This window comes from Engystomops pustulosus, chromosome 3 (genome assembly GCF_040894005.1).
Source record: "Engystomops pustulosus chromosome 3, aEngPut4.maternal, whole genome shotgun sequence".
Taxonomy (NCBI): domain Eukaryota; kingdom Metazoa; phylum Chordata; class Amphibia; order Anura; family Leptodactylidae; genus Engystomops; species Engystomops pustulosus.
Window position 1 is genome coordinate 159663276 of NC_092413.1, and position 130536 is coordinate 159793811.

Sequence of the window (130536 nt, forward strand, 5' to 3'; positions counted from 1 at the left end):
CATCATAATGCACAGAAGTGTATTTATTTTTTAATCATTGAGTATCTTATAGGCAGCTCTCCCCATCCAGGCAGCATCCTTTGTCAAGTGAACTTAATTTTCTTCATAAAAACCAAGGCTTCTACAAACTGTTGATTCTGAAGAACGGAATAGTATGTTTTTATTTACACAGATATGATCACCTTCTTGGTTGCTACTCAGCATGCCAGATTCCATCTTAAGTCTAGACCTAAGCTCTGTCAACAATAAACATTTCCTGGCATCTACAATTGTGAGGATAAAAGTAGTGTTGTCAGGAATCACATTTTACAGATATAAATCTAAACTCGAGACACATTGTTCCTGCAGACAGTACAATTCATGCCAGTTCTGATAGTCTGCTACTGATGGAAATTAACATGGTGATAACTCCAACCCATTCACAGCTTAGACCCATATCTACCAGCCATTAATTAGCCCATGGACTGTACGTAACAGCTAAAAGATCCAGCTCTCACACATTGAACATTTATGCCACTGGTACCATTATACCATCATTTAGGAGAGAAGAATGAGACATTTTGAATAGTGATGAGCGGACCTGTTAAATCCTAAACCACTGCAGGCGTGTGTTGGCACTATTTAACCAAAAAAAACCTCAATAGCACTGAATAAGTAAAGTAACCAATACTTCATATGGTACACATAATTAATCTTTATTAATCACATCAGTCATACACAATGACAGAAAAAGTATTTAAAAAACACCCCATTAAAAGAGATACAAATAACAGACAGTGTAATAATATCTGGACTGGGAGTTATCATATATCAAATCTGTAACAAGGTCCTGGTAACACATCATAAATATCACAGCAGCAATTAAACATTTCATGGGAACACGGAAGGTTAAATACACAAATTCTAGTCTAATACTCTAAATCACCCCAAATTATTTTGAGCCAGCTATGACACTACCATAATACCAACCATAGGCCATACCAAGTCCAGTACCACACTGTCTGAACACCCCGACGTACGTTTTGCACCCTTCTTTGCCGTGTGTTGGCACTAACATGCCAGCAATGCTGGTGAGGTCATCGCTCCTGAAAATGTCATCGGAGAGCAACGATCCTCCCCTAAATGGTGGTACCCATGCCGCCAGCAGGTCAGATCCGGAACACAGCAGCTGCCATTTAAATTATGCTGTTGAGCTTTGCCAGCATCATCTAAAGAGTTATGTCTGAGATGTGAGAGTGTGTGTAGTTATGGGATTGTATTTACATATTTCACACAAATTAGCGAAAGTGAAAAATTGGAACAAGTTTGTTAATGTTTTTGTCTGTTTTAGGGCTCTTTCACATTAAAGTTGTCGTCACATGTTCAGCTTTAGTTGCGCATCCATTGCCTTTTTTCTCCGTGATGCATCAGTTTTGTATGTGCCCGGAAAAAAAATGAAAGTTTAACATTGCTTTGAAAACATTACACCTGCTTTTTCAGCCTCATCCTCAACGGATGTTTCATCTCTTTTTCACAGACTCATAGATCTGTGGATCTATTGCCTTCTGTGATAGGACATGTTTAAAACTTTTTTCTATGAACAACGGATCTGTGAAACAAGCCAATGGGGTATACAGTATTTACAAAGGGCTTTGCACCACACTTTTATTGGACTTTGAGCATTCCGGACAGATTCATGATTTCTGGCGCACTTTCTTAATTAATCGTTTGCACTGATCATTATACACGGAAAGAGCACCTTTAGCGAAGTTTTTCTTAGTAAATGTGCCCCAATGTGAAAATACCCAAATAAATCAATGGCTTTGTGAGGCATCCATGGAGATCACTGAACCACTGACATGAAAAACAATACCAATATGAAAGAGCCCTTAGGCTGTTTATTGTTTAATTGAGCACAATCATGCTAATATTAATAAAAATAATGGAACAATAAAAACAAGGGAAATTGGATTGAAGGAGTAAACATAACAGAAGGATTCAATAAGGATAGGGGCTAATAATGGTGAGAGGAAAACTTAACAGTTTAGTGCTGTTTCATTTTCTTTATATCCTGGAATAATCAGCCCATTAGCTCATCCTCTGTAAAACTCTATAAATCATTAATCATGAAACTGTTACTGTGTTGTTGTATTTTATATAGCATATTGTAAAGGATATCTACCATACTGATAGATGATAGATGATGATAGATGTCCTTTAAGCTTGTTGCACTTACTCTACTCAAAAAATAATATGCATTATGCAAGCCTTCACTGAAAGCGGTGACTAAGGGTATACCCAGCCTCTTTGCTGCCTGAGGCGAATTCAAGAAAGACCCCCCCCCCCCAGAGCAAAACAGATATATGCAAATAATTAATTTAGGTACCCACTGATGAGAACAGAGTTCCAAGTACTGCAAATTAACAGAGTACAACATGCTCCCTGCTGCTGTATTCATATCTATGGTACTGAGGGAGATAGTTCTGCACTGTACTTGGCTATCTCCGTTTGTGCAATAGACAGTGAATGGAGCAGCAGCGCACATGTCCATCCTGCTGCTCCATGGATCTGTAATACAATGGACCCCCTTAAATACCACAACCCTTTTCTGTTTTTAACTCCTCACCTTCCAAAGGCAATAATGTTTTTATTTTGCTATTTCCAGAGCTGTATGATGCTTTTTATAGACTGGGAAGCTGGAAAAACTTTTTTGAATGCAGTAGAATTCGAAAAAAAAAACCATTATGCCTTTTTCTTATGTGTTTGGTTTTAGGCTTTCAATGTGCAGCCCAGATGACACCTCTCCCTTATTCTCACATTAATTTTATAGGTTTGTTATGTTTTAATACCTTTAAAACAAAATTTCAAGTTTTTGAAAAAAAAAGTCTGGTTTCGCTTGTCTGACATCCATATTCTATTCATACTTTTGTGTAAGGCCTGAGTAAAGTGTTATTCTTTGGTGGACAAGTTAACATTTTTATATTGCTACCATTTTGGGGACTGTGCACAACCTTTTGGCAAATCACACTTTTTTTCTGTGACAAATGTCATCATATACAGTTATTAAAATATTTTAATAGATCAGGCATTGGTAAACAGGGCCTGCTAACATGATCATGATTTTCAGGGCACACCTCTGGTTTTGTCATTTGTTGTTATATCATTTGTGTAAAGTAACACATTTCAACATTTACATTTATACATTTAGGAGTAACCCCCTTATGTTTCCCGCTCTCCTCACACAGCCCCCTTGTTTCCCCCTCTCCTCACACAGCCTTCTATCTTTCCCACTCTACTCACACAGCCCCCCATTGTTTCCCCCTCTCCTCACACAGCCCCCTTTTGTTTCCCCCTCTCCTCACACAGCCTTCTATTTTTCCCACTCTACTCACACAGCCCTCTCTTGTTTTTATCCTCTCCTCACACAGCATCCTATGTTTCTCACTCTACATACACAGCCCCCCATTGTCCCCCTCTCCTTACATAGCCCCCATTCTTCCCCCTTCTCCTCACACAGCCCCCCTTGTTCCCCCCTCTCCTCACACAGCCCCCCTTGTTTCCCCCTCTCCTCACACAGCCCCGCTTCTTCCCCCTCTCCTAACACAGCCTCCTGTGTTTCTCGCTCAGGAGAGGGGGGCCACTTGTTCTCCTCTTTATTCAATGAGCCCCCTAATGTCTCCCTTCATCCAGCAAGCCCTCATGTTATTTCAGTGAGCCCCCCTCATGTTCTTCTCCCCACTCATGCCCCCCAATATGCTGCACTTCATTCAGGAAGTCTTCCCTCATGCCCCCCCCTTCCTGACTCCTCTTTATTCATTGAGCGCCCTTATGTACTACTTCCACCCTCATTCAGCAACCCAATGAATTGTGGACAAAAATGCAACAAAATTGTCTCAGGCAAGGGAAAGGGGAAAGGTTCCATGAAAATAATCACCAGCAGTGCTAGTTAAGTGCTATTTTCCTCTAACCCAGTATATTTCTATGTTGTGGCTTTCCCTTGCTGTCACTCTGAATGGGTCTGTGTTGCAGTTATCTTGACTACAGTTTTCCAAGAGCACTGCCATGTAGGTTCCAGGGAGATTAAACCAATAAAATCAATATTTTAAAAAAAAATTATTTTAAGAAAGACTATATAGTTAAAAATAAAGATCCTAATTGCAACACTTGATGTTTTATATGAATGATAAATGAAACAAATTAAAGATATACAAACTATGTGAAGGTAATTTATAAGGGTGTTAGGCAGCACTGTCATTAGTTTAGTTTAGTTTAGAAAAATGTAAAGAAACAACAGAAGCCAGCCATTTATATACAGATATACTGTACTCACATAAAGTCTATATACTAACAAGATATCTCAAATACCTCCATATAGAGTTGTATAACATATGTTATGATGCGCTCTAACAAAACTCATCATATAAAATGTGTCTGTTAGTATAAAGATTATTGCTTGTTTGACTTTAATTAGTACTTCTCCTTCCTTAATTTTATGACATCTTCCTAATTTGAGTTATTTTTACTTCTGGAATGCTCTTTTGTCATTATATATGCTATAAATATTAGAATAAACTCTCAATAAATCTAAAATAATTGACACATAAGTAACATATAATGACTTTAAATGATGTATAAAAAGTACATTTCTTCAATGTTGCCCATTAAATTATGGAAAAATCCCTGTAATTACCCCCTAGGTGGCAATGTTTCATAAATAAGTTCTATTACTGTGCTCCATTGATATAATTGCTCAGTCTACATTATATAGTATAGAAAAATAAAACCAAGGCAAATGGTTGGCATTTTGAACCTTCGGCTTGTCCAAAAAGAGGCATGTCCTCTATAAATAGGGAGTGTGTCCAGACAGAAAATAGCCAGTGCACCAGAAAATTCAATATTGTGGTGCCTCAAAGTAGACCGAATAATATTAGGTACAAAGTAGGGCTCCACACAGGGGCGTAACTACAGTGGTAGCAGCCATAGTGGCTGCTATGGGGCCTGCAGTGTCAGAGGGGCCCAGCATCTAACCTGACATACTAAAGAATGGGGCATGTGCACCATTATATACATATTAACCTGTACAGTGTACATCATATGTATATAATAGTGAAATCAGTATACAGCCAGGAACTCAGATAAGAAATGTCAGAGGAGGGGACGGCAGGATTAGGAATCTCTCATCTCTAGCTTTCTGCTGTCTACTTACCCCATGTGGTCTACAGTTACTTGAGTGGCCACACCCCCCGGGATAAGAAGACTGCCTAGCATAGGAGGAAGGGGGCCCCATAGCAGACCTCTGAACCTCTCCTAGTTATGCTCCTGGCTCCACATGTATATATATAGATGTTCTATAAACATGTTATAAACATTGAGATATAAACATGTTCTGGGAGCATTCTCCTGGATCAAAGACTTGTCATTTGCTTTTTTACAATTGAACTAGTGGATCTATAGTAATAAATTAATTTTGCTGTAGACTGCAATGCCAAAAATTCGAGTCTATGACATCAACAATTTGCATTTTGTATGTTTCGATCTTCTATGAGGCTAACAAAAGTCAAAGAAATAAATCCATAAATAAATAAACATATATTTATAGGGGGACTGAAAAAAAATCTGTCTCACCAGTATTTCGAGGGGCATTTTTCTGTGGCGGTGTGTGCTGTAGATGCAATGCAGCAAAATATCAGATTGATTCAGCACTAAAACGATCCAGTTATTTAAAAAGTTTTGTCTTCAGACTTTATTTGAGAAATTCCAATCAATCCATAAAACAGATACAGCACAGATACAGGGTACAGGTAACATCAAATCACCTAAATGTTTTAAGCGCAACCACACTCTTAATTATGATTGGCCAGAATTCTGTAAAAGTTCTTAAAAGTTTATACATTTCCCAAAACATTACCTGCTCTAAGACTCTCTTTCAAATAAGGTCCCTTATCCTAAAAATTCCTAAATATGTTAATGCCTACTCATTAAAAAAATATACTGAATTAAAAAAATTATTTGCATGTCGCATGTCGATAAGAACAGGCATACTGAGTCCTTCAGTTTAAATGGAGCTGCCATAAATGTGGGCAACATTATCCATTGTCACAGGTGCTCCTGTGACCCATACCCCGGGCTGCAGGTGCACCCGTGTGCATCCCTGTGCCCCCTTTTTCCTGCAGAAGCCTGACTCACCTGTCCACGTTCCACCGGTGATCTCCTGGCTGGCTGCCCTTCCTATTAAATTCCTGGCTCCTTGGCCTCTGTCCGCTGCCGGATCTTTGTGCCTTGTGCCTAAGAGAAAGCTTGTTCCTGATGTCCCTTGCATTTATGGTTATTTCCCATTGTGACCTTGGTTCCATTCCTGACTTCGCTCCTTTGCTGCTAGCCTTGACCTTCTGCTATGTGGGACTCTGATCCCGTGCTGCCTGTCCTGACCTTCTGCCTGACCATGACTCAGTGTCTGCCTTCTGATTCTGTACCTTGCCTTGGCCAGTGCCGCGGACAAAGTCACGCCTATGGATCGACCTGGTGGTACCACGCCACAGCAAGTTCAACCCGCTTTGTGGTGGGCTCTGATGAAAACCGGTGCCACTTAGACTCTGCTCCCAGATGTTGGCTTGCGTCATTTGTCCACGGTGGTCCAGTGGATCCACTACCACTGGTTCCTGACATCCATGTACAGGTCAAATACATGCTCAAATTGTCTACTGCAGTTTGTTCACATTAACCCTAGACTGAACTGTTTAGTTATTGTTATCCTAAGTCTTACATTTTCTTTGCTAGAAATTCATGGCTTCTTCAGTGGCCCTCTCTAAAGTGCCCCTCTCTAAAGTTTCTATGGCTTGATGGTTACTAAAAAAATTTGATAAATAAAAGGCTCAAAATTTGTGTCTGAGTTAGACTAAAGGGTTTTCAGTGATCCGCAGAACCTCCACCTTTTGCAAACTAGAAACTCCTTGACCTATCTTCAATCACACATCAGTAGATATGTCAGATCTCTATAGTGTTACTTAACGCTTAGTTAGAGCCGGGTTCCACATCATTTGAAACATTGTTTTTGTCATATATGAATTGGAATGGAGGGGAGTGATTTAAAACAGAAAGCCACTAAACTATAATTAACTGCCTCTGAAGATCATAACCAAACCTTCTTCATCATTTTCTCTCAAATGACATTCACAATTCATTTTCATGACTTCATCAATGAATATGGCATGTAATTTGACGTCTAATGTTATGGGTAACGATTTCAGTTTCAGAGCTGTTGGATCTAAAATTTTTGAGCATGAACATATTTTACGCTCCACAGAAAACATTTAATCATTTATCTACTCAGCATAAAAACAGGATATTACTCAGGCAATATTACACATGTAGATATTACACATGTTAATATGTTAAAGAGATTTTTTTGCTACTTTTTCAAAAATAATGTATGATAATATTTTGCAAATGACATTTTTATTCTTTTAGGGATGGATGTTGTTGCTTTAATCAGGATTGTTGAAGTAATGCAGGCTGTCTTCAAATTGAATTTCTCTTGACTTAAGTCATGAGTTGCTTGCAACAAAAAAAATTGTGCTCAGAAGAAGTCACATTCACCAAACCCATTGGATGACTATTATTTTCTCTGAAAGTCCCAGAGAACATTATTTTACAGCCCCCTCCCAGGCTGATTATCTAGATTTTACAAAGCCCGGACAAAACCTTTAATGCACTTTTCTTTTTTTACTATAATGATAACGTTTATTATCCATCCATGCTATTTACTGAGAGAGCACTTTTATCATCCACATATTCAAGACGATGATCACCTTTATGATCTACATATTAATGTGTTATGATGAGCACTTCTATTATCCACATATTAATACATTTCACTCACTTGTATTATCCACATATTAATGTGCACTTTTCACTATGATTGGCTGTTCTATTATTCATATATTAATACAAATTTGAACTATGTCCCAGGGCCAACTTCTGTGTTCTCGGTGTGGGTTTCCCCTGGGTCCTCCAGTTTCCTTCCACATTCCAAAACATACTGGTAGGTTGATTAGATTGTGAGCCCCATTGGGGACAGTGATGGATTTTTTCCACCTGTTCCTAATAACAGCAGCCTCCTCTATACACCAAAGTGCCCTGTAAAGGGCAATTGCTGATTTTTTCAGAAGTCTCTCCCTGTCTGACTGATCCTATGATAAGCCGCAGCCTTTTTGTTGCTGTCTATTGTGTGTAAAGGTGTCTGGACATGTGACTCTGGTACTGCAGAGTCATATGTCCAGCCTGCTTCAGCAGTAATTCAAGCAGCTTTGGGATTCAGGTTTAAGTTTTTCTCGATCTTGGACCCAGATCCTTAACAGCAGCACTGGTTTGGTCTCTTTAGGTTCATAGGCGCCGAACCCGACAAATTCGGTACAGACTCATTGTACACATTGAGTTCGCTCCTTACTAACCACAATATGAGAATATGGACAGATAAGGTAACTGATTTCTCTTTTGTAGATCAATATCATCATCCTGGAACACCTGTTTAAAGAGCTTTTTTTTTTTTTTTACAATAGACATTTATCCCTGGAGTATAAGTGTCTGATCACTAGAAGTCCTAGACCGTCTGCAATAAGTTGATCTGGAGACTGCAAGTTCACTTTTTCTGCCCTATTAAGCTTGGATCTAACAGGATCAGCTCCTCCTGTAAGCCATCCTGGAATTCCTAACACACAAGACAAGTTTCATTACTGATCTCAATGCTTAACATATTGTAATTTGAGACTTTAAAGATTTCAGTGCTCTTGTCAGTAAAAAGCAATAATACATGGATCATAGAAATGCTGATCATAGTGAAAAGTGTGCATTAACAAGTTGATAATATAAGTGCTCTTTTCATCGAATAGCGCACATTAATATGTGGATAATAGAAGTGCTCTAACATAGTGAACGGAGCACAATATTTAATTGTCTTAGACAGAAAGCCCATAAGACATTGGGCAGCCACACATGTCGTCTTATGCTTTATTTGATATTTCATTTGAGCAATACAACTACTTCCCGTGCATTTTAGTTACCAAGTCAACCAACTGACTCCTGCCAACACTTCCTATTACTTAGAATCCAAACAGTGCACAATATCAACTGGAAATCATTCAGTTGCATAAGCAACTGTAATGTCTTGCACTTATATCCATTTCTCCATACCTGATGCTGAACTGGTCAGGGAAGCAAGAATGGAAGGAAGCTTTATTTCGAAGTGTGGGTGTTATAATGAAGGAACTTGGTTGTAATACTGTATATACAGACTCTGTAGAGAACATTGCATTATCACTGAGATGAGGATAAAAAATATAATTGCTCAGCGAAGGACTAATGATGGGAGCTTGTTGCCTTGAGATAACACTTTGTTCTCCTATAAATCTAGAGCAGGTGATTCCACACTGTGTTTATTGTCAGTGACAGTAATGTGTGGAAAACAAATCAGTCTAATTGCAATTGTGAGATTTTACACCATTTCCCTGGTCATTGTTTTCATTTCATTTATCAATGCATCGTGTATAATTAAAAAGAAATGTAGAAAAACAATACAGGTAATCTTTTTTTCATTTTCATAAGGTAAATACGGTAACTCTTTATTTGACATGCAAATCTTAAATTGTATTCTACTACAATTAAAATGGTTTAGGAGTCTCTCCAGCATGACTGCACTTGTGTATTCACAGTACAATGACTGATGCTCATCGAGGTAATCACTTTATGTTACAGGGATAAAAACTGAGAATTCTATTGCAGGCTTCTGCCGGATTCTGTACATTCACATATCAGGTTTAGCATACATTCACACTCTGTGCCCTGGTGTATGATGAAGCCCTAGCCCTGGCCACCACAGCACGTACATCAGGATGCTTAGACCTCCTGATGTATCTGCCGGACGGGCTATGCTAGTGGATAAAACTATGCCAGGCCTGGCAGGATACTGTGTATAATATCTACCCTAAATTGCTCCCAACCTAGGTTCCTCAACAAGCTTATTCAACAATATTTCCTCATTGCCATCAGTGGCTTTAACACTGGGGGTTACTTCAATGCCATTTTTTAGCCTCACTAGATCCCTCTTGCATCCCTCTTGCAAAATCCCTCTTGCATCCCAATCAGCATGCTTCAAGCTCATACAGAAGTCCTCTTTATATGATTGGTGGCGGATTTACAACCAGTCCACATACGACCCTCAATAACAGAATTATATGTGGATTATGTAACACAAACAATTATGGAAAATGCACAAATAGATTTGGTTACTCTTACCCTAACGCTTAAAAAAACTTTGTGTTAAGTGCATGTAGTGAGGAATTGACGTAAGGACAAAGGCAGTATTTAAAAATTCCTTTAATAATAATTCCTTTATTTATATAGCGTACACAGATTACGCAGTACAGCACAGAGCTTGCCAAATTAGTCCCTGTCCCCAATGGGACAGGGACTACAAGTATGTTTTGGAGTGTGGGAGGAAGCAAGAGTACCCGGAGGAAACCCATGCAAACATGGAGAGAAAATCCAAACTCTTGTAGATGTTGACCCTGGGGCTTGAACCCAGGTCCCCAGTGCTGCAAGGCTGTAATGCTAACCACTAAGCCACGGGGCCGCCCTTTATTTTGGTACCAATGAGGGTCTTGTGTCCTCCTTAACATAGTATGGAAGGCACACAATGCGACATTCAATATAACAAAAATTGAGAGCTTATTAACACAATAGGAGCTGCAAGACACATATTGGACCCCTTAGGGCTAATGAAAGCTTATATGTCGCCCCATCATCTCTTCAAACTAATGTCTACTAATGTGTGCTTCTCTGATAGGTTTGTAAAATTTTTATTTCAACTCTAAATAGATTTATATAAAAAACCTTCTAAAATAGCAAACAAAAATAGCAGCCAGGCTTTCTGGGGATGGAAGCTGGAGGGGAGTGCCACATACCGGGATCGGTGAGCAGTCTTGGAATGGGAGCAGGTCTGGTAGCTAGGCATCGGAAGTGGGGCACTGCCAGGCATCCTACGTGACTGATTGATGATGCAGGAAGGTGCCAGATTCAAATGCAGGGCCTCACATAGTAGTCTTTGTGTGTTTCTACACTGCTAGCCAGCTTAACAGGATTTGTCTATCGCCTTCTTTGCGTGCAGTAAAGGATTATCGCTGACCTGTTCCTGCTGTGCATACACTATGTAAATGTGTTGTTGCTGCCTATCCATCCCTCCTTTACCACGAGTTTGGACAAAAAAGGAGAGGTATTGGACGACTCCATGTTATGTTAAGTGTGTTGGTCCTTGTGGTGGTAAGTACGGACTCAACCAAGCCTTATAACTGGTCTGATAATTACTTATTTTGTATATTTTCTAGAGGGAGACCCTTTGTAAGAAACATCTAGGAAAGAAAAGAGTTTGTGGTGAGAGCCTACCTTCCACCTATTGTAAACCGACATGTCAATCATGTAACCAGCGGTTGGTGGTTCAGGACCATGTAGCCTTATTAGAATCTATGTGCACCCTCATACAGCAGGAGGTGTGAAGATCAGTTAGGACCTCTAGGAAAGCAAGGACCCTAAAAGGTTGAATGCATCAGAAGCTGAGTCAGAGTTGAGTATTACTTCTCAGCCAGGTTGTCAGCCCTTTCCAACTCAGCTAGAAGGGCATTATGGCTCAAGGGTTGGAGTGGTGATTTAGCCTCTAAGAATCCCCTCTGTAACATCCCGTGTGAAGGTGAAATCTTGTTTGATACAACATTAAACAAAATTCTTGAGAAGGCCGCAGGCTGCAAAAAAGGATTTCCAAGTTTTAGCTCTCAAGAGAGGTTAATTTGTTCCTCCTGTAGGTTCAATCAAACCTATAGAGCATTGGGAAGAAAGAAATCTGATTGGGAAAAGCAGTAAAAGAACCAAGGGTTTCATGTTTGGATGATCCTCTTGTCAGGTAGAGAAACCAGAACAAAAAGGCCCATATGGGACCTTTGTTGTATACCTTGATGACTTCCTGTTGATAGAGGAATCGGAACAAGCAGTGAACCTACAGGTCTCCAAAGTTCAGTAGATGCTTGAGCATCAAGGTCGGCTGATAAACATCCAGAAATAGTTCCTAACGCCAACAAAATAAAAATATTTCTGATGGTGACCCGTCTATGCGGATCTTCAGAGATTGACTTCTTTGCTACAAGAGAAAACAGGCAAGTCAAAAAATTCTGTTTCCTGAACAGGAAGGGCCATCCATGGTCTCTGTTATGCCCTGTCGATAACCTGGAACTTCAGTCTGGCCTTTGTCTTTCCTCCATTGATCCTTATTCCAAGAGTCCTGAAAAAAATCAGGCAAGATCATGCAAGAGTAATTCTTGTAGCTCCCTTCTGGACAAAGCGAGCCTGATCCTCCCAGAGACCCCAGACCTACTATCTCAGGGTCCGATGTTACATCCAGACATCAACCATCTTCATCTAACTGCATGGAATTTGAGAGGCTAGTACTCCTTACTGAGAAGATAGTATCTACTCTACAGAAAAGTAGGAAGCCACTACTACGACTATATATTTCTAAATCTGGAAGGCCTACTTCAGGTTTGGTCAGGATCAGGAGATAGACCTACGGCACCCAGATATAACAGGAATTCTAGACTTCATTCAAGCAGGGTTAGAGAAGGGCAACACTCAAGGTGCATGTTTCAGCCTTAAGTTCTCTGTTTGACAAATCTTTGGCATCACATCCCTGGATGGTAAGATTTATTAAGGCAGCTTCCTGGTTTCTCCATGGAACCTCACTGTAGTCTTATACTCTCTAATGAAACAACCCTTTGAGCCCCTGGAAGATTGATCAGAGAAGTGGCTGATTATCAAAACAGTATTTCTTGTTGCCATTACATCAGCCAGAAAAGTGAGGGAAATATCAGCACTATCATGTACAGCCCCTTACATTCAGATCCTTGATAATAGAATAGTATTGCTCACCGTCCTGCATTCCTAACAAAAATGGCCTCAAAATTTCATAGAACTCGTGAAATGAGGTTACCCTCCTTTTGTACAACTCCAGTCATTATTGAATCAGTGATCTGTATCAGTGAATGTTGGTGATGTTTATGTATAAGTATGGCTAGATACTTGAAGGAGGTGACCACCTTCAGCCCTGATATGTGGGTGGGTCCTTGCCACGACGAGGTGCCCAGTGGCATGTAAACTGATTTAGTCCGGTTCACCTGGAGGCCTGAGAAGGCACTGAATTTGTCTATAATGTTGATGGCTCTTGTAGGGGGATTTCTGGCGATAACTCTTCATTTATCAGCAGCTTGCTTTTAGGGGCTTTATATAAAATAGAGATCTGGCGGTTGAAGCAAGGACAAGATTTATATTTTTGTAAGCATTGTCTAAGAAAAGGCCATTTGACAGTGGACCTTTGCGGGGTCTAAGGAGGTCAAGTGGTTTGTTTTTTCAAATTTTTCATGTAATGTATCTGAAAAAAGTTTTACTTTCTACTAAGTAGGTCTAGCCATTTTTTCCTTGGATGATTTAGTAGCAGCATTAAATATACTTTTTGCCTCCTTCTGTCTAATTATTTACAACTCTCTGTCTGCTACGCTTCTGGTTTCTTTATGAGTACATGAACACAGGATGACTCTGCTGCTGAATTTCTATAATAATTAGCTGGAAAGATATAACCTGGATTTTTGCAAGCATAAATTTATAGGCATAAAACTATCTTTCAATCTACCTTAACCACTTCAGAACCAGTTTTTTGGGGGGTTATGGTTAGTTTTTAACTCCACTCCTCCACAAGCTATATCTCTTTGAGTTATTTATAAAGCTTTTGATAAAGTTAATGCATTTTGATCAATATGGCATACCCACCCCAAAATAGTATCACTAAAAAATGCATCTAATTTTTAGGGCTAAATGATCATATTACTAATAAAATCGGACCATTCTCAAATTCACCTCCATTTTGTTTTAATTACTTTAAAGGGTTAACAATCTTCTTAAAAGCCGCTTCTAATAGTTTGAGGTGTGCAGATTTGAAAATGGAGTGCTATATAGAGGGTTTAGAAAATTATAGATTTCAAAGTAAAAACTAAAATTATCCCCAAAAAATCAAGTCTAAAATCTCTTTGAAAATATGGGAAACCGATGTTTGATTGATCAAAATAAAATATCTAGAAAACATAAATACCGTATATTCCGGCGTATAAGACGACTTTTGAAGACAGAAAAATCTTCTGTCTAGTCTGGGGTCTTCTTATACGCCGGTAATCCCGACCGCCCGCTGTGTATTCACGGCGGCGGTCGGGTCGCGCTGCATGGAGAGGGCTCACGGGCTGAGCCCTCTCCATAGCCGGTAAGTATTTGCTGAATATTGCAGCAAAGGCTTACCGGTAACACCCGCGATCGGTGATAGCACCGATCGCGGGTGTTTTGACAGCGATGGCTGCCGGCAAAGCTGCCGGCAGCCTCAAAAAGATAGCGGCGCATTGGCGCCGCCATCTTACCTGGGATCGCCGCTCCCCGTGACGTCATCTCCATGGTAGCCTCGGGTCTTCTGAAGACCCGAGGCTATTTCGTTTTAACCCCTTCATTACAATGTGCTGATAGCACATTGTAATGAATGAGGAGGAAAATCCCCATATACTGCCATACTGTAGTATGGCAGTATATGATAGGTTCGATCAGACAACTTAGGGTTAAAGTACCCTAGGGAGTCAGAAAAATAGTATAAATAAAAAAAAAAAAAAAGTTTAAAAAAAAAATTATAATAAAAAAACCTAAAATTTCAAATCACCCCCCTTTCCCTAGAACTGGCATAAATATAAATAAACAGTAAAAATCATAAACACATTAGGTATCGACGCATCCGAAAATGCCCGATCTATCAAAATATGGTAATGGTTTTTCAATGCATTTAACCCTGTAACGGAAAATAGCGCCCAAAGTCGAAAATGGCACTTTTTTGCCATTTTGAAAAATATTAAAAAATCTATAAGAAGTGATCAAAAGGTCGTACAGTCCTAAAAATTATATCATTGAAAATATTATCAAATTTTGCAAAAAATGACACCATCCGCAGCTCCATACACCAAAGTATAAAAAAGTTATTAGCGCCAGAATTTGGCAAAATCAAAAAAATTATTTTTATACAGGAGGTTTTCATTTTTGTAAATGTATGAAAACATTATAAAACCTATACAAATTTGGTATCCCCTTAATCGTACCGACCCAAAGAATAAAGTAGACATGTCATTTGGGGCACTCAGTGAAAGACGTAATATCCAAGCCCACAAGAAAATGGCGCAAATGCGTTTTTTAACCATTTTCATTGCATTTGGAATTTTTTTCACGCTTCAGAGTACATGGCATGGAATATTTAATAAAATAAAAATTTAAGGTACAGTATGGTAACATTTACAGTAAAATGGACGATGGTAATGTTGTTGTTGTATGCCTTATGTTTATGAGCGACAGTTTTCCTGCTATTTACCTGCATGTCATAAGAATTTAAATTAAAAAAAGGACCATGTTAAATTCAAATCTGTTTTTTTTTAATTTTTACCGGTGTTTTGTATGCGTTGGAAAAGGGGTAGTCTTATACGGCGAATATATCTTAAACTCTATATTTTAAACAGGAAAGTAGGGGGGTCGTCTTATACACCAGGTCGTCTTATACGCCGGAATATACGGTATATGAAAACATAAAGCAGGCATATATGAATTGTTAGTTTTACCACCCAAATTAGTTAACTATCTGTAAAACAAATGAAGTGCCAAGCTACTACCTCAAATCAAAATGTGGAATTTCTGTAGAAGATATTAATGAAAGCACTTTTGAGTGCTGCACATAAACAATAAAGGAGTTTGCAGACTGTCTCCTTTTCTGGAGACTGATGCCTCAGCTTTACAAAAGGTGTGAAGATACACTGTAAACCAGAAATATAAACACTTGTGTTCTGTTTTGCTAATCTGTTTAGTAAATGTACCCCAATATTATAATAAAACAGATCGTCATGTTGAATACAACGTGGTTTGAAATTCTCCTTTTGAAATACTTGAATAAAATGTTCTCTTTTATAGCATTTCCTGTACAAAGTATTATTGCTTTTGCTCTTAGTGAACTAATGTTGCTTCAAAAGCAATCACCTTTTCCCTATCAATTGCTTTAAAAGGATTTACCATTCACCATAATTTTGAAATGCCATTCTGTATCTTACTACATTATATGCCTATTTACCGGTTTGACCCCCAAATTACTACTAATGGATTCTTAGCTTTTCTGAACAACACAAAGAAGAACCACTTGATAATTCTGAAACATCTACTTTTCCATATTTCTCGTCGCTGTTGAGTAAACTTCAAGGCACTTCCATTTTGTTTTTCCTCTAGCTTTTTGTTCAAGAAGAGGCGCTGAAGATGAAGATGAAGAGGACCTGCCCGGGCTGTCGGAATGGTGAGTAGTCAGTAGTCAGGGGGCTGGCAGGCAATATATACTAAAGGGGGGGGGCTGACTATATACTATAAGGGGCTGGCAGGCTATATATTAAAGGGGGCAGGAAGGCTATACATTACAGTGAGCTGGCAGGCTATACATTACAGGGGGCTGGCATGCTATATACTGGGGGGCAGGGGCTGGCAGGCTATATACTACAGGGGGCTGGCAGGCTATATACTACAGGGGGATGGCAGACTATATACTACATAGACTGGCTGGCTATCTACTAGAGAGTCTGGCTGGCTATATACTAACATCCTTTTGAATGTTAATCTGAGATAAGTTACAACTTTTATGTTATTTTGCTGTGTTCTTCTTTATTTCTTTCAATTGAAAAGACATGGCTCTCCTTTACCTGTACTCCTATAGCTAATGGAGGACATTGAAATTTCCATATGGTTAAAATATGATCATAATAAGGTTTTATTGTGAGAGTTTGAACTTTGACTTTTTAAACATTTTTAAAGTTTTGTCAAGCTTGAACTAAAAAAAATGTTAAGTGTCTGAATACACAGGGGAAATAAATGAAAACGATAACACCAGTTTTCCAGTGTTTGGGAATTTTGCTAAAAAAACTCTTTGTACTAAATTTATATTCATATACATAAAAGGACCTCAACTTCCTTGATTCTTTTTCCTTTGAAGGGGTGCAGGCTTTCATCAGTCATGTATCCCAGTGGGGTTCAAACAATGCTGTACTCTAATTAATAACATCCCTTTTATACCTATTACATTGTGGTATTATCTGCTGTGCTACCAGGTCCACCTATGCATTCTGGTCTGGGGTCTGGTTCCCCCTCAGTTATAGGACCTCATTGTGCACCTACTTCCGCCATCCGTGTGGGAGTGGAGGGTGGACTAATGCCACTTAAACAGGCAATGGGGTCCCCTTGTCCTTTTTGCCCATCTACCTTCCATTGGAGTACCACCACCTAGGTTGATAGACCTGTTTGTGTCTGGGCAGGGTTTGTCACCAGGGCAATGGGATGCATCTCCACTTACAGGGCGGCATTTCAATGGCGGTTAACCCACCTCTCAATGTATTCCCCTATCGGAGAGGGGAAAATGATGAGTGGAACTACCCACCGCAGGAACACCTCCTGGCCTGCAGCTGGACTAGGCATTACTAGTCTGGTCACTTGGTTGGTTCTCCCACCCTTCAGTCTCAGTGTGGGAAAGGGAGTTTTCATGCTTGTGCTGCGGCTAATAATGCAGCATCACAATTATTTTCTATACAACATTTTATATTTTAAGTTATAACTAGAATCGACCACTGGGGACAGTTTTATCTAAAAATGTGTATTGTCAGAATTGTGTATTGTCAGACTGAATCCCCCCGGATTTAGCACCTGGAATCACAATTACCTAACAACCAGGAGCCAAGCACAGTCGGTACTCCCCTAACCTGGACCTTTGATTTATCTGTGTTTTTAATTGTGACACCTTGACACTGGTGTTGTTTGATTTATTTTAATTTTTTGAAATAAAAGCTACTTTTTAATTTAGCACAGACTTTCAAATTCTGTAGCTAAGTTGTTACTATAGAAACCTATAAGGTTGTTTCTCCAGGATAAAAAAAGTAGTGCAATAGATGTTCCTGTTTTTTTCCATATTCGCTTTAGAGAGATCAAAGAAAATAAACATATAACGTATTGTATATACCAGGTAACTTGCAACACTGACTAGTATTTAGGGAACAAAAAGAAAGATGCAGGTTTCTAAAAAATGGCTAGAGATGTCGGGTATATATATAAAGTTGTAATCGACCCCCCTCTTAACAATAACATTATACATTTTAAGTTTGTATATTGCAAGATAAAACAGTTAACCATGAAGGTTACAAGAGTACAGATACAAGCTAAAACAGGATTAATCACAGGGATCCATATCAGGCTACATTTGATGACTTCAATGATTTCCTTCAATAAGTTGGGAGATTCAGTATTATTCAGAATAGGATCTTTGAATGCTGTATTCAAATGGCCTCTAAGAGGTCACTGGGGGCCATGGTGAGATATCCCCTTCTGGTTTAAATAAAGTTCTATAGGCCAGGCTCATTATCATCTAGGTGGCAGCTACTGAAGGTAATTTGTCTCCTGTGGGACTTAATATAAGGCAATAGAGGGCATCCCAGCATAACTCTTATAGGTTATATGGTATTCAAAGATCATTTTCTGCAAATCTCCTAGAATAAAGAACACAATTGTGATCCCATACAACTTTTCTGTTGTAGGTTTAAGTTGTGAGCTTTCGAGAATACTAGTTCTCTTCGTCAGACATGATATACAGAACTAGTATTCTAGAAAGCTCACCATCAAATGTACTCAGTAAGCCTCAAAAAGGTATTGGCTGATTTCTTCACTCTTCCATTGATGAGGACCTCAGGCTGTGTTGCATGGTCTCTCTCTGTAAAGTGTGTAGGCATGTACAATGTTGGCACCCACTGCTCCCGCCCACACAATTAGACCGCAGAGAGAAATGAGAAAAAGTGGGCGTCACAGTAAAGAACCAGATGAGTTGATTTAGCACCCAATCTTGGAATTGGGTGGGCTAGTTATGTAATTATGCTTAGTTAGGAAAAAAAGTTGAAGGTGGCCAAACCCCTTTAAGGAGTTTACACCCATGTTTGGTGCCAAAAACGATTGTAAGTATTACTGGCAGGGGTGAACTTGAACACCAAACCAACATTTCAGGTCTGATCACTTCCCCCTGTGTAAATCATAACTCAATTAAATATGGCTAATTAAAAAAAGGTAATTTAGAGTTATTTCTGTTTGTTTTCAGTTTCCAGAAATGACCAAAAACTTGAGCAAAACTTGCTATTTTCAAGAGATAAACTACATTCCCCACCAGACTACTAGAATTTTTCTCGATTTCCCGAATAGTGTATGGTAAAAGAACACATTTCCCTTTTCACATATCTAAGAGGTAAAAGAGAAATCATTAATCTGTGACAATAGCATTTTGTAGGTGAGAAGTGTTGATGCTTTGTAAGGGCAGATTATCACATTTTATGCACTTCATTAAATAAAAGAAAGCAAAGTGAATGGTGAAATACATTTCTTATATGTGGGAGTATTTTTGTATAATTGTGTACAATTTTATTTTCTTTTTTTCATGCTGTCATCTCTGACAAAAATAGCATTATTGTAGAAGCTTTGAAACCAAAATTAATTAACACTTAGTAGAGAACCTTGGATTCCTGGAGATTATGCAATGAATGCATTTGCAGCTATTGGGGGTCATTTACTAAAGGCCCGATTCGCGTTTTCCCGACGTGTTACGCGAATATTTCCGATTTGCGCCGATCGTACCTGAATTGCCCCGGGATTGTGGCGCACGCGATCGGATTGTGGCGCATCGGCGCCGGCATGCGCGCGACGGAAATCGGGGGGCGTGGCCGAACGAAAACCCGACGTATTCGGAAAAACCGCCGCATTTAAAAACCGAAAAAGTGTCGCTTGGGGACCGCTTACCTTCACTTGGTCCGAGGTGGTGAATTCCGGCGCGATGAGATGACTTTCAGCGCAGCAGCGCCACCTGGTGGACGGCGGAAGAACTACATTCATAAATCCCGGCCGGACCCGAATGCAGAGCAGAGAACGCGCCGCTGGATCGCGACTGGACCGGGTAAGTAAATGTGCCCCATTATTTGTGTTAGGCATGTTTGGACATTATGCAACATCCTGTGATTATTTGAAAGTAGCAAATAAGAAAATTGTGGCCAACATGGAAAATGATGGCATTGACTTTAGAAGTGTCTAACAACTAAAGCATATCTTCATTATCTAACACATACATTTATAGATTCATTACTAATATGGTATGGACATGCCAGGATGGGGATAAGCATTGATAATTTCTTTGGATTAGTAATCAACTGTACACTAGCAGTGTAGCAGACCCCATCCACATGCTACAAAAAGACCTCACAGAATCCAATAATAAATAATATCTGTTTAGAAGCAGCATAGCAATTATTTTTTGTGGATTCTAATTGCATAGTTCAGATTGAGGTCTGCTAACACCCTTACAAAAAATGATTGCTGCAGACAGTTCACATTAAAACAGTTGTCCGATTTCTATAATCATGTAGATGGGCTGGGGAGGTAAGTCTACAAAAAAGAAATCTCCTCCATCACTCCCGATGTGCCGCGCTGATGTCTCGCTGGTCCGTGCCCTTGTTTGTTTACAAGGGTACGGAAGCTCCACTGAGTTCGGCTTCTAGCCGACAGAGGTGGCTGGCCACACCCACCCATCCCCATACAGCGCTGGGAATCAGGACAAGTGGACGTGGCCAACCATCTCGGTCCGCCAGTGGTCAAAATCAGCCGAGCTTCCAGCATGGACGGCAGCATGGGACACCAGGAGTTTTCTTTTTTTAAAACTTACCTCTTGGATTTGTGCCCTTGACCTTAGCCTTTCAACAATGCATAGCCATCGACCCTGTAAGGGGTCTGAGCCCTCTCTATACAAATAACCAACCCTTAACTAGCACTTAACTTTTCAAATTCTGACTTTAGTGGATTAAGCACATAAACATAGGTTTCTATTGCTCTTGGGGACTGTCACACCTGTGTTGCAGCCCTTACCAGTACACCCTACCAAAGGCAGTAAAATGACAATACATTGTAAGTATTTTGTATTAAGTCAATATCCCAGACTTGGATGGCACTCAAAACAAATGCTCATCTCATACTCATGGATTAAATTAATTATCTACACGTGTTTTGACTCTCCTGAGGCAGCAGTTGAAAAAGGTTTAGGAGAGTCAAAAGTCCAGAGAATAAATGGATGCTACTTATTTTTGCATGATGAATTTGGCCATTTTGCTACTTCGGAGTGTTCAGACACCCCAGAGCATTAGTGGAGAATGTTTACTATCTGAGTGCCCAAACTGTAGCACAAAACCCCACTTATTTAAAAATAAAAATTGTTGTAACAGAGCAGCACAATAGCAGCTTCCCAGGAAGCATTACCTTAAAGTAGAGAGAGTGTGGTATGTCCTGGACTACCTTGGAGGCCTAAAGTCCCCAGTACAAGTATGGTAAACGCCCCTATAGTAATTTTCATGCCAGGATTTGGAATTTAATTAGTGAAGTATAATGATTCTCAAAAGCAAAATGATACTTTACCACAAAAAAGGTCTGAAATTTATATGACCATTTATAATTACAATTAAATACAATTAAAAACTGTTGTGACTTTTTTACGCCATTCTCCAAACACTTTACATACATTTTGTTTGACTAAATTGTATAGCTTTATTAGTTCATAGCCACACAACAAACACATTAAAATACATATATACAATTAAAAATATCATAGAAAGATTGTATAGGAACACTAGATATGCTAACAAATAAACCAATCACTAGATATGCTAACAAAAAAACCTGTCACAGGTGACACCGCGATCCGTGTCTCGGATCGCAGGTGCACCCGTGCTCCGCTATATGTGCTGCCCTGCTCCCCCCGCCTGTACTCAGATCTCCAGGCTCCTGACTCCGCTTCGGTCCCGGTGTGTAGGCCGTGCACCTCCTGCCTTCCAGGCAGCACGCTCCCGCTGCTAGGGCGTGCTGCCTGACTCTCCAGTAATTTAAAGGGCCAGTGTCCTCCTTATTGGCGTTGGAATTTCCGGGGTCCTATATAGCCCGGTGACTCCCAGCATCCCCTGCCAGATCTTCAGGTCATTCTGCTGAAGAGAAAGCCTCCTGAGTGTTTCCAGATGCCTCCGAGTTTTCTGAGCGTTTCCAGCTGCCTCCGAGTTTCCTGAGCATTTCCAGCTGCCTCCGTGTTCCTGTGCTCCTGTGGTGTTTCCGTGTTCCTGTGACGGTCCTGTAATCCTGTGGCGGTGCTGTTATAGTGTGGTGGTCCGGTTATCCTGTGGCGGTCCGGTTATCCCGTGGTCATGCCAACCCTAGGTCCTGCCATCCCGAGGTCCTGCCTTGCCGTGGTCCTGCCTTGCCGTGGTCCTGACTTCCCATGGTCCTGCCTTCCCGTGGTCCTGCCAACCCGTATCCCTACCTTGGCTGTCACCACGGGACTAGTCACACTCGTGGAGCAACCTGGTGGCTCCCCGCCACAGCAAGACCATCCCGCTTTGCGGCGGCTCTGGCGAAGACCAGGAGTCCACTTAGACTCTGCTCCCGGGTTGCGGCTAGAATCGTTATCCCCCGCGGGGGTCCAGGGAGTCCACAGACTCTGCCCATAGACTCTCAGACGGTTCATCCCTATGAACCGTGACAAAACCAATACACAAGGTTCAAGAGATAAGTGGAGACCTCACAAACAACACCCAACCCCACACATCAACATATCTGGCTTCCTCGGGGCAATATGCGTGGGGTAGACTGTTGTTTGTGGGATCTCCCCTTATCTCTTGGACCTTGTGTATTGGAATATTTGTTAGTATAGCTAGTGTTTGTGTTCCTATACAATTTTACTATAAAAGAATTTGTTAGAATAGTTTTCTTGTGTGAAAGAAAATGAAACACAAGCACCTCATGGACTGCAAGATACATACCAAATTTTCAGATAACATTATAGAATATTATATTTGGGATCTGATGTGTGGCAGAAAGTATAGACTCTGGAGAACCATAACAACATTCATAATGAGATATTGTCTTTGGTAGGTGCAGCCAAGCAGAACACAAGTTTGAATTCAATTAAAATTTTTTAGCTATATATGAATTTAGCACAAACTCATAAAAGATGCTTAGAAACAGCAAAAATGTGACTTACAGATATTGCTTTTCATAATAATCTTTTGCAAAAAAATATAGAATGGCTTTAAAGCATTAAATAACAGAATTTTATTTTCTAGAAGTGAAAAGGTTTATGAAATTCCAAATATGTGACGATAATAAAAAAAACAATGTGCGATGCTAATAAATGCTTATTTATATTGTCCAAATTAAGTTTTAATAAACATTAGTAGAGATTTAGGATCTTTTTTGGGACTCCTTTGGTGAATTTTGAATATCACGTATATTATAGAGGTTTCAAGCTTGGACTATGGGACAATTAGCCTATACTAAGAAGTTGTAAGTAATTTTTTTGTATGAAGCAGCCAAGGTGATTGTCTATAAAATAATGGTATTCTCACATTCAAATCTGTAGTGGATGGTGATATTACAAGCAGAATATCAGCACTCCATGGCATTCAGTGTTTATTCACAAGTGGAAAGTACAGTGCAACGTTTCGTCTAGCTCAATGTAGCCATCTTCAAGCAATGTCTACATGAGCTGGCTGAAACATTGCATTGTACTTTCCACTTGTGAATAAACACTGAATGCCGAGGAGTGCTGCTGTTTTGCTTGTAATTTCTGGATATTCCCTGGGGATTTGAGTCGAATCCCTTGAGCCTGCGCCCACATTGGATTACAATCCTACTGATTTCACTGTGCCGCCTACACTTGTTTCCTGTTGTGGATGGTGAGATATGCAAAAGTTCAAAACATATATTGTGTGTAGCATAAAAGCCAGGAAATCTCACAGTCTATGAGCTGAATGTATCTATATACACTGGAGACCAAAAATAGAAAACAATGTATAATCATTAGATTTTTTTCTGAAACATTGAAACATTGATCAACATGTGATGGATTATTTTTGTAAGGGCTGATCTAGTGAAAAATGCAAGGATGGATCTTGTGTTGTTGTAAAAGAAGGTTCTAATAATATGTGGATTCACTCTGCTATGTAGTTATATGTGAGATCCAACCCCTGTGTCTATACACTTCTCCAAACCAGACACTTCCTCCACCACCTTTCACTCACTTCTTTACACACTTTGGGTTCAGTCATTCCCAGTTTGATTTAAATTAAATTACATTTTCTTTCATCACTCAAATGCACTTCTTATAGCACTTCTCCTCTGTCCACACAACATGCTTCTCAGCAAAGGTCAGTCTAGCCTTTTGATTCTTTCTGTTAATAAGAGGTTTGGTCACTAGAAAGTGGGTCTGGCAAGCAATTCCAGCTGAAGTGTTGAAACATACAACCATGGAGATTCTCAGCATTATCCTATCCTCTCTTGCATTATTCTTTTAAGGGTGACAAGCCTTCTTAGGGGACTTGTGTGAGTTTGTGATGTTGTAAAGTTGCAATATTCTAGAAATCACAGGCTTGGAATGAACAACTTTTCTTGCTTTGGATGATAGGTTCACCCTTTTGGCCTTCAGCAGGACAACCTGCTGTCAGAGGTTTTCATTCACTTTGGAAATGCACACCATGTTTGCAAGCTCAGTGAGAACTGGAAAGTTAGGCTGCCAGTTAAATAGGGTTTGTCAAATAATTAAGGGAATTACCACAATTAAGGGAATTACCACCAGGTGCCAGATTAACACCAATAACTTGCAGGTATCTCAAAGTAGTGGGCCATTTTGATCCTGTTACATGACAATATCAAAGTTCCTGTTATATCTGCAATGTCTAACCCATGTATGTATCTGATTACATGAAATCACAGCAAGCCACCATGGAAGATGGGGAGAAGTAGAAATCCATGGAGGATAGGGAGAAGTAGAAGTCTAAGGAGGCTGCTTTGCTTATGTGATCAGATGTCATCATATGCATGGTGTACAGTTTTCTAATGTAAGGAGGCTAAAAGACTTGTGATTATGTCACTCTGGTCACATGGCATTTCGAGGAGTAGATGGTAGTAGCTTGCTGAGCAGGGCACTACTTCTCTGATGCCGGGTAATATAAGATAAAGTTGATTCATGTAGATGCAAGGGAAACCATTTTTAGCTAAAAGAAGGGTGTCAGATAGTTAGTAGGGCACTATAGGAACCTGCAACTAGCTGTATATTTGAAAATGTGGTGACCTGTTCTATTTAAAATACTGTTATTTCAGCCTTGTTAGGATATATTCACACAGGCCTACACAATGACCTTGACATTCAGGAAATTGTGTGTTGTTCTCTAAATTTGATATTCAGTGTATATATTCTGGAAGACAAAGACATCCTTTTGAGCTCTGTCCACCAAGTATATGTGACATCCTGCAGGAAACATAGAATGGAAAGATGTAGCAAGCTATGCCTTTCTATCCTGCTTCCTTCTGCTGAGTGATGTATATACTCAGCAGAGGCCAAAATAGTCTATGGGGAATGGAGGTAACAGTTTTACATCCATCCCGAGCCTCCCCTAAGCATATGCTCCGGAAAATCTCCAGTGATGTAACTGTTCATAAAAGGATAATCTATCTATTCAGCTGGATGTTATTTCCAGGCATCAAGCTGTCAAAGCTACCTTTTGCAATAAGTGATCCATTGTGTGTCTGTGTCTGTTTCCTCTAAAAACTATGTAAATTCTGTGACCAGCAATGACCATGGCATATAAGGGTTAAACAACAGCAACTGTTATAGATTGTCCCTACTTGTCTAATACAATCCCATATCCTGTTGTGAAAACTCGGCTACTGTGTTCATGGAATCACCTCAATACGCGTATTTGAAATTTGCAAGAACTCCATTCCACTTACATACATGCACAGAGCCGACATTATGAGCAGGCAAAGTGCACAAATGCCCACTGAGCTGCTTCTGTACAGGTGAGAGCCCATCTGGTCTCCGCTGAATTGTGTATGCTGGAAGAATCAGAAGCAGTTGTCTGGCCTGCAGCAGTGTGATATGTGCAAGTAATGCAGCCAAAGAAACAAGAGCGGAGGAGGAGAAGGCAGAGGTACGTCTCTGCCGCACAGCACGGGGTCGGAGTTTAGGTTAGATCACGGCAGATCACTTGATACGTACTCCTGTACAGAGTGTTTGGGGCTGCATACTAGAGATGGGAAATAACCAAAATGGCCAGTAATCGTGTGAGAGTTGTTCTGAAGACAGCAGGTCACTAAGGTCAGAATAAAGTGCTGCCAGACAGTGTGTGAAGACGCTGCAGAGCAAGGTTGTAACGTCCGTGCCAAAATGTCCCTCTATTCGCAGTTGGCATAACAGGTAAACTGTGTGTGAACTGTGGCTAAGGTTTCTCCTGTGTCTGCAATTATTGAGCCACACCCTGCAGTACAGTCCTGTCCAGCAAGGGTTATTAACTTGATGGACAGTTTTCCCAGTGTGCTGCTGGAGGTGTGTCCAGGAACTGCCTTATATACCTGCCTAGTCCCATTAGACCTTGCTGGTTATTCAGTCTTAGGTTTTCTTTAGTGCTATTGCTTTGCTACTTTGTTTTTTGACTTCTGCTATGCTCACAGACCATTCTATTGCTATACGATTCTGTATCTTTGCTGCCATCTTGGAAGTTTTATCCTACTCCATGACCCAGTTTTATCCTACTCCGCTTATCTGTCTGTATCTGTTGTTTCTCCCTGAATGTTGTATATATCCTGGTGTGACCCTATTTTCCCTGTTTCAGTCTTGTGTTGGTTTTCTTTGTACCTTTGTGAACACTAGTCTATATCCGAATTCCTGTTGCCTGTTTACTCCAGCATCCAGCAGCTGCCAGGCAAGATAAGTCCCCTGTAGCGTCACTCAGGGATTATCAATTACCGTATTTTTCGGCCTATAAGGCGCACCGGACTATAAGGTGCACCTCTAATAAATGCTTGCTAAGACATCTAGGTTCATATATAAGGCGCACTGAAGTATAAGGTGCAGGATCAAATGCAGTACCTAAAAATGACCAGCAGGCAGCAGACCTGTGCACAGATCAAGCCAGCTACACTTCCCGGGAAACTTGTCTTCAGCGTGTCAGAGAGCTCCGATCTCAGAGGTGTGGGCTGCTGGGGGTTAATGCAGGGTGATGCAGCAGGGGTTAAGCGGTCTCCCTCTGCCCCTTCTCCTTCCCTCCTCAGCGAGGGTGTTATTTCTGTGGGGTTCCCTGTGGCTCCTTCTCTTTCCCCTGTTACAGGACTGGCAGGTATGGGGGATTGTTTACTGATGATGATGATGATTGCCTCGTGGTCGGCACTATGGCAGCTCCGGTCTCTCAGTGCTAGGGTAGGGCAGGATGGGCACAATGTTAGTTGTGGTGCCAGGGCACTTCAGGAACTAGGGACCCTGTATACTGTGTGGGAAGGTGCAGAAAAAATTTCTGGGGATGGAGCTATTAAACACTGGTAAATGTACAGTACATCTTGTCTGTAGTACATTTCTGTATAAGCTCATATATAAGGCGCACTGGCCTATAAGGCACACCTTTGACTTCTGAGAAAATTAAAGGATTTTTGGTGCGCCTTATAGGCCGAAAAATACGATAGGTTCCTGATAGCGGGTTCACCCTTGTCAGGATGGCTTAGGTGTTGCAGGCAGGGCCATAGCCTACAGGGACATTGCAAGGTGAGTTCGCAACCACTTACCTAGCGCCAAGTCTGGTTGTGAAGTCTGGTAGAGGTTGCACCTTTGCTGGACAGGTTCATTACAAAGGTACATTCAGACTAGTCTAGAGAATGGGATCTCTCTCATCTTGGTTTACTACAAATTTTCTGCCTTTACCAAAAGCAGGTTGAAATGAGTGACAAAAAAGTATGTCTATCTGATTTATTTTCTTCTCTGTTCTCTTCTAAAACTCTACTCTGCTTTTACTTGACCCATTTTTAACAATTACACTGTGTCGCTAATCATTAACCACACAATGTACATTATATATTCTGCAATATAATACACAAACGTGTATAAATGTGAGTAGAAATTATAAATTTAACATGCAACATATTTTTACTTATCTACAAAATATTTATCTTTCTGTGAAGCTGAACTTTTGTTACAATGATTGAATGTAGCAGACTCGAAGAAAGCCTGACACTATCCTTTTCAATGATACAAAGTGTCGGTAACTTCACAGTTAGTTTAAGATCTTGTTCATATTTTTCACAAAAGCCAGCTGTCAGGAGCTCTTCAAGTTAAAGCTTACAACAAAAAATCTCCTCTTTATCAATATTTTGGACAGTTGCAACAGAAATGATTTACAGTAAAGTTTTTAACATTTCACCTTTGGTAAAGTAACCATCTAGAACACCCCACAAGAAACGTTAGTTTTTTACAACAATGCAGTAATGAAGTATGTTTAATACTAGTCTTTGTTACTAAATTTCCACATATTTTAGTTACTCAATCGAGCTACCTTAGGCAAGACATGAAAAAATATATATCTTGAAATCAATTTGCAATTCAAAATTAGCTCCAAAATTAATAGGCATGTCCATTTAAAGGAAATAATTGATATTTTTGTAATGAAAAGTTCTACAATTATCCAATATACATTATATATCTATTTGTCATGGTTTTATAGATCATTTAACAGCAAGCAAATATGTTTACTTTTGTGGATAAAGACAAGCCCATGGTCATGTGATATCATGCAGATGCACGGCTTATTATAACACATTACTGTGGTTACTAGCTATCAGCTGTGCACCTGTGTAACATCACATGACTATGGACTGGTCCTTATCCACAGTAGAGATCTAGAAAAGAGTGAAGAACTGATGCATAAAGTATATTGTAAAGTTGAAGAACTTTTCATAGCACAAACAATATCAATTATTTGCTGAAAGACTTGAACCCCTTTAAGGTGAATATGTATTCAAAAATACAGGGGATATGAAACATGAACATGTTAGGTATCCCTACATCCCAGATTGTCTTATCTATCAAAATATAACAAAGGTTATTCATGGCATGGAATGGAAATGGTAATGGAAAATAACACCCAAATGTCCAAAATGCCACTTTTTTGCCATATCATAACATAAAAAGTGATCAGAAGGTATTATAATCCAGAAAATAGTAGCAAAGAAAACATTAGCTCATCCCACACAAAATTACTCATGACACAGCTCCATACACCAAAGTGTGAAAAAGTTATCAGAGGCAGAAGGTGGAAAAAAAAAATTGTACAGAAGGTTTTATTTTTTTTAATGCATACTCATGATTGTACCAACCCAACCAACCAATAAATAAAGGAGATGTGTCATTTGGGGGCATAGTAATAGCCATAAAAATCAAGCCCACAATAAAATGGTGACAACATATTTTTTCACCAATTTACTGCATTTGGATTTTTTCCCCCACTTCCCAGTACATAGAATGGAATATTAAATACTGTCAAAATGAGGTGCATATTGCTATGCAGAAAACAAGCCACTTACACAAAAAATGAAAGAGGGCCTGGTTGTTAGGGGTTAATATTAAACTTTCATGAGGTTTCTAGATGTGTCTACACTGTCTGGGGAGGGAAAGATTATATTATAAATACCTTTTAGGACCACTAACTGGACTCATAAATCCAGAACATATGCATAAATTAGAAAAATTCGAACTAAATCTCCCCTCCAAAAATTTTTTCAATTTACTTAACTCTCCTTGCTTTATATCTTTTGGTAACAGATTAGGCAGCATATTTAAAGGGGTTATCCAGGTTTAATTATTTTTTTTTTATGGCCGGGCTGGGGAGGGCTATTTAAACATAATAAACATGTACTTACCTCCTCCGGTGCTGCCGATGTCCCGCGCCGCGGCCCGTCTTCTCCGTGCGCAGGTTTCATTACACCGGCGCACAGGGAGCTTCCGGCCGGCCGGATGCTCCCATGCGCACCATCTCCCACCATCTCCCAGCGCTTACAACGCTGAGAGATAGGGACGGATGGGAGGAGCTGTCCACAACGCGGACCGGAAGCTCCCTGTGCGCGGCTTCCGTGCCCCTGTTTGTTTACAGGGGCACGGAACGAAGTGACCGCGGCGCGGGACATCGGCCGCGCCGGAGGAGGTAAGTCCATGTTTATTATGTTTAACTAGCCCTCCCCAGCCCGGCCATAAAAAAAAAATTAAACCCGGATAACCCCTTTAAAATAGCCGGTTCCTTTATAGTGATTATATAGCTTCACATAAAATTACATTTTCACATTTTTCAATATACACATTCAAAAAGACATTTTAAAGATCTCCTTTGTGATGTTCAACTATTTCTGTATCAATTGATTCTTTGGTCTCTGCACCTTCTATTTCTATTATTAAACCTGAACACAAAGTGAGCAGCAAATTATTCGTATTATTTTGTACTCAGAACCTTAGGACTGAACTAAAAAGATCATTTAATCTCGAGGGAAATATGTTGCACATATCCAACTTGTAACCATGGAACTTCCGTTATTTTACATCTTAATATTTTCTGTCAATTGCTGGATAGTAGTTTGTTACATAAGACAAGAAAATAAGCATCGATTTATGTTGGAGCCTTTGTAACTCCTTTATTATTCCATACTTTACACACTTCATATAGGGCCATTTTGGTATATGATTGCTGGGTTTGAGATAAATGATGTGCCTTTAAATTGTCAAACAAATTGTAACAATAAATGAGATTCATGAAAAGAAATAATATTTCAAATGAAATTAGGGCTTAAAGATCTTTTGTTCCATGCAGAAAAAAGCTGCAGTGAGAATTAAACTGCTATGAGATAAAGGAAAATTTCCTGGGAGATTTTAATTATATTTCTACTGTAACATTAAAAATCAAAGAGGTTTGATTGTTCTTTGAAAATAGTCTAGAACTAAAGGCCATTAGATGACAATGAGAAGATTGTCCTAAAATGATTCCATTCTCCACAGTATTCATTTTCATAATCAAATTTTTATGTAACTGCACCATATACACATTATATTTACTTTACAACTGAAGAATAAACTTTCTCATAAAAAGTTTTTTTCTTTTTCTATTAAACAGGAATAATAAAATATGACTGTGAGGCCAGTGGGTTCAGGAATTGATACATGTATGCATCCAATTGATATAAGTGGATACATGTAAATTCGACAAACTCTACACTCCTGTGGAATATGTGATGCTATAATACAAATAGGGAATAAAAACAAAAATATAACAAGAACCAGAATACTGGATTAGGTTTAGGGTTCCATATTGTATAGATAACATAGGAAAGTTAGAGAGGGTTCAAAAATATGCAACCATATTATACATGAATCCCTGCTCCACTGGTCTGACAACATGACATTTTATTGTAATTGGGTCATTTACTTCTAATACTAGCATTATTTTGGAATGATGTGAATACATCTAAATTTACAAGGTTCAGTTGCATGCTAATATGGTCTTCTGGGAGGTGTATAATCAAAGTGCCTGTTTGTGTAGTGCTGTCTGCCAACTACTTACTCTCTACCTACTTATGCAGATACTGACAGAACCAAGTCCCACGTGATCCATGCCTGGTTCATCTTAATAGATGTGGGGATGTCAGATGTTGGCGGAGGATAGCTGGATCCTCTGGTTTTTGACTACACTAGCAGTAATGAACACACACAGGGCTGGACAGAAACTGCAGATATAGAGGGCAAGCATGCACCACTGGAGCATATAGTGGCTCATGTTAGCAAGGCTGCCCAGAGGCAAGAACAAGCTGTCTCCGGTGGGAGGTATCACCTCCCCCTCTTTCTCCTCTGTATCTCCCCAGCCAGACCTTGCTGTGAGAAAAATGTCTCCCTTTCATCCTCCTCTTCCTCCTACAAAAGTATCTCCTGTCTGGAAAGTGCCATATATGACTACTGGTCTAGCACACCACCATGTGAACCATGTGTGGACTGGAATGCCTGTATTACTCTTCTTCCTCCGGTGACACCATTACATCCTCTCCAGAGGAGATTTGTTTAAGCTGCCAAATTGTTTGGTAGTAGGATAGCGCAAACTTCTTCTTTCTCTTCATTATTTGGGGGATTGAAAGCCGAACAGATGGTGTGGACAGTCTTGGTGATGGTGACGGTGGTGCTTTTGGTGGTGGTAGTGATGATGGTGACAGGTAGCCTGGTCACTTGAGAAATGGTGGTACAGGCTGAGCCAACCAGAGCAGGGGATTGTGTAACTGCAAATAGTAATAAGGTTGCTTTTTTAAAATTTTTCTGTACAATGATAAATTGCTTATTTAAGATATTGCTTTATAATACTGGAACTGAAAACAGTAATACGTAATAAGATTGCCCCTTTAGAATATTGCTGTCCCAATTCTGGAACTGCAAATAGCACTAAAACTGCTCCTTTAAGATACTGCTGCATGATGCTGGAACTGTAATTAGTAATAAGACTGCCCCTTTAAGATATTGCTGTATGATACAGGAACTGAAAATAGTACTAAGATTGGCCCTGCACTATAGCAGCCCTTGAGGAGCAACATATAGTTCTTTAACATGCCCTTAAAATGGCAATTATTTCATATTTGCAATAAGACTGAAACTGCCTCATTAAGATATTGCTGTATAAAGCTGTAACTGCAAATAGTACTAAGACTACCTCTTTAAGATATTGCTGCATGAAGCTGGAACTGTGATTAGTATTAAGACTGGCCCAGCACAGTATAAGCCCATGAGTAGATACATATAATTCTTTAGAGCGCCTTAAAATGGCAATTATTTCATATACTAAATATATATATATAGAAGCAACATGTGGTTCTTCAGAGTTTCAGCGAACGGGCAACAATTTAAGATTTCCACCTGCCCATAATCATAGCAGCCACTTCCCCAAACCTAACCACCTGAAAGTGGCAATTGATCTCAAAAAAGCAGCACCCTCTCTCTAGCTCTGTTTTTTATCTGTAATAGCTGGGCATGTGACCCTGCCTACTATGGAGGGTGACATGTCCTGCATAGTCAATCACATCCATGCTTGAATTGGGCTGCAAGCTATTTGATTGGCTGGTCAGCAGTCAATCAACCAGACTGCTCAGTTTTCCCTTAACATGAAGCCCAAACAACAGGCTGTGTGGCATTGGAGTTGTGAGTTCGCTCATCACTAGTGGCTTGGATCATCAATTGTAAAAGAGTGAAATTAAATATAATGCAGCTAGTTGCATTTTCACACCGATTAACATCCAGTGGATGACTCTTCCTTAATTTTCAAGTTAAAATATGCATCAAATGTGATTAATGCCACAAAAGTAAAAGAAGTAAAGCTTCCTGAAAATGTCTCTCTATTAGTATCATTAGTTTTTATTTTAATGCATCATCAACAAATATACCTATTATACAGAAGATTCACATGTCCAGCCTGGGTATTCACAGCCATGCCCATACTGCACAGAGATATATTTGCTAAGGGATAAAAGCTGGTTTATGGCTGCTCAGCAACCAATCAACTAGCTTTACCGATTGAGCCCGTACATATATTCCAAACCCAAAACTTCCAGCTGGATTTCTTGTTTGGGTCTGAAATCCCCAGTTCTGGTTCACTCAAGCTACTGGCGGTACTGGCATATGTAAATTATAGGAACAGGTCTGAATTAAAATAATCAATATCTTTCTTGTAGATTGTACCAAATATGTAGCTTACAAAGCGGCACATGCCTTTTTCATATTTAGTTATAGCGTCTATTTAATTTTTGGTACTAAAATAGTATGTAAGTCTATGTCTGTCTAATAATACTGTTGCGTGTAGTACATAATGAATATATTCCAGCAAATGAAGTTTCACAACATCTAACTTTATAATGAGAATGAAAGATAAACAAAATCAACTTTAATTCCCACGGGTAACTAATTTCACAGCAGTGGAAGCAGGGTCCATGTGTATGTCTGTCTATAAAGTCTCCAGTTTGACAAGAGCAATACCATGCTTCTGACCCATGTATAGATAACCACCCACACCACCCTGACATGTTTCATCTACTGAGAATCTTCATAGGGAGCAGGTTCCCACCATTCCTGGTGGGCTAGGAAGTAGATTTGGGTCATACAGAATACTCTATATTGTCCTTTTGAACACATACAGGACAGTGGTTGGCAATGGGCAAAGACACACTTGTTATTTTCTAATACCCTCATCTTCCAATTGCAATAACCTTATACATTTTAGTCTTCACAGCCACTTGACGTCTTGATATTGCAATGCTTGTTTTCTTCTGGGGAAAGTTCTAGTTTTGATCAGAACCAGTTTTATTTCAGTTAATTTGATAGAAAATATGTTTTTTAATCAATTAGTTTTTTCAATATTAAAAGGGGTATTCCCATTTGGGCATTCACTTTTAATTTAATTTATTTGAAAAAATTTTATATGAAAAAAATTCTTCAAATGGTTGTTATTAATAAAATGTTCCCGTGTGAAGATAATTTCTCATAAATGTAGCCATGTTGTCCCTCACATTTTGGCAGCAGTGGCCAGACATGCGTTATTGAGTCCTGCCGACTGTTTGGTTTCAGTGTTCATTACCACAGGACGGCTGTGGGACCAGCAGCAACTTCCATATACATCCATAGACTTTTCATATACAAAAACCTTTTGTTTCTTTGTGCAATCCCTCCAGCAGAGGTTGCCGTATCCAAGGACGCAGTCTTGTTGCTAAGGGACCATATGACTACATTTATGATAAATTATATTCACACAGGTAAATTTTTTCGAAGAAATGTATATATATGGCAGATTATTGAAATTAAATGTGAATGCCCAGATCAGAATACCCCTTTTCATAAATTAATACATGCATAAAATAGGGAAAATGTATTTGTAAGGAATCTCCAAAACAAAGCATACTTCAATATATGAAATATAAAATTATAGTTGCTCTATTTAGACAAGAATTTTACTCCCAACACAGTGTAAGTCCGTTTAATTGGGGGCGGATGGATGGTAATCCAATCAATAAGGCAGAATAGCATTATACAAGGTTTATCTGTAGTGCACACTCTTGAGGGTTTATGGATGAAGAATTATCAATTTATTATAAACACCTTCTGTTTCCAGTAGATCTTTTCCCATAATTATCACTGCATGTGCTTAAATCTCAAGAACTGAGAATGTTTTGTCTTTGCTTAATATAGCTAGTGACAAACACAGATCAGCTGGAAAGTTACACTTCTAAGCAGCTGGTGTAACACATGTGGGCTTGGAAGAAATAACTGCAAATGTCAGCGATAGTCTAGAAAACATAGTCTTTTACTGTTTGTGTCTGTAATGAACTGTGCAAAGTAATATTGGAAACAAGATGCAGAGAAGTCGGAAAAATAGCATATTTGGGTTTTCCTTGGGCACCGACATGCTGTGGAATTGATGTTGTTGATTGGATTTGAGCTCCTATGTTGACCATCTGTTCGATGAGAAGGCATTGTGATCAGGATGAATCTTTGGTAAGAATGATTCATTAACACATAAGTCCTCATATAAACAGCAGCAAGGGCACAACTGACTTTTGGCTTGTCACAAAATCACAGCAGCTGTCCTATTATTTATATTGGTATGTACATTTTATTTTTATTTGTTCACTAAAGTCATCAACCCTGACCCTGTTTCATCTGTTAGTGGTAGGCTCTATTATTGTCTTCCGAGGGAAGTAACGAGAAAAGAAAATAATCGCTTTAGGGATAACACTTAAAATATTGTGAGTATGCAAAATACAATTGTTCTAATAAATAAGATATCAATATATCTATACTACTATCGTGAATCTAGTATATAAAGTTTGACAATTTTACAAAAACCTAGCATTTCATGTCTACATACATCTTCTTAGTAAATGCATGTCTTTCAATGGCAACACATAACACAACCTAGTTGGCTCATCCTTTCTGCTGTACATCCACAAATCCTATACTAATGTGGTAAATTGATGTATTCCATCTAAGGAATGCTTCTTCTACAGGCTTAAAATATGTCTTTGTAATAGCAACTTATCTGATGGCTGGCAAAGATTATTTTTATAGTGAGGATAGCATATCCATCTGTTATCATGACAAATTATTATATATCAAGAAATAAGTTAAATGAAGCTATTATTCTCGAACCAAAAACAGCTCTTGATTTCCATTGTCAGTTCCATAGACTGCAGCAAAAGTTTAAATATACAACCAGTGAATAGTTTGTATATTTTGACTCTGGGCCAACCTTTATCATCACAATTAGTAATGAGTGGATCTGATGTGCAAAATTTGAATTCTTGCTTAAATTTTTGGGTTTGACTCAAACACCTAAGCCGTTAATATCCACAATCTGTGCTGGTAGCCATTTTGAGGAGGATCATCACTCCCTAACAATGCCTTTGTGAGAAATGTGGAAAGGAAAACAAAAACAACAACGGAAGAGGACGGTGCCTCGCGTAATAACGTAAAGACAAGTAGGTGCCAAATGTGGTGAGAGAATGGGTGCTCACCGGGTAACCACTTGTGGGTAAGCGGTTTTAATTATCCAATAAGGGGAAGGTTTCTTGTTGTTTGTACGAAAGTTACAATTAAAGGTTACTGCAGCAACTCCTAGGCTCTCTAAAAAACCGGTAGCCAAGGGCACCGTAACGTAAATGATACAAAATGAGAAAAAGAGAGAGAGCCAAGTGGGTGCGCTTGTAACCAAAATTAATGGAAAGAATGAGTAGAATGGAATCTTCAAGTGTAGCAATATTCACAATATTTATTGGTAGCAAAAGATCCAATGGTAACGCGTTTCGGGGAAACCCCTTCATCAGACCAAAACTGATAAAATACATAAAATAAATAAAATATAGTAAATAAAACACTAATGTGTATACATAGTATAAATTCATTAATACATGTCAAGTTGCAAAGAATAAATAAATAAATACATAGTGTCAATAACCTTGAATTACTTAATCACTTCCCATCAAATCTCATTACCTAATAATCAATATTCATGCCATTATTACTTTTTTTATAGCTTTATCCTATTTATTTTTTCTAGGCTACTATAGTATTATTATTATTTATCATTATTATTATTATTATTTTTTTCTAGACTACTCTATTTGTATATTACTTGAATATTTATTCTCAATCCATCTATTTCCGTATCTTATGTACCACAGTTATCCAACTTTAAACTTTTTACTTTATGTACTACTGGCTATTCATCACATGGCTATTTTTGACACTATGTATTTATTTATTTATTCTTTGCAACTTGACAAGTATTAATGAATTTATACTGTGTATACACATTAGTGTTTTATTTACTATATTTTATTTATTTTATGTATTTTATCAGTTTTGGTCTGACGAAGGGGTTTCCCCGAAATGCGTTACCATTGGATCTTTTGCTCCCAATAAATATTGTGAATATTGCTACACTTGAAGATTCCATTCTACTCATTCTTTTCATTAATTTTGGTTACAAGCGCACCCACTTGGCTCTCTCTCTTTTTCTCATTTTGTATCATTGGGAGCAATGTGGGAGCAATGATCCTCCCTAGACTGGCAGCGCTGCTGGAATGTTAGTGCCAGACGATCAGTACTGGCATCATGCATGTCACTGGTGGGGGTGGGGGGGGGTCTGTGTTCAGTATACAAAACTGGACAGGCTTTTATAATTTGAGTTTGGACGAACCTAGGCAAACCTAAATTTCGACAGGTTGGCTCATCACTAATCACAATGAATTCTTTTTTTTTACATTTAGTACTTTATATGTTGGTAAAACCATATGCATTAAATAGTAGATATAAAAATAATAGATTTTGTACTTATCTTTTGTCACAATTACAATGCCCATATGACATATTTAGCAAAAATCTGAAGTTATGATCTTATGTTTAACTTTTAGGAATCATGTGTACTCTAGAGATGAGCGAGTATACTCGTCCGAGCTTGATGCTCGTTCGAGTATTAAGGTACTCGAAACGGCTCGTTGCTCGGACGAGTATTTCCCCTGCTCGAGATCGAGCATTTAATTAAAAAAACACAGTGAAGAACAATGAAGAATAGAATAAAAACAGTGAACACAGGATCATTTAAGTGAAAAAGACAGTGAAGAACACAGTGAAGAATAGATTACAGATGTTCGGCACATCTGCTTACTTGTTGGAAGATATACGCGGAACGGCAGCAGGGAGACATCAAGCAGCAGGGAGACATCGGGCAGCGGGGAGACATCAAGCAGCAGGGAGACATTAAGCAGCAGGGAGACAGACATCGGGCAGCACGGGGGAGACAGACATCGGGCAGCACGGGGGAGACCGACATCGGGGAACAGTCAGGAAAAAGATTGACAATCTCAACGCGTCGAAACGAAGGCAGCAAAATCAATCATCAGCAAAAGAGAGGAACAGGTGCAACGTGGGTGGGAATGTGACAGATTGCTCCGAAAAAACCCAAATATCAGAACTGTAAACATTCCTTTCCTGTATCATGAAGCAGCAGATCTAAGAAAGTTAATGGATAACTCAATGGCCTATTAAATACAGCTGGGACCGGCTTGGACGCAGGCGAGCAGTAACACAATAGTCTGTAGTGTGGGGGAGACAGACATCGGGCAGCACGGGGGAGACAGACATCGGGCAGCACGCGGGAGACAGACATCGGGCAGCACGGGGGAGACAGACATCGGGCAGCACGGGGGAGACAGACATCGGGCAGCACGGGGGAGACAGACATCGGGCAGCACGGGGGAGACAGACATCGGGCAGCACGGGGGAGACAGACATCGGGCAGCACGGGGGAGACAGACATCCGGCAGCACGGGGGAGACAGACATCCGGCAGCACGGGGGAGACAGACATCCGGCAGCACGGGGAGACTTCAGTGGAAGAAGAGGAGCGGATCCCGGGACAGCGTATCACCCCGACAAGTAAGCAGATGTGCAGAACATCTGTAATCTATTCTTCACTGTGTTTTTCACTGCGTTTTTCACTTAAATCATCCTGTGTTCACTGTTTTTATTCTATTCTTCACTGTTCTTCACATCTGTTAACTTGTCGGGAGATAATATACGCACGGAACAGTGAAGAATAGATTGCAGATGTTTGCATACATCTGCTAACTTATCAGAAGACATTCTTTTTCAATTAAATAACACATTTTATTCCCGAACCATGGTCCCTTTGAAAAATGCTCGGGTCTCCCATTGACTTCAATGGGGCTCGTTATTCGAGACGAGCACTCGAGCATCTGGAAAAGTTCGTCTTGAATAACGAGCACCCGAGCATTTTAGTGCTCGCTCATCTCTAGTGTACTCGTGTGCGCCACGAAGGGCTTAGATATAAAAAATAAATGTTCACATTCTGTGATGTCTTTATACTTTGCTCTGATTCACTAAGTGTTCCATATAGAATGCTTTTAAACAGCTGCCAGGGCGCTCACTTAGGAAGAACAGACAGGAATTAATGGAACACTTTAAAGGAAAGAGTAATGGAATATTTACCGAATTAAATCGCTTAAGTTGTAGTACATTTTTATATATATATATATATATTTTTTTTTTAATTGCAAATGTGACTTTTTTACTTGACAAAAAATAAGATTTAAAAAATTAATAATGGTTTTGACTAATAGTATTAGTTTTTTGTTGCAAAAATTAGTTTCAAGGAAGTTAGTTAATGGAAATATATCTTAATTTCTTTCATTTGTATCATTACTGTTTACTGTAAACGATCTTGAGGATGAACTGTTATAATCTTTAACTGGTAACGTGATCTAGACAACTTCTTTGGATGTTTGTAGAGTAAGCTGTTCTGTATTATGCAGTTAAGCAATCATGTAGTGAATATTGCATGCAAGGAATAGAAAACAACAAAAAAGCCCTTCTTTATGGACGTAATGTTAAACTGGTTGAAACTTTAAGGCAGAATAAAGCTATATTACAAATGTGCAAATGTACCTTGATTAGGATTTCAAGACTTTGGCTATTGTTTTTCTATATCATTTTTATATCCTAAATTGTTGCTTTTGTTGGTTGTTTAGAGTAAAAAGCTATCCTGAAAGAAAAACAAAATGGGGCTCATTTACTAAGGATCCAAATTGCGCAATTCTGTCGGGTATCCCGACGATTTCCAATTTGCGCCAAACTCCGCCGGGATTTTGGTGCATGTGATCGGATTTCGGTGCAATTGTGCAGGGTTGCATGCAATGGAAATCGGGGGCGTGGCCGCTGGAAAAAAACGACGGATTTGGAAAAACCGCGGTATTTAAAAATAAAAAGTGTCTCTTGACACGCACTTACCTGCACCAAGAAATAGAAGGTGAACTCCAGCGGACCTCGGCACAGCAGCGACACCTAGTGGATATCAGTGCACGGACCTTATTGAATCCCGGCCAGACCCAAATCAGCGTCGGAGAACCGGCCGCTGTATCGCAACTGGACCGGGTAAGTAAATTTGTCTATTTTTTTCGAATAAACATAAGAGAGCTTCAACGTAAACAGTAGAAAAAGCAGGTATAGACTTACTGTACCTGAGGCCCATATAAGGCCATTGAGCTTTCTTGGTATATAAGGGCGCGGTTCACACACTGCACTTTCATCGTGACACTCAAGATCTGTATCACTTCTATTTAAGAAAACCTGGAACTGGTTTATATTATCATTGTATATACAATAATAATATACATATAGATATATATAGATAAATAAATTATTTATTTATATAACAATTAGCATCACGTCTATAAAAAATAATTATAAAATAATTTATTTGGGGGAGGCTACTTTGTACAAAATCAATATTCAATAAAATAATGAATAAGATTGCATTTTTACCGTAATTAAATAATTGATTAGTTACACTTTGAATTTTAAAAAAATACTTCTGTAAGTAGATAAAGGGGAATTCATGTAATAATATTTGATTAAATAGACACTAAATTATTCAATTGTTGGGGCACTAAATTGCATGATTTATTAGAAGGGACATAAGGTGGTTATAGTTCATTGGAGGGCACTAGATACAATTAAATTTTTAATATATAATTAATTTTACATAATGAATTGTGAGGACAATAATTACAGTGTAAATAATTTATTCTGAGGGTATAGTTTATATCATAATATGATAATTGAAGTGTTATATTTGGATTGTAAAGAATATATTTAATTTTGGAGCAGAGTTGTTTTCCAGGGTACACTATACTGTTATAGTTATCTTTGGGGTGCAGTGTGAAGAAGTTCTACAAGTACCTAAAGATACCTACTGTATTTATTTACATAAAAGATGACTCCTAACTTTTCCAGTTAAAATATAGAGTTTGGGACATGCAGGACTACCCCTCTTCCAACTCACATATAGTAAAAATAAAAATAAATATCAGATCTGACTTCAATATGGTAATTTGAATTAATGAAAACCTTCTGTACAAAAAAATCTTACTTTTGACATCTTCTGGCGCTAAAGTTTTTTTCATACTTTGGTCTATGGAAGTGTGTGACATGACATTTGCTGAGAGATGAGATGACATTTTCATCGGCATTTTGAGGACTGTACGGCCTTTTGATCACTTATTATTAAAGGTTTTATATGTTGCAAAATGGCGAAAGTGGTGTTTCCGACATTTGGGCCCTCCACATTAGCCACCGTGCCCCAACAGCTGTCATAGTAGTCACAGTGTCCCCATTGCATTCACAGTGTCTCACAGTGCCCACCGCAGATGCCAGAGTGCCTTCCATAGTAGTCACAGTGCCCCCGATGCATGTAGCCAGAAACCTCTTCCCCTCCCCCCTGATGCATGATCGTCTCTAAAAAATAAAATCTTTACTCATTATTCCTCCCACAAAGCAGAAGCCATCATCTTCTTTACAGCTGTGAATGATGGCTTTACGCAACAGCTCTGAAACCAGAAGATGTGATGATCACATCTTTTGGTTTAAACGCCACCGTTTACAGCCATCTTTCACAGTAGTAAAGAAGATGATGGCCGCTGTTTCTGGGGAGCGGGGAAAGGTGAGTTTTGTAGTTACTTTTCCCCTATGTTGTACTCCCTCAGGGGCAGAAAGCTGGTCCAAGATTGTGGCACCAAAGCACAGTCTGCTTTTTAATGCGTTAACTGTCGGGATCAATGCTAGCACCAATCACAGGTGTTACGGGTGGGTGTTTGCTGCAGGGGCACCTTATTTAGTCTATCTTTAATAAGGTGCCCCCCTCATCTGAATATAAGAGGATCCATGACTTTTGAAAAGAAGTTCAGAGTTTTAAAAGTCCTCTTATGGTCACTGTGGATTATTATAATAAACATGTTTTGAATTTATTAATAGAATTGAAAATAGATGTAGAGTAGCAAGGGGATTACAACTGTCCTACTCTTATACTAGAGAACTATGTTCAGCACAGTGACTGTGATTTCAAGTAAAGAGTTTATTTTTTTTACAGTGACTTTGAGCCAGATTCCCAATATTCTTAACTTTATCTATAGTAAATGGCAGAGATCTATTTTAAAAAGAAAAACAAAACGCCCCTACAAACATACTGCATTAATCTTCCTTCCCGTTCCTGTTGATCTTACACGTACCACACTGTAATAAACTGCTATCCTTAGTGATCAGAGAAGCAATATAGAAGAGACAAGAAGTTTATACTCATTCATTTTTCTACAAAATCCCAGAAGTTAAAAAGATGGATTACAACTGTCAGCGCTGTTATCCATGTCATCGACTTTATTATGTGTCCAAAAGGTATCAGTCATTCTCTTGGCAGGCTCTGCAAGTGCAACTCTATCTTGTACAGCATTGCGGGATTAGATTACCATTTGGTGTTACAATGAGCAGATCCATCACATCAATTTAATTGAAAACAAAACCCATAACCTGATAGAACTGTATTGACCCTATGCAGCATATAAATAACACAGATGAGACATTTCTGAAGCTGCTTATATTTCAGATCCTTTTTTTTCCTATGGACAGTGAAGTGGTAATAGAAAAACACAGACCCATATATTATTCAATTTAATTAAAAATTGTTTATGCTTCTTTAAATCACTTGACATAAAAGTGCTGTATACTTTTGCTATGCCAGAAGATGGCAATGGTGGTCTGCTGCTGGCTCTACGTGTGTCCCTGTACTATGTACACATGCATATTCAGTGTCTTGTCTAATAATTATTAGGCAAACAAACATCGATAACTAAACCATGGTTGCAGTGATTATTAATAACCGATGCTGGATCAGTGTTGCAACCTCTGCAGGTTCAATGTTTGTAGTTCATTTTATTACTATATGTGTAGAATTTGTCAGAAAACAATACCACAGGAACTCCATGTTTATTATATTTATATATCTAATAACATAATCATTTTGATATTGAAAATTAAATACAGGCAGTCCCCCGGGTTACATAAAAGATAGGTTCTGTAGGTTTGTTCTTGTTGAATTTGTGTGTAAGTCGGAAATGTATATTTTATAATTGAAACTCCAAACTAATTCTGTTTGGTCTCTGTGAAAATTGGATTTTAAAAATGTTGGATTGTTATAAGAACCAGGATTAACAATAAAGCTGAATTGCAGGCATCTTTAATTACTGTTATTGCTGTTTATTGTAGCCTAAGGCTAAAGTACAGTAAATTGCCAACACGCAGAGGTCCGTTTGCAACTAGAGGTCGTCTGTAATGCAGGTGTTCTTAAAGTAAACCTACTATTTCAAAATGGTCATTTTGACCTAAACATACCTTTACCTTGGGGTATGTAAGCTGTTGCTGGAGGTGGTCTTGTTAAGGCAGATAAATCCGCAGTATCAGCAAAAAATCTATTTTTACACTAATCAAATGACCCTATTCGGCGCATCTGTGTCCCTGACACAGGGCGCTCGGTGCTTGGTCACAGTCATAGTAATGCACACGCTTTGCGTGCGTGAAACTGTTCCCTCCACCCTCCCTCCCTTGCTTTCGAGAGCTGGTGACTTCACCGAGCTCTCGAAAAGCACTGGCGCATGCGCACTGTATATAACTTTCGCACGACCGCAATACAAAGCGGACGGCCGTGTGAAATTAAGTTACAGTGTGCATGCGCCAGTGCTTTCCGAGAGCTCGGTGACATACCTGTTACTGTTTCTAAGCTATTGTCTAAAATAAAATTACATTTTCATTAAAAGTGACCAGTTTTTCTTTCTTGTTCCTATTGGAAATATCAATTATTGTGTCTTGCGACAGTACTTATTGACAGAAATAAATAAGAAGAAATCCAGTGCACCTCACACCCTGGTCGCAGTGTGACAATTTGCATAAAGATAGAATTTTCTCACAAATGATGGATTGTTAAACAACAAGTAACATATTTCAATAAAGCATAAACAGTGCACTACAATATAATTTATTATTTTATGTGGAGATATGGGAGCTGGTAGACCCCCTTTAGCAAAAATGAATCCTAAATTGCCACATGTGGGAATGCAATGAATCAATATCTTCTAGGATCAACTTTGAGTAATTATATGTGACCTTCATCGTCATTCAAATTGTTCTGCAGAAATTCTTCAATTCATTAAAGTTTATAAGGCATTTGTCCTGCCATAGAATTTCAATTGGGCTTAAATTTGGATAGTGCCATTTCAACACCTTGATACACATTTATTATTTTTGCTGCAGTATGCTATTGTATGAAGGTGTGTGGGTGGGTCATTGTCCTGGGGCATGACCAAGTTTTGACAAGTTATTAGATATATTATTTTACATTTTATTCTACAACACTTAAGTATACAGAAGAGTTGATGTTCATCTCGATAACTGCAAAGTACCCAAGATGTGCAGTTGCAAATTGATGTACTTGACAGTTGGTATGCCATTTTTTTGATGATTTTCTCTATTTGTTCATCACCGGATATGTTTTTGTGCATTATGGTCCAAACATGTTGTTTTGTCTGTCCTGGAGTTTTGAGGTTTGTTTAGATACAAATCTCCAAACTTTCTGTAAGCCTTGTTGCCATGTTCTCTACAGAAAATGCCAACCATTCCAAACAGTCTTTTCATAAATGATCATGAGCTTGTGAATGTATTAAATGCTAATTAAGGTCTGTAGATTGAATGGTAGCTCTTGTTTTTTTCACAATTTCATAGTTTCACAGTTTATACAGTTGAAAAAAGACACATGTCCATCAAGTTTAAAGGGGTTATCCGGGTTTTAAAAATTTCTTATGGCCGGGCTGGGGAGGGCTATTTAAACACAATAAACATGTACAGGCAGTCCCCGGGTTACATACAAGATAGGGTCTGGAGGTTTGTTCTTAAGTTGAATTTGTATGTAAGTCGAAACTGTATACTTTATAATGGAAGTTCTAGACAATTTTTTTTCTTTTGCCCCAGTGACAATTGGAGTTTCGAAATTTTTGGTGTAATTGGACCAAGAATTATCAACAAAGCTTCATTACAGGCATCTTACAGCTGATCATTGCAGCCTGGGACTATAGTAAAGCATCCAGAGAGCTTCACCAGAGGTCACAGTGGGCAGAGGGGTCCGTCTGTAACTATGGGTTGTCTGTAAGTCGGGTGTCCTTAAGTAGGGGACCGCCTGTACTTACCTCCTCCGGTGCTGCCGATGTCCCACGCCGCGGCCCGTCTTCTCCGTGCGCCGGTTTCAGTACAAAGGCGCACAGGGAGCTCCCATGCGCACCATCTCCCAGCACTTACAACGCTGAGAGATAGGGACTGATGGGAGGAGCCGTCCACATCGCGGACCGGAAGCTCCCTGTGCACGGCTTCCGTGCCCCTGTAAACAAACAGGGGCACGGATCGAAGGGACCGCGGCGCGGGACATCGGCGAGCCGGAGGAGGTAAGTACATGTTTATTATGTTTAACTAGCCCTCCCCAGCCCGGCCATAAAATTTTTTTTAAACCCGGATAACCCCTTTAACCAATGACGGGAAGAGATTGCATTAGGAAGAGATTTATCGGAAAAAATTATATACAACATAACCATGAATGTTATTTGGATGTAAAAAGGCATCTAGACTAGAGATGAGCGAGCACTAAAATGCTCGAGTGCTCGTTATTCGAGACGAACTTTTCCAGATGCTCGAGTGCTCGTCTCTAATAACGAGCCCCATTGAAGTCAATGGGAGACTCGAGCATTTTTCAAAAGGACCATGGTTCGGGAATAAAATGTGTTAATTAATTGAAAAAGAATGTCTTCTGATAAGTTAGCAGATGTATGCAATCCATTCTTCACTGTTCCGCGCGTATATTATCTCCCGACAAGTTAGCAGATGTGAAGAACAGTGAAGAATAGAATAAAAACAGTGAACACAGTGAACACAGGATCATTTAAGTGAAAAACACAGTGAAAAACACCGTGAAGAATAGATTTCAGATGTTCGGCACATCTGCTTACTTGTCGGGAGATACGCTGTCCCGGGATCCGCTGCTCTTCTTCCACTGAAGTCTCCCCGATGTCTCCGTGCTGCTCCCCGATGTCTCCGTGCTGCTGCCCGATGTCTCCGTGCCGCTGCCCGATGTCTCCGTGCCGCTGCCCGATGTCTCCGTGCCCCGATGTCTCTGTGCCGCTCCCCGATGTCTCCGTGCCGCTCCCCGATGTCTCCGTCCCCCGATGTCTCCGTGCCGCTCCGTGCCGCTGCCCGATGTCTCGGTGCCATTCCATGCCGCTGCCCGATGTCTCCGTGCCCCGATGTCTCCGTGCCGCTCCCCGATGTCTCCGTGCCCCGATGTCTCCGTGCCGCTCCCCGATGTCTCCGTGCCCCGATGTCTCCGTGCCGCTCCCCGATGTCTCCGTGCCGCTGCCCGATGTCTCCGTGCCGCTCCCCGATGTCTCCGTGCCCTGATGTCTCCGTGCCGCTCCCCGATGTCTCCGTGCCGCTCCCCGATGTCTCCGTGCCGCTCCGTGTCGCTGCCCGATGTCTCCGTGCTGCCGCTGCCCCATGTCTCGGTGCTGCTCCCCGGTGTTCTGTGCTGCTCCCCGGTGTCTCTGTGCTGCTCCCCGTTGTCTCTGTCCTGCTCACCGTGTTCTTCAATGTGTTCTTCACACATATATATTGTTCTTCACATACTATTTTGTTCGCACCGTTCCGCGCGTATCTTCCGACAAGTAAGCAGATGTGCCGAACATCTGTAATCTATTCTTCACTGTGTTCTTCACTGTGTTTTTAACTTAAATGATCCTGTGTTCACTGTGTTCACTGTTTTTATTCTATTCTTCATTGTTCTTCACTGTGTTTTTTTAATTAAATGCTCGATCTCGAGCAGGGGAAATACTCGTCCGAGCAACGAGCCGTTTCGAGTACCTTAATACTCAAACGAGCATCAAGCTCGGACGAGTATACTCGCTCATCTCTAATCTAGACTCTTTTTGAAGCTCTCCGTTGTCCCTGCTGTGCCAGCACCTGAGGCAGGCTATTCCACAGATTGACAGTTCTCATAGCAATCGCCTCTGGTGATTAAACCTTGATTTCTCCAGACGGAGACAGTGCCCCCTCATATTTAGATTTTATTTAATCTTACAGGCCTGTAATTGCCTTGCAAAGTTCTAGATTTTTTTAAAAATATTGCCACACCATTTTCCTTGTGCCAGTCACTTGGCACCACACCAGACATTATGGAATCCCTGAAGATTTTAGACATTACAGTACATTACAGGATACATGACCTGCACTGGCACCACCCACGTTAGAAGTTCTTTCTTCTATCATATAAACTGAGCTAAAAAACCTATTAAGTATCTCCGCCTTCTCTTGGTCTCCAGTCACTTATGCCCCATTTTCAGAATACAGGTGTCCACCTGCTCTGACCCATTTTTTTCACATTGATATACTTAAAAAATTTCTCAGGATTTGTTTTACTATCCTTGGCCACCTGTCTTTCATTTTGTATTTCAGCTGATTTTATTTCCTGCTTACTGATTTTGGTAAGTGCTTTTGGTCAGGTGTCTTGATTTATATTTTTTGAATGCCCTCTTCACTCTTGTTAACAATTGACAGTAATAGTGTCCACACTAATTCTACATTTTGGCCTAGTTTCTCATATTGTAGACATTAAAATATAATGTAGATATTTCTTATTTGAGGTTGCATTTACTAAATTTTAAAGAGGAAATCTTTCAACAAAACCAAGCATGAAAACCAGGTGTGTAATCTTATTTTATGTGTTATCAATGGCCTCTTTACTTTTAAAAAAATAAGTAAAATAATGCTACTGAAGACTGAAGGAGTTTACCAAATCCCATCTCTGCTGCAGCTTCAAGGCTGTTACCCTTTCACCCCCTGGGCCTTTAGCACCCTTTGTCTGTTGTAATCTCGCAGCAGCAGAGGAATTTTCAGCACACAGTGGGAAGGGGTAGTGTAAAATTGTAAAAGTTGATTTTAGAACAAAGGAGGCAATGGATAACAAATAGAGTGGCCTTGATCTTTGATTAAGTGCCCCTGGTTTATCAAGCTTGATGTTGATGGTAGATTTCCCTTAACACCTCTAATAGCATTCAGATAATAGTGTTTTAGGGTACATAAAGGATACTACTACTTGTTTTGTAAACTCTGTAAACTGCTCTATGCCAGTTGGATATGGTCTCAAGACATTGCTATTTATAGAATAAATGCGTCATAAACAGAATTCAGCGATAAAATTCTGATGTTAACCCTTTAGGGGGTTGGTATTCCTTCCTTATTATGATGCCTTTTGTTTTATTATTAAGTAATTTATTAGTATAACCAGTGGGATTCTCACAAATAAATCCAGTGAACAATGAATTTTGTACAGGATGTTTATGTTATGTTTATAATTACTAGCTTTCCTCACATGGAGGAGCAAAGAGAATGTAATAAGTAGTATAAACCAGCAGTGAATGAGTTACATAATGTGAAAAGTCTATGCTGTATGAGCACTAAAGGTTAACATCTTCTGGCATTTTATAAAGTGTTTTGAGAGTAGAAGGTGGTGGGTGGCTGCCAAGAACTGTATCTCACAGCTTGAGTGTCAGGAAGAGACAGAAAGCTTTGCAAAATCAAAGTCCTGGATGGAAAAGCAGCACAGACAGTAGACACAGTTGCTGCAGAGGCTGCTAAACTAAGGAGGATAGTAAAGAAACTGCTGCCCATAGGAAATCTTACCATAAGTAGATGCAATCCTGTAAGGAATAATGATGTGTGCAAATATATATAGTTATATTTTGGTTTTGGTAAACAACTCCATATTAGGATTATAATATATTGAAAATGAAATATTTAGTTTTTATTTTTAATAGGGATTGAAGGAAACTTCTACAGAATCTATTCAAGAAAGTTAAATAACATTTTCAAGAATTCAGGAGCACTTTTAAACTTGCACTTTGCCAATTTTCCTGTGAGAATAAAAATGAAAGTTTGTGGCTGCTAGTAATCTAAGTCATTGAGGTATTATACAGAAGTCAGAATATTCATTTAGATCTTTCTATACTGAAATCAGCAGTAGCACTTGTATTGACAAGCTTAAAGTAGTCTTGCATCATATCTCCCTCCCTACCTCTTAAACCCCACAGCGTAGGTAGATAATCTGCTTTTATTCTCTTCTATTAGCCAAATGTATTAGAGGGATCTGTCAATAGTTACCATAACAACCACTTTCCTCGCTGGTAAATAAATACATCCAAATCATTCCAAGCTGATGAGAAATAGAAGGGAGGGAGAACAAGCAACAGAACAGAAATATGATTTCATATATATTAAAGATGAAAGAAACGAGGTCTTATTACCTTGCTTGGAATTGTACCAGGTAACTTGTCCGCTAGAATATCGATTCACTAGAAAAAGATGATACGATGCCAACTCCCAGTGTCACATTACAGAGCACAAGCCGCTTTGGATCAGAGCATCTTGCACAGATATCTCCACAATGCATAGAGAAATTAAAAGATGAGTGGTATGATCTTTAAGGTAAAGGAAAAATTCTGTGTGAATGCAACCATATACACATATGAAGATGTGAACTCTTTATGCAATTATTAAATGTATAAACAGTTATTAAACTTCATTGATAGTAATAAATAAACAGCATTTTAGTGCGAGCCTCCATTCATCCGACTCTAGGGTAAACAAGGATAATCCAAAAAAGCAGAAAGCAAAGGCAGCACTCCTGGATAATCAAGGTGTTTTATTCACCCATTGTGGCAGATGCGATGTTTCAGCCCCTCAATGGAACTATTTTCAAGCAAACAAGTCAATGTTACAAACGGAGTATAAATACACTCCCAGGAAGTGACATAGGCAATTAGTAACATTGTTTGTTACAGGTGTACAATAAATATATGATGCAAAAAAGAATTTTTAAATATATGAATATATACATCAGTGAGAAGATTCATTACATAGTGCACAGAGGTGAGCAATAAATACCTTTGTGTACATAATAGACTGAACCTCAACTACCTACGGGTACCCTCAGTCGGCATACTGCGCCATCACGTTGCTATGTGACCATATGATGCTATTAGTTTAAACAAAGAGGATTTTTATTTAATGGACCAAGTTTAGGCTGCAGCAATAGAGCAACTATTCACTGATCACATACCTAGCTCATGTCGAGCAGACGGGGGAGTCTATCACAATGCCAGTGGAGCTACGATCGCCTAGCAGTCATACAACCACCGCATGGCTTCGGAGAACTGGACTCAGCAAAATGACATAGTGCTCAGTGTCTACCCCGGTTTTAAGGTCAGCCGCATTGTCCAAAACCATATGAGTGACAACCCACTATATTAGGTCGGCTCCAATGGGTGTATAAAACACTCAAGGACACTTTCGCCTTTGTACAGTTTTGGACATGAACATATTAGAACATATATAACATAAACAGTTCTGCATGTCATATGATGTCTTAACTTATATGTTTTGTCAGTACTGGGGTGTGTAAAAATATCACCCTTGAAATATTTACAATTTTGGCATTTTAAGTAGGAGTAAGACCCAGGTTTTAGGGCGCTAGCAATATTAATACCCTTGGTGGATCCTTCATCACTTTTTATTTATCCCGTAAATTTTTTGTTCTTTTAAAGGAGAACAAGAGGGATGTTTAAATTTCTCCACATCCTTGTAGTTTTGAATCCTAAAACGAGGGAGACCGACAATACCATACGACTGATTGGAACCTTCGATGCGAACGCTGATGCTATCAAACAGATCCTTCACAAGTACTGGCGGATTCTAAGACAAGACCAGGACCTGACTGAATTTCTATCACCTTACCCTTCAGTCACCTATCGGAGGGGGAAAAACCTTAGAGACAGGCTTGTTCATAGTCATCTCGAACCCTCTCGGTCCCCCTGAACATGGCTCCCAACAGGTCCAGGTACTTTTAGGTGTGGTAACTGTAACGTCTGCTCACTGGTCCTACTGGGGAACAGTTTCCAGGGTGCCAGCACTGGTGCTGTATACTCCATAAGGGAATATACCAACTGTAGGACAGTAGGAGCAGTGTATTTACTATCCTGCCCCTGTCCTATTAACTATGTGGGCAAAACATACCGTCAGGTCAAGATAAGAATTCAGGAGCACGTTGGTGACATCAGGAACAGGAGGGATACCACAGTGGCAAGACATTTCGCCAGATTCTATAATGGCGATTCCAAACTATTACGTTTTCAGGTGATAGAGAAAATCAGACCCCCCAAACGGGGAGGCAACTGGGATAGGCTGATACAACAAAAGGAGACCAGATGGATCTACACCTTGAATACGGTAGAACCCAATGGCCTCAATGAGAAGCTGTCATTTACCAGCTTTCTGTAACCTCTACTGACAGTAGGGTTTGCCATTATATGCCCCAATCACTCTGGGCAAGTATTTTTGATATTAGTACTCCCATGTACATGCCCTTTTTCTTGTCCCACCACATGTGATTCTTTGCTCTTTTATGGTACCCTCTTGTATGTTGCCCTTTTTTCTCTCTCTAATACTTAAGGACAATCTTTTATCGCTGTATTCTTTAGTCCTACTTATTCTCCCATTCTCATTTTCCGGTTCTGCACTCTTACTTACCTCCTTGCTTCCTTGTTTGTCCTACCGTCTCTGATGGATCTAGGCTTTTTACAGGTTTGACCGAGGATGCTAGGTGACAAGCATCCTTCTTCACCTTTTTTTTTTAAATCTTTGTCGCTATGTCCCCCTTATTCGTGTTTCATCACAGGGAGTAGTGGCTCTCTATTGTTGTATCGTTGTTATACCAACCTCCAGTCAACCTATTGCCATACACAGGGGCGCGGTCTGGGCGGTCTTGCGGCACGCTTGGATCCTGCGATCATGTGACTCGGAGTTTGGGGGCGTGCCCCGCCCTCATACCCACGTGACCCATGCCGTGATCACGTGACTGTGGGCGGCTCTTCGCCTCCGGCTCCGTCAGTGGCCGGAACATCGATGTCACTGGGGGTGTATCCTTCTGTGAGGGCTGGGCTTGTTCTGGTCCTCGCGATTGGTCTCGAGTCACTCCTCTAATCACGGAGGGGCGGTACTTAGGCTTTAAATACTTAGCGTCCCCTCGCACGCGCTGCCGCTGTTATCAATGCGGGGACACGCTATGTGAATGTGTATTATCATGCAATACGCGTACATTACTTAATATTACATCTGATCCCTGATGAATGTTATATAGTCAGGAAACGCATTGGGTCTAATCATCTTAGGAGTGCTAGCTCAGGATAGTGTGAATTTGACAGCTTGAGTGGCCGTGCAGCTAGGAGTAATTATCTCAGACTCCATTTAGGCTTATGAGCAGCCTTCTATCCATCAATCATACGAGCAGACAGCCTCCAATACATCTTAGGTTGATCCCAGGTAAGGCCGATGACGCGGCTGCAATACTGGTGTCGATCTTTAGTTTTCTGCATGTTATCTAACCATCTGTGAGAGGGGTGGCTTTGCTACATATGCCTGACATCTGCTATATGCTGGGCTTATGGTATTATTCAGTAGCCTATACCCCCGCTGCCTTTTGGTTCTGGTCCCAGTCTAGGTCAGCCTAGATATGTGCTTGAGCTGGGGTCAGACCTGTTGAAACCTTTTAGACATCTATTTTTGTGGTGGAGGTTTATACACCTCAACACATTCGTTCATTTCTTTTAGTGCATGTGACCATATGATGCTATTAGTTTAAACAAAGATGATTTTTATTTAATGGACCAAGTTTAGGCTGCAGCAATAGAGCAACTATTCACTGATCACATACCTAGCTCATGTCGAGCAGACGGGGGAGTCTATCACAATGCCAGTGGAGCTACGATCGCCTAGCAGTCATACAACCACCGGATGGCTTCGGAGAACTGGACTCAGCAAAATGACATAGTGCTCAGTGTCTACCCCGGTTTTAAGGTCAGCCGCATTGTCCAAAACCATCTGAGTGACAACCCACTATATTAGGTCGGCTCCAATAGGTGTATAAAACACTTTCGCCTTTGTACAGTTTTGGACATGAACATATTAGAACATATATAACATAATCAATTCTGCTTGTCATATGTTGTCTTAACTTATATGTTTTGTCAGTAGTGGGGTGTGTAAAAATATCACCCTTGATATATTTACAATTTTGGCATTGTAAGTAGGAGTAAGACCCAGGTTTTAGGGCGCTAGCAATATTAATGAATATTGGTGAATCCTTCACCACTTTTTATTTATCCCGTAAATTTTTTGTTCTTTTAAAGGAGAACAAGAGGGATGTTTAAATTTCTCCACATCCTTGTAGTAATCAGAAAGAATGGAGCAGTGTTTGTGTATTAACCAGATGGCATGTTCACTATGTGATCCATATGTTATCAAAAATGGAATTCTCTTAAAAGTAGAGTTTGGCCTATTATTTCTGGAAAGGAGAGATCATTTATCTTGTGACTTGGCTCTCAACTTATGTTGTTCAACCAATTTTCTAGGATAACCCCTGTGAATGAATTTTTGGGACATTTCATTAAGTCGTGTTTCCACATGTGTGGGATCATTAACAATTCTCATCACTAAGCATTAGACGGCAGTGATTCAACCATTCTTAGGATGTGCACTTTCAAAATGTAAGATAGTATTGCGATCAGTTGGCTTAACAAACAGGTCAGTCTAAAGCATAGTACCTTCAATAGAAACCGTGGTGTCCAGGAATTGTACTGATGAAAAGGAATTTGTAATTGTAAATTTAATGTCTTCATCCATGGTATTTAAGAAGTCAAAAACGAACACAAGCTCATTATCAACCAAGACGCTCAGGTGTTTCGTTATCCAAGGTAATGGATTTTCTGTTAGTTTTTTTATACACATTAACATCTTCTAATTGACTTTGTATTTCCAGTAAATAGCTTGATCGATCCATGACGACAACTGCTCCGCCTTTATCAGCAAGGTTGATGACAAGGTTGTCGTCATGTATCATCTCATGCAAAGCCATGTGTGCTTCATGAGATAGGTTGCATTGGATTCTGGTCAACAAAGTAGAGTCATATTGCAATTTCAAAGTTGACACATCATTTTTAACAAGGAACATAAAGGTTTCAACTGCACAAGCGTTCATAAATGGTGTAAAATTACTCTTATTGCGTAATCCCCATGTACTAAGGCATATTGCAGCTGAATACATAACAGGGGGATTCACTATATTGGGCTGACTTGCAAACCATGTTTTAAGTCTAATATTCCTGAAGAATCTACTCAAGTGGAGCCAACCTAATATAGTGGGTTGTCACTCATATGATTTTGGACAACACAGCTGACCTTAAAACCAGGGTACACACTGAGCACTATAGTAAGCCTTATGTCCATGATATATCGTGATAGCTTTGATTTTTTTTTTTACTTATGGGCAACATCCAGTGGTTGTATAAATGCTAGGTGATTGTAGCTCCACTGGCATTGCAATAGACTCCCTCCCCCCCGCCCCCGTTTGCTCGATATGAGCTAGGTATGTGATCTGTGAATAGCCGCTCTATTGCTGCAGCCTAAACTTGGTCCATTAGATAAAATAGCAACATGATGACACAGATTTAACTCCATGTATGCCAACTACTACCATAGGTAGTTGAGGATCAGTGCATTATGTACACAAATGTATTTATTGCTCACCTCTGTGCACTATGTAACGAATCTTCTCACTGATGTATATATTCATAAATTTAAAATTTCATTTTTGCATCATACATATTTATTGTACACCTGTAACAAACTATCTTCCTAATTTCCTATGTCACTTCCTGGGAGTGTATTTATACTCTGTTTGTAACATTCACTTGTATGCTTTTCTTATTTGTGATTCATCTCAATCCAAGCCAGATACATTTTTGGAATCAGGGTATCACACAGAGATATAAACATTTCGGAACGGGACCATAGCAAATGTCAGGTTTGGTATCAATGTGATCCAGGGTTTCACCAGGATCCCAGGATCCCAGGAGACCAGAACCCTGACCCTTCGCCTTCCCATTGAGAAGCTAGACCTCCTCCAAGGTTCTGGACCTGATACCAGGTAGGAGGGTCCCTAAAGCCCTTCTGAGGATGTGCAGGTGTGTGTCTGCAACTATTATAATCAGAGCACCTCTGGGGCCCAGTGACCCAGTCTTTTCCTGGGAAACCATTTACCATCACTATTCACAGGATGGATCACTAAGTGTGGCCTATCCGTTTCCATTAGGCCCACATAAGGTAACTAACATAGGTAACTAAAACTAGTATCCAATAAAAGCAATAATAAAAGTGATATGTATCACGAGAGACAAAATATATATCACTTTTATTATAGCTTTTATTAAATTTATGCATTGAGATTACTATTCTATTAACATTTTTATGGCCGGAGTTTTTCCTCTCTGTTCCTTTTTTTTGGTTCGTTATGTAGTAATCGAGAGACTAGCACTAGACTATTTGGTACACGTGTATTTATACTTTTAATAGACTGTATCACATAGTGATTACCTTTTAAGTGTTTGTGCATAACTCTTCCTCGACCTGGCAATCCAGCCAAACTAAGCAATCGTGTGGGAAAGGCCTTGGTGAAAGAGGTAAAGAAGAACCCCAACACCACGGTGTCTGAGCTCCAGAGATGCAGTAGGAAGATGGGAGAAAGTTCCAAAAACTCAACTATCACTGCAGCCTCCACCAGTGAGAGCTTTATGGCAATGTGAACTAATGGAAGCTTCTCCTCAGTGTAAGACATAGGAAAGCCTGTATGCAGTTTGCAAAACAAACACATGAAGGACTCCCAGACTATGAGAAATAAGATTCTGATGAGATGAAGATTGAACTTTTTGGTATTAATTCTCAGTGGTATGTGTGGAGAACCCAGACACTGCTCATCACCTGCCAAATACAATCCCAACAGTGACACATGGTGGTGGCAGCATCATGGCAGGGTGTTTATCAACTGCAGGGACAGGATGACTGGTTGCAATCGAAGGAAAGATGAATACAGCCAAGAACATAGATATACATCCTGGATGAAAACCTCTTCCAGAGTGCTGTGGACCTCAACATGGGCAGAATATTCACCTTCTAGCATGACAATGACCCTAAGCACACAACTAAAATAACAAAGCAGTGGCTCACAACAACTCTGTGACCATTCTTGACTAGACTAGCCAGAGCCTTGACCTAAACCCAATTGAGCATCTCTGGAGAGATTTTAAAATGACTTCCACCAATGTCCACGATCCAACCTCCAGGAGCTGGAGAGGATCTGCAAAGGGAGAATGGCAAAGGATCCCCAAATGCAGGTATGAAAAACTTGTTGCATCATAATTATAATAATAGTTCCTTTATTTTTATAGCACACACAGATTATACAGTGCTACACAGAATTTGCCAATGTGGTCCCTGTCCCCAATAGGGCTCAAAATCTAATCATTCTCATGAAGACTCATGGCTGTACTAGCTCAAAAGGTGCTTCTACGTTATATAGAACAAAGGGTTTGAATACTTATGATCATGTGATATTTCAGTTTATGTTGTTTAATAAATTAGCAAAAATATTTACATTTCTGTTTTTCCTTCAGGATGGGGTGCAGGGTGTACAATAATGAGCAAAAAAAAATAATGTTTTTAAATTTACCAACTGCAATGAAACAAAGTGTAAACAGAGTGTAAAATATACATGCATTACATTTTCGAATGCATGTATGTAATCTACTTAAAACAGTCATGTCATTTACATATGATAACACAGTCTAAAATGGCCTTCAGGACACTTCACTTTTTCTTTTTGTTCCAACACAAATTTGAAAAGACATAGCATTTTTATTTTGTTATCTTACATGGGTATATAATGGATTGTTATTGGCAGCAAAAAAGCCATCTGACTTTTTGATCATATTCTATTACATTTTTTGGAGGTAGGAAGCAGACAAACTGCAATTTTGAATTAGTTTTTTATTTTTATTTTTTATACTCTTCACAATATGGGTATAATAATGTAATATCTGTTAGGCCAAGGTTGCTATGGACTCAACAATACTAATTTGGGGGGGGGGGGGGTGATGGTTTATTATTATTATTTTTTTTGTTTTTTTAAACTAAATATTATTGTATATAAGGCTATGGGTTTTCTTTGTAGTATAATTTATTTTCAATTTTAATTTTTTACTTAACTTTATTTAACTATTTTTTTTACTGTCCTACTAGGGGACTTATACTGGGGATACCTTGTTCCCTCATGCAATACAATGCAGTACTTCAGTATCTTTCAGTGGTTTACTGACAGTCTGCCTATTAGACCCAGTCTTGGACTAGACCTAATAAGCCACCTTACATAGCAGACACAGAGGTCTTCATCTGACCTTCGGCTGCCAATGGCAACCCCCTGGAACCTCATGATAGCGTTGTGGGGGACAATCCCACACTGAATGAAGGTGCTCTAACACCTCAAAGGCATGACCACTAGTGCCTGAGTGCAGTCATATTACAGGACACCCATCTTATTCCGTAGGGACTATAGGAATACATTTATGGGAAATTGTTTTCACACAGGCACATTTTTAAATAAAGATTGAAGAAATATTTATACAGTACAGACCAAAAGTTTTCATGACTATAAAAATTCTAGACTAACACTGAAGGCATTAAAAACATGAATTAACACATGCTAATGAGATTCAAGAAGTAGTCACCAGAAAAGTTATTCACATCACATGTGTGCCCTGTCAGGTTAAATAAGTGGGACCTCTTGCCTGCTAAATAAGGTTGGGACAATCAGTTGTGTTTTGCACAAGTCAGGTGGATACACAGCTGATCGTCCTACTCAATGGACTGTTAGAATTTGTATTATGTCTAGAACAAAGCAGCTAATTAAAGAAAAACAAGTGGTCATCATTACTTTAAGCAATGAAGTTCAGTCAGTCTTAAAAATTGGGAAAACTTTGAAAGTGTCCCCAAGTGCAGTTGCATAACACCAATATACTTAGATACAGAATGGCTGTATAAGTACACCAGCTTGTTTTAACTACATACCTGCCACAAACAAAATGTTGTTGTTTGTTTCTGTTGTTGATTTTAATTATAACCTTTTATAATTATTAATTATAAAATTAGAATATAAATACTCATCCAATAAATATATAATACATTCATGACAAAATTTAGCAAATGAAAATTAAGAGATTGATCAGCAAAGAATTTCTAATGTAAACATGGCACAGTGCTAAAGGCAAAGATTGTAAATTCAAGTGATAATGTTTGTCGACACCAAATACCATCTTACACCTACAATTCAAAATGAAATGTAGTTGAAGATGGACTGCTTAAAAAAATCCTCTCATTAGAGCTGTCGATTATATTTACCTATCTTCTTAATGAGGGAGAAGGTTACATTTATCCCAGTAAAGTCATCATGGAGAAAGTAAACTACCGTAAAGAAAGTCTTTTAAGGAAGAAATTTCTCTAGAACTCTTGGGCTCGATATCCTCTGGTGATTTAATAAATTCTCTTGCTCTCGGGTTTGGATCCTGCTTAATGTATAACATGTTGACATACAAACGCTTTCTAATTTAATGAGAAGTGTATAAGATTTATCCATTAGCCACAACAAAATCAAATAATGCATTTAGCCTGTAGTTAGGTGAAGGTTGCTATGGAGCATTAGATTTTCTTAGAATGTCAGAGCAATGCATTATGTATTACCAGGGTCAGTTCAGTGATTTCAAAGTCAAATTATTTGTCTATTTTATAGTATTTATCTTCAAAGTTTATTACATTTCATCTAAATTATTTATATATGTCTCTTTTTATCTTCAGAGCAATTACAAGGATGTTTACCCACACCAAAGCACCATTAATATATCTGGATAGTCGCTGATCAATTACCTAAGCAAATTCTAGAATTTATGTTCATCCCTCACATTGCAAGGGTCGAATGTTGTTTTCTATTTTATATGGCAGTGACATATTAAAATGTTGTGAGCGTATCTGTACTCAAAGATATGACAGAAGCTGTTAACTTGTGCATATTCTTACATCTCCTTCCTCATCTCTGTCTACCACCATATGCAATCTGGCATTGATCTAAGATTAGGATAAGTAAGTATTTGTAAGGATAAGTTCACAATTGTTTCCTAGGCTCTGTTAAAAGCTCTTATTGTAAATTCTAAGATGAAAGGTGAAAAAGTCCTGCATCAAAAAAATTTTGTTAGGGAAAAAGGCAATCACTGGAACGGAACACAATGAATATATTTAGTCAATGGGATCTTTGGCACTCTGTTGGTGTTAAGTATTTTACAAATCCATATATTCTGTTGTATTTCAAGGTCTGCTACTATAATTTCTCACAGACATTTGTATATAGATGTGGGGAAGGGGGTGCATGACTAGCTGCTGATCAAACTAGACACTTTCTGCGAGAGCTCAGTGTTTCTACCTCTATTAACCATCTCCATTGCAGATGGCCTAATTATTGGCCACCACACTTTCCCCAGGAACACCACCAAGGCCAAATACATGCTTTCTCAAGTTGTGAACCCCAGGACTGGGCACGTAACAGTCACCATGTATCCTGTGAAAGGATCTAATGTAATTGGATGCTTAAGGCCTAGCATAACACTGCTCCCACCACATTTGCTGGCATACATCACTGCTAAATGCTTTTCTCACCCAATGTACTTCATTCAAAGTCTCCCTACAACAGGGACTCTGTGGCCTGCTCCTGCCTATCACCAGTTAATCCTTCCCAGTCCTAGGGCCCCCACAGACCACCCTTGCATGCTACAAACAAAGATCAGCACCCTTGAAAAGAGGCTGGTTGTAAAGCAGACTGCTGCTTTCAGCTGCACATCATTCATTTTCAAGGAAGATGGTTATACTTTTTCTTTTGTAAGTGGCATCCCTGTCACTGATGTAGTTGCATTTTTATATGCATTTTATCGTACCACCAAACAACATTGTTTACAAAGAGACTGGTCTTACTTCCTCATTGTCGTGTATAAGGCCATGGGACTGTCCATTTTTGATGCTGTGCCATGGAGGTAAATAGAGGTAGGGAACCATGTTCAACCTCCGTACTCCTAGAGTCTTCTATACTAAGCTTTCTCCAGATTATTGTTATTCTCTATGTTGCTTCCCCAGACTCTATTCACAATCGCTGAAGTTGAAATTAACTGAAGTTGGCATCAATTAAAGATGCAAAAATGCACTGTCCACAGTTTTATTCATTTCTGTAATATTTGTTAGATGTTAGTTAACGCAGATGTCTGAGGGATCTCTTATTGGAATGTAAATGTTTTAAACTCACTCATCAAAGATCTAAGAACGTCCAGTTATTTAGTAAATTAAATAATAATTCCAACATTATTCTCTTACAGTAACCCACTTAAAATTGCATAAACTACCAACACTTCCTACTTCTCATTTGTCTCCATGGACACATATTTTCTGTCCTTAAAAAAACAAAGAGAAGACCTGCCATTCCACCTATCCTCCTTACTTATTGACAAGGAGGACAGATACCTCTTCTTAAAAGGCTTTATAGCCAACACTTCAATGATTATGGCAAGTTTATATGGCCCTAATAGTAACCAATTCTCATGGCTAGTGGACAAGATCGCTTTTAGTTATTATTTGATAGAATGGGCCCGAAACGCTTTTTTACGTCGGATTACCCGAATTTTACAGTTTTGCACCAATTTTCCCTGAATTGTCCCGGGATTTTGGAGCACACTATCGGATTGTGGCGCATCGGTGCCGGCATGCACGCAAAGGAAATCAGGGGGCTTGGCCATCGGAAAACCCGTCAGATTTGGAGAAACCACCGTATTTAAAAAAAAATGTGTCGCTTGACACACGCTTCCCTGCACCCGGCCTGGCTTGGTGAACTTCAGTGAACTCCGATGGAATTCAGCGCAGCAACGACACCTAGTGTACATCGGGGGAACTACCTTAGTGAATCGCCGGAAGACCCGAATCCTCCACAGAGAACACGGTGCTGGATCGCGAATGGTAAATCTGCCCCAATGTGTTCTAGGCAGTGACCTTAATTTCGCTGTAGAATTTTGCAACATTTGCTAGAATCCTTATTTAAATCAACCCCACATTTTGTTACAAACTTTACACTTACTTAAAATGTTCTCAACTAACTCCATAAGAGATATATCGAGAACCCTTCATCCCTCCAGTAGGAATACTCTTGCTATTCCAACCACTGCTTATAACAGAGTTTACTATAGATTAGTTCCTTCTTTTATCCTCACACCTTCAACTAATATGTGATGCTCAACTTAGTACATTTGTAATCTCTGACAATGCCCTATAACTTGATTTGTCACTTCTTTAACACCTAAAAATGTTACATGTAGACTGCATGATAACTACTGTGAAGTAACGCATTTTGCAAAAATATAGAACTAGCAAAGATCAGGAATGAACCAAGGTCAGTGCAGGAAACAGTAAGCAGTTACAAATTCAGGATACCTGCGTGGAAACAAGCCATCTAGAAAAACTTGCTTGCTCTGTCATCTTCCTGTGGGGTAAGGTGCCTTATAAAACTAGAAATAAAAGGAACTTGGTTGGGGAAATCGTATATTGACTTGACATAAAAGTATCATGTGCATAGCTCGTGGGCTAAAGGAGGAGGGGAAAAGGAGGACATTGTTGTGGTGGGGGCTCTGCACTGAGAGTAACCAATGATCATGGGTCACCAGCATTTTAATCCAGTTCTGTAAAACATTTCATATACATTCATTTTCACTTTGTATGCTGGTAAATGAATCCAGATGCAGGTGCAAGCCTCAGCCAACCCAGCTCAAAGGTCAGCTGGCAAGGAATCCAAAAAAATTGAACACTAGGCAGCACTACTGAAGTAATAAGATGTTTATTCACCCAAGGTAAAAGGTGCAATGCTTCAGCCCCTCAATGGAACTCGATGGATGCTAGAAAATAGCTCCATTGAGGGATTGAAATGTTCCACCTTTTACCTTGGGTAAATAAAGATCTTATTACTTCAGGACTGCTGCTTTGTCTTCCATTTAATTTCTCTGATATCATGACATTGCCCTTTACAGTGGTTCCCAGTCGCTCAGAAGTCATGAACACCCATGCAGTATAGCTTGGCATATGATATATGCATCTACATTTGATAACCCCATATCAGATAGCACTAGTTTAACATTTCAGTAGCAAATAATTTCAATGTCATAATTTCTTATTTTTCCTTATTTTATTAAAGCCCCTTCTAATTTTTAAATTGCGTTCCCATACATCACTTTGGATGCTAAATGATATCTCTGTATGCATAGGTGTCGGTTTCATATATTAAGGACATTGTCCTTATGTGATCTTGCACAAGTAAAGATGCTGAGGATGCAGAAATTTCTGAAACTAGGGCAGAGTTATCACTGTTCATGAGAATGAATTTACTATTTCACACATTTTATTTTTGCAAGCTAAAATTTCAAATCTGTCACACATTGCAACCTCCTGCAGAAAGTGAGAGGAAGATAGTAAGATAAAACATGTCCAAATAAACCATAAGTTTGACAAAACACACATAAAATTGGCCCAAAGTTGACATTATCAGCTTGAACTTTGCATATTTATTGCCCTGGAGAAGTGTGTATGATGATACAATGCAAAACTCTAAGGGTTTTTGAGTTACTTTTTATGTTTTTATACATCCCTAACATAATTCTATAGAATTCAGTTGATTTAGATATTGCCAAGGTTTATGCTGCAAAGTAAAACAATATTAGCAAAAACTGGAAACAAAAAACATTATTGGCAGGAATTTTCCATGGTACCAGGAAATTGCAAAAGCAATTCCAACTGAAGTACAATTGATAAAGAAATTTTTCTGTTTTTCACTGTACAGACAAAATGACACCTCTCTTATGGGTCAGTATGATCATATATATACACAATTTATATACTTTATGTTTTTTTTTAATACCTCTAAAAATAAAAAAAAACAGAGGGATCATTAGAAAGGATGATTCATAGCCTACTGAATGGGGCTGTTGGCTTAATGGTATAAAAGCATGAGTGGTGAAATATAATTGGCATGCATGATATGCCAAGGTTAACAGCGGCATCCATTAGAGATATAGAAAGTTAAAGGATAACTGAATATCTGAAGTACATTTTAGCTAAAATGCTAAAAGAGAAGCTGTCTCTTCAGATCATTTTTATATTTGGTTGGGGTAGTGAGCATTTTTGTAATATACTTTATTAAAAAGTAATGCTTAGTTTGTAAAGAAACAGGCTGCCAAGTGCCCCTTAGTACTGGTTTTACTTTTTTGTTGTCAAGGGCTGTCTGTCTTCCATTATTGAAGACAGGTGCTTTCTTCTCTCCTGTTTGCTAACCCCTTCTTCTCTCTCCCTGGCTGTAGTATGCTAAGAGCATTATTTTCAAACATCAAGCTGACAGTAAAGGGTTTAATCCTTTAATGATAACAATTGTGTAAATGAACAAAGGGAGATTAGATGTGAGTGCATAGTCAGCTCCATAGACAAACACTGTACGGGCTAGAATTGGGATCCCTATGGGGGAATCTCTGGATTGTGTGTTTTTTTTTTTTACACAATAATCAAAATTTCTTAATAAAGTATAATAGAATAATGTTTACAACACTTCCCCCACCCCAAATAATAACAAAAATGATCTGAAATGGTGGTTACGCTTTAATTGGGTTTGTAACCTGTACAAATCTTGCAGTATTGTGTGTGAGCATAAACAGTAAAACAGTGACCTTAAGCTTTATTTAATGGCCGCTCTTAGCTCTGCAGTCTGTATCTCTAACTTGAAAACCTCTGTGTGTGGGAAGCACATTGTATATGAACTCGTATTAGTGTGCTCTTTTTTGTTGTTGTAAGGAGTCTCCCAGCTCCTGCTAGCATCTACCCAATAGTCAACCAATACTGCACATTATGTCCATTAAAAGAAATTAATCTATCGATAAATCAATTGCGTTATCGATTTTGTTTTTGTGTTTACATGTAGTTGGTGATTTTTAATGCATACCAAATAAATGTTATGTTTCAAATTCTAATCTGCTGGTTTTGGTCCATTATTACTTAATGAACAAGTTGCTACCTGGCTAATATTAGTAATTAGGAACATCAATTGTACTTTGTATAAACTATTGTATAGGGCACATTTAGCTCTCAGGACAGGGTCTAAAAAATATGGAATTATGTCTATATATCAAATTTGTTTGGAAATACATTTCCTTGAATTTTGGAGAGTCAAATTAACGGGAAAAAAGATCTATATATGTATAAGCTGTTCACAAAGAACCATGTCTAGAGTAGATAGAACTTTAGCAAATCAGGATTTACTTTACTGTTTTAAATTGATATATCACGAATCCATTGGCATCTCTGACCATTATTTGATAATGGTAGAAAATCGATATAGTGATAAGCAGGGCCGCTTCTGCCATGAGGCGAGGTGAAGTCCCCGCCTCAGGCGGCAGATAGCGGACCCCATTTAAAAGCGGCATTTTGCCGCTGGTAGCACGGACTTGCCAATGGCTGGCAGGTCCGTGCCACCTGTAAAATAAATTACATCGCCGCCTTCAAGGCGGTGATGTAATTTATAGTCAGAGCGGTGCAGCACATCGCGCCTGTGTGCACCGCTCTGCAGGACACAGGTCGGCGTGATGACGTCACCACGTGCCCGTGCCGACCTGTGTCCCTTCACAGAGCGGCTGCTGGCTGGAGGAGATGAGGGAGCTGCGTGGGAGCACGGAATGGTGAGTGCAGCAGGGGGATCGCTAGATCTTCCTTCCCTCTCTCATAACGATCTGTGTCCTCAGGACACAGATCGTTATGAGACCATGTACAGGGACTGCTTTCCCCAGCAGTTGCTTCACCCACCGGGAGTAGAAGACTCCCGGAGGCTGAAGGCTGAAGGACCTTTGATGATGCAATGGTCACATGACCTGCCGGGGAAAGCAGTACACACACAGAGAGCTGCCTGAGTGAGGTGAGGGGGAGACATGACAGGGGCCAGGGAAGAACATGGGGGACTGTGTGTGGGAACATTTCTTACTGGGGGGGGGGGCTGTGTGTGAGGCACATTACTTACTGGGGGGGCTGTGTGAGGCACATTACTTACTGGGGGGCTGTGTGTGGGCACATTTCTTACTGGGGGGGCTGTGTGTGGGCACATTACTTACTGGGGGGCTGTGTGTGGGCACATTACTTACTGGGGGGGCTGTGTGTGGGCACATTACTTACTGGGGGCTGTGTGTGGGCACATTACTTACTGGGAGGCTTTGTGTGTGGGCTCATTACTTACTGGGGGGCTGTGTGTGAGGCACATTACTTACTGGGGGGCTGTGTGTGGGCACATTACTTACTGGGGGGCTGTGTGGGGCACTTTTCTTACTGGGGGGCTGTGTGTGGGCACATTACTTACTGGGGGGCTGTGTGTGGGCACATTACTTACTGGGGGGCTGTGTGTGGGCACATTACTTACTGGGGGGCTGTGTGAGGCACATTACTTACTGGGGGGCTGTGTGTAAGCACATTACTTACTGGGGGGCTGTGTGAGGCACATTACTTACTGGGGGCTGTGTGGGCACATTACTTACTGGGGGGCTGTGTGAGGCACATTACTTACTGGGGGCTGTGTGGGCACATTACTTACTGGGGGGCTGTGTGGGGCACATTACTTACTGGGGGGACTGTGTGAGGCACATTACTTACTGGGGGCTGTGTGGGCACATTACTTACTGGGGGGCTGTGTGAGGCACATTACTTACTGGGGGCTGTGTGTGGGCACATTACTTACTGGGGGACTGTGTGAGGCACATTACTTACTGGGGGGCTGTGTGGGGCACATTACTTACTGGGGGCTGTGTGTGGGCACATTACTTACTGGGGGACTGTGTGAGGCACATTACTTACTGGGGGGCTGTGTGGGGCACATTACTTACTGGGGGCTGTGTGTGGGCACATTATTTACTGGGGTCTGTGTGGGCACATTACTTACTGGGGGCTGTGTGTGGGCACATTACTTACTGGGGGGCTGTGTGTGGGCACATTACTTACTGGGGGGCTGTGTGTGGGCACATTACTTACTGGGGGGCTGTGTGAGGCACATTACTTACTGGGGGGCTGTGTGTGGGCACATTACTTACTGGGGGTAGCTGTGGGGGTAATTACTGGGAGACTGTGGGACACATTACATTGGGGTTGTATGGGGGAAATTTTGGGGGGTTGTATGGGAGACATTACTGGGGGTAATTGTGTGGGGCATGTATACAGCTGAGACTGGATACAGGTGGTGGGGGAGCTGAGACTGTATACGGGGTGTGGGGGGGTGTAGGCTGTGTATACAGGGGGGTAGAAGAAAGGCTGTGTATACAGGGGGATAGGGGAGAGGCTGTATATAAATGGTAGAGAGGAGAGACTATGTATACTCGGCTGTTCATTATTGGGGGAGGCTAAATTAGGGGACCTAATTGAATTTCTCTATATGCTCTAATTTGGGTGACTAAATGATGTTTTATGTTGGGAATAGTTTGTTCAGTCATGTTGTGAGGATAATATATATTGGAATCACAATCCATTATACTGTAAGTGACTGTGGTATTTTTAGGGGCGCCATGGTGAGTTGTGCTGCATGGAGTTGAAGACATTTCTTTGTGAATTCGGAGGAAAAGCAAGGCCGGAAGAAAGCGTAAAGAAGTACCTTCCCGGTGGAGTAGATGGGCACCTGTAAGGTACTAGAGGTCACTAATATCTGTGACTAATGACTACTAGTGTGTAAGGTAGCATCATCAGGGGCACGCACGTGCACGCGTACACGGGGGGGCAGCATTTAAAAATTTCGCCTCAGGCAGCAAAAAGGCTAGAATCGGCCCTGGTGATAAGAATAGTACCAAAAGAAGCCTGTAGATCCTTATTGGTTAAATGTAAAAGATCTGAAAAAGAAGATTGGTGGAGAGATAGTCATAGTCATATTTTGGAAACAGAATAGAATTTCTACGCATGTTTATGAAGTATGAGGTGCACAGTAAATGTTAAGCATATTTAATGAAATATACCATACACAAAAGGACATTTCTAAAGCAAAAAAAGGTTCAAAAGAGAAATTGCCACAGGTGTAAAGAAGACTAACAGGGACTAGTTGAAGTAACTTCCCAATTTGTAAAAAATATTTAATAGGTCACTTCCAACTTCCATGAATGAAGCAATACTTCACTCTAAAGAAATGTCTCATAGAGTGAAAACTCTTTTGAGCAGACAACCCAATTGTGCATGGAAAATTAGTCCTCAACTCAAAGAGGAAGTTTTCAATGGGGGAACAAATCAAACACTGAAAAAAATTGATCATCTAGGGAAAGGGTCTTCTCAAAGAGTTGGTCTTCTGGAGAGGTCACTGTATATTTGTGTGTAGAGATCAATTTATCTTATGAACCTTTTCAGCACAAAGACATTTTTACTTTTCATGAACTAGTGTCAGCATTGATAATCTCAAGCAGCGTACTGGAAAGCTGAAAAAAGGTGGTAGAATTGAGAAAAGCATGCAGTTCAGACATATAGTTATGCTTTCTTGACTTTAGCTGTCTGACTTCCAAATGACACACTTTATTTTTTAGGTTTGTGCAATCACAGAGATACCATATCTACATAGCTATTAAACCCAAAAAAAGCCTCAATAAAGTCTCCATATTGCCACATTCTGACACCCAGAACAATTTTAATCTTTGGTGCACGGCACTGTGTAAATCGTCATTTTATAGGTTCATTAATGCCATTTTAGGAACTGTGAAAGATTAAATTTAATTTTATGGGCAAAAGAATGGCAACAAAACTATTTTTGATACTACGATGCCTTTAAAGTTTATGATTATCAGTCCCAGCACTAATGCTTGCTGCCCTCAGAGGGTAGCTGCAGACACTTGTCTTGTCACAGAGCTCCAAACACGGTCAACAACGTGCAACATTCATGCGTGGAGGTGTTACAAGGTTAATACAAATGTTTTGCGCTAAAGTCCTGGCACGGAAGTTAAGTAGAGTAATTGCATTTTTTGTCCCCACAGAGAAACATGAATTTCAATTTACGAATGAAATTCTGTAGGAGACAAATGAGGCTGGAGGAAATACCTGCATTTCTTTTATTGGAGGATTGTCTTTTCTCTGGAGAGTGATTGGGAAATTTAGCCTTGTCACAGCATTTCTTGAGATCAAACTGATGTTTTTTTAATCCCATGGCCAGGGTAATTACAGAAAGTTGACCCCGAACTTTGTGTTGTTGAGGGCTGTCCCCTACCACCATTATGTTTTCCTTGCATATTAAGCCACTAGCAATCTTGATCAGAAGATGAGTTAATTATGGAATTTGGTAGTGGTGGGGAGAGAGAAAAAAAAATTAAATTTTGCAAATGATATACTATTGATAGATCGAGGTCTGTCCTAAAAGCGAGCCAAGTGATCTAACAGCATGGGACTGTTTCTTGATAAAGATACATTGGAATTAATCACCCCTGCTCCCTTTAGATAAGCTGAACTTAGGCATGATAGATTAGTTTTATGGCATTACATTGATCTCAGTGGTTTGAATATCTAGGAATTAAAAAAGATAGAGGGATGGCAATGCTGTTAAGTGAAGTATACTGTAGTCCCCCTTGTACTGTTATGTGCTGAAACATGTATTTGTCATAAATCACTGAAATGCACTGAATGCGATCAGGTTTCAGGCTTTTGTTATTGAAAACTACTACCAGGGCTGCCTTTGATTTATAGCCCCCTTTCAGTATCTTTTCCCTTAATATTCTGCAAAGTTCCATGAGAGGTTTCTGGATTCTGTGTCTCACTGTCATCTTGGATTTGACCTGGTTCTGTCTGACATTGCTTGTCTGTCTATTATCTGTCCTTCACCATGTTCCTGTTACCTGACCGCTCCACCATCTAGCAAATGCCAGACAAAGCAAGTTTCCCCTCTCACCCTACAGGGTTTTTCAGGGTCCATTAGCAGGTTCCTTATAGTGGATTCCCCCTTAGAAGGGCAGGTTATCTGCTGAAGTCAGGGACATTGCAGGGTAAGTTCCCCACCACTTACCCAGTCTGGTTGTGGTTGCGTTGTTTGCTGGACAGGTTCTTGACTGTATTACCTTTAAATTAAAGGGTAACAATTTACATTGTATCAGCATGTTTATTCTCATGTTTCCTACAAAAATGTGAACATGTGCCTATTTTCATGCAATTATAGAATGTAAATAGTAAGATAATGGTAAAATTCTATTTACATATTTTGAAAACTTAATCATCTTTCTGTGATTCAGTGTTAAACTATCTAACAAAAGAAATTATGAGAATAAATTGGATTTTATTGCCTGATATATTATAATCAAATGTGTTTTTACTTTTAACAATGCACAGAATGGAATCACTCATTTGTTTTATATGTTTAGCAAAAATTGTGCAAGTGAATATAAAACTATAATTTGCTTTTCTAGAGTCCCATAAACCTGTGAAATCAATACAACCTGAGGCAGCTGGCATTTATTTGTCCAGTTATTTGTGTGAAATGGTACAGGTTTGACAGAAGGAACTGTGATAAATTAACCTAAGCGACTTTGCACATCTTGAAAAAGCAAGGTTAGTCTCTAGAAAGTAACTGCTTCAGTCTTAAAAAATCTGATAATGAGTGCCCATTTTATTAGCTTTCATGGTAATAAAACCTGCTGGGCATCAGTGGAAATACTGCTAAAGGACAAGTACACTAGTATATGTAACATTTCATTTTTGATAGAATAAAAATAAATAAATAAGAAAGAACAAAAAATACTTATTTACTTTGTATGAAACTTGATGGATGATAGCATTTTTGGTCATAATATAAATGTAATTGAGAGAACACATTGCTGAAACTTTAGAAATCACTATAGCTGTATAAATACAAAAGAAGCTAAATCTACTGGTATATAATGAAGGAGCATCCCACCAAATAGAAGGAAGGGTCACAATCTTCTCCAAAAATGCTACAATACACAAATACTGGTCCAATGCCTAATTCGAATGGATAAGATCAGCATATACTCTGAAGTTCTTTTACTTTGCAGAATTCGTGGAAAATAGCAATAATCAGTAGATATTCCTAAGTTCACACTCCTGTGTCTTCTATCACATGTCTTTCAATTCAAAAACGGGCTATAAATAATCCGTTTTTCTTTATAACAATAGAAAATAGGAGCAAACACAGTACAGGTAAGGTTAAGGTTTCTTTATTGAATACACTCACAAACATGTCTCATGCTAACAAGATGGTTATCGTGCTGCTACAGGAAAGGTGAACGGTGAATGGTGCAGCAGTCAACCTGCCACCATCATCCCTATATATATCTTCAACGTTTAATGCAGATAAAACCGTGGGCAAGCATGTTCTATTAAAAATGTTTTCGAAATGTTGCACATGCTTGATGAATAAAGTTTCTGATGAACTTAAAACTTGAGGAGTGTTGCTGCTTTTTCTTCTATTCTTGATGTATTTTTAGGAACATAGTAACAGACCCCAGAAAAGTAGTTATTTATGACAAACACATTTTTGGGAAAAGTTGTAATAATTTATATAATTTGTTTAACTTCCCTGATAGACATTTGTGAGAAATATCTCGAATGTTTCAAATATTTTTTGTGCTAAAGACTCTGACTCCAGACAGTTATTTCATGTCATCATGTCATCATCAGCAGCCACTTCAGTGTCAGTCAGTTCTAAAAATCAGTTTGTGAACTTCACTATTGCTGCATAATAGAAGTAGTAGAGTGCCGTGGCAATACGTTTTACATTACTGTTAGGATTTCTTTTAGAAACAAGGCCAAAGCATGGACTATTTTGTGTTACAAGGTAGCAAATTCCAGATGGTTATTCACAGCTGTAATTTACATTTTTGGAAACATAGGCAACTGAACCACACCTGGTAAAGTTGATGGCTGTTATGCTACTTTTATGCTACTTAGAAGATTCAACTACCTTTAGCCGTCTTGTGACATATGCTCAGCTTTATTATGGGATATAAAGTTCACACAATTTGTAGTACTTAGAATTGTTGATGACAAGCAAGGTGCATTCAACAGTTGAAATTTAAAAAGACACTATATCAAGGACAGTACATATCTTTCATGACCCAATAAGCTAATGTTTTGCACATAAACAATGCAGCATTGCAACTAGGCCAAGGACTAATGACACCACCACCGATATGTAGGTTTGGTTCTTGCAGAAGTCAATGCTTAAAGTGAGTCTACTATTGCCCAATGTAGAAGTACTGTACATATATCCTAAATGAAAAGTCAGCATTGTGTAGGGCTCTCTAGAAGTCTACTAGACATGTTTTACTGTTTCTCTGTGACCTTTCATTTAAGAGAAAATGCAGTTTTTATCTTTATGCAAATTAGCTTATTGGACCACCAGGTTAGGGCCATGTCTACTGGTGCACAGGTCTTCTTCTTTTGACACCCTATTTCTGCAAAGGAATCTCAACCATTGTGCTTAGCTGTGGTATTAATTAGTGTTGGTCAAGATAAAAAGTAGAAAACATTTGAAGCAGTAGGAGCGAACTTGGTTTTGCTGCACCAAGAAGATAATTTGCATAAATATCAAATTTTCTATTTTCTCAAATAGCAGATCACTGGGAAATATGAATTGTATTTATAGAAATTGTGTACAATGCCTTCATAGTTGGGGAGTGGGAGACTACTTTTAATGACCTCTTCCACACCTTAGGACATGTGTCTGACCCCTAGACCAACAGTCATAGACCAACTCTGCCCAAAAATATATTGGGGGAAATTCATTAAGCCTACTGTTTTGAAGGCCAGTTCATCCCCCCCCCCCCTCCTGCTGGCACTCATGCAACTGTATTCTCTAAGACTCCGGCCTCCGAGTAAATGTAGGTGTAAACCTACAGTTCAGGTCTGGACTGGCAGAATTTTTTAAAATAGTCTCCAACAGTTTTTCGACAAAAAGTAAAGTTAATGTGGAGCCTGGGGATTCAGGCTCTGGCCTGTCCGCCGCCTGCCCCGATCTCCACCCAACACAGCCATTGTGGTATGCAGGTCAGAAAAAGCCAAAATCTGTCAGGCATAGGGAGATTGATGTTCCTTCTCTACAAGAAAACTGCTGGAGAATACATAATGAATCTCCCCCTATCTTTTTTGACAATTTATCATAATATATTCCATACTATACTGCTGTGGCAGTTGTAGCTACAGTACTAATAAACTGCTGTGCTCTGCTCTGTGCTTCTTCAGGTACCTCAGTTCCAGCTGGCCCTCATCTAAAATATTTTGCTCAAATTTTACTTTCAATGTAGTAAAAGTCTTTTCATCATCAGGCTACTGCAGTTACTTACTGATGTCTTATCAAGTCTAGGTGAACCATCTCATTTTTAATTGTAATGCAAAAAATTTTTTTCTAAAAATGTGCAGACTTTTTTTACATATTATAATTAACCTACAAAACATAGAAAAATAGCTCTCCCCTTATATGGTTTTAAACCACAGAATCCAGAGGATGCTTGTACACTTGTGCAAACCTATTTACAATATGCATGCAATATCTAAAAAATTCTACACAGAAATATATTTATCAAAAATAAAAATTCTTTATTGAGCCACTAGATGGCACACAATTACCTGAGTTTAAAACATAAACACAAAGACATTTATGTCAACCATTTCTTTCTTTCAGGTTGTATGAAGGGGGCTCACCCCACCACTGCATACAGAGGTGGGGTTTGCTGCATATTGCTAGCAACAATCACAGGTATGAACCCTTCCCATGCCATTGTTGGCATTTTAAAGACTGCGGCGCCACCATCTTTGTTCCAACTGTTTCTCCTTGGGACGTTATCAGGGAGCAGCGATTGATTACCATGACAGCCTTGGGTCATTGTCAAAGCTGAGGCTGCATGGCATCTGCAGTTTCATTATAAGGAGCTAGTGTAATGAATACTGTGAAAAAATAGTAGTAGTACAGTACATTGCAGTATATGGTAGGAACGATCCGTCCATCTATTGCTAAAGTACCCTGGAGGGTCTAAAACAGTTAAGGGTTAAAAAAAGGGTTAGAAATAATAAAAAATAAAAAACCCTAAAATTTCAAATCACTCCCCTTCCCCTAGAACTGATATAAAACTAAATAAACAGTAAAAATCACAAACAAGTAAGGAATGGCCGCTTCTCAAAATGCCCAATCTATCAAAATATAAAAACGGTTATTGCCGGCGGTGAACCACATAACAGAAAATAGTCCCCAAATGTCCTATCTGCTACTTATACACCATTTTACATCACTTACAGAATGTAATAAAAAGTGGTGCAGAGGTTACACAGTCCCCTAAATGGTAGCACTGAAAATGTTAGCTCATTTTGCAAACAATGACACCTCACACAGCTCCAAATTACTATTTTTTGTGCACATTCGTTTAATTTTTGAAAATGTATTAAAACACAATAAAACCTATATAAATTTGGTGTCACTGTAATCATACCGAACCAAAGAATAAATTAGAGGTGTTATTTGCAACACACAGTGAAAACCGAGCACACAAGAAAGTCCAGTTTTTTTGCCAATTTCACTACATCAGGATTTTTTTTCCATCTTCCTGGTACAGGTCACTGAGAAGTAAAATTTGATTTGCAGAAAATAAGCCTTCACCCCAAAAAAGTTATGGATTTTTAAAGGTGGGGAGCGAAAAATGAAAAAACCCTGCATCCTTAGGGGGTTAAAAACACACACTAAGTCAGGGGAAATGGCACATATCTATATCAAGTTATATAATTATTGGAGACAAAATATAAGAAGGTATGATGTTCAAATACAGAAACATAGGAAGCTACACGAATTCATAAAGGTAGATATCAAGTAAAAATATAGTATTATACCTATTACCAACACATTTGCAAAACCAAGTTCATTGTATTCAAGAATCCATACAGACCTGTCATGATGTGTGACAGGTCCTGCCAGCTGTGTCCCCTCACCACACACTTCGAATGTTTTGTTTAAGCTTCTTCATGGAGTATACTGCTATATTGTGCTGCTGTAGGTTCTGGAGATATCATTGATCCAACACAACAGGAATTCTTCTGCTGGTCCAACATGTTTGTACTGCAGCGGCTAATCCAAATTTTAAAAGAAATCAATTTTTATGTTATTCGATAGTATACCATGGAAGTATGGAATTTCAGCACATGCTAAAAATCATAGACCCTAGCATAAAAGTAAATAGAAACAGCAACGAAAGGAGAATATTTTTCTTCTATAACAAAATACCATAATAAGTATTAAATTATTCCTAATAGATAATTGTGTACATGACATTGTGCATCTTATCAAGCATTTCTATGATTCGATATATAAATTGTATAAAAATTTGATTTAAGAAATTCTGTGTTTACTTTCAAAAATTATTCAGCTATAAATTATTCTACGTTTCTTAAATACTCTTGCGTTGGAGAAGACTTCGGTCTACATGGAATGAAAAATGCAGTGTAGTAAGACTTGCTATAGCCTGAGGTAAGCACTATGCCAAGAAACAGACAATAAAACATACAAAAATATCCCATGGCTTCAAAAGGAAGAAGTGCAAATTGTCAATACCTGGAGATACATTATAAATGAACTTGTAAAAAGATGTTATTTCACTGAGGTGAGGATCAAAAATCAGCTAGAATTCTCTATCCTACACCAGGGTTGTTTATACTGAGCGAATGGTTTTATGCATAATCTTCTCAGTAGAAGTTCAGTGTTTTGTAGTTTTACAAGTACAACAAGAAGAATTTTCTGCATTGTGTTTTGTAACAAGTTCTCTATTATCTATTTTTCTCTTTGAGGTGTTTAGGCTAAAATGAAGGTGAAAATAGATGTTAACCATAATAATATTGGTCCTTTACCCGTTAAAGATTGTGCTGTATTTTATTTAAAAGTGTCTAAAGTAATATCTGAAATAAAGTCTGGTGTAAGATTTGTAAAGAAGATCTGTCTGAGGATAGTACATAGATAAATTTATATAAAACGAAGGGGTCTACAATAAATTAATGTTTTGATATGAAATGGCATTTAAGTGTTTAAAAGGTTTCTGTTTTTATGTGCTGCACAACTTTTTTATTTTTAAACTTTATGTTTATAGAACCATAAGAGGGCTTGTATTTTGTGTGACAAATTGTACTGCCTAAAATAACATTCAATGCAAATTTGAAAAAATGGATCCATTCTTCACATTACACATTGTAAAGTACATTCTTTACCGTACATAATGTTCTATTTTTACCATACTAAACACAATGAACAAGAGAGAGGAAGTGCCATAATATTTTAAAAACTTTCCATATATTTTCCATATATATTCTATATGGGACAAAGCGGTGATTTGTAGATTTTCAGGGTAAAAATCTGCCTAATAAGCTTATATTAATAAATAATTCAACATCATAAAAGAATAGTCAAATTTACCAGATCTTATCCCCAGATATTGCAGTGGAAGATATCACTGTTTAAGCATATCCTTTTACAAAGGGTTTATGGCTAGATGTTGAGAAAGTGAGCAATTGTGGGGTGTTGTGACAGTAGGCATCTCTGTGTATTAAAAACTGAGTGGTAAATAGGGATCCATGTGTATTTTGTGTAATTGGTTCTACTGAGTTGTCAGGTACCTAGCAGCAGGTATGAGTTTAGTATCTGCAGATGTTGTGCCAGGCTTGCCACTTACTACAATTTGGAAGCTATAGAAGAAATATGCACGTTGCATCTCAACCACATCTTCTGTACCATGAATTTAAGCTGGGAGTGTGGATGGACAGATTTCTCTTTGCTTCCACACAATGCACAGGATTCTTAAGGGGTAAAACAATTGTTCCTTTAAAGGGGTTGTCCGCTTTCAGCAAATAATTGATATAGTTTGTGCAAGGAAAAGTTATACAAAATTTTCCAATATATGTTCTGTATAAATTTCTCACGGTTTTCCAAATCTCTGCTTGCTGTTCTTCCATGTTTACTTCCAGTGGATAAAAATCTGTCCATGGTCACGTGATGGAATTGCAGGTGCATAAGCCGTTTGTAGAACATGACACTGGTTACTCTCTGTGATATAAAAAGCCATGCACCTGCTTGTTTTTCACATGACAATGGACAGATTTCTATCCACTGGAAGTAAACATAGAAGTTTTCTATAGCAGGAGAGCAAGCAGAGATCTTGAGAGCCGTAAAAGCAATTGATACAGAAAGTATATTGGAAAATTGTATAACTTTTCATTACACAAACAATAGCAATTATTTGCTGAAAGTGGACAACCTATTTAAGTTAAAGGGAACCCGTCACCACTATTTTCACAAATACAGGTAGTGGCAGGTTCCTATAGAGCTCTAGTAACTAGCTGACACCCTGCTTGTAGCTAAAAGCAGTTTCCCTCAGATCCCCATAAAACCAGAGTTATGATCTTGCCTGGTGTCTATGCAGCTTTGGAGCGAGTCCAGGGGGGCATGGCCTAATGGCATGCGACCAGGGTGACATCATCAAAGGTCCTTAATTAATATGACCACATAAAACAATCACAGCAGCCTCCATGGACTTCTACTCCTCTCCATGCAGGCTGCTGTGATTTCATGACATGTATGCTTAGAGTACAGTTCCTAATGCTACAAAAGCTATAGGACCTGCGATGAAGTCACCCTGGTCACATGACATAGCAGCATACAGAGATAGGACAGAGAGGAGCTGCTGGACTCAGCCCGAGGAGGCCATGCCTACCTGGACTCGCTGAAGCCATGCTTAGCTACCAGATAAAACTATAAAGTTCAATATATGGGAATCTCAGGGGAATAATTTTTAGCTATAAGCAGGGCGTCAGGTAGCTACTAGAGCTCTACAGGAACCTGTCACTAACTGTATTTGTGAAAATAGTGGTGACGGGTTCCCTTTAAGCTGCGGTGAGCTACTGTGTAGTCCACTAGCAAAAGCGTGTCTTATTCCATGCAATCATGGCCATGTTCCCATGTATCAGTCATTTATACTCCCAAAAGATTGTAGATAAATAACATTTTTTTGTTCCAAATGTCTGTAGAAATATATTTTTCTTTGACACTAATAACACTGATTAGATTTTGTCCATAATTTTGCCATTGGATTGCAACATAGTGTAAGTGATGTATAATCTTCATAAATTTGTGAAATACTATATATGTACCATGTGCTACCCACTGTTTAAACCTTATCTTTGCAAAAGTAACAACATTCTTCTTGGAAATCCTGAACTGATATAAAATGAACATAAATCTGAAGTGGAAACATTAGAGATTCATGTAATCTCATCATCAGTTTCCCCGGGGCTTTTACAGCAGATAAAAATGTTGCTACTGTGCGACATAACCTTCCGTGTGACCTTATTTATGTTGTCTAGCCTTATAGTTTTCTGTGTAACATTCCATTCATAACACTCCACCACCAAGAGTCTTGCTACCTGGTGGTGGGGGTTAAATGGCAATCCAAGTGATAAATGCCCTTTAACTCCTTAAAGAAAATCTACTATCAAAATCAAGCATGATAAACCAGGGACACGTACTCATACATCTTGGCATCATGACCCCCTTCCTTCTTAAATAAACTTTAGAAATGATGCGAATGAGTCAGAAGGGCTGTTGGGGTTGCTAGAGCCCCAATTAGAGCAAGAAGAGGGAGAACGTTTCAGAGATCATGGGGGAGGGTCAGACGTGGTGCTGCACAGTGTATAAGCCTGTAAAGGTACAGAAAGTTGATGTTTTTAGAAGGAAGGAGGCCATGAAAATTTGCTCCTGTTGAATATAAATGAATATTGCCCAATGAAACGTGGATCCTAAAAGTGCTGTTGTCCATTAATATTGCACACTGATACATACATCATAAAAATGTCCATTAATATTACTCACTGATAGGTGAATCCTAAATATGATGTTGTCCATTAAAATTGCACACTCATATATCATAACATTTTTGTTGTTTGTTAACATGGGCATTCATACATACGTCATAAAAGTGCTGTTGTTCGTTAATATTGCTTACTGATATGTGGATCCTAAAAGAATCTAATCCATCAAATAAAGTAGGTGAAAACTCAACACGGCAATATTTTTAGGAAAACTGTACTGATGCATGTGCTGTCTTGTAATCTCCAGAAGCTGAAAAAAGTCACCTGTAACTGCCACTGAGCCATAAATGTCAGATAGATGCCATAAAAGATGCACTGTGAAAACTGTGCACTTCCTCTCACTAACACAAAAGATGCTATGGGAAAAAACAGTCCCTTCCTCTCACTGCCAAAAAAGACACAATGGGGAAAAACAGGTCCTTCCTCACTCATTAATCACCAGGAGATTGAAAAAAAGTCATCTGTAACCACCACTGAGCCATCAATGTCAGATGGGATTGCCACCACTAGTGCATTTGCTATAAAAGACACAATAGGGAAAACTGTGCCCTTCCACTCTCTGTCATAAAATGGGAAACATTAGGCCCTTCCTCAGTCTGCCACAGAATACACAAAAGGAAAACCGTGCCCTTCATTTCTCTGCAATAAAAACACAAAGAGAAAACCGTGCTCTTCCTCTCTCTGTCATAAAAGACATACTGGGAAAAAACAGGCCCTTCCTCTTCCACCTATCTCCCGGAGGTGAGAAAACTCATCTGTAACCACCACTGAGATATCTATGCAACCACTAGGGTATTTGCCATAAACAAAGCAATGTCCTTCCTCTCACTGTTATAAAAGACGCAGTGGGGAAAAACTGTGTCCTTCCTCTCACTGCCACAAAGGATGCAATGGGAGAAACCATGCCCTTCGTCTTTCTGCCATAAAAGATGTATTGGGAAAAACAGGCCCTTCCTCTCACACTAATCTCCAGGAGGTAAGAAAACTCATCTGTAACCGCCACTGAGCCGTCAATGTCACATGGGAATGCCAATTTGTTTGTTTTAAAACTTTTCATTTTTAAAAAAAAGTTTTGGTTGATCCCAGGTGTTGGGAAGGAACTTTTCCCTTCTGTGAGTACATAAAATGAGAATGAAAATGCTGGGACTAGGGGAAAATATTTCCATAGTGATAGAACATAGAATGTGGAGTTTTTTTTGCTGCAGGAAGGACTGATTACCTCACAAAATAGATGGCATTACAAGGAAAGAAAATTATATGACAATACTGAAGCACATATTAAAGTTCACAAGAATTTTAAAATGGAATCTTTAATCGCAAATGGGAGATGCTCACTGTTGTGTATTTAGACTTTTCCATGTCATTTTAGACAAAACTACATAAACATACAGTGGGTACGGAAAGTATTCACACCCATTTTAGAAAATTCCCTCTTTGTTGCATTGCAGCCAATTGGTAAGATGAAACCAGTTTAATTTTTCCCCTCATTTATATACACCCCCTTCTTTTGTGTATTGTCTAGCAATTTGAATTTTCAATTATCTCTTCTGAAGAATGATTCTGATTTAAAGCAGTTGCAAAGAAATATTTTATACCAAAATAATTATTGATTGTTGCTAACTGCCTTGTTTTATTTTAGCTAGTTGTTCATGGTTTGTAGAACAAAGTCATTGAAATTGCTGTTTTAAAGTGTTGAATGCCACAAAAAGGATATTTTGTTACAGTATTCATATAAAAATATATATACAGTACAGTACAAACCAAAGGTTTGGACACTCCTCATTCAAAGAGTTTTATGTATTTTCATAACTATATAAATTGTAGATTCACACTGAAGGTATCAAAACTATGAATTAACACATGTGGAATTATATACTTAACAAAAAAGTGTGAAACAACTGAAAATATGGCTTATATTCTAGGTTCTTCAAAGTAGCCACCTTTTTTGTTTGATTACTGCTTTGCACACTCTTGGCATTCTGTTGATGAGCTTCAAGAGGTAGTCACCAGAAAAGATTTTCACATCCCAGGTATGCCCTGTCAGGTTTAAAAAGCGGATTTCTTGTCTTATAAATGGGGTTGGGACCATCAGTTGTGTTGTACAGAAGTCAGGTGGCTACAAAGCTGATAGTCCTACTGAATAGACTATTAGAATTTGTATTATGGCTAGAAAAAAGCAGCTAAGAAAACCGAGTGGCCATCATTACTTCAAGAAATGAAGGTCATTTAGTCCAAAAGTGCTCAAAGGTCTTTGGCTTTTTTTAACACACTTTCACAATGGAACCCTAAAAAAACTACACTCACCAAATATAATGCACCAAATATATCTCTAACAACGTAATTGTCTGCCTACTTCAAAAATTGGAGGCTTTTTAAATGGGGCATAAATTGGAAGCTACAGAAAGGGGGTGCTATGTAAAAGGGAGTATTATAAGAAGGGTGCTACAAAATGTTTGGCAATTTAAATATGAGGTTTTTTATAACTGCAGCAAAAGAGGAAGGGTAGAAAATAAGTGACAAATGATGGTGATTATGATGGTGATAGTGTTTACATCTAGATACATTTTAAACTTTAAAATGTACTGATTGAATAGAGTTTAAAGAGGTACATTTGTAGTGACATGGATATTTTCACATAGGGAACAGGAGATATAAATATCTAAGGAATTACTTTGTATTATTGCATCAGAACCCTCCTGATGAATTAAAATGACATGGTCTAACCAAAAGGCATTTTTGTCAAATGTGTTTAGGGAAATTACTCACACATGGTTCTGTGATTTGTTTTGTTATTCTTTTAGGTAAACAAAATAAAGTGAAATATTTTATAGTTTAACCAGAACGTGTTACTGAAAGTAGGCTTCTAAGATATTTCTTACTTCAATAAAATATTTTACTTATTTTTTATGTTTTACCTAACACCTTATCACCAGTGCCCTTTTCCATTTTTTCCATGTCTACATTTAACTCCCCACATTGCAAAAAGCATAACTTTATTTATTATTATTAAAAATTGTAAATCCTAGTGGCACCATTTTATAATTGTACCCAATGTTCTTGGAAAAAAAAGATTGGAATTGACAAACATACTTGGCTTATGCACTGCACCAAAGAATGATGTAAACACTGTGTTGTGCCTGACAGGCAGAAGTAATCAATCTGTGCTCAGATTGATTAGTCCTGTCTGGACAGTTCAGGAAGCTTCACGTGTAATGTGCTTATGTATGGAAGCCAGCAGCACCCAGATTTCCCAGGGTCCTGAATGTTATAAAAAAAATTTTCAGCAAAACTACTCAAACTCAGGGATTAAACAAGATTTGGTTCTGCCTCAGTGCAGCTAATCAAATGTTACATTTCATTTAAACTAAAGCATCCGCAGACTCTTGGAAAGTCTTTGGTGCAACCTGATATTGGTGGATGGAGCGAGACATCATCTCTCAGATGTGCTCAATCGGATTCAGGTCTGGGGAACAAGCGGGCCAGTCCATTTGGAGGAACCCAGGGCCATCCACACCAGCAAATGGTCTCACAAGGGGTCTGAGGATCTCATCTTGGTATGTAATGGCAGTCAGGCTACCTCTGTTGAGCACATCGAGGGCAGTGTGGCCCTCCAAAGAAATACCCCCCACACCATTACTGACCCACTGCCAAACCAGTCATTCTGAAGAATGTTGCAGGTAGCAGATCACTTTCCATGGTGTCTCCAGACTCTGTCACATCTGTCACATGTGCTCAGTGGGAACCTGCTTTTATCTGTGAAGAGCACTGGGCACCAATGGTAAATTTGCCAATCCTTGTTTTCTAAGGCAAATGCCAAGCGTCCTGTATGGTGTTGAGTCAATTTCTAACCGTGTATGCAGACACATGCAGATTTGTCACTTGCTGGAGGTTATTTTACAGGGCTCTGGCAGTGCTCCTCCTATTCCTCCTTGCAAAAAGGTGGAGGTAGCGTTCCTGCTGCTTGGTTTTTGCTCTCCTATGGCCCTCTCCATATGTCTTGGTGTACTGACCTGTCTTCTGGTAGCCTCTCCAGCCTCTGGATACAACACTCAGAGACCGAGCAAACACCTTCTCGCCAAAGTTTGCATTGATACTGTATGTCATCTTGGATGTGCTGCAGTACCTGAGCCACTTGTATGGGTTGAAGTGTCTGCCTCATGCTACCACAAGTATGAATGCACCACCAACATTCAAAATTGACCAGAACATTAGCCAGAAATCATATGTAATGGAAGGTGTTCTGTGATCCCTACTTGCAGATCCACCTGTTGTTTATTCCATTTGTACAACAGCACATGACATTGATTGTCAATCAGTGTTGCTTCATAAGTGGACAAATTACAGAAGTTAGATTTACTTGGAGTTACATTGTGTTGTTTAAGTGTTCCCTTTTTTTTTTTTGAGCAGTGTATGATCTTGCAAATACCAAATTTGTTTATTTCCATTTTTGTTTAGAACTTAAAATAAATGTAGATCTTTGGGTTAAGAAGAAAAATGTCAATGTGAAAAAGACTAATGCTTTGTACATCAGAATGAGTAACAGGATTTGGAAGGTTTTGATTTTCTGTGATTGCATTATACTGGCAGCAGAAAAGTTATATTACATAGACACAAATCTATAAGAGGACTCTTTATTTCATCACAATTCAAATGCATACAACACAATCCCAGCGCAAACCCCTGTTAAATACCTGTCAAAGCTGCGCAAATCCCGAAAAACTTGAACAGACCGACAAAAGTGTGATCTGCGACCCCTAGTAAATAAGCTCCATTGTGTCATTTATATGGAAAAGGGGACCAAGCATTAGGATCTCAATGGTCATTGTCATGAGCAACACAAAAACCAAATATCAAAATCAATCCTTTTGTGGCTACCCTAGTGATCACCTTAGAAAGCCACATCATAGTTGTATAGTTGACTTTTCCTATGGGCTCAGTTTAAATCGCACTAATTTGGGGTACAGAGAATGTATTAACTTTTTTTTACCTTATTTGGACTTTTTATATTCTTAATTTACACCATCCTGGCATTAACCCCTTAATGCTCTGCGCTGTAGCTCTACGGTGCAGAGGTATAGGGAATTTATGAAGAGGGGTCACGGGCTGAGTCCTCTTCATACAGAGGTGGGGGTTGTTGCATATTGCAGCAAACCCCCACCGCTAATAACCGCGGCCGGTGCTTGCACCGATCGCGGCTATTAACCCTTTGATTGCCGCCGGCAAAGTCGCCGGTGGCATTTAAAAGACGGCGGCGCGCGGGCGCCGCCATCTTTATTATGATTGCCGCGCCCCCAAACATCATTGGGGGGCGGCGATCAGTTGCCATGGTAGCCTCGGGTCTTTGTTTGACCGGAGGCTTAATGGCTTCTGCAGATTCGTTAGAATGAGCCAGTGGCTCATTGTAATGAATGAGCTGCAAAAATGCCATATATTGCAATACTGTAGTATTGCAGTATATGGTAGGAACGATCTGACCATCTAGGGTTAATGTCCCCTAGATGGTCTAAGAATTAGTGAAAAAAAAGTTTAAAAAATTAAAAAAATGAATAAAATATAAAAATTTCAAATCACCCCCCTTTCGCTAGAACTGATATAAAACATAATAAACAGTAAAAATTACAGACACATTAGGTATCGTCGTGTCCCAAAATGCCCAATCTATCAAAATATAAAAGCGGTTATGGCCGGCGGTGACCTCCGAGGCGGGAAATGGCGCCCAAATGTCCGAAATGCAACTTGTACACCTTTTTACATCACATAAAAAATGGAATAAAAATGATCAAAATGTCGCACAGACCTCAAAATGGTAGCAATGCAAACGTCGGCTCATTTCGCAAAAAGTTACACCTCATACAGCTCCGTGCGCCAAAGTATGAAAAAGTTATTAGCTTCAGAAGATGGCAAAAAATTTTTTCATTCGTTTAATTTTTTTAAATGTATTAAAACACAATAAAACCTATATAAATTTGGTATCACCGTGATCGCACCGAACCAAAAAATAAAGCTGAGGTGTTATTTTGAGTGCACAGTCAAAGTCACACACGTGCGGTTTTTTTTTCAATTTTTCCACATTTGGAATTTTTTTTCAGCTTCTCAGTACACGGTATGTTAAAATAAATAACATTACAGGAAAGTAAAATTTGTTACGCACAAAATAAGCCCTCACACAGGTCTGTACACGTAAAAATGAAAAAGTTATGGATTTTTAAAGGTGGAGAGCGAGAAATGAGCGGAAAAACCCTCCGTCCTTAAGGGGTTAAAGAGGAGCTCTATGGTCGGGGTCAAAATGATTCGACACTAATAGGTGTCTAGTAATGGATGCAACCAGTAATTGGCACCACAACAACTTCCACAAAAAGCAACCACTGAAGGACTGGGTGCAACTTACTGCTTCAACGTGATCCTAAGCAAGCGGTTTTCAATAATTCTGTATCAATACAATACCTTGACAGTTGTGCTCCTTAAATATGTTGTTTAGTGTTGACTGGACCCTAACTACAAATCCATCTGACAATGGATATGTATTTGTATAAATATGCATTTTTTTTATTTTATAGACTAGAACACAAATTTGATCACTTTGCCCGGATTGTTAGATGGGGGAAAAACTCTGTTTTTATTGGGTAATATGTAATTTGTAAGTAAACTGGTATTTTTTAGGTTTACAGATGTAGACATTTTTAAATTGAATCTAATAACATGCTGCAGTGCAATATTTCCCAGTAAAAGACATTGAAATTAATAGAAAAAATCAAGTTAAGGTTAACTGCGGCGTGCAACTTTCAATTAAACTACATATAAACTATTTAAATTATTTACTTTTTAGCTTTATTTGTTCTAATTGTAATTAAAATATCAAGTTCCTTTTTCACATTTTCTACTTAAGTACTGTGCTTTTAATGTAGGCTTGTTAAAATGTCCACTCCTCTTTGATGTATAAGTAGATTTGCAAATGTTTGTACTAAAATCTCTGTTTTGACAGCTTTCTTTAAAAGTGAATTGTTTCAAAAGAGAGTGAGAAGTTTGGAATTATTAATCATTACTCAAACTGTAGGCAAGTTCTAAAATATATGTATGGCCTAAAGCCACAATAAACCTTTGAGATACAATTGCTTCTAGGGAATCTATAATGAGGTTGATTGTACAATGGAAGTTTCACACTAGAAAGTTTTTTTTTTTTTGCTTTATTGAGGTAATTATATTTTGCCTGATCAAAATATACCATTTATTCAAGGATATTTAGTTTTTTTTTAATTTGTGGGTTTCATTTTATTATAAACATTGAGTACAAATCTTGCAGGTTTTAATTTCAAATCAACATTATTCTTTTTAAATTATTGTAAAACATCTTAAAATACAATGGCATTTTTGAATTTAGGAAAATATTTTGATTCAATGTCCCTAGAAAGCAGTCAAATCACCAGGGAGTCGTAGCCTTCAAACATGACTGAAATTACTATAGCTCGAAAATCTTTAAGATATATTAATGGATTTTACATATGAATTGTAGTGAGCCAGGAGCAAGACTGGTTGTGCTTGTGTGATATTATCCAAATCTTATTTTAGGTCAATAAAGTGTAGCATAACATTAGAACCTTGGTAGTGTTGAGCAAACTGCAAAGTTTGGGTTTTTACAGGATTTTTCAAGGTTTAGATGAAATCTTTAACCATAAAGTCGGTAGCGGCATACTTTGGCCATAGGAATTGTGACTATTTCAGGCTGGGCCAATTTGTTAGCTTTCCCACACTTATCCACTATCTGGATAAAATGTGAGGTTGGTGACCTCTTTCTTATAGATCAAAGCTTCTACTTCATTTTTGATCTTTCTTTTAAATACACTAATATTGCTCCTTTCTGTTGATCCTGTAAAATAAACGTATATTTAGCTCCTCCGCTAAAAGACGTTTTTCTCAGAATCCCCTTTCACCTCTATTTCTGTGTCAATAAGATCTCTGGCTACGAAGAATCCAAGAAAGCTAATATCCAATGAGATCTCTGACATCTTTACCTTTACCTTACCGAAGCCACTTTTCACCTTCCTGACATGGCCCATTTTTTCACATCTGCCTTGTGTCATTATAAGTGGTTATAACTTTAGAACCCTTCAACATATCAAAGTGATTTTGAGATACGTTGTGCTTCATGGTAGTTTAAAAATTTTGTATTTATTTATGAAAAAAATATTTGATGGTTTAGGGCTCTTTTTTTGCATGTTGAGTTGTCCTTTTCAGTGGTACTATTGTGGTGCTCATAACTTTTTTTGATCCCTTTTTGGAACATTTTGAGAAGGGATTTTATGAAAAATTTAAATTTTTGGCGAGTTTTTTGTGGTTTGTTTTTACGGCGTTCATCAAGCAGGTCTAATAATGTTTCTGAGTTTTTGTACAGATTGTTACAGATGCTGCAATTCCAAATATGTTGGTTTTTTTGGTGATTTTTTGTGTTTTTTTACTTTATTACATGTGTATTTACTTTTTTCTTTTACTTTAATTATTTTTATAACCAAAACTTTATTAAATACTTTAAACTTTAAAAATTTTTTTTTAACAGGTTGGCTTAAACAAGCGATGCTTTGATCGCTTGTCCAAGCCCTTATTCCTTTAACACAGTGTAATACAGATGTATTATGCTGTGTTATGTAACACAGTGGTGTGCATGCTCAGTGTGTTACAGCCTCCTGACAGGACCCAGCTCATGGAGAGGATAGGGCATCGCTGGGGCACTGGGCGGTAAGAGCCAGGGGGGGGGGTGTGTTCAAATCACTACACATGGCTTTGACCACGGCGTGCAAGGAGTTAACACTAGCAATTGGAGGAATCTTCAATCGTGGATGTTAGTAAAGGGTGTCGGCTATGATATACAGCCGGCAACCGCAGCTTTTGGCATCAGAGCCGTTCGGCAGCTGGTGCCAGGAGCGGGATGTAGTACTACGTCATGATGTGACAAGTCCCTGCCACCCGTGACATAGTACTATATCCAATACCCGAGGAAAGGGGTTAAATAGGAATTTGAGATTTCTGCGATTAAAAAAAAATAGCTATAAAGATTTAGTTACGCTTAAAAGCTAGAGATGAGCGAACATACTCGTCCGAGCTTGATGCTCGTTCGAGCATTAGCGTACTGAAAACTGCTCGTTGCTCGGACGAATACTTCGCCCGCTCGAGAAAATGGCATTTCCCGCCGTTTTGCTTTTTGGCGGCCAGAAACAGAGCCAATCACAAGCCAGGAGACTCTGCACTCCACCCAGCATGACGTGGTACCCTTACACGTCGATAGCAGTGGTTGGCTGGCCAGATCAGGTGACCCTGGAATAGACTGCGCTGCTTGGATCATTCTGTGTCTGGATGCCGCTAGGGAGAGAGCTGCTGCTGGTCAGGGAAAGCGTTAGGCTGTTCTATTAGAATAGTGTTAGGCAGGAGTGATTGTACAAGAACCCAACAGCCCTTCTTAGGGCTACAATAACGTTATACATTTTTTTTTTATTTGCTTGTGGCTGGGCTTGCTGGCACTAGTAGTGCAGCTAGTACCATATTGTGAGGAATTTGCAGGGGGACTTGCTACCGTTGTGTTTAGCTCTTAGTGACACACATATCCATCTCAAACACCAAAGTGGGACAATTTATTAGGGGTTTGATTTCAATTAGGCACAGTCTGCCAGTTTCTTTTTATTTTACGTTTATTTTTTGATTACTCAGCGTCATCTCATCTGGCATAGCAGTGTGCTTTCATAGTTGGCTAGAAAATAGCCATAGGAGAATCCAAACGGCTTACTTAGGCCTACAATAGCGTTATATATTTTATTTCTGGTTGATCTGCTGGTGGCTGGCCTTGCTGTAGTGCATCTACTACCATATTGTGAGGAATTTGCAGTGAGACTTGCGACCGTTGTGTTTAGCGCTTAGTGACGCACATATCCATCGCAAAGACCGAAGTGGGACAATTTATTAGGGGTTTGATTGAAATTAGGCACAGTCTGCCATTTACTTTTTATTTTACGTTTATTTTTTCATAACTCAGCGTCATCTCATCTGGCATAGCAGTGTGCTTTCATAGTTGGCTAGAAAATAGCCATAGGAGAATCCAAACGGCTTACTTAGGCCTACAATAGCGTTATATATTTTATTTCTGGTTGATCTGCTGGTGGCTGGCCTTGCTGTAGTGCATCTACTACCATATTGTGAGGAATTTGCAGTGAGACTTGCGACCGTTGTGTTTAGCGCTTAGTGACGCACATATCCATCGCAAAGACCGAAGTGGGACAATTTATTAGGGGTTTGATTGAAATAAGGCACAGTCTGCCATTTACTTTTTATTTTACGTTTATTTTTTCATAACTCAGCGTCATCTCATCTGGCATAGCAGTGTGCTTTCATAGTTGGCTAGAAAATAGCCATAGGAGAATCCAAACGGCTTACTTAGGCCTACAATAGCGTTATATATTTTATTTCTGGTTGATCTGCTGGTGGCTGGCCTTGCTGTAGTGCATCTACTACCATATTGTGAGGAATTTGCAGTGAGACTTGCGACCGTTGTGTTTAGCGCTTAGTGACGCACATATCCATCGCAAAGACCGAAGTGGGACAATTTATTAGGGGTTTGATTGAAATTAGGCACAGTCTGCCATTTACTTTTTATTTTACGTTTATTTTTTCATAACTCAGCGTCATCTCATCTGGCATAGCAGTGTGCTTTCATAGTTGGCTAGAAAATAGCCATAGGAGAATCCAAACGGCTTACTTAGGCCTACAATAGCGTTATATATTTTATTTCTGGTTGATCTGCTGGTGGCTGGCCTTGCTGTAGTGCATCTACTACCATATTGTGAGGAATTTGCAGTGAGACTTGCGACCGTTGTGTTTAGCGCTTAGTGACGCACATATCCATCGCAAAGACCGAAGTGGGACAATTTATTAGGGGTTTGATTGAAATAAGGCACAGTCTGCCATTTACTTTTTATTTTACGTTTATTTTTTCATAACTCAGCGTCATCTCATCTGGCATAGCAGTGTGCTTTCATAGTTGGCTAGAAAATAGCCATAGGAGAATCCAAACGGCTTACTTAGGCCTACAATAGCGTTATATATTTTATTTCTGGTTGATCTGCTGGTGGCTGGCCTTGCTGTAGGGCAGTGATGGCGAACCTTTTAGAGGCCGAGTGCCCAAACTACAACAAAGACCCGCTTATTTATCACAAAGTGCCAACACAGAAATTTAATTTGTGATTTATACTCCCTTCTCTGTCACAGTTTTCATTGATACCAGCACCTGAGGACACCAATAAAGCAGAAAATAGTCCCAGGTACAGCTGTCACTTTAAAATACCTCTGTGTACAGCAAGTCCTGGGCTGTCTGGGACTGCAGGAAGATACCTGGAGTCATCTCTGGTGATGGCCTGAGTGCCCACAGAAAGGGCTCTGAGTGCCACCTCTGGCACCAGTGCCATAGGTTAGCCATCACTGCTGTAGGGCATCTACTACCATATTGTGAGTAATTTGCAGTGAGACTTGCGACCGTTGTGTTTAGCGCTTAGTGACGCACATATCCATCGCAAAGACCGAAGTGGGACAATTTATTAGGGGTTTGATTGAAATAAGGCACAGTCTGCCATTTACTTTTTATTTTACGTTTATTTTTTCATAACTCAGCGTCATCTCATCTGGCATAGCAGTGTGCTTTCATAGTTGGCTAGAAAATAGCCATAGGAGAATCCAAACGGCTTACTTAGGCCTACAATAGCGTTATATATTTTATTTCTGGTTGATCTGCTGGTGGCTGGCCTTGCTGTAGTGCATCTGCTACCATATTGTGAGGAATTTGCAGTGAGACTTGCGACCGTTGTGTTTAGCGCTTAGTGACGCACATATCCATCGCAAAGACCGAAGTGGGACAATTTATTAGGGGTTTGATTGAAATTAGGCACAGTCTGCCATTTACTTTTTATTTTACGTTTATTTTTTCATAACTTAGCGTCATCTCATCTGGCATAGCAGTGTGCTTTCATAGTTGGCTAGAAAATAGCCATAGCAATAGGATAGCATCGTTTGGTTTTAAAAACTAAAAAACACAAAAAAAAACACAAAAAAAAAGGAAAAAAAAAATTAAAGTTATAACTTTCATTTTCAAAATGTTTAACCCGAGGGCTAGGGGTAGAGGACGAGGGCGGGGATGTGGGCGTCCAACTACTGCAGGGGTCAGAGGCCGTGGTCCTGGGCGGGGTGAGACACCACCTGCTGATGAGGGAGCAGGGGAACGCCGCCGAGCTACACTCCCTAGGTTCATGTCTGAAGTTACTGGGACTTGTGGTAGAGCACTGTTGAGGCCAGAACAGTGCGAACAGGTGATGTCGTGGATTGCCGACAATGCTTCGAGCAATTTGTCCACCAGTCAGTCTTCCATGCAGTCCACCCATGTCACCGAAATCGCCACTCCTCCAGCTCCTGCACCTCAGCCTCCTCCCCCCCAGTCTGCCCCCTCCCAGGAAAATTTGGCATTTGAACCGGCATACTCTGAGGAACTGTTTTCTGGACCCTTCCCACAGTCACAAACCACTTGTCCGGTTGCTGCTGAGCAATTTTCCGATGCCCAGGTTTTCCACCAGTCGCAGTCTGTGGGTGATGATGACCTTCTTGACGTAGTGAAAGAAGTGTGTAAAGAGGTGTCCGACGATGAGGAGACACGGTTGTCAGACAGTGGTGAAGTTGTTGTCAGGGCAGGAAGTCCGAGGGGGGAGCAGACTGAGGGATCGGAGGATGATGAGGTGACAGACCCAAGCTGGGTTGAGAGGCCGGGTGAACACAGTGCTTCTGAGACGGAGGAGAGTCCTCGACCAGAACAGGTTGGAAGAGGCAGTGGTGGGGCCAGACGGAGAGGCAGGGCCAGAGCTGGTGCATCAGCGCCAAATGTGTCACGTAGTGAAGCTCCCGTGGCGAGGGCTCCCGCGGCGAGGGCTAGATTTTCAGAAGTCTGGAGGTTCTTTAAGGAAACACCGGATGACCGACGGACTGTGGTGTGCAACCTTTGCCAAACCAGGATCAGCAGGGGTTCCACCACTACTAGCTTAACTACCACCAGTATGCGCAGGCATATGAATGCTAAACACCCCACTCAGTGGCACCAAGCCCGTTCACTTCCGGCCGTGCACACCACTGCTCCTTCCCCTGTGTCAGCTGATAGTCAGCCCCCTGCCCAGGACCCTGGCCCAAAAACCCCATCGTCGCCTCCACGATCCTCCACAGCATCCACCAGCGTTCAGCTCTCCATACCCCAGACGCTGGAGCGGAAAAGGAAATATAGTGCAACCCACCCGCAAGCCCAAGCCCTCAATGTCCACATCTCCAGATTGCTTAGCCTGGAGATTCTGCCCTATAGGCTAGTAGAGACCGAGGCCTTTCGCAACCTCATGGCGACGGCCGCCCCTCGGTATTCGGTCCCTAGCCGCCACTACTTTTCCTGATGTGCCGTCCCAGCCCTGCACCAGCACGTGTCAGACAACATCATCCGTGCCCTGACCAACGCCGTTTCTGACAAGGTCCACCTGACCACGGACACGTGGACGAGTGCTGCCGGGCAGGGCCACTATATATCACTGACGGCACATTGGGTTAACTTGGTGGAGGCTGGGACCGAGTCTGACCCTGCGGCTGGTCATATACTGCCGACGCCGAGGATTGCGGGGCCTACCTCGGTCCAGGTCTTTCAGGCCTACTATGCCTCCTCCTCCTCCCACCCCTCCTCCACCTCCTCCTCCTCCGAACTACCATCCGTGGGCATGGCGCCATCAGTCGCTAGCTCTAGGCACAGCAGCAGTGCCGTCGCTAAGCGACAGCAGGCGGTGCTCAAACTGCTGAGCCTAGGCGATAAAAGGCACACCGCCCATGAACTATTACAGGGCATCATGGCGCAGACTGATCTGTGGCTGGCACCGCTGAACCTGAAGCCAGGCATGGTTGTGTGTGACAACGGCCGTAACCTGGTGGCGGCTCTGCAACTCGGCAGACTGACACATGTGCCATGCCTGGCCCATGTGTTAAATCTGATAGTTCAGCGGTTCCTCAAGACATACCCCAATCTGTCTGATTTGCTCACGAAGGTGCGCCGCATCTGTGCGCATTTCAGGAAGTCCAGCACAGATGCTGCCACTCTCAGGGCAGCGCAGCGCCGCCTCCAACTGCCCGCTCACCGACTGTTGTGCGACGTTCCCACGAGGTGGAATTCAACATTAACCATGTTATCCAGAGTTTACCAGCAGCGCAGAGCGATTGTAGACTGCCAGATGTCAACTTCCACCAGAACTGGTAGTCAGGTCAGTCAGCTTCCTCAAGTCTACAATGAGGAGTGGACGTGGATGTCTGATATCTCTCAGGTGCTGAGTAACTTCGAGGAGTCAACACAGATGGTCATTGGCGATGCCGCCATCATCAGCCTCACCATCCCGCTGCTTGGCCTGTTGAAAAACTCTCTGATCAGCATGAAGTCGGAAGCTTTGCACTCGTCACAAGAGACGGGGGAAGAAGATTCCCTTGTTGATAGCCAAAGCACCCTCAGGTCTGTTTCTCAGCGCATATCGGAGGAGGTGGAGGAGGTGGAGGAGGATGAGGAGGAAGAGGAGGAGAATGTTGGCGAGACACAAGAGGGGACCATTGTTCAGTCCTTCACTGTTCAGCGTGTATGGGCAAAAGAAGAGGAGTTGGAGGAGGAGGAAATGGACAGTCAGGCCAGTGAGGGGAGTGAATTCTTGCACCTTGGTACTCTGGCGCATATGGCAGATTTCATGCTAGGCTGCCTATCCCGTGACCCTCGCGTTCAAAGAATTTATTCCAGCACCGATTACTGGGTATTCACTCTCCTGGACCCACGGTACAAGCAAAATCTTTCCATTCTCATCCCTGGAGAGGAAAGGAGTGTGAGAATGCATGAATACCAGCAGGCCCTGGTGCACAAGCTGAAACAGTATTTCCCTTCTGACAGCGCTAGTGGCAGAGGGCGTACTTCTGTGGGACAAGTAGCGAGGGAGAGTAGGCGAGCAGGCAGCTTGTCCAGCACTGGCAAGGGTACGCTTTACAAGGCTTTTGCCAGCTTTATGTCACCCCAGCAAGACACTGTCACCTGTCCCCAGTCTCTGCAGAGTAGGGCTGATCTTTACAGAAAGATGGTGAGGGAGTACGTAGCTGACCATACCATCGTCCTAAATGATCACACAGCTCCCTACAACTACTGGGTTTCAAAGCTGGACATGTGGCACGAACTGGCGCTGTACGCCTTGGAGGTTCTTGCCTGCCCTGCCGCTAGCGTGTTGTCAGAGCGGGTTTTCAGTGCAGCTGGCGGCATCATCACCGATAAGCGTACACGCCTGTCGACTGACAGCGCTGACAGGCTGACGCTTATTAAGATGAATAAAGCCTGGATTTCTCATAATTTCCAATCTCCACCAGGTGAAGGAAGCTCAACCGGAATAATTTATGCACTCCTCCTCCTCATTTTCCTCCTTCTCCTCCTCTTTGTACACTAAAGCAGAGGAAACTGGCTATTTTTTGACAGGGCCCACTGGCTCTAGCTATAGTACTCTATGCATTTAATTTTTCTGAAGGGCCACCTACCCGGTCCTCTGTTTTAAACAATTTTTGGGACTGCCACATACAGGCACTCAATCTATTCAATTTTTCTGGAGGGCCACCTACCTGCTCCTCTGGTTTCAAAACTTTTTTGGACTGCCACATACAGGCACTATCCAAATTAAATTGTCTCCATAGCAGCCTCCACACGTTGTCTCCATTGCTACCTCCAAAAGTCATCCATATAGCTGCCTCCATACATCGTCCCCTTATCAAACGAGGTGTGTCAGGCAGAAATTTGGTTTTTTTTCATGGATTCCACATCAAAGTTGTTAACTTTGTCGCCACCCTGCTGTGTTATCCACAAAATATACTGGCAAACTTTTATGATTAACCGATATTATTTCAGCGCTTCTTGCGCATCTGTTGATTACACTGCTGTGTAATCCACAAAATATACTGACAAACTTTTACCATTTACCGATATTATTTCAGCGCTTCTTGCGCATCTGTTTACATTCCCCTCACCCGCCATATCCCAAACTTATAAGAACGCTACTAGACTTAACTTGGTGGAGGCTGGGACCGAGTCTGACCCTGGGGCTGGTCATATACTGCCGACGCCGAGGATTGCGGGGCCTACCTCGGTCCAGGTCTAAAAGGCCTACTATACCTCCTCCTCCTCCCACCCCTCCTCCACCTCCTCCTCTGAATTACCATCCGTGGGCATGGCGCCATCAGTCGGTAGCTCTAGGCACAGCAGCAGTGCCGTCGCTAAGCGACAGCAGGCGGTGCTCAAACTGCTGAGCCTAGGCGATAAAAGGCACACCGCCCAAGAGCTATTACAGGGCATTCCACATCAAACTTGTTAACTTTGTCGCCACCCTGCTGTGTAATCCACAAAATATACTGGCAAACTTTTATCATTTACCGATATTATTTCAGCGCTTCTTGCGCATCTGTTTACATTCCCCTCACCCGCCATATCCCAAACTTATAAGAACGCTACTACACTTGATCTTATACAAAAGGTTCTTAGAAGTGCTGTTTGGGGAGTAGCCTAGAGACAGGGGCTTGGATTGGCGAAAGCGGAGCGCCAGCTCCATCCCAAGATCCAACTAACATAGTTTTAACTGCAGCTTTAATCTACTACTAGTTCACTGCCTCCATACATGGTCCCCTTATCAAACGAGCTGTGTCAGGCAGAATTTTCAGGTGTTTGAACGCGGCCCATCTGTCGCCGCCATGCTTGAGACCTGAAGTTGCAATCATAGCAGCGCAATATGGATGCCCCATACTGTCGCTCTTAATCATGGAACCATTTCCGTAAAAACAATTAAAAATAGAACCACTATGCTATTCCATTATTCCTAGGTGAAATATTCAAACGACCCCGCCTGCTTTGAAAATTATAATTTTTTCAAAGTAAACGCTTCTGGCCCCCAGGCCCATTTTGGGTAGGGAGGAGCCGAGAGACAGGGGCTTGGACAGGCGAAAATTCACCTGGCAGCGGACCGCCAGCTCCATCCCAAGATTAGGCAGCCTCAGAGGCATCCATGCATGCTGCCCCTGCTGTTTCCCGTCCATTTCGCCTCCACAGCGTTCACCAATGTCTCCATGCGCAACTTTCAACTGTCTATACCCCAGACGCTGGAGCACGAGAGGATATGCAGCACATCATCCCCTTATCAAACGAGCTGTGTCAGGCAGAATTTTCAGGTGTTTCACCAGATACATAGTGGAACTCGGCGCGTCTGTCGCCGCCATGCTGGAGACCTGCAGTTGCAATCATAGAAGCGCAATATGGATGCTTCATACGGTCACTCTTAATCATGGAAGTCCTCTCCATGGCTGCCTCCAAATGTCGTCCCCTTATCAAACGAGCTGTGTCAGGCTAATTTTTCGGGTGTTTCACCAGATACGTTATGGAACTTGGTCACTATGTCGCCACCATGCTGTGTTATCGACTAAATATACCGTAAACCTTTTGTTCACAGAGGAAATAATTTCAGCGCTTCTTGCTCTCCTCCTTTGGTTCCTCTCTGCCACCCATTGGTTTGAAGCCTGAGTCCATTTAGGGTATGTCGCCATGCCACTCTCTAGCCTACCGCTGCTGCCGCTGCCTCTGCATGCCATCCCCTATAGTGTCAGGGTCAATTATTGGATGTTTTAGATGCTATCTAGCTTCATTCTGTCACTCTGTCATGGCCATGCTGTTGCCCATAATTTTGGCATAATGGTGCGATTAAGCAGCCTCAGAGGCATCCATGCATGCTGCCCCTGCTGTTTCCTGTCCATTTCCGTGGTGTTTCCATCCTTTTCTGAGGTTTCCAGGTGTTTGGCCAAGCTTCCCTGTGCAGAGCCTTGGTCCCCTTGAAAAATGCTCGAGTCTCCCATTGACTTCAATGGGGCTCGTTATTCGAGACGAGCACTCGAGCATCGGGAAAAGTTTGTCTCGAATAACGAGTACCCAAGCATTTTAGTGCTCGCTCATCTCTATTAAAAGCCAATATTATAATGTCTTTTGGATGTGACAACTAGTTATTAAGCTTTACCTAATGAAACTGTCTTATGAGACAGCTGTTTCTTTGTAACCTGAAAGACACCTAAACCATCTGCCTTGAAATTATGTACAATGCAATAAAATACATAAGACAAATAAGTAATTACATCTTAAAAATTCCTGCTACTTCTAATATTAATTTTTACAACAAATTCATAAAAACTAGGAAATTGGATATTGTTCCCCCTATTTAAAATATGTTTTATTATTGAGGAAACAGGTAAAAATATAATTTCTTAATTCCAACCAATATTATTTTAAAATATTTAATGAAAGCCAGATATACAAATTCCCTGGGCTAGATATACTAAAATCTTTTAAAGGTTACACAATGTACACATTACTAGACACTAGGGTTGAGTGGGTTGGTAAAAATTTGGGTTTGATGAGTTTGTCTGCATTTTGTAACAAAATTCAGTTCCGGACATGGACTTTAGGCCAAAATTTGATCTCAACAGGAATCCCATGGAAGTTAAAGGGGACCCAAATTTGGGTGTTCAGTTGCCCACGATGAGTTATGGAAAGTACTCAAAATAATAACATAACATAGAAAAATACAGAAAATGATTCTAACTCCCTTTGGACCACTCGCCTTAGACATTAGACATCAATGGGCCCAATTCCAGAGTCTGCAGCAATGTCTTTAGACATCGCTGCAGCTTTCTATTGCTATTGCACTAGCCGCGGGAGCAGAACCGCGTCTCCGGGTGTCATAGACACCCAGAGACCCTAGGGAGATGTGGTTCATTACCGCTCCTCCCATCTCCGCTCCTCACAACATTGCGCTGAAGGAGTGCAATGCAGATAGGAGCATAGCTGCTGCTGCCGCCAGCAATATAGCCTCGGCGGTTAACCAGAGCTGCTGGGTCTAATTAGAACCAGTCCAGCTCTGATCAGAATACCTAGTCACAGGTGTTCAGTCCCCCTGTAACCGAGGCTCTTATAGATGCCTCAGTTACAGGAGAATACTTGTAAAAGGAAAAAAAAGTTAAAGAAAAAGAAACTGTAAAAATGCTCCACAGGAGTCTTTTGTCACCGCATGGGGGACATATAAAGTAAAAACATACACACACACACAAAATATGAATAAATATTCAGAAAATATTAATTCACGTTTCCAAATATAAGATAAAAATCCTCTTCTACACTACAAAAAAATTTATGGTAGCACGCAAAAAAAAAGTTATGGTCCTTGGTTTTCCTTATGGAAATTTTCTAAAATGCTTTGGTCACTAGAGCCTTTTCACTAAGGGGTTAAAAATGTATTTAAAAAAATCATGTAACATCACTCTCAGTGTTCAGAGTCAATTATTTTCTCTACAGAAAAACAAGCAATGGGAAAACCACAAACCCTGTCTCTCACTGCAGTTTAAGGTGCTCTAAGTGTTCAGACCCAGTTATTCTATCTGTGGTAAAAAAAGCAATGGGAAAACCACAAAACCTTCCTCTCATTTCAAATAAAGCTGATCTGGGTGTACAGACCCAGTTACTTTTGATGTTGAAGATCACCTTGTCAGGCTTGTTCAGAGGCAGCAACCACTCATTTGTGTGCTCCAATAATCCAGTCCTCAGATGCGGGGCAGTGTGTGGACTTTTGCACAGACAGATGAATTTCAGCATGTACTTCTATAATTTTGCTAAAACTGGTGGTGCAAATACTGCACTGACAGGATGAAGCAGAGCAGGAAAAGTCAACAACTGAAGGCAGGCAGTGAAGTTCATCAATCCTGGGTGGGGCAAAATGTAAACCTGTGCTTACTTGTCCAAGTGTTCGCTGTGGGGTGCAACGCAGGACCAATAGCACATACTGTATGTTCTATGTGCTCATATAGTGCACATATGATTTTGATTAAAACCTGTTGGTGCAGGGAGGGGACTGTCTTCCAGGAACTTTGTACTGTGGAACAGCCGCCGCCATCAGAATTTTAAATATGCCTTTCTCCATCCATCCCATTTTGGGTCTAGGATTCCATTATCATCCCTCACCACTTCCCCTTTTTCTCAGTCTGAACACTGCAAAAGGCCAAAGCCATTGACAGTTGTATTGCATTCTCATCACTGTCCCCTGCCCATACCTTCAGCCTCTAATAAATGTTGATGGGTGTGACAAGCAGCGGATTGTGAACCCACTGTGTTACCCAACTGGTTTGGCTTTGGGCCACACACTAAGGGCGTTATCCCTGGACCTCTTCGGTATTCACCCTTTTACCCCAAAATGGGGATATGGACTGCAAATAAATTGTACTCCAGCTACCTCTTACCTTAACTTGGTGTGGCCAATTGGGGCCTAAAAGTACATGTTGCATACTGTGGCATCAAAGGAACTTAAAGCAGACAGAGATAGAACACATCCTCTTCAAGCAGCACAAGCTCCAAAACCACAGTTGCACAGTGACCATACCCCTCTCCGTTAATTACTGCTTTCCTCATTTTAAAAGACCTGCATTTCCAAACTACCTGAGATACTACCTTTATGATTCAGGTATTACTTGGACTATTCACGACCTGTATGAACCTTTATGAACAATGTATTCCTGGATGCTACCCACTGACAGGAGCAATGTTTTCATCAAGGCAATACTGGACTCTATTCACTGACAGCGATACCTTTATGATTTTTATGAACTATACAGAGTCAGGACCTTCAGGACCTGCTGGATGATGCAGTAAATGCTAATATTCCTGTCTGGTCTTTCCAAGTATTGTTGAATAACCCCTATAAGTAGTAAGCATATCCTTGCCCAATAGCTGCAGTAGGTCAATGCAGTTCTTTACAGTGCCTTAAAAGCAGAATAATTTCAGATTTTCAACCCTCTCTAATAACAACAGACTCCTCTTTGTATCTAAATGCCCTGAAAAAAAGGCAAAAAGAGGCAAAATGTGGTTGGCATACATATACTATAAGGCTTTTTTGAAGTGGAAGATAGAAATTCTGTGAAATTGTAATAGAAGTAAAGGCCTTACAATAACATACGTACCTTTGCTTGAAATAGCTTGCTTGTTCTGTTATGTTTCCCTGTTTTATTCATTATTATAGACTCTTCGATAACATTTGCTGTATGTTACAAAAGGCTGTTTATTGAAAGAGTTTTCTTAAAATGAAGTGGCACATATGATGTGTGTAGTTATGTACTTGATGCTATGTATACATCTGTAACACTCCAATAAACATTTTGAAAAAAGAAAAGAAAAGGGCAAATACTGTTTTTGAGAAGTCCCGGCCTATTTGACTGACCCTATGATGAGCAGCAACCTCTCCCTAGCTCTGTCTACTAAGTGTTATGGTATCTGGACATGTGACCCTGCTCTTTTTCTGCCTACAGAGGACATGCCTGTGGTTGCTAAGCATCTGCAAGCTGCTTGCTTGGCTGTTTCAGCAGTCAATCAAGCAGATTGGTGCTTTTCACTGACCATGCACTCAGACCCTGAGCAGCAGTGCTTTTTCGGTTTCCGGGTTCCTGGATGCCAAACCTGCCAAATTCAATAAGAACCCAAACCTTGCAGTTTGGTTCCACTCACTACAGCCTTCTACTACTCAAGATGCACCACAGTTTCTATAACTGATGATATATCTGTCAAAAATTTAGACCCCTAGTATTTTTGTTTTGCTTAGTTTAGGCCTTTATTCTAAATTTGGAGCATAGCATCACAACGTAGCCCAAACCCACTTCACACAAGGTCATATCAAATTCACAAATAATAAAGTCTAGTAATTTGTGTAAACTTTCTACAGCTTTTACTTTCAGTTTCTGATACTGCAGCTAATTTGAGCAATAATTGCACAATTTGTGTAACTTTTGCCTACCAAGTCTAATTTTAAATTCACCTAACAGTACATTTATCAAGTGAATGCATATGTTCAAGACATATTTATAATTTCAAAAAGTTACAAATTTGGGAGCAAATCCACTCTGACCCCTTCCTCATGTAGGAAATACTGATAAACTAGTTTTGCCAAAATGTGCTACTTTTGTACAGCTTTTCACCAGGAAAAAGTTGTGAATCTATTAAGACCTCACCTACCCCATTTATGAAGCCAATCTGATGTGTAACAGAGCTTTCAAGGCACTCTAAAAACTGCCACCATATGCTTGTTGAAACCTGTCATCACATTATTACCATTAAATCTAATTACAGATTCCTGTAGAGGGTCTTCATACTGTGCCTCATGATATTTTGTATAAAAATCTTTAGCTCAGATCTAGTTGAAATCATTGGAACTTTGCCAGTTGCTGACACCTTGCCAGGACACTCACAAGGTTATGTTTTCTCTTCTTCGCTTAGCTTCCTCATCCCCCCCTCCCTCATTCATGAGTTGAGAGAAGTGTTGGGTGTCACCGAAAAATATTCCTGACAGAGTATTGACGGAGGTAAGAGAGATTTGTTGTGTCTTCTTCGCTAGAATTAAATCAATTCTCTCATCCCCGCTTCTCTCTCATGTTGTAGGCATGTCTGTGATGGAGACTTATAAATATGCCGGACTGAGGAAGACACGGATCAGACTCACATACAGGGATTTGCATACATAGTGAGATAACTATTGGAACAGAATGTTGCTCTGATTTATAATAGCAGTTTTTAAAAAAGTGTTTATTTAGGGGGGATTATTTTTTCTGACAATCCCCTACTATATGTTTTATTTCCAATTGAAATTCTATACTGTACATAAAAATAACTAGAATAAATAACTAAAGATTGTGCAGCAATGCAACCTGATGAAAATAAATTATGGAAACTTTATTCACTGTTGTTTAAAAGGGTTATTTGAAAAGGAATCAAATGGGTATTTTGGATATTTGTATTATAAAAGTATACCAGCATAAACCAACATAAAATATAATACAATTTGTTTAATGTTTTCAAGTAATCAGCTCCAATTGAATAAACTGCAGACAATACAGCTTTTCTTATGCTTCTCATGGTGGCCTCGGGTAAAAGCTTTTTCTTTACAAATTAAATATACCAAATACTATATTTTCAGGGCAGTTAAAAAAATGAAAAATATATTCATTTCTTAGTATGAAAAAATATTGTCAAAGGATTCAAGTATGCAATCTGCACTGCTCTGGAAGTGTACACTAGCTTTTTTTTTGGTATACCTTTAACATACAGTGTGCAATACAATCTGTCGATTTGCTATAAAAAATACGGTGCACAGTCTGACTCTGTACCTGAGGTGTAGAATTTTGTGATGACACTGCAAAACTTTATAGATACATTTGCAAGCTTTTTCACGTCCTTTTCAGTGTAAAGTCAGACAAAAAACTGGCACAAACACTTTAATAAGTGTGGCCCAATGAGTTAAATGAACACGGTCCTACTTTAAAATCATATCTGGTCCAATAACATGAAGTAATGAATGGTGAGAAGGAGGCATTGAAATCGGCCAAGCAGGACATACCCCATCTTATTTGCAGCTCTTATTTATTCTTATTAAACTTTACCAGTTTATTTTATGGGGATGTGAGGGAAACAATTTTTTTCTAAAAGAAGAGTGGAATTTAGTGAATCGATTTTATTCAAATAGTAACAAACAGAGCCATAAAAGTGTGCATCAATTAAAATGTAGTGTTTACATACAAATGCCTCACCCTGAACTCTTCAGGTTTCTTCAAGCTTTTTCAGGCTAAATTTTAATTGATACTTTTTAGCTTGGTTTGTGAGTATTTAATCAAACCGTTGTAGAACCATTGTAGACTTTGAGAGTGAAGATGGAACAGCATCTGCAGTAGAGTTTAATCTGGATGTTGGAGAGATCCTTCTTCTGCTGACAATGTTGGAGTGTTGAGAGTACCAAACGGTTAGAATACATAATAATAATAATAATTCTTTATTTATATAGCACACACAGATTACGCAGCGTTCCACAAAGCATGTCAAATTGGTCCCTGTCCCCATGGGGCTTACAATTTAAAACAACCTACCAGTATGTTTTGGAGAGTGGGAGGAAACCGGAGTACGCAGAGGAAACCCACACAAACACGGAGAGCATACAAACTCTTTGACCTGGGTGGGATTTGACCCCAGGACTCCAGTGCTGCAAGGCAGAAGTGCTACCCACTCAGCCACCGTGCTGCCCATAACATATAACCTTTAACAAATATCCAGGTTAAGGGGAAGAAGCTGAGAAGTAAAAAACTCTAGCAAAGTATTTATCATTCAAATATACCATATATACTCATGTATAAGCCGAGTTTTTCAGCACAAAAAATGTGCTGAAAAACGTCCCTTCGGCTTATACACGAGTCAATGCACGAGTAAAAAATACTTAAAAAATAATAAACTTATATACTCACCCTCCGGTGGCCTCGATGTCCGCGCGGCTCATATTCTGGCTTCCGCGTCCGTCTTCTTTCTTCTGCTGGGCGCCGCCATGTTTTCCCCTGGCCGGCGCCTAGTATGACGTCAGCAGCGGCACATCATACTATGCGCCTGCCAGCCGGTGGAGTTCCATTGCGGCGCCCAGCAGAAGAAAGAAGACGGGCGCAGAAGCCAGAAGACGAGCTGCGCGGACATCGGGGGAGCAGCGCTGCACATCGGGGTGACCGGAGGGTAACTATATAAGTTTATTTATTTTTTTAATGCTGGGCAGGCTGTATACTACTGGGGGCAAGCTGTATACTACTGGGGGCAAGATGTATACTACTGGGGGCAGGCTGGGGTGGCTGCATACTACTGGGGGCAAGCTGTATACTACTGGGGGCAGGTTGGGGTGGCTGTATACTACTGGGGGCAAGCTGTATACTACTGGGGGCAGGCTGTATACTACTGGGGGCAGGCTGTACTTTTTTAATGCTGGTCAGGCTGTATACTACTGGGGGCAGGCTGTATACTACTGGGGGCAAGCTGTATACTGCTGGGGGCAAGCTGTATACTGCTGGTGGCAGGCTGTATACTACTGGGGGCAGGCTGTATACTACTGCAGGCAGGCTGTATACTACTGGGGGCAAGCTGTATACTACTGGGGGCAGGCTGGGGTGGCTGTATACTACTGGGGGCAAACTGTATACTACTGGGGACAAGCTGTATACTACTGGGGGCAGGCTGGGGTGGCTGTATACTACTGGGGGCAAGCTGTATACTACTGGGGGCAAGCTGTATACTACTGGGGGAAAGCTGTATACTACTGGGGGCAGGCTGGGGTGGCTGTATACTACTGGGGGCAAGCTGTATACTACTGGGGACAAGCTGTATACTACTGGGGGCAGGCTGGGGTGGCTGTATACTACTGGGGGCAAGCTGTATAGTACTGGGGGCAAGCTGTATACTACTGGGGGCAGGCTATATACTACTGGGGGCAGGCTGTATACTACTGGGGCAGTCTGTATACTACTGGGGCAGGCTGTATACTACTGGGGGCAGGCTGTATACTACTTGGGGCAAGCTGTATACTACTAAGGGCAGGCTGTATACTACTGGGGGCAGGCTGGGCTTGCTGTATACTACTGGGGGCAAGCTGGGCTGGCTGTATACTACTGGGGGCAAGCTGGGCAGGCTGTATACTACAGGGGGCAGGCTGGCTATATACTGGGGGGTCTGTAACCAATGCATTTCCCTCCCTCGGCTTATACTCGAGTCAATAGGTTTTCCCAGTTTTTGGTGGTAAAATTAGGGGTCACGGCTTATACTCGGGTCGGCTTATACTCGAGTACATACGATATATATGTGTTGTATATATGTCCCCCAACGGTCTTGTACAGCCTTATTCTGTATTTTGTGAGAGGCGGTAAGTATTTAATCAATATTTCTTTGATCTCCCAATATACATATGAACTTGAGTGGCTTATTAACAATTGTTAGATAATAATAATAATAATAACAATAATAATGGTAATCGGGGCAGTACTATACTATAACATAATAGAAGAGTAACAGTAATTTTACTCTGCTGCAGGATCTCTACCAAAATAAAAAGAAACTACAGTTCAAAAGGGACAATTTAGACTAGTAAAGTCATATTCAAGTATGTCAAATACAAATAAATGTAACGAATGTCTGGAACATGCCAAAGGAGGTGCATAAAAATACATATATGTTTTTACAGCCTGTGGCACGATAAATGAAAATAAATATGCTACAAAAACAATGGGGCACATTTACTAAGGGTCAACAGACCGCGATTCTATCGGGTTTCCCGACTATTTCTGATTTGCGCTGAATTGCCCTGGGTTTTTGCCGCACACGATCGGATTGTGGCGCATCAACACCAGCTTTCATGCGACACAAATCAGGGGGGCGTGGCCGTCGGATAACTCGACTGATTTGGACAAACCGTGGAATTTAAAATTCAAATTGTGTCGCAAGATTAGCACTCATATACACCGGGAAAAAGAAGGTGAACTCCAGCGGACCTCAGCGGGGAAGCAACACATGCAGGAAATTGGACGCACAGCTCCGAATCCTTGCCGGTCATTCTGGATCGGGGATCGTGACGGGACAGGTAAGTAAATGTGTCCTAATATCTATTGTCAATGATAAAAGACACCAATTCTATCTGGCCCTCCACATTTTTTAGAATTTTCCTCCTATAACAAATATAGGTGTTTACGACACTCATACTACTATTAATGAACAAAGATGAAACAATTATAAAAGCATATTACAACATTTTGCTGGCTTTTAAATGCATATTTTTTCCTACATGACTTGTAATATAAGAATCTGATATGTTTCAAGTCTTCAAAGCAACTGATTTCTTAGGTCTGTCTTCTTTGTTTACAAGCTAATTCTCAGAAAGTTAATTATAGTTACATAATTGTCTAATGTGATATTCATGCTTGAAATATTGCTGTAGATTTTATTCACCGGCAGACTAAATTATTACAAGCATAATTTCTATTCTTTTATCCTTCACAATCTTTGAATTGGAGACATTTAATTGTACATAACACCTTATTAGTTAAATTGGCTGAAATAATCTATATACATATTCCCTTAATTAACTATAACTAGACAAATTTACTTATGAATTTTATGCTCTTAAATAAAATATAAAGATGATAATCAGAAGCCGAATAGAGAATTATGAATTGTAGCACATTTAATCTGGTATGAAATATTACAGTGTTCAATGTTCAAATTATACAGACATATACAGAACATTTCCATAAAGTTATGAACCCAGATGAGTATTTATATTGTATGATGAAAAGAGTAGGTTACAGGCAAATGTAAAGTCCTATCATTCCCTACTATTGTTCAGATCACTAATTTCAGTATATAAATGTGTCCACCATTGGCTTAAAGAGGAAGGCATTTGACTGGCTATCTTAATTTCTCCCCTGCTGTCATAACACACACTAAATTTACTAAGTGTCTTTGGCCTCATAGTAAATCCAGAGGCAATCTCTGCCAGGTAGACAAAGTCAGATCTGGTAGAGATATCAACTATAGTTTTTGGAGGTTTTCCAGCAATTACTATAGTTATTATGATGGGCCACAGTAGGAGTGCAGGACAGAAACTCTGCAAAACTTTTCACACCTCTCGCCCATTCTTTTTAGTTTAAAAAAAAAAAAATGTGTTTAATTGAAAAAGAATGTCTTCTGATAAGTTAGCAGATGTATGCAAACATCTGCAATCTATTCTTCACTGTTCCGCGCGTATATTATCTCCCGACAAGTTAGCAGATGTGAAGAACAGTGAAGAATAGAATAAAAACAATGAACACAGGATCATTTAAGTGAAAAACACAGTGAAAAACACAGTGAAGAATAGATTACAGATGTTCGGCACATCTGCTTACTTGTCGGGGTGATACGCTGTCCCGGGATCGCTCCTCTTCTTCCACTGAAGTCTCCCCGTGCTGCCCGATGTCTCCCCGTGCTGCCCGATGTCTCCCCCGTGCTGCCCGATGTCTCCCCCGTGCTGCCCGATGTCTCCCCCGTGCTGCCCGATGTCTCCCCCGTGCTGCCCGATGTCTCCCCGTGCTGCTTGATGTCTCCCTGCTGCCGTTCCGCGCGTATCTTCCGACAAGTAAGCAGATGTGCCGAACATCTGTAATCTATTCTTCACTGTGTTCTTCACTGTCTTTTTCACTTAAATGATCCTGTGTTCACTGTGTTCACTGTTTCTATTCTATTCTTCATTGTTCTTCACTGTGTTTTTTTAATTAAATGCTCGATCTCGAGCAGGGGAAATACTCGTCCGAGCAACGAGCCGTTTCGAGTACCTTAATACTCGAACGAGCATCAAGCTCGGACGAGTATACTCGCTCATCTCTAATTAAAACCAAACCAGTATATCTATACGAGAAGGAACAGACTCCCAACTGTAGACATTAGAGGTTAATGTACAGACAAGTCCTATAAATACCAGGGGACAAATCTCTTCAAAATATTAAGAATAAGGCAATGAATGGGAAGGTGAAAATTGTAACAAATGTCCCCCAAAAGGTAAACAGAAAAAATTTCAGCTAAAGTACCCACGAATAAGAGGTGGCTCAAAAATACATTCTGTTCCAACACTGCTCACAAAAGCAACATGCTTAATACAGACCATAGGTAGGGCACACCTCCCAGATAACATCATAAGTGGTCGACTTATACCACAATAAATGTTAGATATTTATTTTTTACGCAATTATTATTGGAGTAACAATTTTTCTGTGAGCTCTGAATAATCTATAATATGGAGTTTTGTTTGATCTACTGTATAATTTTAGGAATAACATATCTGATTTAATGTGAAAGTGCAATAATAACAATAAATAGGAAAAAAGACAAAATAACATGTTTTATTGTTGTGGTATGTTATCAATATGTTGAATATAAAAACTATTCTGAAATTGGCACCTTAAATTGAGCAGAGGCTTGCAAGTAAATGCATTCTCTTCCCGTTCAGATATATGGCTTTCACGTCTGAAATGCTTTAAAGCAAATAGATTCTGCCTTATTAGGTTTTCTGTATTAAGTCTATTCATTTCTATTAAACTGTCTTTAAATTCAAGGAGCAAACTCAATTCACATTCATTACTGTGAAATTAAATCTATTCCCCCCTGTGGTACAGGTAAAACAGTAGTGCTACCTTTAACTGCATTCACTACAAAACTGAAATTGCGATACAAAACAACATTGTTATTAGTGTGGTCCAAGAGAAAGACAAGATAAAGCTTATTAAAGGAAAGGCGTGAGCAAAGAGCTTTGGGGCTGAATTAATTACATATTAGGGGAAATTTTTAAATGCACTTGTGACAAAATCCTGATGGCTTTGCAGAAAAAAAAACACTGTCTAAAATGCCTTGCACTACAGCTATCAAGGCTTTTAGGCATTTTATAATGATTAAAGAGGTGTGACTTTTGGGAGATGGGCATTGCCATGGGAGAAATGGGCATGGCTTCTGGGAAATCGTCTGTGCGTCCAAAATTTGGCCCACAGTTTAGACTAACTAAAAGTAGGTCTAAAGTTTGAATCAACAAACTTATGCTGCACCAGAATTCATCATCACAGTGATAAATCTGGCACAGCAAGACTAGTGTTTCCCATCTAGAGACTGATGGAACCTGAGGCACATTGTTAAACAGGGGCGGACTGGGAATTTAAAATGGCCCTGGAAAAAAACTAAAAAAGTGGCCCCATTTTATGGGCGGAGTCAAAACAAGTGGGTGTGGTCAGATAATGTGGGTGGGGTTATAACAGACAAATTGTTGGTAGATGGCCTTAATGCAAAACAAGAACATCTTTTGCTAATAAGAGAATCTAATGTGCAAGGAATGTGACCTGTTGATCAGTAAATGATGCAAACACATGACCCGATAAGCCTTAAATACCTTTCCCCTGTGCCATACATGCACAATTCAGAGAAAGAATATATTGATACTGCCTCCTATGTACAGTAATAATGCTACAATAACACATTTAGAATAACACAATCAATCCTGCCTTCTATATACAAAATAAAACTACTACAATACCTTCTCCCATATACAAGCCAATTACTATAATACTGCCTCCTATGTACAAGACTATAACTACTATAATACTGCCCCCTATGTACAAGGATATAACTACTATAATACTGCTCCCTATGTACAGGAATATAACTACTATAATACTGCCCCCTATGTACAAGAATATAACTACTATAATACAGCCCCCTATGTACAGGAATATAACTACTATAATACTGCCCCTATGTACAATAATATAACTACTATAATACTGCCCTCTATGTACAGGAATATAACTACTATAATACTGCCCCCTATGTACAAGAATATAACGACTATAACACTACATATTTACACAGAAGTGAACATGAAAAAAAATCAGTATTTATCATATGCAGCTACAGAAAACACATGAGATCGAATGAGATAGAATGAATGGCCCCTGCCCACCCCAGACATAGAATGAATGGCCCCTGCCCACCCCAGACATAGAATTAATGGCCCCTGCCCACCCCAGACATAGAATTAATGGCCCCAGCCCACCCCAGACATAGAATAATGTGCCCAGCCCGCCCCAGACATATAATTAATGCCCCCCTGCCCGAGACATAGAATTAGTGCCCCCTGCCTGCCCCAGATATACAATAATGCCCCCACCATATAATTAATGCTCCCTGCCTGCCCCAGACATATAATTAATGCCCACTGCCAGCCCCAGATATACAATAATGCCCCCCAACCCCAGACATTTAATTAATGCCCCCTGCCAGCCCCAGATATAGAATAATGCCTCCCGCCATATAAGTAATACTCCCTGCCCGCCCCAGACATATAATTAATGCCCACTGCCAGCCGCAGATATACAATAATGCCCCCCCCACCCCAGACATTTAATTAATGCCCCCTGCCAGCCCCAGATATAGAATAATGCCTCCCGCCATATAATTAATGCTCCCTGCCCGCCCCAGACATATAATTAATGCCCACTGCCAGTCCCAGATATACAATAATGCCCCCCCACCCCAGACCTTTAATTAATGCCCCCTGCCAGTCCCAGATATAGAATAATGCCTCCCGCCATACAAATAATGCCCCCTACCAGCCCCAGATGTAGGATATAGAATAATGCCTCCCGCCATATAAATAATGCCCCCTGCCAGCCCCAGATATAGAATAATGCCCCCTGCCGTCCCCAGATACAGAATAATGCCCCCTGCCAGCCCCAGACACATAAATAATGCCCCCTGCCAGCCCCAGATATAGAACAATGCCCCCCCGTCATATAATTAATGCCCCCTGCAGGCCCCAGATACAGAATAATGTCCCCCCCTGCCCCAGACACATAAATAATGCCCCCTGCAAGCCCCAGATATAGAATGCCCCCCGTCATATAATTAATGCCCCCTGCAGGCCCCAGATACAGAATAATGTCCCCCCCTGCTCCAGACATGTAATTAATGTCCCCCTTTCTATAATTAAAAAAAAAACATAATACTCACCTCTTTGGCAAAGGTTTCTTCCTGTCCTCGGTCTTCGGTGGCTTGGTGTAGAGGCGCGGGATAGTGACGTCACTGCTCCGCGCCTCCACACCAAGCCGCGGAGCTGTAGGAAGGGCCGGACAGCTGACGTCTGGTGAGTGTCAGCCTCCTCCACGCTACACAGGTCGCGCAATGACGTCGATTGCGCAACCTGTGTAGCTGCCTGTATACACAGACGCAGAAGCAGCGGTGCTGCGCTGTGTCTGTGTACTGATTAATAGTACCTGCATCGAACGATCGTACGATGCAGGTACTATACATTAAATCAAAAATTGTATCAGCTTCCGACCGGCCCCAGATCACGATACTCGCAATCCTGGCTGTTTAACCCTATAGGTGCTGCAGTCAAGGTCACCGCATTGTCTATGGAGCAGTGCCATCCGGTGGTGCTGATCACTAGGTAAAAAGCCATGCCAATATTAACCAGACATTAGGGAAATGTTATTGTGCTATGACTATCTACGTGAAAAGCAAAGAATTTAGAACTGTGAAAATTGAGAATTTTTTAAAATTGTTGACAAATTAAATTTTTTTATAATTAAATGCAAAAGATATCATCCAAATATTTCCACTAATTTGAAGTACAATGTGTGACAAGAAACCAATCTCAAAATTACCTGGATATGTTAAAGCATTTAAAGATTATAACACAGGGCAGATAAACAAAACGGGCTTGGTCCAGAAGCGCTAAAGTGTCTTGATGTTTAAGGGGTTAAAAAATATTGTAATGGGTTTCATATCACTCCTGTCCAATGCTGAAATTTGTGCCTGCCACCAAGAACACAACACACCATGAAAAAACAGCGATGAAATATGCTCACAAGGTAAATGTCAGTATTAATTACAATTCCGGTCATCTAAACAGCAGTTTCCAAGTCCCACTGGCAATTTGCCACATAAAATGATCAATAGTTAGGTTTAGGTGGGTAGGAGCAGAGAAGGAACAGCACCCCATGTGTTCCATCACCAGATGTGACACCTCGGATGTGAGGTCACCTACTGTACTACTTGTAACAGTCATGGAAACAAATAGAAGATTGAGCCCAGATCTGCAATCCTGGGGTTACAGCACATGCATATGTTCAGGTCCTAAAAGAAACCTTGCTATATAATAAGACAGCAAGGAACGGCAGCCACATGCAACCAATTGGATACAAAGTTCACTATTATCACCTGATCTATTAATTTATGCAATAAACAATATCTCATAAAAATTTTATTTGCACTTTAACAGAATGTCCAAAAAGGGATGTTACATATGAACACAAGTGGAAGCTGTGGACTATGTTGACTATGTTGGCTATGTTTTCACCATAATGTCAACTTGTGTTGAAAAATAGTTGAAATTTACCACTCAGAACTGAAGGACAGAAAGACCCAATGGTTTATCCCATGCACATTAATTGCAATAATTGTGCTGTAGAGAATTGTAGTGAACAGATTCAAAATGGCAGCCACATTATGCACAAAAAATATTTGAATGTATATATGTGTCATTTCATAGAAAATTGGCAAAATTACTGGCGTTATTTAGACTCTGTGAGAAGTCTTCAAAGATACATTGGGGGTCATTTACTAAGGGCCCGAATCGCGTTTTCCCAACGTGTTACCCGAATATTTCCGATTTGCGCCGATTTCCCCTCAATAGCCCCGGGATTTTGGCATCGGCGCTGGCATGCACAGGATGGAAATCGGGGGCGTGGCCGAACGAAAACCCGACGGATTCGGAAAAACCGCCGCATTTACCTTCACTAGGAATAGGCCGGTGAACTTGAATGCGTCCCTATGCTCTTCAGCGCAGCAGCGCTACCTGGTGGACGTTGGAGGAACTGCCTTAATGAATCCCGGCCGGACCCGAATCCACCGCAGAGAACGCGCCGCTGGATCGCGAATGGACCGGGTAAGTAAATCTGCCCCATTATATTTTCTGTGTCATAATCTACGAAAATTTTTGAGTTTTATGTTTAAATCACTCCTTCACCATCATTTTCAAGATGATGCACAACTTTGTCAACATTTCAGTATTATAGTTCATGAGTCCTAAATTGTGTTTTGTGAAAACATAATTATGCCCATTTTCTCCTTACTCACTATAATGTAATTTGAGTGCCTTTCTGAACCTCTCAAGCATTCTTCAGTGTTATAGTCAGGTCTCATCTTCATCTGGGATATTAATTAGACCTAATTAGAGAATATGAAGCATAACATAAATAGCATGATAACAGAAGATTTCAAGTTTTTCATTATTGTACAGACAGTTGGATATCCAAGGGGAATAAAAACTACAGAGCAGAAATGTAAATTCTGCAGATATTAGCATTATAATATTTTGTGTAACTATATTTTGGAAATTAAAGTAAAAATAAAAAAAATATATAGACTTTAATAAATGTGATTTTTTATTTACATTGATACCATTTATTTGATGCCAAATTATTCTGTACTTTTGGCCTATCTAGATAGGCATGAAAAACATTAAGACATATGTGTGTGTATATATATATATATATATATATATATATATATATATATATATATATATATATAAATACTGTATATACTCGAGTATAAGCTGAGACCCCTAATTTTACCACCAAAAACTGGGAAAACCAATTGACTCGAGTATAAGCCGAGGGTGAGAAATGGATTGGTCACACCCCCCCCCAGTATATAGCCAGCCAGCCCCCTATAATATACAGCCTGCCCCCAGTAGTATACAGCCACCCCAGCCTGCCCCCAGTAGTATACAGCCACCCCAGCCTGCCCCCAGTAGTATACAGCCATCCCAGCCTGCCCCCAGTAGTATACAGCCACCCCAGCCTGCCCCCAGTAGTATACAGCCTGCCCCCAGTAGTATACAGCCTGCCCCCAGTAGTATACAGCACTGCCAAGCCTGCCCCCAGTAGTATACAGCACTGCCAAGCCTGCCCCCAGTAGTATACACCACTGCCCAGCTGGCCTCCAGTTGTATACAGCACTGCCCAGCTTGCCCCCAGTAGTATACAGCCCAGCCCAGCCTGCCCCCAGTAGTATACAGCCCAGCCTGTCCCCAGTAGTATACAACCAGCCCAGCTTGCCCCCAGTAGTATACAGCCAGCCAAGCCTGCCCCCAGTAGTATACAGCCAGCCGAGACCCTGCCCCCAGTAGTATACAGCACAGCCCAGCCTGCCCCCAGTAGAATACAGCCAGACCAGCCTTCCCCCAGTAGTATACAGCTCACCCCAGCCTGCCCCCAGTAGTATACAGCCCAGCATTAAAAAAAATAATAAACTTATATACTCACCCTCCAGTGGCCCCGATCTGCAGCGCTGCTCCCCCGATGCCCGCGCCCGTCCTCTGTACATCGCGCTGGGTGCTGCCATTGCTCTCTCCTGGGCGGCGCCTAGTATGACATCAGCAATGAAAGAGCAATGGCGGCGCCCAGCGCGATGTACAAAAGACTGAAGACGGGCACGGAAGCCAGAAGAGGACCCGAGCGGACATCGCGGGAGCAGTGCTGCAGATCGGGGCCACCGGAGGGTGAGTATATAAGTTTATTATTTTTTAAGTGACTTGTGACTCGTGTATAAGCCGGGGGAAGGTTTTTCAGCACATTTTTTGTGCTGAAAAACTCGGCTTATACACGAGTATATACGGTATATTGATTTTACACTAAAATGTTGTAGGTTCACATTTTTTGACAATACATTTTGCAAATTCTACTCCTAAAGTTAATGTCAGAATAATGTAGTTTTCATGCATCTGCTTTATATCTTCTTGTCTCCTTGTGAATTTTTCATTTAATTTAGCAGTTTACATTTATTCAAAAGATTTTCCCCTACTTAAGAACACCTGATTTAGAGCCTTCCCCTGGTTACAAACGAACTTCTGGATGTTGGTAATTTACTGTATTTTAGCCCGGGGCTACAGTGATCAGTTGTAGCAGTTATCAAAGGGGTCTGCAATTAAGCTTTATTGTTAATCCTGGTTTTAATGACAGGCGGTGAAAAATGTTGGTGGGGTTACAATGATAAAATATAGAGTTACAACTTACATGCAAATTTAATATAGTCCTATGTAACTTCTTTGTGTAGAATTCATAGTATCAAAGTATCATAGTATATAAGGCTGGAAAAAGACGCAAGTCCATCAAGTCCAACCTTTAAGAATTAAATAAATGTTTTATCCCCATAACCCGTGATATTTTTTCTCTCGAGAAAGGCATCCAGGCCTCTCTTGAACATGTACATAGAGTCCGCCATAACAACCTCCTGCGGCAGAGAGTTCCATAGTCTCACTGCTCTTACAGTAAAGAACCTTTGTCTATGGTGATGGTAAAATCGCCTCTCCTCTAAGCGTAGAGGATGCCCCCTTGTCCTGGTCACAGGCCGAGGTATAAAAAGATCTTTGGAGAGATCCTTGTACTGTCCATTCAGGTATTTGTACATTGTAATGAGGTCTCCCCTCAGTCGTCTTTTTTCTAAACTGAATAATCCCAAATTTTTTAATCTGTCAGTGTATTCTAGTTCCCCCATTCCCCTAATAATCATGGTTGCTCTCCTCTGCACCCGTTCCAGCTCTACTATATCCTTTTTATACACTGGTTCCCAAAACTGTACACAATATTCCATGTGTGGTCTGACCAGGGATTTAACCAAATACTCGGAGTAAAAAGGAGGCAACACCCTCAGGGTATATTACAAAGCATATACTTTATTAACCCCTTCCCGCACCTTGACGTGATACTACGTCATAGGATGCGGGTCGTTCCCGCACCTTGACGTAGTATCACGTCATGGCGATCACCCGGGCTCAGAAGCTGAGCCCTTGCGATCGCCGCGAGATCCCAGCGGTACGCGGTAGCTGGGATCCCGCAGTAACAGCCGGGATCGCGACTATCGCGATCCCGACTGTTTAAACCTATAGACGCCGCGGTCATTGTGACCGCGGTGTCTATGGTGCATCGGCGCGACGATCGGCACCCTCCGTGCAGGGCACGGAGGTGCTGATCGTTGCCATGGCAACCCTGAGGCCCGATCAGGTCCTCTGGGCTGCCTATGGCAGCTGCCTGCTAGGATCGTGTACTGTGCATGATCTAACAGTCCAGCTGTCAGCCTATGCAGAATGCATAGGCTGACTATGTAATATGCTGCAATACATTAGTATTGCAGCATATTACAATGAACAAGTGATCAAATGATCACTTGTTCATGTCCCACCCTGGGACAAAATAAAACAGTAAAAAAAAAGTTAAAAAAAAAGGTGCAACTAAAAAAAATTATTTAAAAAGAATAAAAGTCCCCTTAAGTCCCGTCCCATGCAGTAATCAAATAAAACATAAAAAAAAATGAAAATCACAAAAAAACACAACATATTGGGTATCACAACGTCCGTAACAACCCGTACAATAAAATAAAATGGTCACTGAACCCGTACAGTGAACGCCGTAAAAAAACACACAAAAAAACCTCACAAAAATTATTAAATTTTCACATCTGACCGCATAAAAAGTGCATAAAAAGTGATAAAAAAGTAAAATGTACCCCAACATGATACCAAGAAAAAGTACAGCTTGTCCCGCAAAAAATAAGCTCTAAACCAGCGCTGTAAACAAAAAAATATAAATGTTCTGCCCATTGTTACATGGCGATACAAAAACAAGCAAATTTCTCACAAAATTAGTTCTATATTCTGCAAAACAAGTTAACCATAAAAAAGCCATATAAATGGGGTATCGCCGTAATCGTGATGACCCGTAGAATAAAGATAACACATTATTTTTATGGTATGGTGAACGTCGGGGGGGAAAATGCTAAAAACCATAAACAAGAATCAATGATTTTTTTAACCACCACCAAGAAAGAGTTAATAAAATCTGATTATTAGCTATTCGGCCCCCCCGTAAATGATGTACCTGAATAGTGGATCTCATCCACAAAAAAATAATCCCCCATATGTCCAAATTACAAAAAAATAAACATTTTATAGCCTGTAAGATGTGACATTGCAGATCTGCTCTGAATGGCGCCTCCTTCCGTTCTATGCCCGGCCGTGCGGGCATCTGCAAGTTGTTCTTCACACATATTGTTCTTCAAATACTATTGCGGAGAACACCGTTCTGCACGCGTGTCTCCGGAACAGATCGCAGATGTTCCCGAACATCTGCAATCTATTCTGCACTGTGTTATTTCACTCTTTTCTTCAATTAAACGATTAAATTAAATGTTTTAATTGTAATTTTTTATTGTTCTTCACTTCTTTTTTTTAATTAAATGCTCGTTATCGAGCAGGGCAAATACTCGTCCGAGCAACGAGCCGGTCCGAGTATGCTAATACTCGACCGAGCATCAAGCTCGGACGAGTATACTCGCTCATCACTAGTTAACATACTTCTTAAAGTTGATTTTTTTACACATTGAGGGGTGTAGTTTCTAAAATGGCGTGATACATGGGGTTTTACTGCTGTTTAGGCCTCTCAAAGTCAGTTAAAGCTGAGCATGTGCCTCTAAATAAGGGTTTTGGCGTTTTTCCTAAAAATGAGAAAAATTGCTCCCAAAATTCTGGACCTCCTAACAACCTAGAAAAGAGAGAAGATGCATAAAACCCTGTGCCGATATAAAGCAGACATTCGGGAAATGTTAGTTATAAAGTTACTTGGGTGCTATGACTATCTGCCTGAAAAGCAGAACATTTTGAACTATGAAAATGAAGAATTTTTAGAAATTTTTGCCAAATTTAAATTTTTTTCATAACTAAACACAAAAGTTATCATCAAAATGTTAATATTACTTTGAAGTACAATGTGTGATGGTAAAACAATCTCAAAATCCCCTGGATATGTTAAAGTGTCAAAAAGTTATAACCTCCTATAATGACACAGGGCAAATTTTAAAAATCGGGCCTGGTCCTAAAGGTCTAAAATGGCATAGACACGAAGGGGTTAAAGACATAAAAGACAGTAATCAAAAAGCAATAATGGACAGACTACAATGAAAAAAATTGATAAAGCGCGACAGCGAAACGTGTCGGGGTCAGCTGCATGTGGTCCCTTCTGTTTGGTATGGTCTTTTTTAGCTTTGTCTTTCTATTTGTATGCCTATTAAGTGTTATTCATCACTTTGCTTCTCCATAATATATGGGATAACATTACTGTGTAGTGACTTTGCCTTGCCTACCTTTATGCCCTTGAAGGCGATTAATCTTGGACACATGCATTTTAATTTTTTTCATTGTAGTCTGTCCATTATTGCTTTTTGATTACTGTCTTTTATGTCTTTAATAAAGTATATGCTTTGTAATATACCCTGAGGGTGTTGCCTCCTTTTTACTCCAAGTATTTGGTTATATCTATTACTGCTGTTGATATATCACGGTCCCCTACCATACAGCCTGTACGTTTGGTGTGTACTGACCAGGGATTTGTATAAGGGCAAAACTATGTCTTTATCATGAGAATCTATTCCTCTCTTGATACATCCCATAATTTTATTTGCTTTAGCAGCAGCCGCCTGGCTCTGGTCACTAGAATTAAGTTTACCATCCACCAATACCCCCAAATCCTTTTCAGCTCCAGTTTTACTAAGTAATTGACCGTTTAGAACATAATTGTCAAAATTTTTTGCACAAACATAGTTTTTGCAGGGTTTTTTAGTCATGCAATGGCAGAAAAAATACACCACAGAGTGTGCAACACCAAATGAGAATTTTCAAAAGAACGCAAATTTAATTGCAACTACACCACATAGGAGGTGGTGTATGTGGATCCATTGCTACTATGGGGGAAGTTTTTGCTCAATTTTGAAGTTTTTGCTCAATTTTATGTTTGAGGTATCTGAGAATTTCCTGTGCAAAAACATTGCAAAAAGGCAGAAATTGAGCAGATATTAAACATACGTGAGACTGGTGCAGTCTATTCGCATAGAGCACACACAGCTGTAGATATTTAACACTGCACATATATCCAACAATAAATCCTGCCTAATGATAAATCTCCCCCTTAGAACCAATCTTGTACATAACTCGGGGACTGCTGTACTATGAAATCATTTCCACCAACTCCTGAAAATCAATTAACAATCAATACCTGGTGTGGCAGGGTAGCTGCCACTACAGTTGTATTTTCCGTTTGAAATGAACATGTTGCCGGATGGATGTGGGAAAGCTGGGTGTTTTGCCACTAATGAGGATTCATTTGCATCCAGCTGGAAGTCCTGCATAACTACCTGGTGCAGACTTCCCAGATTGGCTCCACCCTAGAGAAGAGACAGGCTATGTCAAAGGCCTGTGCAGCTGTGGGTGTAAACTGATACTATGAGTTTTTGGGGTGTCTGGCAGTAGGCCAGCACTTGGTGAGGTAGGAAAACTCAACGGGGCAGATTTACTTACCCGGTCCATTCGCGATCCAGCGGCGCGTTCTCTGCGCTGGATTCGGGTCCGGCCGGCATTTATTAAGGTAGTTCCTCCGCCGTCCACCAGGTGGCGCTGCTGCGCTGCAAAAGCATCGGAACGCGCTGGAGTTCCCCGGGCCGGGCTGAGTGAAGGTAAGTGCAAGACCCGCGACAGATTTTTTGTTTTAAATGCGGCGCTTCTTCCGAATCCGTTGGGTTTTCGTTCGGCCACGCCCCCCCGATTTCCGTTGCGTGCATGCCAGCACCTATGCGCCACAATCCGATTGCGTGCGCCAAAATCCCGGGGAAATTCAGGGGAAATTGGATCAAATCGGAAATATTCGGGTAACACGTCGGGAAAACGCGAATCGGGCCCTTAGTAAATGACCCCCAATGTGTAGTTAGTGCCGGAGAGGCTTAGGCTTTATTTTGCTGATTTGTTTTTTTTGTTTTACTGCCAAATAAAACTAGTTGTGGTCAGTTGTATCCAAGTTGCACAGTGTGGACAGGGAACATGTTTGATGGTGAATTGTGCCCGTCTACCCCAGGAGACGAGGATCCCGGACCTAATCTCTTACACTGGAAAAATGTCGTTGGCTGTAGTTCACATAAATTCCCTTCTGCTATGTTTTTCAGGGTGTCTGTGTCATTTTAACACAGGCTTTTAACCCCTATGCGCACTTGGATGTAATAGTACTTCCTTGTAGGAAGATACTTCCCGCACTAGGACATTCTATTACATGCACCTTCTGGCACCGGCTCAGGAATGAAGGTGGCACCAAAAGCAGCAGGTCTCAACTGTGTAGCACAGCTGATACTATACTCAAACACCCACCGTCGGAGTGTTAACTCCTTACACGTTAACCCCTTTCATGTTTGACCACAGCGTGTAAGGGAGTTCCCCCTAGGGATCAGAGCCCCCATGCTGTTTACCGGGGATCCGATCCTCTTCTGAGCAGCCCCGAGGTCTGACTATAAACTGTCTGTGCATGTGTTTAGCATGTATTGTATTATGATAGGGTCTTGAACTTGAACCTGTGATCAGAATATCGATGGTTCAAGTTCAAGTTTGTACAAAGTAAAAACAAGTTTTAAAATAAGTTTAAAACGTTAAAATAAATACAAAATAAATGAATAAAATATAAGCCCCTAATATAACACATTCCTATACAAACAATTACACATTTTTTATTTAATAGCCTTTAAAAAATGCTCTAAAAGTGATTACCGTAATAAAATGTTACGTACCCCAAAATAAAACCACTAAAAAGAACAAGTCTTCTTGCAAAAAATAAGCCCTTAAACATATTCCTAAGCTGAAAAATGAAAAAAGTTATGCATCTGAAAAAATGGTGATGCTTAAATAAACAAGATTTTCTCCAAATAAGATTTTATTCAGTAAAATTGATCAAAAATAAAAAAATTGCAATAAAAAGATATTTTTGTAATCGTGGCAAGCCATAGATTAAACATAACATATTTTTGTGAAGGGCCCAAAAAAACAAAACAAAAATATCTTACCAAAAATTGATGATTTTCAATTCCCTCCCCAACTAATAAAAGGTAAAATATGTGGAATCTAAAAAAAAAAAAACATGTCAACAAGGCGCCTTATAGAACATATAAAAACAGTGCATAAGAGTGATCCCAATGTTCAAATGTTCGCAGGGTTAGAACAAATTCCAGTACCGAGAAATGGCGGCGATAGACATAGAAAATTATTGAGGAGAGAGGGATGGTGGATCATGAAAACAGAAGTGTTTAGGACTCAATTACAAAACAATATGGGAGTATCTCTCTATTTTAGGTGGGCTTACAAAGTTTAATATGAATATAACTATAATGAAAGATGGCAATTATGAAAACAAGTGTTTTGTATAAGAATATATATCTCTTTTAGAGAAGTGATCATACATTTAAACAAAATTGAAGTCTCAGTTTCAGTTTAACCAAAAACTTAAATATATTTTGTTTACAGAAACAACATTGGTAGTATGCAAAACAAAAGCCTCCTTCCATACAATATTAAAGCTAATATCTTATATTTACGATCCTAATATGATAACTCCTCCTCCAGCTCTGCATATTACAATCCAAAGAAAGTGTCTTACCGGAAAAAAAAGAAAAACTCCCACTAGAAAGTGATTGGCTACACAAATAGAATGTAGTTCTTTATAAGGTCCAACTAGGAGCATTGGTTAGAACCCACCCACTAAAAATACAATTGGCCCAGTATAAAGAAGAAGTTCCCCTTCAGGTCCGAGTTGACTTCCTGGTATTTTGTACGGAAAGTAGGAGTATCTTAGAAGATAACTCCACCCCCATTTTTGCTTTTATGTGTTTTTAACTTTGTTGATTGTTATGTTTCACAGTAAAGCCGCCTAGCGTCCTCATTTATAAGCAGCCTGGGAAGCCAAGCAGTGTAGGCAAGAAAAAGCACTCTGTTAGCGCAAAATGAATCATAATTTAGATCAGTAGACACAATTTTATTAATACACTTTAAAAATATATACAGTAGTCACTAGGACCGAAAAATACATTAAAAAACAACAATAGTGGTGAACAAAAAGTGGTACAAATCCAGGTCAATATCCAAAATCCAATACATATAATATCCAATATCCAATACATATAATATCATTGAAGAATTGATGCATTGAATATAAAGTTTGGAAAATTGATGAGATCCTTCTGAAGTTTTAAGAGCATGTAAGAGTCCCATGACATTGTAGCTGTGCACACAAGCACAGATTCACAGATACATCCACCATTAACATTTCAAACAAAATGCATTGTAGAGTTTGCAGTGAGCTCCACAGAGGCATTGCTGAATGACATAAAGGTGCATGTTTCTGTCACTTCATTTACAATGGCTATGATCTTGATGACCTGATTTACTGCTACTTAGTTGAAAATAAGAGAAAAAAGGGTCGAATCTGGAACATTAACGTGTGTATGGATGGACACGAGAAACACTTATACTCTCTGATATACTCCTAAGTGATATTAGATTGTATTGGACTTGGACATAATTTCCATTTTTATGCAATTCAGGTATCATTTCATGTCCTTCTTCAGGACAAGCAGCATTAGAGGGAAACATTGAAAGTGTGTCTTCTATCGATTTTTAACAGATTATCCATACATTATGTATTTTATGGAACAATTGTTATTGCATTTCCTTCTCATCGCATGGGCCCCACGAGTAATTACACTGTTGTGGTTTAATTTATTGATTCATTTATTTTATGTAACTTAATAAATTTACAAATATTTCTGTATATCAGTTTGTGATCTCCTAGAGATTTTGGTGTTGCAAGACATATTCCACTTCTTTTTAACTCATTCTTAGCCCTTGATACCAGGGTTTTTGTTATTGCACCAAAGTATCTCTCCATATTGTAGTTGGTGAGCATCTTCACATTACATTGTTTCTATTAGTTGAAAATAAGCTAAGTTGAAAATAAGCATTGAGAACAATGACTGTTTTTTTGTAGAAAAGAAAGAAAGTCGGAATAACATAGAAAAGAAAAAATAGGTAATCTGAAGTTTATTTAAACGACACTATATACATACACTTATCATACATTTCATTTAAAGCTCCTGATTTATATTAAATAATGTTTGTGTGATTTGCCAAAACAGCTTTGACATATTGAAATATGGACTCCATAAGACATTTGCCACTGTCCTTTACTACCTGTCACTTATCTGGCCAAATATTTACCTGTTTGCACTGGCCAAAGTTATGTTCCATCAATCTACTGAACAGAGGGACAGCAGATCAAAAAGAAAATGATCTTCTGTGCTAGCAAATTGCAACAACAACTTTGTGAAGAAAGTGCTTTTTGGTTACACCAGGCTTACATGTTACACTTTGTATCAGATGTCAGTGAGAAAACATTGGGCTCCTACCACCAATGAGATGGCAAACAATTATCTGCAGATACTGTTGTGCCTTTGTAACAGGATTCTGCATTAACTTAAAAGTGCTTATTTCTGTATTTTGGGAAATGCTCAATTTCTCACCACCATCTGTAACATACTATTATATTATGTGTAATATATACTATACTTTACCTTAGGTTTTTGAATCTGTCAACTGATATATCTATTGTAAGGATCAGACCAGAGTTTCCTACACTGCACTTTATCTGATGACAATGCTATATTATAAGTCAGGGACTCTCACAGCATAGTACATGATGCCTACCAATGTGCTTTTGTTCAACCTTATGACAGATCACTTTTTCACATTTGATAACTTGCCATTGGTGATGCCCAGAATATTTTGACAGGCTGCTTATCACTATCAGCAGTAGAGCTGGAAGATTCTAAATAACTACTATAGAAGACAAAAAAATCTTTAAAATATTTCTCCTAAGCAGAATACATATTTTATTTTGGACAAGTACATTAAAACCATAGAATTAACAGCCTCATTCGCTAAATTGAGCTCACTGTCAAATTCAGTAAAATCAAATAAAAATTATAGTTGTAATGGATAGCAAAAGGTTAAAATTAAAAGCTGAAACCCTCATTCTTTGATGGAGTTGTCTGCATAGTACTAGACCATTTTATTCAGGATAATAAATAGCCCAATGCCTTCATTAACCTTTATCCTTTATTATTTGCAGTCTTGGCACTACAGTTCTCTAAGCTGAGCCCAGCAGGTTGCCCATGCACTGACATTTCAAAGATTGGCAATGTACTACACTTTGTGTCGGAATGTACTATCATGCATTTTTGTCATTCACAGCAAGCAGACCCTAGTCTGTTCTCTTTGAATAAAATGCTAGCAGTCAAGTATTTATATTTTCCATAAAGCAAGGTATAGAACAGTTGGTGTTAATGCTTACATTGTACAAATGATAAATGATGGACTTCTCTTTATAATTGTTAAGTTTTACATTTGAAATTCATGAACAAAGTGAGAACAGAGTAAATGAGGTTATGTGCTTTTTTCACACTTGAAAAGTAATATATAAAATGGCATCCTTCAAACTAAAGGCTTTTACATTAGCATTCTCTTTATCTGAGCGTAAGGACCATCAATGCAAATTCTACTGACCTATGACCCATGCGATGAAGAAGTGAAATGAAGCAAAGAATGGAAAGACAGAAGCATTCATGTCATTCCTGTGGCTTGGAAGATGTTATTGTATCATTATGTAATCTTAATTATAGAAAATAAAATAGTGTTCTAACTGGTTATTAGGAAGTAGAACAAACTACCCTCCTCTTATTCCATGGCCAGGACATGACCTCTTGAGGCCCAAGGCTGAAGGGGACCTTTGGCAAACTCACCCAATGTCTAACACACACACGCTCAAGACAAAAATCAATTCCTTTCAATAACATTATTGGTAAATAAGAAGATAAAGTGAACCAGGTAAAAGAATCATGTTGCTCTGACCATGCTCTGGACCACGTGTCTGAATGAGGTCTGCATGCCCATGTGTCTCTTGCTTCCATCTTACTCAGCCAAAACCTCCTCTTTTAGTTGCCCATGTCTCCTTTTCACAGACTTCACATCTATCATCCTCCTGTACCCCATGCTCCCCTTCTGTCTCGGAGCCTGCACCTCTATGTTTCCTTCTTTCTAAGATCCCGGGCCTCTTTGTCCTACTTCTTCATCTACATGTCCCCTTTTCTCTAGCATGCACCTTCCACATTGCCCTTTCCCTAGCTTTCTTTCCATGTCCCTTTTTTAATCAGCCTCCACCCCTTTGTCCCCTTTTTTCTCTAAACCACCACCCAATCCCCCTCTTTCTTCAACCTTCCTCATTTCTTTCTCCTACACCCAGCCAGCTTTATTCCTTTCGTTTCTCCAACTCCATGCTAATGTAATTCATTGGTCTACCTACAGAATCTTCAATTATGTAAACAATAACATCATCTCATGACATCAAAGGACCAGTAGATTCAATTGTATTTATAATGCCATCATGATATAGATGCTCTTTTTCCTTGTCTTTCAGCCACTGGAAACATGCTAACGTTTCACAAGCAACAAACACACCATAAAACTGCACTGCATAGACAGATACCTAGCCTTAAAATGTTTAAGATTTCTTCATCTCCCTCTATTGGGTATTGGCTACATGATAAATATTTAGTTGACACCTTTAGATGCCTCAACGCATCCTCAAGAGAATACACCCACTATTCTCCCAGACCTACTCCTAGTTAATAGAGCAACACTTTCAATTATAAAGTCTGCCACAATAGGTACAGCTTCATGGTCATACCATGCTCTTATATATCTTGAACTGAACCTATATGCTAGATCATTCACTACACGCCCATGGAGAAATAACTTTTTAATTAATCTGCCTTCCCACAGGAAAATTATTGAATCCGCTTTAATAGAGGGTTTCCCATTAAAAAAACACCAGATATAGAGCCACTGAGATTCTGAGACAATTGGAGATCCATTACAACAAATAAAAATTTGCAAAACTAAAAGACACTCTATCATCCATTGCCACAACAGAACACCTTTTACAGAACTCTCCTATCTCCTCCTTACATGAAAAACTATTTTTTACAACTTACCTCTTAGATGTCACATTACATTTCCAACAAGAAACCAAGCACATTAATGGGCACAAAAATTTGGTAACTCCAGTATTCCTTACATAACCTCTCTAGATAACCCATATAACAAGATAACCCACCCCATAGAAAACTGTTTTAGTAAGTTCTATGCCAAACTGTATAACTTAAAAAGATGAACCCACCACCACCCCTCCCCACAACCCTGAGTAGAGGCAATTAACCAATTTTTGGAAAAATCCATCTACCTTCACTAACAGAAACACAACTTAGATTCCTCAATTCCCCATTTAAAGAAGATGAGGAATTAGGATTTTTTTTATTTATCCAAAAAGAAAAAAAACCCAAAGCCTGACTGGTTTGCGAATGAATACTATAAAATACTATGAATCCCTTATATGGCTTCAGCCTTTAACTTAGCAGCAACAGTAGGAGCTCTCCCAGCAGATATACTCCAGACCACTATACTGGCGATACCCAAACCAGGTAAACCCCCTACATCAGCAGAAAATTTTTGGCTAATATCATTGCTAAACTGTGACACAAAGATATATGCCAAATTACTGCCACTGAGACTGCTAGAAGTTTTGCCCATGCTGATCCATAATGTCCAAGTGGGTTTCACTAGAAGCAGACAGAAACTGTAGAATGGTCAGTCGGATTCCGATGATCAAGTCCTCTTGGGTGCCTTCTCTGCTCCTTACCCTGGACACGGAGAAGGCATTCAATCGATTCGAGTTCCATCAATTGGATTTTTGCCTTCTAAGAAAATTTGGTTTAGGAATCTCCAACGCCATAAAAGCACTTTACTCCCTCCTTCCTGCTTCTGTACTAATTAATGGTACCATGTCAAATCCCTTCAACTACTTTCCCCACTAGTGTTCACACTTATAATGGAGCCCCTTGCAGAATTAATAGGAACTAACCCTCTGATTTCTGGAATCCTAGCTGGACTCTGCCAACACAAGATAGGCCTTTTCGCGGACATAATTCTAACAATAACAGACCCGCAGAACTCACTGAGAGGTATCATATCCTCGATAGACAATTTCAGGAAGGTCTACAAGATTAATGCTCATAAGTCCATTGTTCTAGGATGCAATATCTCTACAGCAGTCCAACAACAAATTAGTACTGAATTCCCGATTAAATAAGAAAAGGAAACAATTACCTACTTAGGTATCAAACTTTCCAACCCCAAGCGGAAATAAGTAACTTGAATAACCTCCTGCTGTCTTGGATTGGGAAAATAGTTATCCATAAGATGATGATACTACCTAAAATAGCATGGGGCACATTTACTTACCCGTCCATTTGATGCCGCCAATCCGGAATGTCCGACGAGGATTCAGAACTGCCGTGATTCACTTACAACGTGTCACTTCCCCGCTGAGGTCCGCCAGAGTTCACCGTCTTCTTCCCGGTGTATGTGAGTGCTGATCTTGCGACACAATTTGATTTTTAAATTCCGCGGTTTGTCTGAATCAGTCCGGTGGTCCGACGGCCACGGCCCCTGATTTGTTTCGCATGAAAGCCGGCGTCGATGCACCAAAAACCCGGGGCAATTCAGTGCAAAATGGAATGAACCTTAGTAAATGTGCCCCTATATTTTTTGAGAACCATCACAATCCCACTTCTAAAATTTCTGATACATAAGCAAATATTTTATACTCCCACTAAAAAATTAGGTGGAATGGGAGTCCTCAACCTACACCACTACCACACAACCTTCCTCATACAATAAATGATAAATTGGTGCACATACTCGGTGGCATCCAGATGGACAGTGATAGAAAAAAGATCTAAATAAAAACTGCCCTCGCCACTCCATTCATTCAAACCTTCCCCTTCCTAAAACCCCTGCTTTACGTTCCTCGGTACTAGCCTGGAAAAATTTTCTTTTAGCATGTATAAACCAGAAAACCAAATGAATTCAAAACATTCCTCTCCAGATGTTAGAGTTTCTCAACCCCAAATTCTCCCCCAAACCATTTAATGAAAAAGGAATCTTCCAGGTACAGGAGATTCTCCCAAACGACCAAATGATATCAGAGGACGTCAGAAAAACATATAGATTACCAGACCACTTTACCAGGCAAACGAGAATACTAGGGGAGATAATTATCCGACACAAGGTGTGGAGATCTAGACTCCCAATACCCCTTCACAATTTCTTATTTAACCCAAAACTCTGCACAACTCCAGAGCATTGTATAATATATAAAAAACTTACCAACATCTGCAAAAAGGAAATCAAATCAGTCAAAATACAAAATGAAAGACAGGTGGCTAAAGATAGCAAAACAAATCCGAAGAAATTTTTTAAGTATATCAATGCAAAAATAAATGGGTCAGAGCAGGTTGGACCCCTTTATTTTGAAAATGGGGCTTCGGTGACTGGAGAACAAGAGAAGGCGTAGATGCTTAATGTGTTCTTTAGCTCCGTTTATACAATAGAAGAAAGAACTTCTGACTTGGGTGGTGCCAGTGTGGGTCATGCATCCTGTAATATACTAGATTGTATCACGTCTACATTAAGCCAATCTAAATTCAATAAAATCAATGTGTACAAGACTCCTGGACCAGATGGGTTACACCCCTGAGTTCTTAAAGAACTCAGTTCTGTTATTGCTGTTCCGCTGTCTAAAATCTTCAGGAATTCTGTAATGTCTGGTGTGGTGCCAAGTGACTGGAGCAAGGCAAATATGGTGCCATTATATTAAAAAAAATGCCAGGCATTTTCAGTCCTGTGAGCTTAACTTCCATTTTGGGAAAAATTTTGGAAGGGTTAGTAAAAGACTATGTACTGGAGTATGTGACATCACATGGTATAAAAAGTGACAGCTAGCATGGGTTTACGAAGGAAAGAAGTTGTCAGACTAACCTGATCTGCTTCATGAAGAGGTGAGCAGATCCCTGGATGGAGGAGCTGCTGTGGATATTGTGTTCTTGTACTTTACGTCTGATGGGTAAAATAAGGTCTATTGGTTTGGCAGGAATAATTTGCAATTGGATTGAGAACTGGCTGTAGGATCGTATCCAGAGAGTTGTGGTCAATGATTCCTACTCGGAATGGTCACCAGTTATGAGTGGTGTACCTCAGGGTTCTGTGCTTGGCCCACTACTATTTAATATATTTATTAATGATATAGAGGTAGGAATTAATAGCACTGTGTCTATTTTTGCAGATGACACCAAGCTGTGTAGTGTAATACAGTCTATGGAAGATGTTTATAGGCTGCAGGGTGGCTTGGCCAAACTGAGTGTTTGGTCATCCATTTGGCAAATGTGGTTCAATGTGGATAATTGTAAAGTTATGCACCTGGGGGCTAATAATCTTTAGGCAAAATATGTCCTTGGGGGAGTAAATCTGGGAGAGTCCCTTGTTGAGAAGGACCTGGGGGTCTCAGTTATGAGGAAAGATTAAAACAACTAGATTTATTTAGTCTGGAAAAGAGACGACTACGAGGGGACATGTTTAATTTACATAAATATGTGAATGGTCCATACAAAAAGGTAAGTTGGAGGTAAGTTGTTTCAGATTAAATCAAATCAAAAGACGAGGGGGTACTGTCTCTGGAGAAATCACCAGAAGCGACAGGGATCTGTGGCGCTGGTCACAGCATGAACAGCTGAGAGCTTCAAGAAGGGTCTAGATGCCTTTTTACACCTAAATAACATTGATAGTTATGTTATATAGAATAGTTTCCCCTAATTCCCCCCACATCACACCAGTAGCCATTAGTAATAATCCCCCCAAGTAGCCATTAGTAATAATCCCCCCCAAGTAGCCATTAGTAATAATCACCCCCAAGTAGCCATTAGTAATATCCCCCCACACCAGTAGCTGTTAGTAATAATCCCCCCCAAGTAGCCATTAGTAATAATCCCTCCACAAGTAGCCATTAACCCCTTAAGGACGCAGCCATCTTACAGCTTAAGGCTCAGCCCGATTTTTTGGATTCTGACCTGCGTCGCTTTATATGGTTATAACTTTTGAACACTGTTACGTATCAAAACGATTTTGAGACTGTTTTTTCCCCACATGTTGTACTTCATTTTAGTGGTAAATTTTGGCTGATAAGTTTTGCGTTTACTTACAAAAAAAAAGCAAATATGATAAATTTTTTGAAAAATTTGCCATTTTCGAAATTCTAAATCATTGCGTTTTCAGGCAGATAGATTTACCACCTAAATAAGTTGCTGAATAACATTTCCCATTTGTCTACTTTACATTTTCATAATTTCTATAATGTCTGGATAATTTATTTTGATGTCACGCGGCTTACAAAAAGAATATCGCTTTTCCGGATTTTCAGAATTGACTATTTTGGGGATAAATACAGTTTTGAATAAAATTTTACATATTCAGCATCAAAACCCCCAATATAACCAACCCATTTTCAAATCTGCACCCCTCAAGCTATCAGAAACAGCTTTTACGAAGATTGTTAACCCCTTGAGATCTTCATAGTAATTGAATCAAAATGGAGGTGAAATTTAGAATGGTCAAATTGTTCCCTTACACGTTCATTTAGCACTAAAATTTACACATTTCCAAAATATAAAAAGAGAAAACCCACCATACAATTTGTTCTACAATTTCTCCTGAGTACAAAGACCCCCCACATGTGGCCATTACTTGTGTTATGGGGGCACAGCGAGGCGCAGAAGGGAAGGAGCACCCTGCAGCTGCCAGGATTTTAGTTTCCTCATTGGCCCCTTTTGAAGGCTATAAAATTTTCGCTTTTTCGTTATTTGGGCCATGTGATGCCATTTTTTTTGCGCGATGAGATGCTTTTTCCATTGTTACCATTTTGGGGTTAGTATCACCTATTGTTGAAAATTTAGGAACTTTTTTTGAGGGCAGGAGTAGAAAAGCATCAATTCTGTACTGGATTTTTTACCTCTTTTTTTTTTGGTGTTCACCGTATAGACTAATAATCATATTATCTTCATTCTATGGGTCGATACGATTACGGGGATACCAGACATGAATATATTTTCTTACGTTTTACTAAATTTGTCAAACAAAACCCTAATGTGGGGAAAAATCTATCATTTATGTATTGCCGTCTTCCAAGTGGCATAACATTGTTACTTTTTTGGCTACGGAGCTGGTTGATGGCTTATTTTTTGCGGGACATGTTGTACTTTGCACCAATATCATGTCGGAGTACACATGGTTTTTTGATCACATTTTATAGCATTTTTTGTGGGATTGAATAGCTAAAAATCATAATTTTTGGAAGGTTTATAGCAGTTTTTTTTTACGGCGTTTATCGTGGGGGTTCAATAATGATTTACTTGTATTCTACGGGTTGTTACGGACGCGGTGATACTACATATGTGGGGTTTTTGTTATGATTTAGACTTTTTTGGGGTTATATGTCTCTTTATATGTTATGGGGCTTATGGGCATTTTTATTGATTTATTACTTTATTTTTTATTGAATAACATTTTTTTTTTAACTTTTTCCACCATGGGAAATGACCAAGCAATCATCTGATTGCTTGTTCATGATAATACTCTGCAATAATCATGTATTGCAGAGTATTATCAGTGTCAGCCTATGCACTTGCATAGGCTGGCACTATGCCAGTAAGATGACGTAACAGACGCCATCTTACTGGCAGTGCCTGCAGGTAACTCTGGGGTTCAGATCGGACCCCAGAGTTACTAT

General features: G+C 39.9%; 1 long non-coding RNA gene across 1 annotated transcript; it reads left to right on the top strand.

The window, feature by feature from the left end:
- The first annotated feature begins 35330 nt into the window (after nucleotides 1-35330).
- On the top strand, nucleotides 35331-101242 carry LOC140120599 (uncharacterized). Its single transcript, XR_011853901.1, has 3 exons — nucleotides 35331-35551; nucleotides 100787-100872; nucleotides 100949-101242. It is a non-coding gene; the product is annotated as an uncharacterized lncRNA (long non-coding RNA).
- Nucleotides 101243-130536: the final 29294 nt, after the last annotated feature.